This window comes from Bubalus kerabau, chromosome 1 (assembly GCF_029407905.1).
Source record: "Bubalus kerabau isolate K-KA32 ecotype Philippines breed swamp buffalo chromosome 1, PCC_UOA_SB_1v2, whole genome shotgun sequence".
Classification (NCBI taxonomy): Eukaryota; Metazoa; Chordata; class Mammalia; order Artiodactyla; family Bovidae; genus Bubalus; species Bubalus kerabau.
This window is the reverse complement of record NC_073624.1, coordinates 56,651,641-56,792,950: the sequence shown is the minus strand read 5'-3', so window position 1 is coordinate 56,792,950 and position 141,310 is coordinate 56,651,641. Positions and strand designations below refer to the sequence as shown.

The window sequence follows — 141,310 nt, the reverse complement described above, 5'->3', positions numbered from 1 at the left end:
AATTTTACAACAGTTGTTTTGGGCCATTTTAAAAATACAGATCTAAAATACAGATCTTCTTCAATTTATGATGGGGTTATATCCCAATAACCCCATCGTAAGTTGAAAATATTTAAGTCAAAAATGCATTTAATACACCTAACTTGCAGAATATCATCCTTAGCCTAGCCTACCTTAAGCATGCTCAAAACCCTTATGTTAGCCTACAGTTGGGCAAAAGCATCGGACATAAAGTCTGTTTTATAATAAGTATTAACTATCTCAAGTAATTCATTGAATACTGTATTGACAGTGAAAAACAGAATAGTTATCTGGATTCAGGATGGTTGTTAAGTGTATCAGTAATCACAGAATCACCTGGCCTATTGGCAGTTGCCCCTGCTCCCTCTGCTCAGCATCATGAGAGAGTATGCTACCACATAAGCTAGCAAGGGAAAAGGTCACAATTTAAAATCCAGGGTACAGTTTCCACTGAAGGCCTATATCATCCCCAATGGTATTAGGGGGTAGGGTCTTACAGGGGGTGATTAGGTCACGGAGAGGAGAGGCTCAAGAACAGGATTAGTGTCCTTGTGAAAAAGAGATCTGCAGAGCTCCCTTATCCCTTCCTCCTATGAGGATACAGTGAGAGGGCTGTCATCTATGAACCAAACGGCAAACTCTCATCAGACTCAGATCTGCAGATGCCTTAATCTTGGACTTCCTGGCATTCAGAACTGTGAGAAATAACTATTTGTTGTTGAAAGCACCCAGTCTATGGTATTTTTGTTATAGAAGCCTGAACTAAGACCGCTACTTTAAAAAAAAATCTGTCAATTGCAGACTTCCCTGGTGATTCAGTAGCTAAGACTTTGTACTCCCAATGCACAGGACCCAGGTTTGATCTCTGATCAGGGAACTAGATCCCACATGCCCCAGCTACAAATCCACATGCAGAGCTAAAAGGTCTGGCATGCTGCAATGAAGATTGAAGATCCCATGTGCTGCAACTAAGACCCAGCACAGCCAAATAAATAAATATTTAAAAAATAGGGACTTCCCTGGTGGTCCAGTGGTTGAGAATCTGCCTGCCAATGCAGGGGACATGGATTCAATTCCTAGTCTGGGAAGAGCTCACATGCCACGGAGTAACGAAGCCTGTATACCACAACTACTGAGCCTGAGTGCTGCATGTGAGCGCCTAGAGCCTGTGCTCCACAACGAAAGAAAGCAGTGTACTGCGAAGCCCACACATGACAACCAGAGAGTAGCCCGAGAACAGCAACGAAGACCTCCCCTCCAAAACTACTTAAAAAACAAAATCTGTCAACTGTTGCCTCTCTTGATATGATGGCTCCTCTTCCCTTTTTCTACTTCTTCATATTATATGAAAATTGAGTTCTGCTGTGCATCTATGCAGTGTCCATGGGTATTACTGGAAAATCTTGTACTTAAGAAAGAATCTAACAGATATTCAAAAAATGAAGAGGTAAAAAGAAGAATAATTTGAGATGGGAGTTCGGATAACCTCTAATTATTTCTGCATAACTTTGATTAATTTTCCTCAATTATTCTGGCATCGTAATTTGGAGGGGTAAAGAGATACTAGCTCCATCTAAGAGGTCATGATTTGAAAGCAGCCCAGGCTAACCAAACTCAGAAAATGAATTTGAAGAAAGTGTCTTCACGGATCAAAAGTAAAAGTTGCAGCTTTTGTTTCAATGGGTGATTCAAAGAGGAACAATGTTAGTCCATACTTTTTGGAAGAGAGGTTTGAGTTGACATTTAACACATACTTAGGTTGACCTGACCCCTAACATGAAAAAGAATCTCTATCAAAGGCATTGATAATGCCAAGTGAAAAGTTAACTTCTTGAAATATGATTTCCCAAAGTGGCCCTATGCTTCAAGTTGACTTTTTTCAAGATGTACATACCCTTCCCCTTAAAAAAAAAAAATCCAAGAACAAATTACTGATTTCTTCCTTTTATTTAAACCCCCATCCTCTAAGCTCCAGCAATTCGAGTTCACTTTAAAATATGTTTAAGTCATCTTTGCAAACTCCTACAACAGAGCCCTGAAAATGTCACTAGGATAACCAGTGCAGTCCTTTTTCTAGATGGATGACTGTACATAACTCTCTGTGTATGAGTTTCATCATCTCTCAAAGAGAGTAATAATAGTGCGTACCTCAGAGGGTTGTTGCAGGAAGAAATATCAGTCTATACACAGAAAGTGCCTATATGCTCAGAATAGTTACACTCAAAAAGTGTTAGTGATACTTTGTTATTATTATCAACACTATAATTACATGAGGACTGAGTGGCTGGAAAGAGACATTCCTGGCCCAGCATTCTCTTGGAATGACATCAGAAAGAGAATGAAGTGGTACTTGAGGGGTCTTGATCAGTCCAGGATGGATGAATGTGTAACGGCGTCCTTTTTGGACCCACCCGAGACTCACATGAACCTTAAACTCTGCCCTTGAGATTTTCTAGGTTACCCAGAGTCACCAAGCAGGCAAAAGATTCCTTGAGATTCTAACCACTTGCCATTTAAACCTATAGATCCAAAAGATAATATTCACCACCCTTATGAGGAGCCCATTGGAGACAGGGTTATCCACCCCAGAACCACAAAACAAACTAAAGCAAAGTTAACATTACCTTTGCTTGATACAATTGGTGTGGCAAAGCACAGTCTCATGAAACAAGCCCTGCTCAGCCTTTTATTTAAAGAGTGTTGGGGGACTTCTCTAGTGGTCCCCCATGCAGGGGAACAAAGGTTCGATCCCTAGTCAGGGAAATAAGATCCTACATGCTGTAGGGCGGCTAAGCCAGCCACAGTGACCACTGAGCCCACGCTCTAGAGCCCATGTGCTGCAAAAAGCGAAGCCCTCACATTGCAACTAGAAAAAGACTTTGTGCTGCAATGAAGACCCAGCATGGCCTAAATAAATAAACAAGATTTTTTTAAAAAATGACTGAAAGCACACCAGCCAATTCTTTTTGATCCTGACTGTCTTCTCATTGCCATTTGAAGATGGCTTAAGGGCACAGAGCTCTTGTCGGAAACATTGAAAGAGCAAAAACTTTGCCCAGGGAGCACTGCACCAAAGGTGGCCCCAGCTTTATGGCCCTGATGGTTGTTTAAAGGCAAGATTTTGCAAATCTATCTTCCTGAACCCTTAACCATAAGATACACTTCATGCCCTTAGGAAGGCAAGACAATTCACAATGCACTTTCCGTAACCTGAGTCAGTGACAGATTTTATTTTCTCGGGCTCTAACGTTACTGCAGATGGTTAAGTCCAGCCATGAAATTAAAAGATGCTTGCTCCTTGGAAGAAAAGCTGTGATGAACTGAGACAGTGTGTTAAAAAGCAGAGACATCATTTTGCCAACAAGGGTCCATATAGTCAAAGCTATGGTTTTTCCAGTAGTCAAGTATGGATGTAAGAGTTGGACCATAAAGAAGGCTGACCATTGAAGAATTAATGGTTTCAAACTGTGGTGCTGGAGAAGACTCTTGAGAGTCCCTTGGACAGCAAAGGGATCAAGCCAGCCAATCCTAAAGGAAATCAACCTTGAATATTCATTGGAAGGACTGATGCTGAAGCTGAAGCTCCAATACTTTGGCCACCTGATGCAAAGAGTCAACTCATTGGAAAAGACCCTGATGCTGGGAAAGATTGAAGGCAAAGGGAGAAGAGGGCAGCCGAAGATGAGACAGTTGGATGGCATCATACTCAGTGGATGTGAGTCTGAGCAAACTCTGAGAGATAGTGAAGGACAGGGAAGCCTGGCGTGCTGCAGTCCATGGGGTCACAAAGAGTAGGACACGACTTAGTGACTGAACAACAACAACCTGAGTCAATTCTCCACTCTTGTCCCAGGTTTCTGATTCCAAGGGTAGTCCTTTCATGTTACTTCTGTAAATTAACTATGACTAGAGAAGGTCAAAGAGCTTCAGATAAAATTCAGATTAATTTTGACGAGTGGGATTATTGCAACTGAATTTGAGGAGGTCCATTATTTTCAGCAGCCGGTCTCATATTTTCATATGTTGTAAAAAAGTATTCTGTACAAATGTCCGTTCTACAGATCTGGGGGGCAGGACGTAAGGCAGATTTAACCAATCAGGAGATATTTTTCATGCCATCTCAAAGTAACTCACAGATGCCTGACAGCTGCAGCTGTCCGGGCCCCTCGAGATGGCATTGCTCTATGACTCAGAAGCATGTTTATGCCAGAGAATGCTGCCACTGCAACACTACCCCAGAGATGCCCCAGGAGCAAATAATTTGGAGCAATGAGTGAGGGAGGAAGGTCCCTGAGCAGATTTAGTCAAACCCAGCCTCATATCTGAGTGTAAATAGTGGTCTATGGCGAGGCAGAAAGTGCCTGGGCTTTGGGGTCAGATAGACCCAGCCACCATTCTCAGTTCTGGACACTTCATAGACAGTCAGTTAGTCATTCAGCTGATACTTACTGAGACTCTACCATGTGCCAGACACTGCTAGATGGGATATAATGATAAACAGAACTGATTATATAATCTATGGAGCCAAAGGGAAAAAAATGCACATCCCCTTGTTCAAAAATTATTAAGATTCAACATGGCAACAGAAGACTATTAAACCAGGCATGGAGCCCATCTGAACACGGGGCCCTGAGCCCTCTACATGAAACTGGTTCTCCTGATAAGCCTGAGGAGACAAGAGACTTTGTGCTTATGGTGCTGAATTTCTGGGGATAAATTCTTTAATACACACATACCAACTAATTTAAAATTCTTTAGTCATACCTATTAACCTAAAATTCTTTAGTCAAACCAATTAATCTAAAATTATGACTCTCTAAGAACTGTTGAAGAACAGGAACATGGTTCTATGAATATCTGTCAGAGTGGGTTTATTAGCTTAGGCTCCCTCAGTAAAATACCATGTGAGTGGCTTAAACAATGGATTTATTTTCTATCAGTTTGGAGGTTAGAAGGCCAAGATTAGGGTGCCAGGATAGATGGGTTCTGGTGAGAGCTCTCTTCCTAGCTTACAAATGGCCTCCTTCTTCACATCCTCACAGGCAGACAGAGAGCTCTAGTCCCTCTTCCTCTTCAGATAAGGATACTAATCCCATCATGAGATCCCTACTCTCATGACTTCATCTAAATCTATTATCTCCCAAAGGGCCTATCTCCAAACACCATCACACTGGAGGGGAGGGCTTCAAGATATAAATTCAGGGTAGGGGGACACACCATTTGTACATACCAAGGGGGTTTGGTTAGTCGAGGAGACCAGGAGAGGCTTCCCCAAGGAAAGGGAAGTCACTCAGTCATGTCTGACTCTTTGTGACCCCATGGGCTGTAGCCTACCAGGCTCCTCTGTTCATGGAATTTTCCAGGCAAGAGTACTGGAGTGGGTTGCCATTTCCTTCTCCAGGGGATCTTCCTGACCCAGGGATCGAACCTGGGTCTCCCACATTGCAGGCAGACGCTTTACCATCTGAGCCACCAGGGAAGCCTAAGGAAATGATGCTTAAGATAAGATTTGGAGGATGACTAAGCGTTAACTGGCTTTGAGAGACTCCATAATTCCAAAGCCCAGTGGACAGTGATGAGCCTGCAAAGGAGAAAGAGGAGACAGTGTTAAGGTAGGAGGAAAACAGGAGAGGCTTGAGTTATGGGAGCCAAAGGAAGGAAGTGTTTCAGGAAGCACAGAAAATGCTCTCACATATCAACACAGGGATATGCTCCTCAAGGTTTAATGTGAATCCTGAAATGTATTTCATTTTTATTCCTTCCTGGTAATTAATTGTCTCTGCCCAAAAGCTGGTGCATCTTTATCCAAACAGGTGATCCAGTTCTCAATTTTGGTACATAGTTTGGAGAGGGAGGTTGAAACATAGAAGTCAAGTTGAAGAGACTCTTCTTCTAGGAGTGAAGTAATGATCTTCTAGGGTTATTGTTGTTTAGTCAATAAGTTGAGTCCAACTCTTTGGGATCCCATGGACTGCAGCACTCCAGGCTCCTCTGTCCTTCCACTATCTCCCAGAGTTTGCTCAAACTCCTGTCCGTTGAGTCAGTGATGCCATCCGACCATCTCATCCTCTGCTACCCTCTTCTCCTCCTGCCCTCAATCTTTCCCAGTATCAGGGTCTTTTCCATTGAGTCAGTTCTCCTCATCAAGTGGCCAAAGTACTGGAGCTTAGCTTCAGCATCAGTCCTTCCAATGAATATTCAGGGTTGATTTCCTTTAGGATTGACTGTTTAATCTCCTTGCAGTCTAAGGGATTCTCAAGAGTCTTCTCCACACCACAAGTTGAAGAAATAACTCTTTGGCACTCAGCCCTCTTTATGGTCCAGCTCTAATATGCATACATGACTACTGGAAAAACCATAGCTTTGACTATATCTTCTAGGGACAGACCTACTAATAGATGTGGTATGAAGCCATGAGTGCACCTCTTCTAACACCAACACCATCACCCCACTCTCACTGTGTTCTCAGTACCGGGATATAACATGGTCTCTCCCACTTCATGACCTTTGCAGTGCTGTTTCTCTGCCTGAAACAGTCCTCCCTTTCCACCCTCAGTTGTGGCTCAGTCTCTTACTCATTTTTCTGAACTTAGTTTACCAATACTTCTTTAAAGAGCCTCCTGCCCCAAACCAAAGTAGGCTCTCCCTGTTTTTTCCCTTTTGTGTTATTACAAATATGTAAATAAATAACAAATCCAAGATATAATTCTGCTTATAGCCCCTATTCTTTTCTTGATACCATTTTTCTACTTATGTGTCTACTTGCTAGTTAAGGTGCTTTCTTTCACCCTTAACTCCCAAGAGGCAGGTTTTGTATCTGTGTTCCCCACTGTATATACACCAATCACTTGGCAATTGAAGCTACTCAGTGAACGAGCATAGAAACGTATTTGCCACAGGCCAAGGGAACCCAGCAATGCTCTTGACTAAGACTGAGTTAGGAAAATGTTCTTGAAAGTTATTTAAGCCTCATTTACAGTCATTTCTGTAAGTGCCTCTCACTTCCACTGCTCTCATCACCATAGCAACCCACATATCCAAAGGAAAGTTCTCTGAAGTTTGCAAGAGGTAATGTATGTGTGTGTGTAGAGGGGAGGCCTTGCAATCCCTCAAACAGGATGTGATTTCAAGATCAACATTGTACCCTCAGATCTCCTATGACTCGGAATTTACATATCAGTAGAGTTGGGTTCCCAATCAGGAGACGTAAATGAAGTAAGTGGGGGTAGGGAATGTAAACACTTGGGATCGATGACAGAAATGTGTCAATTTAAACACATTCATGCCAGACTCCTAGAAAGAGAAAAAGAGCAGATTCCAAGTTGTTTGCCCCTCTGAGTTCGTTCTAACACCATCTGAATATTAGACCTCCTTAAGGATCATGTTGGGCTCTGCAGCATTTGCTTTCCGTACTAACACTTGTCAACCAACACAGAAGCAAAGAAATGGAAAAACCATAAGACTAAATTCACATGGGGAGGAACTCCAGGCGTCTTGATCACCAGAGTCTATCAGCAGTTCACAACATGCCTGACTAAAAGTAGATATTCCCAAAGGAAGCACTAATAAAGAGGTGGGAAGAGAGATGGGGGAGTCAATAAATGGGCATGTGAATGGGCACCCAAGACTGTCCTACTAGGGAAATCTGGGAGACATATCAAAGGCATCTCAAAATCATCCTTCTCTCCCAGAGAGAAGAAAGCTAAGGCCATTATCCTCCAACTCCCATCCTTTTGCCTGCCTCTGGGGAGGAGGGGAGACCCAGGGGAGGGGGCATGGGGAAAGGCTCTTGGGGAAGATGATGCCTGCAGGGATATACTGGAACGGCTGGTGCCCAGGGGACATGGGTGGAACTACAAGGTTTGCTATAGAGAAAAGAAGAGTGAAGAGCAAATATGAAGGGAATAAGACAGGAACAACGCAGTATGTATATATGTGTGTGTGTGAGTGTGTGTGCATTTGTAGCAATGAGATCTATTAACAAAAAATTAAAAATAATAAATAGAAACACCACACAATCAAACCCTCTATAGAACTCCTCTCTCCATCTGAAATAAACATTTTATCAATTTATAAAGATTGTTATTTTCTTGCATGAATTTTTAAATACAGCAATATATTATAAAGTATTTATAAAAAATGGATTCATAGTAGAGAAAAATTTCCTAGAGAGCTAATTAGCATAATAAATATATAAAAAGACATTCCACCTCATTGGTAATCAGGAAAATGCATATGAAAATAATGAGATACTATTTGCAGGGAAATATTTGTGGAAATATTTGGAAGATTAATGATATTCAGTTTTGACAAAGATATGGGGAAAGGGACCTTGTCATACATTGCTGTTAGAAATTTGACTTACATTTGGGGAAAGAAATGTAGTAACATACATTCAGATTACAAAACATGTGTATCCTTTTGTTCTTTCTGGAGTCTTTCCTGAATAAATTATAGCACCAGAATATAAGCATATTTATAAAAGGATGTTTATGTAGCATTGTTTAAACAAAAATATCAATTTCATTAAAATGGGGGAAAAAATGAAAATTTGTGATATAGTCATACTAGTAAAAGTAATGAAATGTGTTGTATGAATTGATGAATGTATGTATGTATAATTAATGAAATTAGTGTTGTATGTATTGACTTGTGTAAGAGTCATGACACAGTGAGAGAAATTAACAAATTGTACTGTATGTATTTCACTCATCTGAGTAAAAGAAAAATAAAAGTTTTGCATACGAACAAATATAATTGTATGAGATAGAGAACAAAAATATGGAAGAATACCCTTCAGCTGTTACTTGAGATTGGGCGGGGGGCCATGGTGAGATTTGTAGTGGAAGGGTCACTGTGGACATAAATGCTTGTTTTTCCATTATATTGTTCGGCTTATGGCAAAGTGCAGGAATTTTTTTTCTTTTTGAAGTTTAAAAAGAAAATCAAACGGACAGTGAAGAAAAAACCCTCAGTGCTGATGGGACTAGCAGATATGTCAACAGATAACTGGGAGCCTTGAGAATCAGTGGAATCACTGTGGAAAGGATCAGAACAGAATAAACAAGGGGCCTTAAATAGATGATACTCAAAATGGGAATATATCCCAAAGAAATAGCTACCTCTCCCCTCTCTCTGAAAGTCTTTAAAAAAACAATGACACAAATTTTTCTTCAGAAACCCTATAGAAAACTCACATGGCCTCAGATTAGAGAGTCATTAAGCAAACCATAAGTTACTAAGTATATTGTAATTGAATAGTAAAGGCCGGAACTAAGTATTAATATCTGTTGGGTCTGTTTGAGGTCTGGCTCTATTGCTTGCTGGTTGTGTGACTTTAAGCATGTCACTTACCATCCTTGAGCTTTAGTTTCTTCCTTTTGGAATGGGGATAACAATAGTATCTAATTCAGATTTGCTCTGAGGACTAGATGAGACATGCACAGCATGTGATTACTACTACTACTTAATATTTCTAAAGTGAATGAGTGAATAAATAAATGAATGAAGAACTCTATATGAGACACTGCTAAGTGAAAAAGTGGAATGGGACATGTATGTTTTATATTATGTAAAAATTATTTACACAATGAATAAAATTAAAGAGGCAAATGATTCCATGTTAAAATACCAACCACAAAAATTTTGTAAATGTTAGTGGTTGGTATTTTAACGTGAAATCATTTGCCTTTTTAATTTTATTGATCTTTCATTTTGAAGTTTAATTATGTAGTAACTTAAATATTGAAAGCAAATATATTATTTGAATATATATATTTCAATAATATTGAAAGCAAATCCAACAAACAATATTACTTAGCAGGCTATTCTTTGACAAAAAGAATAATGTTTTCTGGTGTGCTTAGGACAAATGTTTATTATGCCTCTCCTCATACTACTTCACACAGGCATCCCAGAATGTCCCCATGGTCCCTGGGCTGCTCATCAAGCTTGTGGCTGGCAGTTGCAGTCTTACCAAGATATGGACTCTTCTAGGATGACTTACCAGAAAGACCAAGGTCCAGGCTGGCAGACACGTTTGGATCAGATTCACTTAGACAGAAATCGGAGAGCAGGGAACATACAGACACTGTGTACTTAGTCAGGAAAACTAAGCCTGGTTTAAAATGCTAGAAGAAGAGGGACTTCCCTGGTGGCCCAGTAGTTAAGAATCCATGCTTCCCCTGGTAGGGGAACTAAGATCCTGCAGGCCATGTGGTGTCACACCAAAAATAAATAAAGTAAAACAGAAGAAGTAACCCAAGTTCCTTAGCAGGGCAGATAAGGCCCCTCCAAATCTGTCTCAGCTTCCTGGTTAGTCTCCGCTCCTGGCACCAGGCAGGACCCTGCCATGCACCCTTGCTCTACTAAGCCCTCTTGCCATTCCCTGAACACAGCATGATGTGCATGCTGCTACACCCTTGCCCAAGCTATTTTCTCTGTTGGGAACGTCCTTCACACCCTGCATGTTCCTCTGTAACCATTTCCCTGATCATCTTCTTGCTTTTTCTGCAAAAAAAAGAATCCCTGTCCCCTGTCCCCAGCACTGAGTACATTTCTCCACCAGAGCACCTACCATCCTCAGTTCCGTACAGTTCAGCCACTCAGTCATGTCTGACTCTTTGAGATCCCATGAACTGCAGCACGCCAGGCCTCCCTGTCCATTACCAACTTCCAGAGTCCACCCAAACCCATCTCCATTGAGTCAGTGATGCCATCCAACCAACTCATCCTCTATTGTCCCCTTCTCCTCCTGCCCTCAATCTTTCCCAGCATCAAGGTCTTCTCAAATGAGTCAGCTCTTTGCAACAGGTGGCCAAAATATTGGAGTTTCAGCTTCAACATCAGTCCTTCCAATGAACACCCAGGACTAATCTCCTTTAGGATGGACTGGTTGGATCTCCTTGCAGTCCAAGGGACTCTCAAGAGTCTTCTCCAACACCATAGTTCAAAAGCATCAATTCTTCTGTGCTCAGCTTTCTTTATAGTCCAACTCTCACATCCATACATGACCACTGGAAAAACCATTGCCTTGACTAGTTGGACCTTTGTTGGCAAAGTAATGTCTCTGCATTTTAATATGCTGTCTAGGTTGGTCATAACTTTCCTTCCAAGGAGTAAGCGTCTTTTAATTTCATGGCTGCAATCACCATCTGCAGTGATTTTGGAGCCCAGAAAAATAAAGTCAGCAACTGTTTCCACTGTTTCCCCATCTATTTCCCATGAAATGATGGGACTAGATGCCATGAAACAAATGCATTCTCTCACTTTTAAGCCATGACATTTTATAACAGCAATTTATGTTACATAATATTTCTAAGAATATACTTTCTAAAAGGTCCAAGATGTTTCTTTTATTGGATATCATTTTAAAATATGAAGTTCCTGGGATCAACATTTAATGGAAAAGAAACTGGCAAGAAAGGAGAGTTCAGTTCAGTTCAGTCGCTCAGTCGTGTCCGACTCTTTGCGACCCCATGAACCGCAGCACGCCAGGCCTCCCTGTCCATCACCAACTCCCAGAGTCCACCCAAACCCATGTCCATCCATCCTATGCTGTAAGTCTTTGGCTCTATAATTTGACACCCTCAACTATAATGGCATCCCTACCCATTTTTGTTGTTTCTCTTCCACGCTGTGCTGTCAGTCATAAATAGTGGGCATCCAAGTCTGTTGGTTGACAAAATACATGGGAAATGAAAACACAGCAAGAGAACTGCTTATTCAGTGATATTCAAGGACAGTTTAATTCAGCACCTCAGTATTGCACAACCAATTCTAACACAGACGTAAGTATAAACCTAGGACACATTCAGATGTCACCTAGAGGCTGCTAGTTACAGGAAGCACAAAAAGAACTGTGAAAATAATTTCACCTAATTTTGTCTCTGCCTTCCATGAACTCAAACATAGTAATATACACCACTTGATATCAATTTCCTTTCTTTCTTTCTCTCTTTTCCTTTCTATTCATTTCATTCATATAACAAATTTTGACCAAGCACCTAATATTTACTTAGCATCATGATATGGGTGTACAAGCATTAATAAAATATAATTCCTATGGTATTTAGATTTAGAATCTTGGCACTATCCTTTAGAGTAGAACAAACTTCGGGGGAAATGATCTCTCTGCCCCAGTTTCCTTATCTTTTAATTGACCTAGCTTTTCTTTTACCAAGCAAGAATTCTTCTGCTTTGGAGAGGAGGAGAATTTTTCTTGACAGGACAGAGAGGAAAGGAAAGTTATGGATACTTTTACAGGACTTTTTTTTTTTTTTGGTCTCATCACGAGGATGTTTGGCAACCTGCAGGAAAGAATGTGTCAGAGTCAAACGTAAGAGGAAAACCAAATTAGGAGTGGAAAGGCACGCGAAAGGAGTAACAACAGATGGGTTTGCCAGGATGGAGAGATGGAGTGACCCAACCATCTGATTGTAACTTAAAATATCTTTTGACTCTATTGATATTGGATGTTCCTAGTGTGGTAGAATTTGAACTGTTGACAAATGGATTCTATCCATGGTTATGTAAGGTAATTGGGAAGATAAAATGAGAGACTGAGAGTGTTATTTAGCTTATGTTTTCTCCAAGGTTCAGAATACGGGCTGGGAGCCTGAAAATCTAGAGTCAGATCTCATCTCTACCATGTCATAGCTGTAAGTGAAGTGAGTGAAAGGCGGTCACTCGAGTCCGATTCTTTGCAACCCCAAGGACTATACAGTCCATAGAATTCTCCAGGCCAGAACATTGAAGTGGGTAGCCTTTCCCGTCTCCAGGGGATTTTCCCAACCCAGGGATCAAACCCAGGTCTCCCACATTGCAGGCAGATTCTTTATCAGCTGAGCCACAAGGGAAGCCCATGTCATAGCTGTGGTGGAGGGCCAAGTACTGAAACCTCTATTCATGAGTTTCTTCATCTATGAAATGAAGACAATCACTCTACCTACCACATAGAATTGTTGTACTTGATGAAGAGTAACCAGTAATATTACATTGCCTGCTGGAGATGGAGAGTTGTGAATGGTCGTCTTATATTAAATTTTTTGATGAACTAGATTTTGAACATTATAATTAAATCTGAATGGGATGAGGAAAGAAAGCACAAAAGCTTGGAGAAACTTTCATTTGGCTGAGTAGTTATTAGCTTGGATAATACAATCATAATATATCACAAGCAAATAGAGTTACTGCAGAGCTTTGGCCAGGTAGTCACTGAAACCATTAACACTTTGTATATCAGAAGTTAAAACCTCACCCCACGAGTAAGCCTATATTTATAACTGTCCTGGAAGTCTGTTGCTGAGATGAAAGATTCTTACTCATCTGGGGTCTTTGTCAAATGCGGGCTAATGGAAGGAAGAGATGAAAGGCTTCAGTTAGCTGGCGCTAATTTAACACAGGGCTTGTGACCGATGCCTTTACTGATCACAGAGATCTTTTCCAGAGAAGATACTGAGTAGTGTTGAACTTGGAGGGAAGTTAATATTATCCAACTAACTATAGTGTGACTTGTTTATTCTTTTTAAAGTGTTTTTGTATATATTGTCTGTATTATTATTTAAAACTTATTCTCCTGTATCTGTCATGAGAGAGGTTTGAAGGCTTGATCTTTCTGAGTTGCTTATCTACAAGGAAAATTGACTTTGATCATAGATTCTTGGTTCTGCTATTTTTTCCTTTTCTAAATTCAACTCCCAGCAGTACCCAGGGAAGTGTTATCGGGACAAAGTTGGCTAAAACCAAGTGTAACCAGAGTCACTATGATTTTTTTTTTTTTTACTGTACCTGTCACCAGCTATATCAGATACCCACTCGTGTTTCATCAGTACTATTAAGTGTTCTTTTTAGCAGACTGTTATAAATATTATGGGGAAAACAGGGCTAACCCTAGGTATGTGAATGCAATGGTTTTTAAGGAGAAAGGCAGCCCCAAGAGAATGAAAGAGACTCCCATTCACTAACCTTTTGGTTGGGGTTTCACAGTTGCTTCAGATTTGGGGCACTTAAACACTTTACTCCCATCTGCAATAGGATAAGGCAAGGAGGAGTTCTTTGTTCAGGGTTCAAGTACTCTTGTGACCATCCCAAAATAACCCTGAGTGTAATACAGTAGGGCCTCACGTAGCTAAAGCCTCAAGCCTTTGACCTGTCATCATTGTCACCCCAACCGTTCTTTCCTCCTTTCTTAGGCAAGCCAGGCACTTGAATAAAATTTTCCGTCAACACACAGAGTTGCATAAACCCCTTCTTTTTGCTTCTCCAAATCCACTAGGAGTCTCCCTGTCAGTTAAAGAGAAAAGTACATAAGCTGGACTTATCGAGCACTTCTCTTCTAAAAAAGTTTTCCTAGTGACTAATACTGTTCTTCACTCAGATTTGAATCAGATTAAGCCCATCTTCCCATTTGCTTTCATTTCACCAGAGGATCTTATTTTCTTCGCTCGTCAGGTTTTGCAAGGATTGTGAAGTTTTCCACCAGTCCTTATTCAAGGAACAGTGTTTGCCACTGGTCAGCATATATTTATTCCCCCAGCCAAGTTACTGTGCCGAGTTGAGCGTTAAAGAAATCTGATCATTTCCTTAGTCTCTATTTTGGAAGATGCTGGTGTTTTAGCCTTGGTGACAGCATGAAAACAATACCTAAACTAGGTTAACAAAGAGAAGGGGTTGAGATGGGAGGGTAAAACAGGAAGTGTTTTGTTTTACATTATCTCAAGATGCAGCCAGGAAATGAAAAAAAGCGTGTCTTTAAAACTAGGATCTTCTGAAGTTTTGCAAAGTGAAACATTACAAAAAGCAGTACATAAAATACATATGTGAACAGAACAGTGCGAAATTGACACCAAAAGGAAGAACATATACCAATAACATCAAACACTTGGATAATGGAATTGTAGGTGGTAGGTGATTTTTTTTTCTTTTGTATATAGTGTGGAATACTTCCCCTTTTCATTTCTATAGCATTTCTATATTTTCTCTATATCTATGTGATATTATACAATCTTTGCTATTTTGTGTGGTTGTTTTCTGTAGAATAAATTCTTAGGAAAGGAAGTGCATATATAAACCAAAATTTTTTGTTTTAGAACGGTTGTGACAATTTTTCTTTTAAAAAAGTATAACATTTCAATATTAAAATGTTACATAAGTAAAACTTAAAAATTTTTCATTTGCTTTTAAAAATCATTTGTGCTGGTTTCCATGTATCTAACAAACAGTAGGTGTGTGTTACTACTTTACTGTAACAGTAACAGTGACTGAAAACTGTTAATATTTAAGTGAGCAATCCCCCATGTTATTATTAAATATTACAATATTATTTACAAAACAGGATCATATTATAATACTGTCCTACAACTTGCTTACTTCTCGACATATCTCTGACATATCGGCCCACACCCACACATACACACATACATACTTCTTTATTTTTGGATGGCTATCAGCTCCTTTGTAGTGACATTTTGTTGTGTAGTATATATTTAATCAGACTCTGATTACTGGGCATTTGGCTCATGTTCTTAGTAATTGCAAACAGTGCCATAGTAAGCATCTCTTTACATTATCTTTACCATCTTGTGAGCATTTGGAACTAGAAATGGAAGTTGCTAAATCAGGTTGGGGAATGGGTTAGACAGTCAGCTTATCATGACCATGGGACAATGATGTGTGTAACCTGTACACTGCATTGTCTGAAAAGAGGCTCAATTTTGTTGGAAAATTGGAAAAAAATTCAGGTTCCTCACCAGTAGATGGCACCTAGTCTTTCTTTATCTTGACTAAAATCCCCCCGAACTTCAGCACATTCCCAGCGTGACACTGTGCCTGGACTAACAAAGCAATGATCACATCACGTACAAATGCCCCGTCTCACTCCGCTTATCCCATGTTTGTATTGTTCTGGTTCCAGGACGCTGAGACTTTAAGCCTGAGGCTCTAACTTGAGCAGGAAGAGTTTATTTTGGGATGAAGAATCTTCCCCCATAGGAGGGCCTCTCAACCAGTGTCTATTTCTTTGTCTTTAGAAACTGGGAAATTTTGGAGGAGAAAATGTTTTCTAAATCTGCAGAACTGCCTGTTTCTCTTAGAAAATGTCAGACTCCTGTGTTGATCAGATTTACTCAAATTGTAGAGGGGAACACAGAGTTGCAAGGGGATGGAGGGGTCATGTTGAGAGTGATTTCAGTCGATTATGCTTAGGAAAGTGACTCTACAAATCTCCTTAAGTACATAGAGTTGATGGTTCAAATATACACAAAGTATCCATTTCATCAAACCTATAAATATACATGTTTAAAATGGCCAGGGAGAAAGGAACAGCAAACTGTAATTTTAAAAACTGTGATGACATGTAATTTTGTTTTGGGGTAGGTGTCAATTTTCTTTAAAATATATCCAGAAAGCTCAGGGTAAAAGTTTAACATTTTACTTTCTTAAACATTTTGATCAGAACAGCTGTAAATATTTTCCCCACCAAAAAATACATTAGGATGACCTTGAATAAACCTTTAAGAGAAATATAGGACAGAACTGGAAATTCATGATTTTGCTGGTTCTATAAATATGGAAATGTCTCAACAGAGTTCCTGTCTCTCCTGAAAAATGATTCAAACACATGGGTTTTTTCAGAAAAATAAGAAAGATGAGTTTTGGGTTTGGTAGGAGAAGAAAATTAGGAATTATGATGCATTTGACTAATTGTACCTTGAGTACTATAAAAATTCCACATTGAGCCCTCTGGGGACCATTTTGCACTATGACATACAGAATTTACTGATTGTCACCATAACTTGCAAAATTTTAGTCCTTAAAAATACACCCAGATCTTCTTCCTCCCCTCTTCCCTTTTCCCTTTCAAATCCAGATAGAGAATGTAAAGCTAGGTTCTTTTCTGATAGAATATTTCATTAACGATTAGGTGAAATGACCCAGTAAAATACCAAGAAGTGTTCTGTTCTAAGTTAGCTGAACACATCATTAGGTTGATGCCTCTTCCCTGGGAATATCCTGGTAATGACATTCAAGGGAAAAAAAAAGTAGGGAATTTTCAACTTGAAAATGATAAAATGTAAAATTATTTGCTCCAATATTCATGTAACATTCTTTATGGGTGACAACATTGTGTTTTTAAACACTCCTGTGCAGTCTAAGTCTGATACATCAAAATCCCATCTTAGCCTAACTTGAGTTTTTAAAGGAAAAGTAAGTGATAACTTTGGTATGAAATGGGGAAGAACACTTTTTTAAAAAAATGTGACATGAACAGAATATAGCCTTTTATACTCAGCTCGGAGAAGGCAATGGCACCCCACTCCAGTACTCTTGCCTGGAAAATGCCATGGACGGAGGAGCCTGGTAGGCTGCAGTCCATGGGGTCGCTAGAAGTCGGACAGGACTGAGCAGCTTCACTTTCACTTTTCACTTTCATGCACTGGAGAAGGAAGTGGCAACCCACTCCAGTGTTCTTGCCTGGAGAATCCCAGGGACAGGGGAGCCTGGTGGGCTGCCGTCTATGGGGTCACACAGAGTCGGACACTACTGAAGCGACTTAGCATACTCAGCTCAGTATTAAGCTTTCTAAAAATAATCACAAAACTGTTCATTAAAAGATTCCTTTTATATACTCTTTCTTGGTGGATTTAGTGATGGTTATTAGGTCAAAAAGCTACTTGACAAAGAAGCTGAAGCATCAACAAACCACCACAAATGAAAAAATTAGCCTTTTGAAATTATAAGGAGTGAGGGGAGTGCTCTAGCCCAGTGACCTTTCAGAAATACTTCCATTGTATCAGGTCAGCGATGCCTGCAGACATCCTTCCTCTGAATCAATCAACTACACCATTAGGTCCTTGAAAGTCTGACTATTGAGACCTGTGGTTACAATCTTGGCTGCACATATTAACCACTGGGGGAAACATTAATTAAAAAAAAAAAAAAAAAAAAGGACTGACTCCTAGCCCTGTCCCATCCACCCCAATTAAATCTGAATGTGGGTCTGGACAAGGCAGTGAAAGCCCTAATATGGGCATTTTTTCACAGTCCGAAGAGTTGACTCATTGGAAAAGACCCTGATGCTAGGAGGGATTGGGGGCAGGAAGAGAAGGGGACGACAGAGGATGAGATGGTTGGATGGCATCACTGACTCGATGGACGTGAGTCTGAGTGAACTCCGGGAATTGGTGATGGACAGGGAGGCCTGGCGTGCTGCGATTCATGGGGTCGCAAAGAGTCGGACACGACTGAGCGACTGAACTGAACTGAACTGAACAGGAGAGTTTGACGTCTGTCAGGGTTAGCAAACTACCTGCCTTCTGTGGGTCAAGTTGCTTCAGTTGGGTCCAGCTCTTTGAGACCCTATGGACTGTAGCCCACCGGGCCCTTCTGTCCATGGAATTCTCCAGGCAACAATACTGGAGTGAGTTGCCTTGCCCTCCTCCAGGGGATCTTTTGGACCCAGGGATTGAACCACATCTCTTATATCTCCTGCTTTGGCAGATGGGTTCTTTACCACTAGCGCCAGCTGGGAAGCCCCACAAACTACCTATCTAAATCTAAAATAAATTTTCCATTTCACATTCTCTGAAAAACTTACAAGCATCTGGTTAAAATTTGAAGTTTTTTCCTCCCTTTCTTAGGAGGAGGCAACTGGACTGTGCTAATGATATAACCAAGCTGGGGAGAGAAGAGAATGTGACTTATGGGAAGGTCCAAAGATACCCACAGAAATTATTTAAAGAAAGTAAGCTTTTCTGGCCCAGGGTGCCTCATAGCTACTATTTATTATATCATGCTTGCCAAGATATTTTTCTCCTTTCAGAGACAGTTTCCTTAGAAAGGATGAACCCAGACAGTTGGCTTCCTCCAGGATCTTGTCTTATACTCTATTTAGTAATCTCTAAAGATGACTTGAGCCTGTGAAACTTTCAAGTGAAGAACGTTTCTGATCAAACATAGTCCTCTCGCTTTAGGTAATGGGAAAACATCTTAACATTTCTTCCCAGCTTTTGTCAGCATGAGAAGCAATACACCATGGGAGTTAGGGTGGTCAGAGACCAACCAGATTCAAATTCTGACTCTTGTACATGCTGAATATTTAAATATTAGATCAAATTATTCAATTTCTCTGAAGTTTGTTTTCCTTATCTGTGAAATGATGATATTAATTTTCAGGGATATTATAAGAATTAAATGGAATAATGAATACAGAATATAAGGATTAAATGAAATCATGTATGCAAAATGCTCAGCATAGCATTTGATTCAGAATTAGTAGCCAAGAAATAACAGGTATTATTATCTTAACTGTCTTTATCCACCTCCACTTAACTGACTGGAAAAATTAACCACCTCTCTCTCTAAAAAAACATACTGACCCATGCCCCAAGCACCCTGAAATACTCTTAAGCACACAGGCTTACTTCTTTTACCAGCTGAGTTATAGACTTATCAAGAGTATTATTTGTTCCCAAACCTGTTAATGCCAGTTATTCTTGTTATTGGAATTTAATTAAATATTAAGTAAACAGATGAAATATGAATATGAAGAGTTATTTCTATGAAAACTAGGTTGGATACATAAGTAAATTCACATTGCAAAGAAAAAAAGTAGTTGTGATAAAACAACTAACTATAACAGACTTAGAAAATGGTAAAAATCTAGAAGCAATTTAGGCACAATTTGACTTTTAAATGACCTTAAATTTTGGCCCTGCTTTTGAAAAACAAATATTGGCAGTCATATGAATATCATTTATGTAATAATGATAAGAATCTCTAATCAGTCTAACTAATAAGGAAAAAAGACTTGGTCATACATCAAAAGGTTGATGATTGAATGCACTTAGAGAATTTATATTAAAATATTGGTACATACCATTTTCAAAAATTATCAGATCTTTTTTTGACTAACCCACCATCTTGTCATATCAGATAAAGGGAATTTTACTGAATCACATTCCAAAGATTTCACACTGGGAGGAAAGTAGAAAAGATGAATTTGTTCCTTCACAGTAGACTCTTTAAAATTAACATGAGATGGATGAGAAGATGTTTTTCTCCTGTTTTTGCATTTTATTACCCAAGTTTTTAAAGAATATTATAATGAATCTCCATTCTATAGGTATAATGATCTATCATACAGGCTCAATTGTGTAGGCAGGTTGACTGAGATGCAGAATATTACAACTTTTAATGGCATAGGTTATTATTTTTACCTATTCTGGTCTTCGCAAGATGGAAGTATATATGTGTTCTCTATGTATCCAGTAGCTTTTGTTTAGCATTAAGTTTGTGAGATTCATCCATATTATTTATTCCCATTCCTATCTAATATTCTCTTGTGTGAGTATGTCACAATTTATCCATTATAGTGTTGAACAATTGGATTATTTCCAGTTTTTCTTATGTTATGAATATTGCTGTTATTTATCTCATGTGACTGTATTTCTATTGAGTTGCTAGGAGTGAAATTGCTGGGTCATAATCAGCTTCTGTAAATGATGCCATGCATTTTTTTCAAGCTGGTTCTTCTGGTTTCAGTTTTAAAATATTTGCTTTGTTGTGTTAGCCTGTGAGGTTCAGACAGCACATGAGGGTCAGAAGAAGCTCTGTTTGAAAGTTCTTCATCTAAGAGGCTCTTAGATAGCATGCCTGAAACTCTTCTGTCTTTGAGACATTTCTGGAGAAAATTTTAAATTCCCTAATTGGCTTCCCTTGTAGCTCAGTTGGTAAAGAATCTGCCTGCAATGCAGGAGACCTGGGTTCAATTCCTGGGTCAGGAAGATCCCCTGGAGAAGAGAATGGCAATCCACTCCAGTATTTTTGCCTGGAGAATCCCATGGACAGAGGAGCCTGGAAGGCTACAGTCCATGGGGTCCCAAGAGTTGGACACGACTTAGCAACTAAACCATCACCATCAGTTGGGATTATAGAACAGATCCACACTTCAAGGGAGATGGCCAGCATTCTGTGTGGAGAGCCCAAGATGTATCCAAACTGCAGAATTTTAAAAGTACTGTTGGAAATTTAGGTCATTTCTGCAAAATTAGTTTGCGATGTGACTCTGTTGATATTCTACTTGGGAATATGTCACAGGAGGCAAGTTATACACAAACAAAGACTTGATCTCTGTGTGCAGTTATGATAATCTCTCTTGTCTCTGAGAAGGGAAATGATCACAGTATTATGGTGGAAGTAGATTTAATAGATCTTGGAGAACTGTGGGGTCAAAGAGGAGTCAAAGTTTCTGGCTCAGATGATTGGGATAATGATGGGTTTATTCATCCTGATAAAGAATATAGGAGAAGCAAGTCATGCTGTGTGGCTAATGCAGCTCTGACTCCAAGAAGTCTTTCTATGTTGGTGGGAACAAATTCTTTAACCAGTGAAGGGAGTCTGACCTCTTAAATTGTTCCTAGGTTTTACCAATAAACTATACTAGGACATGGAGGGTGATGGGGAGGGGAGGAGAGGGTGAGATTTATGGAGAGTAACATGGAAACTTACATTACCATATGTAAAATAGATAGCCAATGGGAATTTGCTGTATGGCTCAGGGAGCTCAAACAGGGGCTCTGTGTCAACCCAGAGGGGTGGGATGGGGAGGGAGATGGGAGGGAGGTTCAAGAAGGAGGGGACAAATGTAACCTATGGCTGGTTCATGTTGATGTTTGACAGAAAACAACAAAATTCTGTAAAGCAACTATCCTTCAATTTAAAAATAAATAGATTAAAAAAAAAAACCCCATTCTAAGCCAACAATGGCAAGATGGCATCAGTAACCATGAGTTCTAGTCCACTGGGTGGTATAGAAAGGTATCAGCTCATCCCTCAACTGCTTTGAGTTTCACAATGTAGTGAACTTTAAGGTGAACTGTGGGTGTCTGTGTCTGTCTCCCCAGCAAACTATTGAGGGCCGATGGTGGGTCTTTTCATTGTTGAATATCCAGTGCTAACATTGTGCTAGCCCCAGAGGACACACTCCATAAATGGATGCTAAGCTAAACTGAACTGAGGTCCCTTGAAGGAATGGGAGTCTTGTTTATCTCCAGACTGTTGTTGAATTGAATGACAGGAAGGTTTAGGGTGGTGCTGAAAGCTTTTGTATACAGAAAAGATTATTCAGAATTTGCTTTGGAATAAACAATTGGTATTAAATTGATTATAATCATACATTCATAAACCTAGGGTTTTTTTTTAAAGCTTTTTAATTGAGCTTACAAATCTAATAATTATATTTTTACCTCTGGCAAAATTTAGTCAGCACTTTTAGGGAGATAGCATAATTAGATTGCTCCATTTATGAATCTGGTTAGTTAAATTATCTTTCTAAACAGCACATTGCTCTAATAGGCCAGAATTTCATAAATTTAATATACTTGGTTATTTTAAAAATATTTTATTTTTATGAATGAAGTAAAATTCTCTGAGATATGCTAATATTGCCCATAAAGTCTAAGAGATTTCAGCTTAAGACCACAAATCTAAATCAGTTATTCAATTATATATTTCAAATTGGAATTACCAGGCTGTCTCCTAAACAGCACAGTACACATGTCAAATGGTAAATGAAGATATTAATACCATGGTTTTATTGGATAAATTTGATACGTAACATAGTGTGAATTTAAGGTATACATCATGTTACTTTGATAACATTTATAGTTTTTAATATGGTTGACACTGTAATAATATTTATCATAGTACATACTTAAAGTACAATATTATTGTCTGTGTGCAGTAAACTGTACATTAAATCCCCCATGTCTATTTCAGTATTTGTTACAAGTTTGTACCCTTAAACACTATCAATCTTATCCTACCACCTCTTTGCCCGTGTAACCACTGTTTTACCTGATTTTCTATCAAGTATCTGTCAAGTATCTGCAACTCTGGACCAGCCCCACACCCAGCTGACCACTTCCTTTCATTTCATGTTCCTTTAGCTTTTAAGATATGCAGCTAGGTTTCTCATTTATATCTAAAGATCTGAGGACTTAACAGAATTTGAAGATACATAAATTTTCTTCCTCTTAAGAGACTTTGAGCTGGACTAAATCTTAAGATATAAAAAAGTTTTTCTATTTTACTTAATGGAAACTAAGGCTAGTGTAACTTTCAGGAATATTTTATATGATGTTTATGACTTTGTCTGACTTGTAGTCCTAAGTCATAAAATCATTCTATTGCTACATCTGTCAGAAGTAAAAGACTGAAAGTCTTATCTGTCAAACTTGCCCCATCATAATCAATAGACAGACATTATGAATGACAATCCTTTGCAGACTTTGCTAGTTGATCACTGCATTTTCCTCATTTTCCCAGAGCCCTTAAAAAGTAGCATTGCAGATGGCACTACAGAGATCTACGGACTGAGCCTAAACAGGACCTCTTTGCCAGCTTCTTCGTCATGCTAAGGGAGCAGTAAACATCTCAGGATCAGGAGACATGTGTTTTCAAAGGAAAGATTATTCACCTAAATTTATTTGAGGAAATACAGTTTAATGGTTTAAGACCTTGGGTTACAAAAAACATAGCTTCTTTCAAATACAGGGTCCATCCTAACTGTGAGCTTTGGAAAATTATCCAACCTCCTTATACCATAATTTTCTCTCTTAAAATGTGGATAGAATGTAGCATTTTATGAGTGTGAAAGGAGATAATTTATGTAAACCGCTTAGCAGATTGCCTGGGACATTGGAAAGTGTGAAAGTGAAAGTCGCTCAGTCATGTCTGACTCTGCAACCCTATGGAGCCCGCCAGGCTCCTCTGTCCATGGGATTCTCCAGGCAAGAATACTGGAGTGGGTAGCCATTCCTTTCTCCAGGGGATCTTCCTGACCCAGAGATTGAACCCAGGATTGAACCCGGGTCTCCTGCATTGCAGGCGGATCCTTTACTCTCTGAGCTACCAGGGAAGCTCTGGAAATGTTTACTGAATGATGATGGTCACTTCCCTGAATTTTCTGGGCATCAGAAGAGAGAAGAAGCATGTCTTCAGCCAGCGAGGAAAACGAGGGCAATGTGTGACAGCAGCAGTAGTCAGGGCAGCTGAGCAGGACCAGAGTCTTTTCAAACAAAGGCAGCAGGCAGAAAATAAATCTGAGCTGCAGAATCCCATCACAGAGGCCCCAGTGCTGCAAATAGCAGCTGCAGCTGCAGACCAACGGCTGGTCTTTACATGTCCACAGTGTGAAAAGATTCATTGTGACAAACCGGTCTTTTCCATCACACCCACACAAAGCCGGCAAGCATGCATAGGAGTAAACTCTGAATGTTTAGCAGCCATATATATATATATATATACACACACACACATATATATATATACACACACATATATATATATATATTTTTAAGTAGAGAACAGCAGACTAACTGAGAATACAGATTATGTATATGGGAGAGAAGGCTTGGTGAGTTTTGTATACTGCTTAGATGTTCTCATATGTAGTATAGAGGATTCTGGATTGTTTAGCTGCCAATAGTAACTCTTTCCACCTGTAAGGCATTTACCAGGTTCAGACAGTATGCCAAGGACTTCACTTGTGTTAGTATCTCTATGGGGCAGGTGTGATTATTGTCCCAGTCTCGACCTTGAAAAGGGACCAGCAAAAGACTGAGAAACTAAGGCTCAGGTTAGATACTTGACTGAACACTGGAAGATTCTAAGTACAGAGCCAAGATGAAAACCCAACTCCAGTGTCTTATTGTTAAAACTTGCTGTGCTGCCTTGAAATGACAATGATGTCTTGCTCACAGATTATTTCCTGTGCTTGTTTCTTGTTACCTCGGAGAAGGGGCAAGGTGCCACACTTGTTTGTTTTGTATCTCTAAGCTTCCAATGCCTAGTAAGAAGTGAGTGGATACTTATTGATAGATAAGATTAGTTATGATGGAAGAAGGGAATGGGAGAAATTGGTCAGATCTCACTGACATTACCTCAAAGTTACTTAAAGAAAAAAGAAGACTTACCTGTCAATCTGTTTACATATTTTTTGTTCAGCTGTGTGCACGTGCTAAGTTGCTTCAGTCGTGTCCGGCTCTTTGCGACCCTATGGACCCTATGGACTGCCAGGCTCTTCTGTTCATGGAATTCTCCAGGCAAGAATACTGGAGTGGGTTGCCATGCCCTCCTCTAGGGGATCTTCCCCACCCAGGGATGGAACCCGTGTCTCTTGTGTCTCCTGCAGTGGCAGGTGGGTTCTTTACCACTAGCTCCACCTGGGAAGCCTAAATGCTGGTTACAAACTATAAAGATAAGATGCTACCTCAAGAATACCAAAGTTTTGACTAAGTGTTGCAAATTGAAATGCCACCTGGGCTTGGTACTTAATACAAATGAGTGAAGTGGCCTAAGAAGCAACTTGGGTGACCCCCCTCCCCCGCCCCCCAAGCTCCAGCCGATTGTTTCTACCTGCACCCAGTATTTCCAAGATAAGCCAAAAATTCATGATTTGAATGCTTTTTATAGTTTTTACATGAAACAAGTGTGTGGGCCAGGCAAAATTAACTTGCAGACTGGTTTTAGGTCACAGGCTACCAGGTTGAGATCTCTGGTTTAAACAGTAAGACACACAAATATGAATAATAGGAGCTAGATTATAATTGGCACACAAGGTATACATATAAAGTATTCAGAAAAGTCAGAGATAATATGCAGCAGGAGTATTAGAGAAGACTTTGTGAAGGATGTCACCTTTCAGTTTATCCTTCCAAAATGCATCAGCTTTGGAACCACTACAGTGGGACTGAACACTGCTTCAGCTGCAGGAAATAGTACCAGCTAAGACCTGCGGATGGGAAACCGTAAGTCAGGGTCAGGGGCCTCTGAGCTACACTGTACTTCAATATTCTTGTTTATTTGTTTAATTTTGGTTTGTTTTTTAGTTTCTTACTAAAAATATATTTACTGCCCATGTAACCCACAGTCATCAGAATTAGAAAAATGTCTGTGTGTTGGCAATAAACACTATAAGCATGGAGAAGATATGGAGACTGAAAATTGTTACGGTTCATAAATTAAAAGAGATTTTAAGGCAATGGAACTCTCACATAGTGTGTGGCAGGACATGAAACTTAAAAGACCATCCGAATCTTGGAAAGGATCCAGCAAAGGCACCGGGACTAATTTGGGAGATGAAGGGTATGTCTTAGGAGGAGAGGCTTAGAGGGCTTAACATGCTTCAGCTTTAAAATAAGGCGGGTGAGCAGAGTTCTATTGATAGCCTGCAAGGCTTCCAGTATGAACTTGTACTTGGTGTGAGATAAAATCCAAAGTCACACTAAGGAATGTCAAGAAGGCGGGTTCCTTTCTTTTTTCCTGGTTGAGTCCAGGAACATTTTGTGCAAGAAAGGTTTTTTGTTTGTTTTCTAAATGGAATGGACTTCCGTAAGTATTTGGGGGAACAGCTTCAGTTTTATCACCATCCATTCACTGAAGTGCTAAATTTAAAGGTCAGTTATTCATAATAGCAATTTATGATGTTGTGAGTTGAAACATGAGTGTCCTGGTAGCTTCAAGTACATGCAGAGTAAATCTGAGACACACATACAGATACAGGTAGAGATGAGAGAGAGAGAGAGAGAGAGGAAACTCTCTGATTTACTAAGCTACTCAGTTCAGTTCAGTCACTCAGTCGTGTCCGACTCTTTGCAACCCCATGAATCGCAGCATGCCAGGCCTCCCTGTCCATCACCAACTCCCGGAGTCTACTCAAACCCATGTCCATTGAGTCGGTGATGCCATCCAGCCATCTTATCCTCTGTCATCCCCTTCTCCTCCTGCCCTCCACCTTTCCCAGCATCAGGGTCTTTTCAAATGAGTGAGCTCTTCACATCAAGTGGCCAAAGTATTGGAGTTTCAGCTTCAACATCAGACCTTCCAATGAACACCCAGAACTGATCTCCTTTAGGATGGACTGGTTGGATCTCCTTGCAGTCCAAGGGACTCTCAAGAGTTCTCCAACACCACAGTTCAAAAGCATCAATTCTTTGGTGCTCAGCTTTCTTTATAGTTCAACTCTCACATCCATACATGACTACTGAAAAAACCATAGCCTTGGCTAGATGGACCTTTGTTGACAAAGTAATGTCTCTGCTTTTGAATATGCTGTCTCGGTTGGTCATAACTTTCCTTCCAAGGAGCAAGCGTCTTTTAATTTCATGGCTGCAGTCACTATCTGCAGTGATTTTGGAACCCCCAAAAATAAAGTCTGTCACTGTTTCCACTGTTTCCCCAGTGAATTTGTTAAAGCTCATAAATCATCACAAAACTTGCATAGGAAAAACTGGAAGTAAATGCAACAATTTTAGCAATTTTAATCTCTAATTGGTTAAATTTTTAATATTTAATATAATTGTAAGTTTAGAAGCAGGACTCAGGATCAAGAACACAAATGAGTTCCGAAATTTGTTCACACAGTAATAGCTGAGGATGCGAGAGGGGATGAGCTTATCCAGGTGGAGAATGTAGACAGAGAGAAAAGGGTCTGGGGGAAGAAGCTTAGGCTAAGTTCCCTACCTCACCCCTGGCCAGGGGCCTAGCAAGGAAAAGAGGGAGATCTAGGGGAGATGTGCATGTATGCATACTAAATCACTTCAGTCATGTCCAACTCTTTGTAACCTTATGGACCAACTGTAGCCCCCAGGCTCCTCTGTTCATGGGATCTCCCGGCAAGCTTACTAGAGTGGGTTGCCAAGCCCTCCTCCATGGGATTTTCCCAACCCAGAGACTGAACCCATATCTCTTATGTCTCCTGCATTGGCAGGTGAGCTCTTTACCCCTAGTGCCACCTGGGGGGAGATGTAGGGTCTATTATCTACTGCCATAAGCCCTTTCCTCCTGATCGCTTTTCAGTCATCTAAACAGAGTCCTTTAGCTCTACACACATCTTTTGCTATGGACTGAATTGTGTCCCCACTCCCCTTCCAATTCCTGTGTTGAATCCTACCCCTTCCCCCCAACCCCTCCCCACCCCTGCATAGGATGGTATTTGGAGATGAGGCCTTTGAGATGGAATTAAGTTTAGATGAGGTCATGAGGGTGTGATCCTCACAATGAGATTGGTGTCCTTATAAGAAGAGTCACCAGAGAGCTTGCTCTCTGTCTCCGTGTCCTGGAGGACATAAGGAGAAAGCAGCCATCTACAAACCAGGAAAGGGGCTTTCACTATAATCTGACCAGGCACTCAGAACTCAGGCTTCCAGCCTCAGAACTGTGAGAAATAACTTACTGTTATGACACCCAGTCTGTGGTATTTTGTTATGGCAGCCTGAGTTGACTAATCTACCTTCAAAAAAAATTTTTTTTGGATAATCTTTATACATTTTCATTTTTTTAACTTCAATTTAAAAAAATTGAATTATAATTAATTTATAATGTTGTGTTTATTCCAGGTGTACAGCAAAGTGACTCAGTTATACGTATATATACTTTCTTTTTCCTTTTCTTTTTTTGAAACCACTAACTTTAGGTCCTTGGGGTTTCCCTTGTAGCTCATTTGGTAAAGAATCTGCCTACAATGCAGGAGACTGGGGTTCAATTCCTGGGTCGGGACTATCCCCTGGAGAAGGAAATGGCAACCCACTCCAGTTTTCTTACCTGGAGAATCCCATGGAAAGAGAAGCCTGGCGGGCTACAGTCCATGGGTTTGCAAAGTTGGATATGACTTAGCAATGAAGAAAAGGAAAGATATAAGCATCTGCATGCAGAGTTCCAAAGAATAGCAAGAAGAGATAAGAAAGCCTTCCTCAGCGATCAATGCAAAGAAATAGAGGAAAACAACAGAATGGGAAAGACAGGAGATCTCTTCAAGAAAATTAGAGATACCAAGGGAACATTTCATGCAAAGATGGGCTCGATAAAGGACAGAAATGGTATGGCCCTAATAGAAGCAGAAGATATTAAGAAGAGATGGCAAGAATACACAGAAGAACTGTACAAAAAAGATCTTCACGACCCAGGTAATCACAATGGTGCGGTCACTCACCTAGAGCCAGACATCCTGGAATATGAAGTCAAGTGGGCCTTAGAAAGCATCACTACCAACAAAGCTAGTGGAGGTGATGGAATTCCAGTTGAGCTATTTCAAATCCTGAAAGATGATGCTGTGAAAGTGTTGCCTTCAATATGCCAGCAAATTTGGAAAACTCAGCAGTGGCCACAGGACTGGAAAAGGTCAGTTTTCATTCCAATCCCAAAGAAAGGCAATGCCAAAGAATGCTCAAACTACCACACAATTGCACTCATCTCACATGCTAGTAAAGTAATGCTCAAAATTCTCCAAGCCAGGCTTCAGCAATACGTGAACCGTGAAATTCCTGATGTTCCAGCTGGTTTTAGAAAAGGCAGAGGAAACAGAGATTGAATTGCCAACATCCTCTGGATCATGGAAAAAGCAAGAGAGTTCCAGAAAAACATCTATTTCTGCTTTATTGACTATGCCAAAGCCTTTGACTCTGTGGATCACAATAAACTGGAAAATCCTGAAAGAGATAGGAATACCAGACCACCTGACCTGCCTCTTGAGAAATCTGTATGCAGGTCAGGAAGCAACAGTTAGAACTGGACATGGAACAACAGACTGGTTCCAAATAGGAAAAGGAGTACATCAAGGCTATTTATTGTCACCCTCTTATTTAACTTATATGCAGAGTACATCATGAGAAACGCTGGACTGGAAGAAACACAAACTGGAATCAAGATTGCCAGGAGAAATATCAATCACCTCAGATATGCAGATGACACCACCCTTATGGCAGAAAGTGAAGAGGAACTCAAAAGCCTCTTGATGAAAGTGAAAGTGGAGAGTGAAAAAGTTGGCTTAAAGCTCAACATTCAGAAAATGAAGATCATGGCATCCGGTCCCATCACTTCATGGGAAATAGATGAAGAAACAGTGGAAACAGTGTCAGACTTTATTTTTGGGGGCTCCAAAATCACTGCAGATGGTGACTGCAGCCATGAAATTAAAAGACGCTTACTCCTTGGAAGGATAGTTATGACCAACCTAGATAGCATATTGAAAAGCAGAGACATTACTTTGCCAACAAAGGTCTGTCTAGTCAAGGCTATGGTTTTTCCAGTGGTCATGTATGGATGTGAGAGTTGGACTGTGAAGAAGGCTGAGCCTGAAGAATTGATGCTTTTGAACTGTGGTGTTGGAGAAGACTCTTGAGAGTCCCTTGGACTGCAAGGAGATCCAACCAGTCCATTCTGAAGGAGATCAGCCCTGGGATTTCTTTGGAAGGAATGATGCTAAAGCTGAAACTCCAGTACTTGGCCACCTCATGCAAAGAGTTGACTTATTGGAAAAGACTCTGATGCTGGGAGGGATTGGGGGCAGGAGGAGAAGGGGCCAACAGAGGATGAGATGGCTGGATGGCATCACTAACTCGATGGATGTGAGTCTGAGTGAACTCCGGGAGTTGGTGAATGACAGGGAGGCCTGGCGTGCTGCAATTCATGGGGTGGCAAAGAGTCGGACATGACTGAGTGACTGAACTGAACTGAACTGAACTAGCAACTAAAGCACCCACTTTAGGTCCTGAAAAGCTGATTCTTAAGTCAAATTTCAAGGGACCCTGAATAGCCAAAATAATACTAAAAGAGAAGAACAAAGTTGGAGGTCACACTTCCCAATTCCAAAACTTACTATAAAGCTATAGTAATAAAAATAGGGTGGTACTGACATAAGAGAGAGACATATAGGCCAATGTAATGGAACTGAAAGACTAGAAATAAACCCTCATATCTACGGCCAAATGATTTTCAACTAGAGTGCCAAGACCATTCAATGAGAAATGAATAGTTTCTTCAACAAAAGCTGCTGGGACAACTGGATGAAAGTGAAAGTGAAGTTCTCTCAGTTGTGTCCGACTCTTTGCAACCACATAGACTGTAACGCGCCAGGCTCCTCTGCCCGTGGAATTCTCCAAGCCAGAATACAGAAGTGGGTAGCGTTCCCTTCTCCAGAGGATCTTCCCAACCCAGGTACTGAACCCAGGTCTCCTGCTTTGCAGGATATCCACATACAAAAGAATGAATTTAGGCCCCGGCATCACACTGATAAAAAATAAACTCAAAATGTATTAACAACAACAACAAAAAGAATGGAAGGAAGGAAAGCATTAACAACCTAAATATGAGTTAAAACCATAAAAATTTTAGAAGAAAACAGAGTGAAATGTTCATGACACCAACAGCTTGAACATCAAAAGAAAAATCAGATTTCATCAAAATTAAAAACTTTGGTGCATCAAAGTTTGTGCATAATCAAAGTGAAAAGGTAACCTACAGAATAGGAGAAAATATTTGCAAATCATCTATTTGCTAAGTGTTTAGTATTCAAAATATATATAAAACTTTTTTTGTAAAAATAATTTTACATTTATTTAATTTGTAACATTTTCCTTCATGATACATTCATGCCTACAAAATGTAACAATACTTTGAAATATATGTCTTTAATTATTGTTACAAGATTTCCTGGGCTATGTAGTCTACTTTATGATAATTGAGCATCTTTTATTTAATATGACATTTAAAAATTTTTTGACAGATAATTTTATTATCAAATTAAGTTAAAGAAAATATGTTTAAACCTGAAGTACAAACATCATTTCTTATATTTATTTAATTTAAATTTGCCATTTTACAAAATGGCTTAAGTTGGCTTCAAAGGAAAATACATAAGTGAGGCCATCTGTATGCCTTGTTTGGAGAAATGTCTACTTAGATCTTCTGCCCATTTTTTGGACTGGGTTGTTTAGTTTTTGTTTGTTTGTTTGTTTGTTTTTTGTTATTGAGCTTCATGAGCTGTGTGTACATTTTGGAGATTAACCCCTTATCCATTGCTTCATTGGCAAGTATTTTCTCCCATTCCGAAGACTGCCTTTTCATTTTGTTTATGGTTTCCTTTGCTGTGCAAAAGCTTTTAAGTTTAATTAGATCCCATTTGTTTATTTTTGCTTTTATTTTCTTTACTCTAGGTTGTTGTTGTTCAGTCACTTAGTAACATCCAACTCTTTGTGACCCCATGGACCTCAGCACACCAGATCTCCCTGTCCTTCACCACCTCCCAGAGTTTGCTCAAACTCATTTCCGTTGAGTCAGTGATGCCATCCAACCATCTCAACCTCTGTCATTCCCTTCTCCTCCTGCCTTCAATCTTTCCCAGCAATAGGGTCTTTTCCAATGAGTCGGCTCTTCACATCAGGTGGCCAAAGTATTGGAGTTTCATCTTCAGCATCAGTCCTTCCAATGAATATTCAGGATTGATTTCCTGTAGGATTGACTGGTTTGATCTTGCAGTCCAAGGGACTCTCAAGAGTCTTCTCCAACACCACAGTTCAAAAGCATCAATTCTTTGGTGCTCAGCCTTCTTTATAGTCCAACTCTCACATCCATACATGACTACTGGAAAAATCATAGCTTTGACTAGACGGACCTTTGTTGGCAAAGTAATGTCTCTGCTTTTTAATACGCTGTCTAGGTTTGTCATAGCTTTTTTTTTCCATGTAGCAAGCATCTTTTAATTTCATGGCTCCAGTTACTGTCTGTAGTGATTACTCTAGGAGGTGGATCAAAAAAGATTTTGCTGCTATTTATGTCAAAGAATGTTCTGCTTATGTTTTCCTCTAAGAATTTTATAGTGTCAGGCCTTACATTTAGGTCTTCATTCCATTTTGAGTTTATTTTTCTGTATGGTGCTAGGGCATGTTCTAATTTCATTCTTTACATGAATCTGTTTAGCTTTCCCAGCACCACAGAATATATAGAAATCTTATTACTCAAAACAAAAACAACCCAATTGAAAAATGGGTAAAGGACTTGAATATAAATTCCTCCAAAGAAAATATACAAATAGCCAACAAGCACATAAAAAATGCTAAACATCATTAGTTATCAGTGAAATGCAAATCAAAACCAACAGTGAGATAGAACTCACCTTCCAGGATGGCTATTTTTGTTTTGGCCACACCCTGCAGCTTGTAGGATCTTAGTTCCCTGACAGACGATTGAACCTGAGCCCTTGGCAGTGAAATCATGGAGTCCTAACCACTAGACCACCAAGGGACTCCCAGAATGGCTATCATTCTTAAAAACAAAAATAGTAAGTGGTGACAAAGATATGAACAAATTGAACCTTTGTACATTGCTGCGGGAAATGTACATAGTGCAGCTAGTAAGGAAGACGGTGCTTCCTCAAAAAGTTAAATATAGAATCACCACCACATGATCCATCAATTACCCCTAAGTGTATATCCAAAGAAATTGAAATTGAGTATTCAATGAAGTATGCACACACACATATTCACAGCAGCATTGGTCACAAAAGGTGGAAATAACCTAAATATCCATTAGGGATGAATGGATAAGTAAATTGTGATATATTCATATGCTAGAATATTACTGTCATAAAAAGGAGTGAAATACTCCTTTTTACATAGCACAGTGTGAGTGGACCTTGAAAACATTATGTTACATAAAAAAAGTCAGACACAAAAGGTCACGTAGTGTATGATCCCATTTATATAAAATATATAGAACAAATAAATTGATAGGGACAGAAAACATACTGGTTGCCCAAGAGTGAACAGAGGTGAATGGGAGGTAACTGCTCAGTGGGTACCAGGTTTCCTTTTAGGATGATGAATACGTTTGGAACTAGATAGAGGTGATTACACAACATTCTGAATGTACTAAATGCAACTCAATTTTTCTCTTGAAGTGGTTAATTATTTGTGATGTGAATTTTACCTCAATAAAAAATTTATTTAAAAAGTAACAAACTCCTTAATTCCTTAGAAATTTACAAATGCTCTTTCAAATAACTCCTGAATCAATGAGAAAATTAAAACCAAAATTCGATTATTCAGAAATTAATGAAAAAGTAAGTACTCTAAATCAAAATATGAGTGCTACTACTAAAGACCTAGGCTGTACATAAAGTCTAAATCAAATTCTCAACATAGCAACAACAAAAACAAACTGGACCAAAAGAAGTTAGAAGAAGAAAATAGAGTAAAATCATAAACTATTTTTTTCAAAGCACCAACAAAAATAGTTATATTCTAGAAAGAAAAAGTAAAGAAAGAAAGTGAAGTCACTCAGCTGAGTCTGACTCTTTGTGATCCCATGGACTGTAGCCTACCAGGCTTCTCCACCCAAGGCATTCTCCAGGAAAGACTACTGGAGTGGGTTGCCTTTTCCTTCTCCAGGGGATCTTGATCTTCCTGACCCAGGGATCAAACCCAGGACTCCTACATTGCAGGCAGACGCTTTGACCTCTGAGCCACCAGAGAAACTGTAAGAATACTGTCGTGGATTGCCATTTTCTTCTCCAGGAGATCTTCCTGACCCAGGGATTGAACCCGGGTCTCCCGCATCGTAGGCAGTCACTTTACCGTCTGAGCCACCAGGGAAATCAAGAGGAAAAATAAAAATGTATATTAGTAATTAAGGGTCAGAAAAATGGCAAAATATTACCAATAAAATATTGTACATAAAATTTTCTTAAATCTAGAAGAATTAAAAGGTTTTGTAAAGCAAAAAAATTAATTTAAAAAGTAGATACTCCTGAGACTAACATAACATTGTACATTGTTCCCAAATCCATAAAAGATACTAAATTATTATTGTCAAAGATTTACCATTTAAATGGGCACCAGGCCAGATGGTTTTATAACCAAATATCGTCTATTTTCAGTGAACACATTTTCCTGTTATTCACACTATTTTAAATGTCAGAAAAGATACATGTCTAAATTAATTTTATTTTGCTAATATAACTTATTGATAAAAATAGCACACAAAGAACTTTTAGAGTAAATTTATCAACAAATTCAAATATATCTAAAACAAAATACTAGCAAATGAATCCAGAATTGTATTAATAGAGTAATACACCATAATGAAATAGGATTATTGCCAGGAAGGCAAGGGTTGTCTGACATTTGGCAATTTTTCAAAATATAGAACTCATTCTACAAACAAATTAAAGAAGAAAACATGTGATTAAAACAATGTATACAAAAATACATTTGATAAAAATCAATAGTCATTAGTAATAGTTAAGTGAATAGGAAAAAAGGGGAACTACATAAAAATAATAGCCTATTTACTACAAATAGCAAATGTCATATTAAAGTTCAAAATCTAGATCCATTTCTATGCTATGCTATGCTAAGTCACTTCAGTCGTGTCCGACTCTGTGTGACCCCATAGACGGCAGCCCACCAGGCTCCCCCGTCCCTGGGATTCTCCAGGCAAGAACACTGGAGTGGGTTGCCATTTCCTTCTCCAATGCAGGAAAGTGAAAAGTGAAAGTGAAGTCGCTCAGTCGTGTCCGACTCTTAGCGACCCCATGGACTGCAGCCTACCAGGCTCCTCGGTCCATGGGATTTTCCAGGCAAGAGTACTGGAGTGGGGTGCCAATGCCTTCTCCGAGATCCATTTCTATTAAAATCAAAAATGAGAGAGGAAGACTCACCCTCTGCACTATTAAAACATTATACTTGGGCTTCTAGCTAATGTAATAAGAAAATAAATAAAAATTGAAAATTAAACAAAATTGTCATTTTGCATATTATATAATTGTCATGTACTGTGCTCAGTCTCTCAGTCGTGTCTGACTTTTTGTGACCCCATGACTGTAGCCTGCCAGGCTCCTCTGTCCATGGGATTCTCCAGGCAAGAATACTGGAGTGGGTTGCCATTTCCTTCTCCAGGGGATCTTCTCAACCCAGGGTTCCAAACCCATGTCTCCCGCTTAGCAAACGGATTCTTTTACCACTGGGCCACCTGGGAAGCCCAGGTGTCTGGATACAAAATAATTATAAGAATAACTTCATAGCTTTTCTTTATGCCCTCGGTAAGTTACAAATACTTTGGCCACCTGATGCAAAGAGCCAACTCATCAGAAAAGACCCTGATGCTACGAAAGATTGAGGGCAGGAGGAGAAGGGACGGCAGAGGACGAGATGGTTGAATGGCATCACCGACTCAATGGAGATGAGTTTGTCAAGCTCTGGGAGATGGTGAAGGACAGGGAAGCCTGGCATGCTGCAGTTCATGGGATCACAAAGAGTCGGACAAGACTGAGTGGCTGCACAACAACCAGTGGCAAGGACTTCCTAGGTGGCACTAGTGGTAAAGAGCCTGCCTGCCAGTACAAGAGACATAGGAGACGTGGGTTCCATCCCTAGGTCAGGAAGATCCCCTGGAGGAGGGCATGGCAACCGACTCCCGTATTCTTTCCAGGAGAATCCCATGGGCATGGGAGGCTGGTGGGCTACAGTCCTTAGAGTCGCAAAACGTTGGACATGACTGAAGTGACTAAAATGTCTAGGCACAAACTTAACATGAAGGATATAGGGTTTAAAATAAATTTTTAAATTGAGGCATAATTGATATACAATATCATAAATTTCAGGTGTAAAACAGAGTGACTCACAATTTTTAAAGGTTATACTCCATTGATAATTATTATAAAATATTGGCTATATTTCCTGTGCCATACAATATATGCTTATAACTATTTATATTTCTCTGCACTCTTTGGTTGGTGCAGGGAACATTACTGCTTTTATTTTGAAAGATGTGGCAGAGATTGATACTGACCTATCTAACATTCATTCTCATTCTCTTTAATAAAAGAAGCTTATTACCACTGAGAATGCTGCTCAGCTTCTTCTATAGTCAGATATGACCATGTAATCAAGTTATGGCCAGTGGGATGTATTAGATGTTTTATGTGGGACTTTAAAGAAATCACAAAGATATTGATAAAGTGAGTCCTTTTTTCCTGCTGCCTGGAATGTAGATGCAATGACGAGAGCACTAGCAGCCATTTTGGATCGTGAAGTTACTTGGGATGACAGAACAGGAAGGAGTCTAGATTCCTGATGACAGTGTGGAGTCACAGCAATGACTCTAATTACTTTTGGACTTGCTTTAAGTGAGTGAGAAACACTTCTGTCTTGGTTCAATTGACATTTTGTGATTTTGTGTTATATTCAGCCTAATCTCATCCTAAATAATACGAAAAGAAAAACCCAGTAAATGATTTAATAAAATAAACTAAAGAGTCCTGTTGACCAATTTTCCCTTTCCTGAGAGTGAGGTTGGAGATAAGGAATCTGAAAACTTCTAGCTGAATATATAACATCAGAAATAGAGGTTACATGTTTTAAAACAAAACAGTCTTTAAAAAAAATACAGTGCTGGGAAAATTACACATGTCTACTTATTCTTCTAACTTGGAATCTTACTTTAACCATATAATGCACTCTACAACTATTTATCTTGGGATCTGTTCATACTTCCAATTCCTCCAATAATGTTTTATCTTTTTAAAATCAAGTCCTTAATTACCAAAAAGTTCCCTGGGCTATGAAATATCTTCTCCATGGATTGCAGTATGTCCTGGCACATGTTCACTTCAGTAAAATGATCAGTGTATTAAAAACCCAACCAAGTGTCTGCAGAAGCCAGTGATGGCATGGCACCTCTTTTGTGGCATGTGTGAAATCTGCCCATCACTATAAACATTCTTTGCAACATGACACTTTGCCCTTATGTTCATTTCATATGTGGTGTTTAGTGTGATGGGAAAGCTGAGGGAAAAATGATTCTTTTTTTAAGGACTAGTCATATAGAATCACAACGTTAAACCTAGAAGGGGCTTCAGAGATCATTTTTTCAGACCCCTCATTTTACGCAAAAGGAATCGGAGGCCCAGAAAGGCCATTTGACTTTCTTAAACTCTTCTGGTTAATGATAGGTCCTGAAATAGAAACCAAGAGTCCGACTTCAAATTCTAGGTTTTTTAATTTGTTTCATCTATTAATGGATACTCTAATGATAGACTGGGCGGGGGAGAAAGTTTTTTCTAACTTTGCATTACAGAATATACTGTATTCTGGCTGACATTTAGCTGTTTAGCATCTAAGAGCAAAGGAATATTTTAGAAAACAAAACAGCATGCTCAGTAGCACTATGTGATTGAGAAAAGGCTTTCTTTGTAGAAGATGTTCATTGACCTTCTTGACTGGTTTTCCGCCTCCTCCCCACCAAATAGCTAAAGCATGATGATATTGATTCTAAGTTGAGTTTCCATCCTTATATGAAAAGTTAGCTTGGCACAGAGCTTGGCAGAGCTAAGTCTGACCAGCTGTGCTCTTAGCCACAGGGGAAATTAAGTGAGACAGTGTGGCTGGTTCTGTACAAATCAATCAAAGTCTTTTGAAAATGGTCTTGAAAACACATACCAATGAAAGCACACAGGTAGTTGTCTTTTCATATAAACTAATTTTAGTCCTCATCCATAAGAGGCCATGGGTGTGGATAAAGAAATGATTGTTTTGGCCAAAATGTTCATCCGGGTTTTTCCACAAACTGTGAACGAACTTTTGGGCCAACCCAATAAGATGTTTTTCTTAGGTTGACTAGTTGGTAATTCATATTTCTCCATCAGTTCCATGAGAATTTGGGGAGAAAGTGGCTAACAGTCTACTAATATTTTAAGTTAGATTTGTGTACATGTTTGCCATGTTGAAACAAAACAACGGCTACTGGCCTGACTTTTTTTGCCCATGCCCCATATATTTTTAAATATATAATTCAGTGGTTTTTAATATATTCACAAAGTTGTGCATCCATTACCACTACCTAATTCCAGAGCATTTTCATCATTCCCAAACTTCATATCTACTAGCAGTCACTCCTAATCCCACCTCCCTTCAACCCCAGGCAACCACTAATTGAGTTTCTGATGCAATAGATTTGCCTCTCCTGGATATTTCATATGAATGGAATCATACAATACATGGTCTTTTCTGTCTGGCATCTTTCTCTAAGCATAATGTTCCCAAGCTTCATGCATGTTGTAGCATGTATCATTACTTCATCTTTTTGTATGCACTGTAATTTTTTAAAGGATGTTTCTTGAAACAAAGATAAAAGCTACATATTCCTTAATAGAAAATTTTGCTATTCTTGGAGGAGAAAATGAGACAAAATATTCAACATAGAGATTTGGCTTGACAAATAAATATTAGTATATTGATGAAAAGTAAGAAAAAATTTAAACCCAATAATTAAGAACAGACAACAAAAAGCTAATGGGAACATAATATTATCATCAATGCAGAGGTTTTTCTTTATAATCTTAGTGAAAATTAAGGTATATGTTGAATTAACATGTTATGATTTTTAATTTGATTTAATTTTTTATTTTCAGGCAACTTTTTGCTTTTCTGAGTTGACACATGCCTCTGTCAGACAGAAGGAGAACAACAAGAAGGAGCACGAGGCTGCAGCTGAATTTAGAAAGTCAGAGGTGCTCTCATAGCCACATGAGATGAACAGAAGATTCCTTCCAGTAGGCAAGAGAGCAGAGTGCAGACAACAGATGTGAGAAGGTGCTCATAGCTGTTGAGTTCCAGCATCCTTGTGCTGAAGAAGGGGTGGTGCAAACATGATTGACGTTCCCAGGGAATATAAAAGCCCCGGACTTCTCCCCAGCTGCTTGTCACACTGACCTGTACCATCTCTCAACTGCTCGTGGGGTTTCTGTCAACTAGTACTGGAAAGGACAAACTGTTTGGAGAATAATATTTTATTGTGACCATGCCAGAACCCACTAAGAAAGAGGGTAAGATTCCTCCCTAGATCTTTTTGTTGTACTTTTTAATAAAGCATGTGTTTTTTTTGCTATTTTCAAAAAATATCTAATTTCTTAAAGAGACTATAAGATAATAGCATACTGTGACTTAAGGAAAAGAACCTTTGGAGTAGAAAGACCAGAGGGTAAATATAGGAAGAGTATAACCAATTAAAAAATATCTGATAATGATCATTTATGAAGGAACATTAACTGAAATGATCAAATTAGAATTTTATCATTAGTTGCAAAGAATCCTTAAAGTTTAATTTTCTTAGGTTCAGTCACAACATTTTCACCTGTATTTACAGTTTGTGGGGAGTGGGAGGAACTTGGAATGTTTTCTTAAATAGTTAACAAATTTGTTCAAGATTTCAAAAAAGAATTTGTGACAGTATTTCCCAATTTGCTATATTTTTCTCCTAGAAAGACATTTAAAATATGCAGATGCAGTTATTTTTTGGTTTTATCAGTTTGGAGCTTTATTAATTATGATATTATTATAATCTTGCATGGAAAAAAAAAATCAAACACCTGGGTTAAAGAATATCTTTGAATGTCAATGGCAGACTATGTTCTTTAATGAGATTTATTGTAGGTAATTTCATAGTAACCATTTAAAAATAATTAAGATGAAAATAATTTTCATTAGGAAAAATGCTTCCTCCAATAAACAGCTTCTCCTACCTATGAAAAATCAATATCTTAAAACTACTTATTAATAATATAAATAAGCTGAAATTCAAAATTACTAAAATAACTAATGAAAAACACAAATTAACAGCAGAAATGTATTGAATTTAATTTTAAATGGTAACATCTTTTTAAAATACTCTTTTCATTTGTATTAGTCTTCCTTAGTGCCTACTAAATCTTTGTTTTTCACTTTTGCAAATAAAAGCAACCAACTGACAAACATTAGCAGAGAGCCCGAGAGCATAAAAATGGTATTTAGTTTTTTTTTTTAATTTTTAATTCTAAAAACTGCTTTTAACCATTCTTTTGAAAAGCCTTGAAAAAGATGCTTAGGTGTTGAATCCAAAGTTGAAACACTAACCAAATTACCAAAAGTTTTTGAAATATATTTTCTTTATGTAATTAAGTAACCAGTGTTGACAGGCTGTGGTGATCAGTTTACAGGTTGGCTTTACTTAGTGGCGGAGGGCATTGATGGATGAAGTCTTCTACCCGAAATAACCACACCAAATGCATGCATTAATATGGGAACTTAATCCTGACTATCAAGCAGTGAGTCCAGTCCCTGCTGAAGTGTCTTATTTGTAATGCAAATGATTTACTTGTGTATTAAGTGTCCTTTTCATTTGATCTGTCACTTGACTAGCCTCTTCAAGGCTTATTTGGATGAAATGCATTCTATGTTTCCTGACGAAGGACAGAATATTGTGTTAATATCCTGCATTTAGTGGATGAATTTGCATGTGTTACTTTAAAGCCCATTGGAAAATGACAAGAAAAGCTGAGAAACTAATAGGCAATATGAAGAGCTGTAGAGCCTATAAAGCTAATTAAATTATTTGGATTGCTAGATATGATAAAGTTTTACTTTTTGTCTGACAACTCAATCTGATCCATTTTACTTTTAAAGACAATGAAACTAGCGAGACAGGAGGAAAATATATCTTTAACTTCAGCCCTTCCCCCACCCGACCCCCCCAAAAAAACCATGTATAAATTTTGGCTATAAATCAACATACATACCAAAGTGCCCATAATCTTTTGCTATAAAAGCACTGTGGATATTCTGTGTAGGAGTTGCCCCCAGCACAGTAATTTTATACTCAGATTCTTTGGTTAGTTTAAATTTGGATGGTGGGGAGTCAGGATAAAGAGAAGGTTACTGATATATTTAAAATCCTTTGAGGAAGTACAGGGATTTTTTTGGTTTCCTTACCAGCAGAACTGATTTTTAAAGGAACTACACCTTGAAGAGTTTTCTTAATGAAATCATTGCATTTTTCTGTTGTTTACATCAGAAACATAAGGAGTATGGCAAGTCAGGGGCTATTCTGGTCCTTGCACTTTCTCTCAATTAGTGTCATTTTTTCTGGGGTTGAACTACCTTGGTGGCTCAGATGGTAATGTGGGAGACCGGGTTCAATCCCTGGGTCCAGTCCCTGGGTCAGGAAGATCTCCTGGAGAAAGAAATGGCAACCCACTCCAGTACTCTTGCCTGGAAAATCCCATGGATGGAGGAGCCTGGTAGGCTACAGTCCATGGGGTCGCAGAGTCGGGCATGCCTGAGCAACTTCACTTCACTACTTACTGGGGTTGGTTTTGTTCCATATACACCTGCCTCTGAAAGACAGCCTCAAGAATAAAATGTGCCGCCAAACCAGTTGTACAGAATCCTTTCAAACTATTTGCAGAAACACCCCCCTCAAGCAGGTTTCTCCAGCCCCTGTGGATATCCTTACGTCTCTTCCTTAGCTGGAAGAACCATGCCCAGGCAGAGCATGACCGCCTGCTGTAAATCTTGATGACACATGAGCTGCTTTGACCTTCCCAGGATCCAGGAGCACTTGACAACTCTTCAAAAGAGGCCGAGTTTTCAGCACCTGAAAGTGCAAAAGATGTCTCTCTCAAATGCCTCCCAACCTGCAGTGGCCTAATTCTGGGAGCTTCAAGTTGGTCTTGGGAGAGTTGGTCCTTCTAAGGAGAAGGGGAAGTATGGTTGTACTTTTAGACCTCATGGAGGGACTCTAATGGAAGTAATTAGTCAACAGCCCTTACTTAGACCCTTCAGAATATTCTGGATGGCTCAGTAAGCTCTTTCTGAGAAAGAAATTTTTTTTTAAGGAATAGCTTTCCTGGTGGCTCAGACAGTAAAGAATCTGCTTGCAATGTGGGAGACCCAGGTTTGATCTCTGGGTTGGGAAGGTCCCCAGGAGAAGGGAATGGCAACCCACTCCAGTATTCTTGCCTGGAGAATCCCATGGACAGAGGAGCCTGGTGGGCTACAGTCCATAGGGTCATAAAGTGGTGGACATGAATGAGCAACTAACACTTTCACTTAATTTCCCTTTGTCCTTTCCACCTCTACTTTATATATTTATTCATTGTAGAACTATACTATTTGTACTGCCAGTTCGGAAGAAAATGTCTGTCTTACACTTTAGATCGATGCAGATCTGACACCCAGTAAAAGTGAGGTGTTCTAATCAAACAGTGAGAAGGACGTTTCAGATTTGTGGGAATCTCCCAGGATGTCTTGCTGATACATTCATTTACCTATCATCAGTGAATTGAGCGCTTACTATGAGCTGGTTGCTGGGATTTCAGAGATACATGCAACATGGTCTCTGCTCTAAAAACCCTTATTGCCCCTGGGTGAATTGCCCCTGGGTCTCACTGAGTAAAGAAGTCATCTTTTGGTGAAACTCTCTTTTCCTGTAAAAAAGGGGTTTTATCAACATGAAGTTAAAAACATGCAAGAATCTTATGCTATTAATAATATTTTTGCCTACAAATCATTTCTTAAGAATTTTTGCTCTGTACTATGTAATGATTAAAACCATAAAGTCTGGTTCTTTAATATATTTAGACAAATTATTAACTGTCAGATGCTATAGAACCTAGAAAAACTCTTTTCTAAAACACCAGGTTAAGATGTTAATGTGTATTTCACTTTTTGTGATATATCAGGCCCTATTATATTTCATGCACTTAACTTTTAGGAAAAAGGCAAAAGTTCCTTATTGGCGCTTGCGGGTCATTCAAAACACTTTGAGGATGTTGTGGTAGATTTCTCATCTTCCTTGTAAGACCTTTTGTTGAAAACTCAAACATATGGCAAAACATACCTGCATTGATGATCAGTTTTAGGGGCCATTCTAATAACTCCAAGAATCAAAAGTATGGCATTGTTGCTACAGATTCGTTTGCTTCTTCAACATGCAGTATCTATCTATTCTATCTTGATCTATTTCAGTAAGCTTAGGTGGGAACATGGTCATGGAGAATAACTTTTTCAGTCCATAGGAGCTTTTCCTTTGCTACTTCTTTTTCTTGGTCACTAGAGATTTCAGTACATTTAAGGTTCTGCTAAGCCCCAAACCCATCTGAATGCAAAGCAGCATTCATCACCTCTTACCTATTTCCCAGCATCACTCAAGGCTTAGTCAGCATCAGAAAAGGAGCCTTGGTGATAGGAAACCTCTCTCTCATATATACTCCTTGACCTTCAATTTCCACCTGGATGAGACTGGATGGTCTATTTCAAACACCAAAGTAAATTTGTCTTTGGAGAAGTCATATTACATATAGAATATTATTTTTCTCTCAAATCAGAGAAAAGTAGGGACTTCTCTGGCGGTCCAGTGGTTAAGACTGTGCTCCTAAGGCAGGGGGCCTGGGTTCCATCCCTGGTTAGGGAACTAGATCCTACCTGCAGCAAATAGGACCTAATGCAACCAAATAAATGAGTAAATATGTATTTTTTTTAATTAGGGAAAAGTGCATTTGTTGAAAGTAATAAAAAGAAAGGGAGAAGAGGGAGGAGGTATTTGATTGAGGGCGGTTATTTTCCTCCAAACTTCATGTGGTTCATTTAGGCCACATTGAAGATTTGGATGAAGAATAAAGAAGTCGCATGAATGAATGCCAATGTTTCCCCCCACCCCCACCCCGAAAAACTTTGCCAGGCTGTACTGGCCATGCACAGTGTAGATTTGAGCTATCTGCTGTAAGAAGGAATACTCTTAGGCTAATGCATGCTAGAGGGGCTTAATACTTGGCAAAATCATTCTTTTTCAGTAGCATGCTTTTATGACTGTCCGACTGCACCTGTTAGGAAGATAAATAAAGGACTGGCCAATTCTTTCCTCTCAAGCACCCTAAATATATCTCTTAAAAAAAAAAAAAACTTTGAAAAAACAAGTTGTATCTTTGTTTCTCATCCAGTAAGTTTGACGAAATCTCCCCTAGGCCTTGCAAAGAGCAGGGGTAAAGGAGTTCCTGAGATGAACAAAAGTTAGGCTCTCTGGTTAGTCTGGACCCCAAGAGAAAAGAAAAAGAGAAAAACATAATCTTTGCTCTCTGAATGCCACACTTTATTCTGGCCTGCGATATAGCCTTGAAACATTTTAGATTCCTCGTGGACACACACTTCACAGAGTTCTCTTATTTTTAGCAATTTAGAAGTATTCCTGAATTTGACATGAATGTTAGAATAAACTGCCCAGGCTGAAATTACTCTAAAGAAATGCTTGGACTTAAAAATAAATAAATAAGCCATCTTTTAAAAAGCTTGAGCGAACATAAAATGATGTTTTTGCAATCTTTTTGGAAACTCAAAGATGCTTTCTTTTAGAGAGAATTGTGGAAAGAGGCTGTCATGAAAGGAAATAGAATGCTGTTGTTTCACAGCCCTAGAAAGCAGTTTTGTTACTTTTGCTGAAGTCTTGTATGATTGTTTAATTTAAAATTTATTTTTCAACTCTTTATGGCCAAGCAGAAGAATTTTTATTGTTAATAATTACAGTTTTGCCTCCTTAATTAGTTTATGAAACCTATATTAAGAGAAACAAAATACTCTTGGCAGCCCATGACTTCTGTGGTAATTCTAGACCTCATCTCTAGACATACTTGGGTGTGTTAGATAATAAAGAACAGAATTAAAGTTCTAGCAATAAAAAATAAGCAGAAAACTTTTAATTTCATGTGTATTCCTGCAGAGATTCCTTCTTTTTCTTTTTTTTTTTTTAATCTTTATTTATTTACGGCTGTGTCGGATCTTAGTTGCAGCATGCAGGCTCCAGAGCATGTGGGCTCAGTAGTTGTGGCCCATGGACTTAGCTGCCCCACGGCTTGTGGGATCTTAGTTCCCTGGGCAGGGGGTCAAACTAGCATCCTCTGCACTAGAAGAATTCTTAACCATTTGGACCACCAGGAAAGTCCCCCATTTCAGTTCTTGAGGGGGACAGATGTCTTTCCTGGAGTCCTTAGCTTTTCAGAATATTGCATCCTTGTGTTCAGTCACTAAGTCATGTCCAACTCTTTGTGACTGAATGGACTGTAGCTCATGTAGGGGAGCCTAATACACAGAAAGGTAATTATTGAAATACAGTGTTTTTGAGTTAGGTTAATCACGAAGTAGGTATCGCTTATTCAAGAGCAGTTTTCTAAAATTTAAAAGCATAGCGATTAAGGAAAACCAAACTATGAAAAAGAAGAAAAGACTTAATCACGTAATTTCCTGTGTGTGTGCGTGCTAAGTCACTTAAGCTGTGTCTGACTCTTTGTGACCCTACGGACTGTAGCCCACCAGGTTCCTCTGTCCATGGAATTCTCCAGGCAAGAATACTGGAGTGGGTTGCTGTGCCCTCTTCAAGGGAATCTTCTTGACCTAGGGATCAAACCTGCATCTCCTGCGGCTCCTGATTGCAGGCAGATTCTTTACCACTGAGCCACTGGGGAAACCCCTTAATTTCCTGCATGCATGCAAATTGTCTCATATTGGCGAGAAAGCACCTGTCCCCACAGCTTTTTATAAAGACAGCCTCCAAATATCAAAGCGATGACACTGTCACACCCAAATCTCTTCTTTGTGGATAGGCCCAATTATAATTTACAGAGTAGGTTTGTTTTGGACAGCCACACAGATAGACAATAGGCCAAATTTTTAGGATGTTCCCATGCAAGGGGTGGATTAATTATGCACTTTTACATGCATTTTCAGAGTAAAGTTTTAGATTCTATCCAACTGGGGCGTGAAGTGCTTTATTTGGCAAAGAAAAAAAGACCAGGATCATTTAATCCCATGTGTATTTTTCTCTCTAAATTGAGTTCCCAATAAGCTAACTGAAATCTGACTTTCATTATGCCTTTCAAGTCTGAACTCCACTTTGATAAGATTTTTGCCCTTTTATACTGCCTAAGAAATCTTTTTATGGACCAATTTGGCACATCAATACAACACCCAAAATTATGTTTATTTATATGTCAAATCTTTTAATTTTGTCTTTTGACTTTTACTTTAAATATTTACAAGAGCTTGGGGTTCAATTTTTTTTTTCTTTTTCTTCAAATCATCCAGTTTTTCCTCTCTCTCTGTGTGTATGTGTATGTCAAATCTTTTAATTTTGTTTTTTGACTTTTACTTTAGATATTTACAAGAGCTTGGGGTTCAATTGTTTTTTCTTTTTCTTCAAATCATCCAGTTTTTCCTCTGTGTGTGTGTGTATATGTTAGTCACTCATTTGTGTCCAACTCCTTGAGACCCCAAGGACTGTAGCTCGCCAGGCTCCTCTGTCTGTGGAATTCTCCAGACAATAATGCTTGAGTGGGTTGCCATTCCCTTCTCCAAAGGGTCTTCCCAACCCAAGGATCAAACCAGGTTTCCCGCATTGCAGGCAGATTCTTTAACGTCGGAGCCACCAAAGAAACCCAGTTTTTCCTCTAAATAGCATCAAATCTCTAAGTTCCTCAGGAATTCTTTGCTTGCAGCAAGTATTAGCTTTCGCCTTCTATAAAATTTTATATCTCTTGGAACAGAATGCTCTGCTTTTAACTAAAAATTCACCTTATTATATAATTCTACAGTTTAATTTCTCATTTTTTAAGTTACATGTCTCTAGACTTATTCTTCATCCAGTGTGTATTTTGGCTTTTTTCTTATGTATACTAGGTAATATTCATCATTAAACATAGTGACATAAAGTTAACTATTCACAGAGCATTCTAGACAGCTCAGATTCCTGCTGTATCATGAATCGAGTTAGTTACACTTCACATGTCTCAGTTTCTTCATCTGTTAAATGTGAATAATAATAGTAACTAGCTCACTGTTTTTTTGTAAGAATTAAATAAGTTAGGTGAAAAGCTGAGAATAAACCATTAGCATGTAATAAGAACTTAAGTCCTTTCCTTCTAAAGCAGCAAACTCAGAAATTTTGTCAAGCCTAAGGTATTAAATGCCTAAAGTTTAATATAAACTTTGAGGGCATTTCTGCCAACACATATCAAACACTGTAAGATATGTTACAGCCACAGTCCACCTCTTTGCCTGGTGTTAATATTTATAATACGGTCCCAAACAGCTGTGGTTACGATCATAGCCATTGCTGCCACCACCATAAGTATTTCTCTCTTTTTAGACTCGAAGTTGAATATCTTTGCTTTCACCCGTGGAGGCTCAGGTCAGAGGCCTACACTTCAGAGCGTCTGTGGTGTCCACGCTGAAATGTGTCATGTCCAGCTGGGGGTCCCCAGTTGTTAGTGAGGTGGTGATAACCATTGTGGGGGCATGGCCTTTCCCACTTAGATGAAAGAGTCACCCTGCACAGTTGAACACGTAACTGTATCCTCCACCAAGGGCTATAAGGCTTGGGTGTTGGGGGTGGGCATTAAGATTTCTCTTCCCACCCGGGGTGCTATTGGCAGGTGGGGAGTTTTCCTCTGGTCAGAACATTTCTGAGATAGCCACATAAAGAACTCTCCATGACCGTGTATGAATACAGTGGGTGATTGATTGAGTGGCGGTGTTTACTGCTGTGGAATTTTATTTTTATGACCCCACCTGGCATCAGGCCTGTCGTTCCTCTATTTTTAAAAAGTCACCCAACGTGAGGCTCCACAAGGCTTGGGAAAGGCCTGTAAGTGGTTTATTCCGATAACCCTATAACCACAGAAGAGTGATATGATTGTAGGGATGGTCTACTCAGGAGCAGACCCGTCAGGGAAAGACAAAATGGGTGAAAGGGAGAAATTGTTAATGATTCAAATCATTTTTTACCTGTGCTAAATTTTTAAACTTCAGCTTGAGGAAAGCTTCTTCTATACCACTATACCCACCTAGGTTACTCCCAACCATCACTTTGTTCTTTAAAATATATTAAGAAGAACAATAAAGAGACAAGTAATCAGATCTTAGCAAAAGATCTCATTTTCATCCAGCCCCATGTTAACAGCGAGATGCTATTTGTTGCTCTGTGATAATCACCAGACTTTAATCTTCCTGTGTGGAATGACATCTTAAGTTAAAACCATGTAATTTGAACAATGGAAGAGCAAGTTAACTAGGAAAGGGAAAAAACCCTGTGGATTCAGGGAATTTCCATCGAGTTAACTAATGAGTCATCGAAAATTTACTACTTGATGTACAAATAGACTCCACCTATTCACAACCTTAAAATATAGTTTTGGGGGATATGTGGCCACAGTAAATATTAATAAATATTAAATTGACTGAATTGAATTTTGAATAGCTGGAGTTGATGGATAGTTAATATCTCATTTTCTTCTTGAACCTTATTATTTCAACCAATTTGGATATAAACAGACTTAAGATGCAATATGTTACTCCTTGTTTTGAAAAACAAAGTACAGTGGATATAATTTAACTTTGTCATCATTTATAGATATCAGTTATCTTACCATATGATATCCGCAGAGCTCAAATTATTTGTCTTTTTGTTAATGAGGCCACATTGGTTTGTATTCTGAATTTGTGTCCAACTTTGGATAGCCTTCCTGTTTCATCCCTTGCCAGAAGGCTGCTGTCTTCTTTAATTACTCTTACTAGTCAGTGTGTGAAGCTGTCCCCTTCTCTTCCTTCTGTTGTTTGCTTTGGATCCTGGCCAGGTCAATAATCTAGTTGAGCAGGACTACATTGCAGAGTACCCCATTTAAGGAGGCACTCATTCTCAAGGTCATGCAAATGCAAGGTCCAGACCTGAGTGTCAGTGCCTCTGTAAGTGATGCTCCCTAGTCACCTGGCTCCCCTCACCCTAGTTCCAGTTCCAGGGCTGGGGACCCAGGTGAGAGGTCTTCTCTTGGGAGTAAAGCATTTGAGCTCTGAGAGTGCCAGGTAGGAGGAGCTTGAGACAATTAATTTTGCTCTTCAGAAGCCCTTATAATTTGCTGATCAGCAGCTATTATCTGGATAAGTAAGGTTGCTAGATAGCTGAATTCTAAATAAGGGAGGTGATACTAGACAATATCACCCTTTTGTTCCTATTAATTATGTACACTGTAGAATAAGTTACTGCCCCCAAATCAGTCTGTGACTTTTATTTTGACTGATTCACTCATTTTTATTAAGCAAGGCTATGGATTTTTCCTAAATGATGCATATGACATGAGTTTATTTTTTTTTAAGTATACACACACAAAATTATTTTCAAAGATTTACCATAAATTCTAAATAATTCTCAAACTTTTCAGTCTCAGATCAATTGGCATTCAGTAACTGCTGATGACATTAAAAAGTATCTGTTTATGTGCACTCTATTAATACTTACTGAATTTGAAATTAAAATGGATGAACTTTTAAAGCATAAGAGTACAAAGCACATGTTCTATTAGCTGCCAGAGTGTTAACATCATCATACATTATATATCTTTTGGAAAACTCCACTGCCTGTTTGTGAAAGAATTAGTAAAAAAGGCATAAAATGTCTGAGCATTATTATGAAAATAGTTTTGACCACATGGACTCCTCAAGAGGATTTTAGGGGCTCTTGGGGATCCCAGAGCATACTTTGAGAATTTCTGTTGTAAGTCAGTATATAATTGCCTCTAAAAAATGCATCAGTTCAGTTCAGTTGCTCAGTTGTGTCTGACTCTTTGCAACCCCATGAACCACAGCACGCCAGGCCTCCCTGTCCATCACCAACTCCCGGAGTTCAACCAAACCCGTGTCCATTGAGTCGGTGATGCCATCCAACCATCCCATCCTCTGTTGTCCCCTTCTCCTCCTGCCCTCAATCTTTCCCAGCATCAGGGTCTTTTCAAATGAGTCAGCTCTTCGCATCAGGTGGCCAAAGTATTGGAGTTTCAGCTTCAGCATCAGTCCTTCCAATGAATATTCAGGATTGATTTCCTTTAGGATGGACTTGTTGGATCTCCTTGAAGTCCAAGGGACTCTCAATAGTCTTCTCCAACACCACAGTTCAAAAGCATCAATTCTTCAGAGCTCATGTATAATCTCCCCTTAAATTCCAAGGTATAAAATCCGGATCTGTGGCCCATAGTGAATAGAACAGGAGACAAAACAATCATATAATTGTGAAAACATTAAATTACATCTAATTTGTGTATGAAAATCTTGATCTCTGATGCATAAGCAATATGGTCAGTGCAAATCCACTGTCATTCCTGTTTGCTAATTTTTTGGTGGCTTTTATGATTCGTATAATCAAAACTTCTCTAAGTGCAATGAATGTCCTCATGCAGACAATATTTTATATTAAAGTGGTTTCCATTGTGCTGTTATCTAGGCGTATGAGAGATGGGCTGTGACATGACTTGTGCCAGACTTCACTATCAACAATGTTTATTGTATATTTAATCCAAAAGAGAAGACAGTGCTTTAGTACCAAAAGTTACAAGAGTTGGCCAGATAAACCTTATTTACTACAATTTTTGCAATATATAAAGCATTCACATATTTTATTTCAAACCAAGAATTTGACTTTTAGGGAATTTCCTGGTGGTCCAGAGGTTAAGACTCCGTACTTCCGCTGCAGGGGATGTGAGTTTGATCCCTGGTTGGGGAATTAAGATCCCACATGCCATGTAGGGTGGCCAAAAGTAAATAAAAATTAAGAAAAAAAAAGAATTTGAGAATAAGAAATAATAATTAAGAATAGCATGCAGTTTTCTCCTACACCCCAGGTTACCAAAGGATGGTTTTAGCACATTTGTTTTATCCAAAAAAAGTGACAGAAAGCCACATAAACACAAAAAAAGACGTTTAATGATAACAACTGTTATTATATGTTCTTATTATCTTTTCTATGCCTATTAACGTATTCATATAATGTAATTATGCTCTCTGTGCTGTTAAAAGCCTAAATTAAATTGCACATGAGGGCCCATAAAATAATTTTTAAGTAAATCAAGCAGTATATTATTTGAGCAGTGAGCCCATGGGAAGAAGAGACCTGGGTTGTTTATATCATTTTGGTGTATAGACACAGAAAGAGAGGCAGATTAATGCCTCTTATTAAAACTTAGCATTGTTTTCCCCATTAATGTATTGACCATGGAACCCTTGATTATGGAAAATAGAAATAGACTGCATTGGAGGGAGCCAACCATTTATGGAGTACCGGGTGCCTAGTCTTTCAGCAGAGACAAGAACCACATATGGACTGTCTCTTTCATAGCGGCCACCAGTGCCCGTCAATTAGAAGGCCCTGGCACTAACTGTGCGGGCCTGCCATTGGCGGCATACCTGTGCTTCTTACAGTAGGTGGTCATAGGAAAAATCCACCATAAATAGATCAAGCCCTTTGAAAGCATGTCAGTGTCGCAGAGGGAAAGAAAGGCTATATCCGTGAATTAGGGAGGATCAAGGACAGCCGCCCTTGCTGAAGGAGCCTTAGTTGCTGGGTCAGAGTCTGGCTGATTTTTATGTTGTCCATGAAAATATTTCCTGGGTTTAATTTTTCAGAGTATACCGATTTCTTTCTTTCTTTCTTTTTAATTCAAAACTATTTAAAGACAGCAACTTACTTAACCCTACTTCTTGAGTCCATCCTGTTGGTCTGTTTTCCAGTGGAGACAATGGGGAAGGATGGATGAGGGAGACAAAAAGCCAACTTTATTCACCTGGGAGAAAAGTCCTCCCAGGTGAATTTGCCTTTTTTTTTTTAATTGAATTTGTTACGATATTGCTTCTTTTTGTTCGTTTGTTTTCATGTTTTGGTTATTTGGGCCACAAGATAGGATCTTTGGCCACAAGATAATTTTGGCCACTTGTAGGATCTCAGCTCACCAACCAGGGATTGAACCCACACCCCCTGCATTGGAAGGTGAAGTCTTAACCACTGGGCAGCCAGGGAAGTCCCTGCCCTTTGGTTTCTGAATAAGCAGAAATATAGCAGCCATTGGAGGAGGAAATGGCAGCCCACTCCAGTATTCTTGCCTGAAGAATTCCACGGACAGAGGCGCCTGGTGGGCTCCTCTTTACAGTCACAAAGAGTCAGACATAACTGAATAAACAACAAACAACAACCTCAATAGATGCCTATTTGCTCAAATTTCAGAAATTAGGGAGCTTCCCAGGTCTTGTATTTCCTGACTGTTGCAACATGGTAAAGCTGGGTGATAATGGGATTGGCATAGTTGGTTGAGGGTTATTTGCTGAGAAAACTAGCCTAGATTTTGAAAAGGGAAATCTTCGGAAAGGCAAGAGGTGGTGCTTTTATTTATTCATTTATTTGACTTCGCTGGGTCTTAGTTGTGTCACATGGGATCAAGCTTTCTGACCAGGGATTGAACCTGGGCCCCCTGCATTAGGAGGTCAGAGTCTTAGCCACTGAACCATCAGGGAAGTCCCCAAAGCGTGTTTTGGAGGTCAAAACTCTGGTCCTAATTGCTCTTTCAAGATGGAAGGTATGTTGACAATAAGAAGAATCTAAATGATGAAGTTGGGTGTGTGCCTGGGAGAAGTCAGCCAGCGAAAGGGTCACCAGCGGGAGACACAGTGTACCCTGCGGGTAAGGCAGACGAAGAAAGCTGCCCTTGGAGTGCCAGGGGATGGTTCTTGATTTCTTGGCAGTGAGCAGAAGGGGCTTTTGTGTGGGTAGAAACAGCCTGCCAGTCAACTATATTTATAGAGCACCTGCTGTGCAGAATTTAAAAGGAGGAGGAGACAGGCCTTGTCCTCAAGAAGCTTGTGATCAAAGAAGTGCATGAACTGTGAACCCACTGCCACTCACAGTCGTGTTTGGAATGGGAGAGGATTCAGCGATACTTACGGCACAGCCTGAGCCTCCTTATTCAAAGTGTGTGTCATGACCAGCAGCACTCGCATCGGTGGGGAGCCAGTTAGACATGCAGAATCTGGAACCCCCCCAGCAGATCCCCAGAGTCAGAACCTGCACTTAACCAAACCCCAAGATGATTTGTGTGCTCATAGCAGTGTCAGAAGCACCAGAAGGACTGTGGAAGTGCTGAGTCTCAAATATTTTGAGAGAGGAAAGCCTTCTGGCTTGGTGATTAAACCCGTAGAAAAGCTACTTAATTTGCCTCTGAGATTCTTAAACACGGGCATCTCATCTTAGCCACCTTTATAAACCCCATCCTTGTTAAATTCATAGTGAGGCTCAATAAATTCCAGTTGTGTGGGAGCTTCTTTCTACAGTCCCTAGTCAGTGGGAGTACAGTGGAAATCATTGTGAATGAATTATTGTTATACAGGCAGCTAACGGATTTGGGGAATGTGCAAATGATTTCTGGAGGTGTGGGCAAAGCAGGGCATGACAAAGCCTGTCAGAGACAAACATATGAGTAAGAGAAATACATGAAGAGTTTTTTTTTTTTTAAGGCAAAAGCGGGGATGTCTCAAGGCCCCAAAATATACCCATAGTGGCTTCTTTTCAGACTAAGTCATGTGCTACTTGGCTCTCATCATTCCTGGTTCCTCATCCCTTCAGGTTTAGAATAGCTGGAATTCTTTGTTTTAAATGTCTTGAAATCTATTGACAGTTCATCTTCTTATGCTTCTTGTTCCATCAGGATTGATTTAATTGATCAATTTACTTAATTGTGCAAACTCTGTAATGCATATGTGTGTGTGTGTTGTTTGTTAAGTTGCTTCAGTCATGTCTGACTCTTTGTGACCCCATGGACTACAGTCCTCCAGGCTCCTCTATCCATGGGATTCTCCAGGAAAGAATACTGGAGTGGGTTGCCATTTCCTTTTCCAGGGGATCTTCCTGACCCAGGGATCGAACTTGAATCTCTTATATCTCCTGCATTGGCAGGAAGGTTCTTTACCTCTTGTGCCACTTGTAGAACTCATCAAAATATTAATTATTACCATTTTACAGTAGAAGAGTGAGGGGCCTCCCTCCTTCATTTAATTCTCAGATGCTTCCTCAGATGCTACTCCAATCCCAAACATGGTCTAACGTGATGTAGCCCACGAAATAAGGCAAATCTCAGGAGGTAGCATGTGAGGAAAGACAGGAGTGTCATTCTCCCAGGTGTGTCATGATGAAATCATGATCATAATGTGAGAACTATGAAAAGAGAGAGAAAGTATCTATGATGTTTATTGCATTCCCTGTCCCTGCAGGAACCCCTTCATTTCTGCCAGCAACCCTTGAGATGAGTTCTGTTGTTATTGCCATTACTCAGATGAGGAAACTGAGGCATATTCCACTCCCTGAGGCAACATCTAAATGAGGCGATGTGGCCTTGACCATCAGACCAATCAGTTCAGCTGGGGAAAACACAGTGAAATCTCTGCAAAGTCCATCAGCCCGTTTTTGCCTCCACAAGAGTGACCAGCTGAGAAGGGAAGTTCACTTCCATCCTGAAGAGGCCAGGTACCGCCTCAAGCAGACCTGGGTCAGAGGCTGGTTCCACCCTTCAGGGGCTGTGGGACCCCACAGGGCCTCAGTCCCCATCTGTAAAATGAGGATAATGATAATACTGACTCAGAGTGTTATAAGGAAGGTAGGAAGTAATATACACTAGGTCCTGCATGCAGTGAGTGGCCGATACATGGTTGTTATTTATTTATTCCTTCACTGGCTATAAAATAATGGGGTTTCTATGATTTTAAGAAGGAAACACTCTGGCTCTGCCTACTCACCAGGCAGGCATGCGTTTTCCTACTTCTGTTTGCCACTTCTACCCTAAAATGCACCAGCAGTAATACCCTATAATGTTTCTGTAGTTCTGAGTATCTGACATAGTTGACTGTTAGTGATAGATGAAATGTGGATTTGTTGGAAGTTGAACCAAGCCCTTTAAATTGTCAATTTGGTTTGTTTTGGGGGCTGTTACATAGAACCCTGGGGCTACAGAACATCACAAAATGGAAACATCACAAAAATGAAGAATACAGAGTCAGGGCATTTTTACAGTTTCAGTGTCCAAAAACATCCTCTTTTGTTTATTTAATTAGAATTCACCCTTGGCCTTTATTTCCAAAATAAGATTTTAAGCAACCACAGCTTTCCTTACAAAATGGGCCTTTGTTTACAAAGATGTTGAGGAAGCATGGCCAATTTGATAGTTCACACAGTGACTGAAGAATCCCTTGTTAATTTTTTTAATCAATTCATTTAAAGTGGTTTTAGCAATAAGAAGAGGTACTAGGGAGATAGGAAAGGAATCAAAGATGCCTGCTTTTGTTTAGTTGAGAGGGACAGGAAACATAAATACATGGGACTTCCCTGGTGATCTAGTGATTAAAATACTGCACTTCCAATGCCACGAGTGCAGGTTCAATCAGTGGTTGGGGAGCTAAAATCCTGCATGTTGTGAGGTGAGGCTAAAAACACCCCCAAAAACAAAAAAGAAACACAAATATATGGAGGCAGCTGGAAAATTATTTTTTTCCAGTTCATAAATATTTATTTAGATTTCCCTTAATTTCTCTCAATAGTGTTTTATAAAGTTCTGCATAATAATTTTACACATTTTTAATTAGGTTTATTCATAGATACTTTACTTTGTGGACTTTATTCTATAGTAAAATAATGGTATTTTTTTTTACCACATTATTTTCTAACTACCTCCAGCCTAGCAACCTTATTAAGGTAACATTATTTTAAAATATTTGTTTATAGATTCAGTTGAATTTTTTTGTGTGTGTAATAATTCCATCTGAGAAATAATAAAATAATTTTCCTCCATTGTAATCCTTCCACATTTTTTTTTCATATCTTATTGCATGATTTAGAAACAGTTAAATAATTAAGGAAAAAAGAGTGTATTATGAGGTGGTCCAGAATGCCTCCAGAATAAAGAAGGGGAACAGAATGGTATAACCAGCTCTGAGAGTCTTTAAGAGAAATGTCAAAAAAAAAACAGACCAAGATTGCCAAAGAATAATAATGGTAATAGTTACTGCTGCAAACTGTAGGGCTCTCTCTACACGCCAGGAACTGTGCTGTGCATTTTACATAGGATTAGCACCCTAAGAGCTCATTTATCTTATTATCCCTATTTCACAGATGAGCATGCCAAGACTGACAGAGATTAAGGAATTGTCCTTGATTATACAGCTCCTAAGATGTGGAGTCAGGGCTCGAACCTAGGTCTGTCTGACACAGTCACATGTAGAGAAAAAAACAAAAGGTCAGTTGGGGAGAAGATCATCACTCTTTTCAGTGGCAGAAAGGTCAGAAGGTGAAAAAAGAAACCACTCTAGAATAGAGGGGCCACCAGTGGTAGGAGGTGCCTGCCAGCCATGGCTTTGACCTTTATCCTGAGGAGTGTAGACCAACCTAGTAGGTAACGGGAGCCTTCATGAGTAGAGTAACAGGCTGAAAGAGAGTGAGAGCATACGTAAACCTGCCACCGTGGGGAAAAAAGACTAGAAGGCAGGGAAACGTGTTTTTATCTCTTCATGTATTTTTCAATCAGAGTATAATTGCTTTACAATGTTGTGTTAGTTTCTGCCATATGTGAATCAGCCATAGTAATACACATAACCCCTCCCTCTCGGAGAAACTTGTCTTAAAGGGAGCCAGGAAGAGGTCCACGGGCATTGGATGACAATGGCCCCGTCCAAAAGATAGAGTGTCAAAGACATTGGCTCCTCACTCTCGGTATTCCGATATCCATGTGCAGCCTCAGCTCACCCAAAGCTGAGAGGTCAATATTAGATTTCCATTGCCACAGTCAGAGCTCTGAAAATAAAATCCTTTGACGGAGGGTTTCATCTCCGGGCTGACACTGGCAGGAAAGATCCTTTCCATGACGTGGCAAAGAAACGAAAGCGTTTCTGGTGTGCCATCTATGGGACGCTTTGCTTTCACCATATCGCCAAACCATATCACATCTTGCCACGTTATCTTCTGCCTGTCTGTACGGTGATATGTCTTTTCTCCTTCGCTTATATTTCCCCAATAGTAAATTATAATATACTTGTTTATGGTCATTTGGATGAAAATGAAGTAATTCTGGAATTTAATTTAATTTAATGCATTTAATTTAACTTAATTAAAATGCATTTAATTGTGGAATTTATACCCGGCACAAAACATTAGTGATGAAAAAAGACATTGCTGTCTCCTGGCAGCCCTGCATTCCTCCTCTCTTCATTTGCTACTCTTGCAATGCAGGCTCCTTCTTCTGTCTCTTCCCAGCCTGCCTAGACTAAAACAGGGCACCTGACCTGCACGGTGATGATTCTCAGACCAAACTGCTTGTTGTGAGGTACTATCCTCTTTGCTTGGCAAGAGCCACTTGTGGGAAAAAAATATGGAAAATCATAGATCTGGACAAAGCTAAAACTCCTGGGATCCCACAATATGCTTCTACTACAAAAAGTTTTCTTTGATGTTTATCAAACAAAAAGTTGTTTTTTGTTTGTTTTTTTTTTTTTTAAAAAGATCACCTTCATTAACTCTCTCTTCCTGCCCTAAAGTAGGAGCAGCTGATTCAGATACTCATCACTAATTCCCTGTTCTGGGCATCCATGGGGATTCAGCAGGGGAAATTCTATGCACATTGTTCATAAGATATGCCTTTAGCTACTTGGATATACATTCTTTTATTTTACTGGAATATAATTGCTTTACAATGTTGTTGTGTTAGTTTCTGCTGTACAATGAAGAGAATCAGCTATATGTATGCACATACCCTCTCCCTCTTGGATCTCCTTCCCACCACCCTGTACATATATTCTTCAGTATAAGTTTCTTTAACAGACTTTACTGCCAGATTGCTATAATCCTGGGTACCCAAAGCCAAGTATAAAAACTCAAAACCAGAGCCCCGAGAACTTTGGATAAGTGTAGGCAAAATATCTCCAGGCATACAAACTTCCAAGAATGACTGTGACTATGAGGGGGGCTGGTTCTCTTTCCCAGTGAACAATGGTTTACTTTATGATAAGAGGAAGTGCTGCAAAGCCAGAGGACTTTGTTCTCATCATCATTCAGAAAGAGATGCTGCTGTTGGTGATGCGGTAGTGCTCTTGCTCTCTGAGGAATCTGGGGTCTCATTTTCTGAGCACCTGAGGTTCTAAGGGACATGCTTGGTACTCACTGTGTCTCATTTCAGCCTCACAGCAACCCTAAACGTATGAGATAGGTGTTGTGTCCATTTTTCCAGGAAAGGGAAACAGGCTCAGTGCCTTTAAATGCTCTGCCTGCTGCCCAAGAATATAACTAAGTAGAAGGACTTCTGGATGCCCATTTCACCCAATCTCTGTCCATTACTACACTCTGCCTCTCCTGGAAGTCTATATATCTTCAAACCACATTTAGATCCTCACCTCATGCCATACATCAAAAGACAGTGTGCCTTGGGCTGATGCATTTCCTCTCTGGAAGATGGAGTTGAGCAGAGCCTGGAGCTGTGCAAAGTAACTTTTCTCAGGATAAGAGAGACTGACACTTCTATTACTCTTTTCATTTCTAGAAAATGAAGTGCTGGCCCCAGCTCCAGCTCCACCCCCAGAAGGTGAGTAAAAAATTACAGTCTTACATGTTTAGTCTGCAAACACAGACCATCCATCCCAGCGTGATTTGTCCTCCACGGAAGCTGTGAGTATTAAGCTAACTCCTGGCTGTCACGGGTTTGTAATCATAACTGTACCTTGTGTTTATATAACTTTCTTATGTTAATCTGCTTTGAATGGCACATCATACACTTATAAAACTTATGAAGTTAGGCCAAAGTTCTTATGCTCATGCTTTCTCCTTGTGGAGGCTGAGTCTCCAAGGGGCTGAAGGATTGACAGTGCTTTTTCACACATAGCTAAAGGTAAACAGAGCTAAGGGTAAACATATATTTCTTCCTTAGTCCTGGAAGATGAGCAGCCATCTCCTTACTTGAACTGCGTCACCATCAAGAACCTCCAGAAACTCCCAGGGGAGTTTCCAGGAAGGTTTGGTGGCCTCGAAGGCTCAACAGCAAAAACTGCTCCAGTCCCTGGTACTCTGTTGTCCAGCAGGTGGCAACAGAAAACAAGCAGTAAAGAGTTCCAGTGAATTTGGCAGGTAGAGGGAGTGTCTAGCAACACAAGTGAAGCCTGCTTTTTTTTTAATCCAACACGCAAGGAAGAGAACGAGATTGGAAGAATGGCAAGTTCAAAAGGAAACTCCAGGACCATTTGTCTGCCCACTGAAATGGCCCCCACGGTGGAGGCAACCAGAATTACATGCATTTTTCTATGAAAATGGGCCTTCCTGGTGGCTCAGACGGTAAAGAATCTGCCTACAATAGGGGAGACCTGGGTTCAGTCCCTGGCTCGGGAAGATCCTCTGGGTCGAGAAGATCCACTGGAGTGGCTACCCACTCCAGTATTCTTGCCTGGGAAGTCCCATGGACAGAGAAGCCTGGCGGGTTATAGTCCACAGGGTTGCAATCACAGACCATCCATCCCAGCGTGATTTGTCTTCCACGGAAGGACTCTTAGCAAAGAGTCGGACATGATTAAGCAACAACGCTTTCACTTTTCTTTACCCATCAAGGCACCAAAGTGCCCTCTCTCACAAGATGAGAAACTGGAATCCAGTAAATAATTATTCACAGGATATTTTCCATGTGCCCTAACCCTTTAGAAGGATACAGATCTTACTGATAGCTGTGTGCAAATATACTGTATTTAGAGTGGAAGAACTCTTAGTAGGAAACATTTCCCTGTATTCAGTTTGCTTACAGTCAATTAGATAATAAAATACGGCCCAGAGAACAATTAAGTAAGATACACTAGTGGCTCAGTGGTAGAGAATTCGCCTGCCAATGCAGGAGACGCAGGTTCAATCCCTGGGTCAGAAAGATACCTTGGAGAAGGAATTGGCAACCCACTCCAGTATTCTTGCCTGGAGAATCCCATGGAAAGAGAAGCCTGGCAGGCTACAATCCATGGGGTCATAAACAGCTGGACACGACTGAAGTGTCTTAGCATTCATGACAAATAAATGAAACAGCCTCAGTGCCATTTAGTTCAAACGGGGGCAAGCTCAAGTTTAGTTTTCTTTCGAACCTACGTTTGACAGTCTTCTTAGGAACTTCTTTGGTATGTTTTCTCTTTGCACACACAGATTTATGTTTTATTTATTTTGCCAGCACTGAGGACGCTGAGAACCTGCAGGCCAATACATATATAACCTTTCCTTTCTCTTCTCCAGATCAGCAGCTCTCACTGGACCACTGCAAAGTTGCCCTTGTTATGCCGTGTTTCATATTTATTATGCAATACTGATCCCCTGTTCCTAAAACAAGTCTTATCCCAAACTCTGCTAAAATTATTCGTATTAGTTCATTCAGATTCAGATGTCTAGTCATCAATCAAAAAAAAAAGAGAGGGAGAGAGAATTCAAGGTTGAAACAATTCTTTTCTTGCATAAACCATAAGTCAGACACCATTTGTAGGTATCTAAACTATTGATAATGCAATTTTAATTAGAGATGCAAGCCAGAGGGTCTCAACAGATAAAATCTGACGTTTCAGCTCTTGTGTTGCTTTTTTTTTGCCACACAAATTAACCAAGAAGGTCTGAAGAAGGTTCTTCAAAAAGTCTATCCCTTTTTGGGGTCTAAAATGAAGTGCTCAACATTTTATACTCATTCCATACCAGCATGTTATAACATGGTCTCAGCATAGCTAAGCTATTTTAAAGAAATCTGTATTGCATGTTTCTATGTGTACTTTTTTTTAACATCAGATTTATTAGCTGTTTTTATTAAAAGTTTAATGTGACTACATTATCATTCTTCAATTCATAATAATTCACATATAGTATAATAAAGGAGTATGCAGTATCATTTCTGCTCTGTTCTGTTGTCATTAATTTCTTGATTCCCGCCTCACCTCATTGCTCATCACACAATTAAATGCTTTATTTAAGATACTTTATAAAATGTGCTTGTACTTTCCACACAGAACCAAACAAAGAGAAGGCGGCTGGAACTGCACCAGTAAAAGGTGAGTTGAAGAGAGGAAGAGTGAGGATGAATTCAACAAAGTTAGAAGCAGAAAGAGCTTGGTCATGATTGCCAAGGAGGCCCCATAGAATGTGTCCTTATTAGTTAACTATGATTCCAGATGTCCATTCATCAATTTTTAAAGACAGAGAATTTATAGTTGAAACAGTTCTTTTCTTACAGATACCATAAGTCAATCACTGTCTGCAGAATTCTAAACTCACATGATTCTAAATGGAGAGATACAAACCAGAGGGTCTCAACTGATACAATTTTATTTTTTGCTCTTGTATTTATTGCCACTCAACTCAACCGAGAAGATTAATATGGGCACCCAAATATTTTCTTTGAAACCACTGTACAGTTGCAGATTTTATCCTCAACTTTTTAATATTATCTAGAGGTCTGAACTATTGGACTTCAAACTTTCTTAAAATGTCTGTCTATTGTTGGAGTCTAAAATGAGGTGATCCATACATTATGCTATTTCCACACCAGTATGTTGTAATATGGTCTCAGCATAGCTAAGCTATTTTAGCAAAATCTATTTTGCGTGATTTTATGTACACTTTTCCCCCAAGGTGATCAGATTTATTAGCTGCTTTAATTATGTTTAATGTGACTCTCTATTATAATTTACCAATTTGTAATTCATGTATAGAATAATAAAGGAGTACATAGCATCATTTATGCTCCATTCTGTTATCATTAATTCTTCTCTCCCCACCTCCACTTTGTTGAAATGAAATGTTTAAGATACTTTATAAAATGTGCTTGTACTTTCCACACAGAACCAACTAAAGAGAAGGAGGCTAGAACTGCACCAGTAAAAGGTGAGCTGGGGGAGGAGAGTAAGACTGAATTCAACAAAGTTAGAAGCAGAAATAGTTTGGTCATGATTACCAGGGGGCCCCATAGAACATGTCCTTATTAGTTAGCTATGATTCAGATGTCTATTCATCAATTTTTAAAGAGAGAGAGAGAATTCATGGTTGAAACAATTCCTTTCTTACATATACCACAAGTCAGACACTGCAAGATTCTAGACTCATATGATTCTAAATGGAGAGATACAAACTAGAGGGTCTCAACTGATACAAACTGATGTTCTTGCTCTTGCATTGTACTTATTGCCACTCAGCTCAACCGAGAAGATTAATATGGGCACCCAAATATTCTCTTTGAAACCACTGTACAATTGCAGATTTTATCCCTGACTTTTTAATATTATCTGGAAATCCAAACTATTGGACTTCAAGCTTTCTTTAAAAGTCTAAAATGAAGTGATCAAACTTTATACTACTTCCAAGCCAGTATGTTATAATATGATCCCAGCATAGTTCAGCTATTTTAGCAAAATCTGTTTTGCATGATTCTATGTATACTTTTTCCCCAAGATGATCAGATTTATTAGCTGCTTTAATTAAGTTTATATGTGATTCTATAATTTCCCAATTTGCAATTCATTTATAGCATATTAAAGGAGTGCATAGCATCATTCATGCTCCATTCTGTCATCATTAATTCTTCTCTCCCCACCTCCACCTCATGAAATGAAATGCTTTCTTTAAGATACTTTTAAAAATGTGCTTGTACTTTCCACACAGAACCAACTAAAGAGAAGGAGGCTGGAACTGCACCAGCAAAAGGTGAGTTGGAGGAGGGAGAGTGAGGCTGAATTCAACAAAGTTAGAAGCAGAAAGAGCTTGGTCATGATTACCAGGGGGGCCCATAGAATGTGTCCTTATTAGTTAGCTATGATTCAGATGTCTATTCATCAATTTTTAAAGAGAGAGAGAGAATTCATGTTTGAAATAATTCTTTTCTTACATACACCACAAGTCAGACACTGCAGGATTCTAGACTCATATCATTCTAAATGGAGAGATACAAACCAGAGGGTCTCAACTGATACAATTTGATGTTCTTGCTCTTGCATTGTATTTATTGCCACTCAACTCAACCAGGAAGATTAATACAGGCACCCAAATATTTTCTTTGAAACCACTGTACAATTGCAGATTTTATCCCTGACTTTTTAATATTATCTGAGGTCCAAACTATTGGACTTCAAACTTTATTAAAAAGTCTGTCTCTTGTTGAAGTCAAAATGAAGTGATCAAACTTTATACTATTATCAAACCAGTATGTTATAATATGGCCCCAGCATAGCTAAGCTATTTTAGCAAAATCTGTTTTGCATGATTTTGTGAACACTTTTTCCCCAAGATGATCAGGTTTATTAGCTGCTTTAATTAAGTTTATATGTGATTCTATAATTCCCCAATTTTCAATTCATGTATAGCATATTAAAGGAGTACATAGCATCATTTATGCTCTATTCTGTTGTCCTTAATTCTTCTCTCCCCACCTCCACCCCGTTGCTTATCACACAATAAAATACTCTCTTTAACGTATTTTTTAAAGTGTGCTTGTACTTTCCACACAGAACCAAATAAAGAAAAGGAGGCCGGAACTTCACCAGGAAAAGGTGAGTCAGAGGGAGGGAGAGTGATGCTGAATTCAACAAAGCTAGAAGCAGAAAGAGCTCAGCAATGATTACCATGGAGGCCCCAAAGAATTTCTCTGCAGTATGTTTCATCAGTGTGGCTTAGAGTTCTTCCTTGGCATTTTACCTGCACAACCTAATCAACATTAACAACAAATGGTGCTTTGATCAGTTTTCATCACATTTTCAAAAGAAAAGCAGCAATGATACTATCACAAGAACTTGCTGGGATGCCCGCAAATTTATTAGTAGTTTCCAAGTTCCCATGTGCATGTGAAGGAAAAGAGATGTCTGGTCTTCTTGGGATTACACCTATTTGGAAAGCTTTCTTGATTACCCAGATTTTTTGTAATTGAATGTTTTCATGTTAGTGTGTAAACTGTTCCAGGTTTCACTAGTAATTTTGAAAACTAGAATCCTGTTTTGTAACACTTTGCATTCATGTAGATTTATAGAATGAGTTATATAGAGGGATAATACAAGTTTAAGCGAACATAATGTTACTCCTTTTTGAATTGGAAGCATTCATTTCTGTACTATTATTCTAGTCTCACTTTATATGGGGATAGTCTAGTTTTAGAAAATGAATAATGTTTATCACATACTTTTTCATGGATCCATGAAATACTAATTCCTTTGTTTCCCCATGGAGGAAGTCATTGTCATTCCTGACCATTTGTCTCAAGTCAAGGGGCATTAGTCTCCTATAGAAGAAAGTTTCCACTGAGGTAGATGACAATTTTGCTTTGTACATCTGTATCATCACTTAAAAATTTTATTTGATATTTGTGCAGTGAAAAACATATTTTAAATTCTGGAATAATCCATTATTTCTCTTTTTTTCTGGAAACCCCTTTTGTTTGTTCTTACTATCTTAAATTTCATTAACGAATTCCTATGATATTTTTATCTTCTATACATTAGTAAAATACTTTTTTTTCTTTCTTTCAGTACTTGGACCACTTTTTTTCAGCTAACTTGAATTTACAGCTCTCATAAATGAATACCTAATGTTAGTACACTCACTTTGTCCTTGACCTTCAGTGGCTTCCATGGATAGTAACATGAATGCTAATCCCGGCCACATGGACCAGTCTGAAGGTTATTTGCTTATGGAATGCAGAGAGTGCAAACTCCTAGAACACATTCCATGAGATGGGTTCAAGGAGGTTTGGACATCCTGGCTATAACATTATTCTTTACAAGGCTGATGGTGTACACCTCTGTTTCCAGATTTGGAAAGGTGCTTGGACCAGGCTATAAGGCTTAACCAACAGAGCAGATGATGTAATCCCAGAAGGCAAACTGTCAAAGTTTTAACAAAGCCTGTGCCTGACCCTTAATCTGAAAATCCATATTATATTTGTATGTTTAAATGAGAAAATGCCTACCTTTAAGTTAAAATCAACCAACCAACAGTCTACCAATCCAAAAAGCTCTTTATGCAGAACATAATATGATGAAAGAGCAAGGTCGTTATGACCAAAAAGGGCATTTTGAAATTAGTAACATTTTTTTTCTGACATTTGCAGAAGTTAAACAAGGTCATGGCCACATGCAGTCACATGCTCAGGAACATAAACTGCCATGTATGTGTTTGCTCTACATGCCTAGAAAGCAAATCGATTTAGGATAGAAAGTGACATCCCTAAATAAAGAAGGTAGGTGGTGGAAGTTATTTCTAAATATCCAATCCCCTTCAACTATTACTTACTTTCATCAAGGACAGGTAAATTTCAAAGACAATACTCAAGTGAAAAGGTGAAAAGTAGACACAATAATCATTGCTACATATATAGCCCTGGCTGAGAAAGAATTCTTGCATGAACATGAGCAAGACTGACAAGTGCAACAGACCTGCCTTCCAGTTTACACTAGAATCCCTGTCCTTCACCCTCCCCCAACCCTCAGTCCATCTAATTGTTTTTAACCATTCAAGGCAGGTGCTACTTTTTCCCATGACCATCCTAACTTACTTTCACTTCCTCTTCTTTCTCCTGATTTTTCTTGGACTGATTGTGTGTGTCATTAAATCACCCTTTTCTCCACTTAATCTTGTATTAATTGTTCATTCCTTTTCCTAACAGGCTGTAAGCTTTGTGATGGTCAGGCACCAAGTCTTAACACCTCTTTGGACCTCTCATCTCATTTCTTCCAGCATCTGGCAGAGAGCTGCATATGGCGATCTCCTAATAAATACCTGTAGAATGAATGATCAATTGAATTTCCATGCTGACTTAGCTGCTGAGCGTACAGACAATGGTAATCTAGATAGATTTTTATTTCCATTTGCTGGGCAGGAGGATGAACATCCATCCCATGCATGCTCTTAGTTAGTAAGGTTTGGAATGGAATGCCAGTGCTGTGTATTATGTATGCTCATCCTAAGACCACATGGATGATATAAGATCAGCCCATTTAACATTACTGGAAATGGTCACATCTGGATTAGAACATTTCTTGCACTTTAGTGTACTATCTAATTAGTTGAAGTATATTCAGTTAATAGCTCTAAGATGCTCGCTATTAAGAACATTCATTAGATTGATTGTAGTTCCATCAGGACAAAGAGAGAACAAATAGCCATCAATTTCCCTTTATACCACATACATGACATACATTCTGGGCTTAACTTGACCTTCATTTATAGAAACAGAGTCATAGAGGGCATGTCATTAATCATGGCTCTCTCTGATGATGTTAATCTAAATTAATTTTAAAAAAGAGAACAACATCCATAGCAAAGCCATCTTAATATCTTTTCCAGATTGACTGCATCATTCTGAGACAACCTGGCGATGTTCTGAATTTTCGTTTTTTTGTAGTCGCAGAATGTTGTTTGGTTCTGATATCAATCTTACCGGTAGTGTTTGTGACTAGATGTGCCAACTTTTCACATCTACGGAGTCTCTGGTAAACAGCTGATTTCTCAGGAAGTGGTTTATTAGTTGTTTATATTTGCTTGTTTGCCCCTGGACTTGCCTATCTAGGTATCCTGTTCCCTAATAGTGCTCACTGTCTTGGAATTGAAATGATCAAGATGACAATAAAGAAATGGGTTTAACCAAACAGCAACATTGGAATTTAGATATCCCTTTCAGAGTGATTGTACTGGAAGATAATGTCCTTGAAAAAATAATGCTGCTGTGGCTTAGAATTCTTCCGAAATAATCACAGGTAACAAATCAGTGGAAAGCTAAGTATAGTATCTATATCCTCAGTGGGGCCAGAGATCTGTCTTCTATTCCAATATTCATTTATTCATCTCAAATATCCACTGAGTATTGGCCATGTGCCAGGGGCAGGTCTAGGAACTGGGTCTTGCTCTCTTAGAGCCAATTTTAGGGAGCTTTAGAAGGAAGAGTGGGCTTCCTTGGTGGCTCAGATGGTAAACAATCTGCCCTGCAATGTGGGAGACCCAGGTTTGATCTCTGGGCAGAGAAGATCCCTTGGAGAAGGGAATTGCTACCCACTCCAGTAGTCTTGCCTGGAGAATTCAATGGACAGAGGAGCTTGGTGGGCTACATGGGATTGCATGGGGTCCATGCAACCTGGGGTCCCAAAGAGTCAGACACAACCAAGCAACTCACACTTTCACTTGAGAGGAGAATACCATTAGTAGAGGACGGTAGATTTCAGCTTTGGAAGCAGACAACTGTGATGGAGGGCCATGGGTGGAGAATAATGTGGGTGTGCAAGTGCGGTCATACTTTCTTTTTTCTTTTAATCAATCAACATCATATGTGTGAACTTAGTCTAATGAGACTGAGTCTCTTCTGTGCCAAAACGATTAGCCCTGTGGGGCATTTCAAGTCTGGTTCTATGAGTGGTTCCGCATCTATCAGTAGCATTAGAATCAGAGATCAGCTTGCAGATCAGTACTCATCCTAATGCCTAAGTTCTGATATATATTTTTAAATTTTGAGACTTATCATTTTATAGCCAGTATATTTTTTGGTAAGCCCAGCTGGGGTCGTTAATGCCACTCTTTATTTTTCTTCCAGAGAAAAAAATGCCCTTGGTTATTGCTGCAACAGAAATGAAAACTTTTTTTTCCCCAGGCATTTTCATTAACATTATCACAAACCATCACGAATGAACCCTGTGTGTGTTTACTGTCTCGTAACTTGAGATGAAGAGTCTTTCTTTTAGCTTGAATGTGGTTGTAAGATGAGGAAGTGAATCAACAGAAGTTCCAGCAAATTTCTCCTAAATGATATGATTTCTTAAATGAAATGATTTTTTTCTCCATTTAGGTCCATTTACATCTGCAATAACATTGTCTTGGTCTGTATATTCTAACTATGTGATTTATTTATAATGAATTTTGTTAAAAGTTAATGACTATACTTCAACATTTTAAAACACAGCCATTATAAAATGAAACATTGATTTAATAGATTTGGGGGGAAACTCATTAAATAAATGCATTTATAGTACAGTGAATCCTGATTTCAGAAGCACCAAAGTGTGAAGACATGTGTCTCATTCAGAAAATACCATAAATTAATCAAATGTCTCTAAACATGATGAATTAATGTTAGCTGTTTTTGTTATTGCCTTCCATATTGATTGTTGTTGTTGCTGTTGTTATTTTGGTAACATATGCCAATATTTACTACCACTGACTATCGTGCTTGAGGAATTCATAAATTCATCTGTATGAAACAAAGTATTATACCTGTATTTAATTTAGGTTTGTTTACAGTACATTTTAACTGTATATATTCTAAAATCTCAACAATTGTCCTAAGTATGTATACTTTAAAAATTAATTTTAAAAAGGCAATTTAAGTTAAACATAGGTAGGAGTTATTTTATGCCCAAGAGAGCTTGAAGAATTATAGGAATGGACACCTTCTACATCTCTGGGGTTCTCTCTCTCACTTTCCAGATTTTTCATATGGACCGCCTGAAAATTCCAGGCTTGTAATATGGGTTCTTTCTCCATTTTCCAGGTGTTCTTCATTAGGAACTTCAATGTTGAAAGAATTATTTTTATGATTTTACAAATGCTGTTTTCCCATGACTTAAAGACACATAAAATTCAATTTTGGTAAATTTCTCTTCTATGTAGCTCAGGAAGATAGTTCTGTTGCTTTCAGTTTGTGATGTCACATAGGCCATATCTTTAGCCAAAAACAGATGTTTAATTTTCATCACCATTGTAGTTGCTTTTAAATAGAAATAAGAAAATATGACATATTTTGCATTTTTTGTTTGCAAATGATCTTTGTATAATGCCACACCTTTCATATGTGTGATGCTGGATTAGGCAGAGCCCCAAAGAGTTGGATATTCAATTTTCCTCCAAGCAGTAGAACCTGTTTTTCTATGGTACATAAGAAAAAATTCAACCAGGCAATTTTTTTTAAGGAGTTCAGGTCAGAATCCCAACATCTTAATTTTATTTCCCAATCTAAAAGATGACAGGAACAAAACTACTTTATTATTTTTTTTAATGTCAACATTTTAGTTTTATTTATTTATTTTAAAATTCCACCTCATTTTTAATTGGAGGATAATTACTTTACAATGCTGTGATGGCTTCTGCCATACTTCGACATGAATCAGCCAAAGGCATACCCATATGCCCTCTCTCTCACCGCCCTCCCCAACCTACGTCTCTAGGTTGTCACACAACAGCAGCTTTGGGTTCTGCTTTATTTATTTTGACCGTGCCACATGGCTTGCAGGATCTCAGTTTCCTGACCACAGGTTAAATCCAGGCCACAGCAGTGAAAGGCTGTGATGCTTTCTGTGTGGTGCCTTAATAGTCTAAAATGGTTGTGCATGTTCCTCAAATAGTCTTATAATTTAGTGGACTTTGAAACTACTCACCCATCAAATTTTTGCTTCAAATGTGGCTTCTCTTTTCATTTTAGTGTTACGAACATGTGTACTCTTTTCCCAATCATTTGCATTCTAAACAATTAACTCAAGGGTTCATTAGGGTTCATCAGGCACTGTGCACAAAGTAAACAACAACCACACCTTATAAAATGCAGTGTTCATTTGACTCAAAATAGTTCTATTTCCTAGTTAAAATATAATAAAGGAAGCTGCTTTCTAGGATTTGGTTGCACTTTAAAACTTCATTTTTAAGAATTTTTACAAGACTTTAAATCAAGATTCTTTATGCATTTTAGTAAATAAAGGCCTTCAAATAGGTTACACGAATAAAATACTACATACTGAGTTAAATGTATGGCAAATGATATAGAGATATTGCAAGGCATTTTATTTTTGGTTATGTAAAATTTTAATTATATAAGTTTTCTGAAATGCAGAATTACCCTAATTGCTCAGAAATACCTCAGTTCAGTTCAGTTGCTCAGTCATGTCTGACTCTTTGTGACCCCATGGGCTGTAGCATGCCAGGCTTCCCAGTCCATCACCAACTCCTGGAGCTTGCTCAAACTTGCAGAAATACCTAGACTCCCCCAAATGCAAAGAGTTTGTGGAAAGTAAATGGATATTCCAGGAGAAAAGGATTCAAGCATGAATTAAGTTTGGGAAATGCTAATACTGTATCATTTCTGATCTCCATCCTCATGAGCACCGAAGACTGAGATACCTTTCAGTAACTGCATACAAACAACACCATAAAACACAAACATGAAATTTTATTTAGCCTAGTGTTTCCCAAGCTTCTTTGACCAAAGAGATCTTCCTCTGAAGAATCTTCAATCCCACAATACCCAGTGAATCACCTTTTGGGTTCTGAAGATAAGACATTAAGGTTTTCTATACATTACATTAGTTATTTTGTTTAAAAAAAGTAATAAAATACATCTTTGGTTGACAGTTTAAGAAATTTCAGACTAGTAAATAATATATGTTGTAAATATACTAATATGTTGTACCTGTGCTATTTTACTTCTTGTCAGGACTTTTTAAAGCACTTTTTAAATCAACAGTCTCATGCGTTTGTTTTCTGTACCCTATTTTATATAGTCATTTAAGTTCGTATTTTGAAGCCCACGATTATTCTAGTATTTCAAGTACGAAGATTATTAATATTTACACTAACACTAGTCTTTATGCTTTGGGAGGAAAGGAGCAGAAGTTTAGATAAACACCAAATACCTATTTAACCATCTAAAATGTAAGACACTTTGAAATTCAGACATTTTAGAAAAGGGAATATTCAGTGTCTTTGTACAAATACTACAAGGGATATTTTGGATTTTTTAAATAGGTAAATATTGGATTGGCAAAAAAATTCATTCGTGTTTTTCTGTAAGATGTTACAGAAAAAAACAAATTTTTTGCCCAATCCAATATCTTATAAATATATATAAAGTATTCATAAATAGTTTACAAATTGTTAAATATTTTTCAGATTATATTTTCCAACACCAATATAATCTTGGGAAAAGATAGATAAAATTCCTAAAATAACTACTGGTGAACTTAGTATAACAAATGGATACATACTAGTTATTGTTGACTTTTGTTTCCTAAATATAGAAGGAGAATTAATTATAAGGCTTTCTGAGGGCATTGAGTTATCAAACTATATAAAAACATACATGATTTTAAGTCTGTGTTCAAATGAATGTGGTATATGAGTGATGCTGTCAGTGACTTTCGCTACAAAATAAGAACTCAAAATGCACCTCCATTGTTGATTTCATCGAAGTTAGATTGTTTGCATTAATTTTGTTTCTAATTTACAAGTACATAAAAAGTTTGCATAGAATACCAATTTTAAAGCTACTTTCATTGAGATTATCCAAATCACTCTTTTACATTTGTTTATTTTTCTCTTTTGCCTACAGTTTAATCTCTCAGGTGCCAAGTCCTCTAAGGCTTACTCATCTGTTGAGTGTTTTGTGTAGTTTCTCTTCTTCTTTTGCAGATTCCTCTTTTCTCAGGATACTCAGGATGAAGTTCTTTTCTCCTTGACTTTTGATTCCTCTTTCTTATTTCAGATGAAGAGGACGCCTCCCCTCCTGTTGCCCTGCCTCCAGGTTAGGATGATTCCAACTCCTTTCCCCACTTTGCAATGCATTATTGATCAACAGTAAAGGTGATGGGTTGACGGAGTTGCTCGATGAGACCAAACCCAGAACAGGGTACCCCCTTCTTGCCAGCACCAAAGAGGGAAAATGTTGGCTTTAATGGCAGTTTTTTTTTTTAACATCAGAAACTTTTTAAAAAGAGGCTTTCTTTGTGAAATAAATAAAAATAGTAACTCCTGGATATAAATTTTAGGGGCAAAAAATGTGTTTCATCTCCAGCTGTATACTCTTTTCCCTTGTTCTTTAGATATGTGGATGTGTAAAACTTTATTCTTATTTTTTAAATAGGACACATACCTTTTATAGATGTTTTCAAAGTTGAAGCTCTACTGGTTTTCCATCCAGACCAACTTGTAGTGTCTTTTCTCCCCATCATCAAAAGAGACAGGATATGGGGGATCTGAGAAGGTTAAAGCCAGCCATTCCGTTTTCTCCCCTCCCCCTTGTGTCATCCAAATCACACTTTCCTTTCAGGTTTGGGTAGTCGGGCTCTGGAAAGAAAAGATTCAGGTGAGCACACACCGGAAGCAAGGTGTCTCGACCTCATCCTAATATAGTAATCACTAATGGCCTCACTTCTTGAAGCTGTATTTGATTCTAATCTTGGTTTTATTCAGTTTGTAGCTTTTATAGCAATCTTTTATTACATTCCTCTGACTAGAAAACTAATGCATTAAGAAACAATTAATTTTGCATGATACACACACACACACACACACACACACACGCACACATGAATTCAGAAATCTGGCCACATACACCACAGGTTCCTTTGTTTCATTATCACTATCATTTTAACATTTGGCAAATACATAGAGACGAAGAGACTTTTAAAATCACCATTCCGACCCCCGGGAAAAAAAAAATAAATAAATAAAATAAAATCACCATTCCTGGGATGTATTGACATTAAATAATAATTCCTATTTTTATAGAAATTTACATACACTTAAAAAGAATACTGCCAAATGTAACCTGCTGTAGCCACAATTCTGGATGGTTATTTATTCTTTCATTTATCCAACAAATGTGTTTGAGTGCGGACTGATTCTGCTATGGACCTCTTTGTGGGTGGGGCATTTTTGCAGACCCTTTCTGAGATAGAAATGAGCAAAATAGAAAATCCAAGTCCTCACATTTCAAATATTAATGGCCACTCTGCACTATTACAAATATACACAACATAAAATTTTAACATCAACTTGGGTATTTTTAAAAATTGTACAATCGCGTGACAACATCGCTTAACTTCACTGTGAGAATGATGGTCTCTGGATAGGAATACTAAGCATGATTGACACGTGGGAACTAAAATAACTAAATCTACATTTCCTCCTTTTCAAGATACATTAACAGGTTGAGTGTTGGCAACCCATGCACTTTTTTTTCCAGTTATTAGTGGCTGAAACTGAATTTCCTTTCATTCAGCTCTCAGAGACAGAAGAACTTTCTACAGTTCTCTCTCCTGCTCTCCTCATTGGACAGCTGATTGATACCTCCTAAGCACCTGGAGTGCAAAATAGAAAATGCAAAATAAGCTTCATTTCCAGATTGTCTGTCTTCACGGGAAAGCCTCAAAGAGATTATTTCTCTTTCTGTTTTTCTAGTTTTTCCCTCTCTCTTTCAGGATGATCCTAGAGTTCTTGAAACCTGTGCCTGCAGGTCACGATCTGTTACTTAATTGTCAAACTAAGGCCACATCGTACAACCATCATGAAATTATCTAATCATACAGCCGTGAAGAGTCTAGACATATGAGGCCAGGCTTGGCAGTCTGACCTTTCCCACTTGACCTGCAAACTGATCCATCCCGTTAGTCTTTTCCAACTCAGCTGTTGTTTAGACAAGGCTTTATAGCCTGTCACCTGGAAAAACACTAAGGCTCTGCTTTCATAGCCTTCCCACAGGTATTTATCAGTTCGGGGATAGGCAGAATTGGGAAACAAAGGAAACTTGGCTGCCGGGAAAGAGTAACAACCTTTCTGAGAAGTTTTGCTATTCCTAGAAATTAGATTCCACCTGGAAGAAATAGCCCTTTAAGAATGGGAATCGCTCAGTCTCTACTGATGGCTGTGGGGAGGTGGATGGAAAGAATGATGTTATATTTATCCAGGCTAATTAGACAAAGAGAAGCTTCTGTGCTGACAAGAAAAACAAACCCAGGTAAGTCTGCCTAAAAAGAACCTGGCCCTGAAATGATCCTTTTCCTCCTTTCTGCTCATTAGAATGGTCTATTGGTGAATCACCAGCTGGGGAGGAACAGGACAAGCAGAATGCCAACAGTCAGCTGTCCACCCTGTTCGTGGAAAAGCCTCAAGGCGGAACTGTGAAAGTTGGTGAGTTCCAAGCATTAAATCCTGGTCTTTTTTTTTTTTTTTAGATAAAGATGAAATTTAAAAAACATAAAATTAAGCATTTTAAAGTGAGTGATCAGTAGCTATTAGTACACTCAACTATATAACCAAGTACCAAAATATATTCATCACCCCAAAATTCCATGGACAGAGGAAGCTGGTGGGCTTACAGTCCTTAGGGTCACAAAGAGTTGGACACAACTGAGTACACACACTCCCCCAAAAGAAACCTTGTATCCTGTCCAGCTTTATCCCTCTTTCTCCCTCCCCTAACCCTGGCAACCAATAATCTCTTTGTCTCTATGAATGTCCCTATTCTGGATATTTAATATAAGTGGAATCACACAATAAGATGGGACCTTTTGTGTCTGGTTTCTTTCACTTAGCATAATGTTTTCAAGGTCTATCCAAGTTGTGGCATGAATCAGTGTTTTATTCCTTCTTATGGTTGAAAAATATTCTACTGAGTGACAGCTATCATTTCAATAATCTGTAGCACAGAGTGTTGAGTGCCTGGACCCTTGCCAGGGTAGGTTCAAATCAGTTTCCTCATCTGTAAAATGGAGATAATACTACCCATGAAGTACTCTGAATAGTCCCTGGCATATCTTCAAGTGGAAGCCTCAAGGTGAAACCGTGAAAGTTGGTGAGCCGATGTTTGCTGTCATTACAACATACCTCATTCCATTAAATGATTATAAATCTGCACACATGCTGGATCAAGAGTTGCAATGTCTCAGAGGAAGCTGATCAGACAGATGGTTTAATTCTGGAGATATTCATTAAAAAATATTGACTATATACCTCCTGTTTTAGACATTGTGCTAAACACTGAGTAAAATATGTGAGCATTCAGAATTTACAGACTTAATGGGATGAGCAAACAAGAAGAAATTAAACGAACAAATCGTCACAAAAGCCATCACAAATGCCATGAAGGAAACAAACAAAGTGGTAAGCCAGAGAGTGACCAGGGGGTCCAGGAATTTTAACTAAATGAATTTTTATAAGGAATATATTATGATCAGAACTAGTCTTTGACACCAAATGTTTTGCAAATGAACACACAGCTGACTACAGTCTAAAATTACTTCTTTTAAGTCTGGAATATAGAAGCACACTGTATATGAATAGAAATGCTTGTTCTCCTTGTGTTTCTGGAAGAAACGAAAATGCTGGACTGGCCACTGGGCTAGAATTTTGATGTCCTTTAGGTCTAAGGGGTCAATACAAACAGATAGGAGACTTTACTTCAAAAAGATCAGCTTCATTTAGTCATATTCTTATAACTCCAGTATTAACATCATCTTGCTCAATAAAAAGGATGGAAAAAATCCATATATATATATATATATGGTATGTGTGTATTTTCTCATTTTTTCTTTCATTTTTTCATATTTATGCATACTAATAGAGATATTGTGGATTTGGTTTTAGACCACCACAATAAAGCAAATATCATTATAAAGCAAGTCCTAAGAAATTTTTTTCTCCAGTGCATATGAAAGTTATGTTTACACTATAGTCTATTAAGTATGCAATAGACAGTTGGTTGCATGGTTGGATGGCATCACCAACTCAATGGACAAGAGTTTAAGTAAGCTTTGGGAGTTGGTGATGGACAGGGAAACCTGATGTACTGCAGTCAGTCCATGGGGTCACAAACAGTTGGACACAACTGAACGACTGAACTGAACTGAGTGTTATGTTTTAAAAAAACAATGTACTTACCTTCGTTAAAAATGCTTTATTGCTAAAAAATGCTAGCCATTATCTGAACCTTCCATGAGTCATAATCTTTTTGTAATACTAACATCAAAGATTACTGATCACAGAGCACCATAACAAACATAACAATATTGAAAAGGTTTGAAATATTGCCAAAATGTGACACAGAAACATGAAGTGAGCAAATGCTATTGGAAAAATGACTTGCTCGATGCAGGGGTGCCACAAACTTTAATTGCTTTAAAAAGAAAAATGATAAATTTTAAGTAAAATAAAGCAAAGTGCAATAAAATGAGGTATGCCTGAATAGATTATTTTATACACATTACATGTGCTTGGATTCCAAATAAAAATTATTTCCACTAATTTCCCCTTTGTTCCTTTTCTGCTCCATAAACCTCAAAAGCAGAAGCAGTTAGAGTATCCTAGAAACTAGGGTGCTCATAAAAAAAGTCAGGGCCCTTCCATTGTTCAATTCCAGCTGTGCCAGTCACATCATAGTAGTCCTGTCTAACTCCTTTTGTGCATGCTAAGTTGCTTCAAGTAGTGTCCGACTCTTTGCGACTCCATGGACTGTAGCCCACCAAACTCTTCTGTCCATGGAATTCTCCAGACAAGAACACTGGAGTGGGTTGCCATGCCCTCCTCCAGGGATCTTCCTGACCCAGGGATCAAACCTGCATCTCCTTTGTCTTCTGCATTGGCAGGCAGGCTCTTTACCACTAGCCCCACCTGGGAAGCCCCAAATGGCAATTTTTAAACCACAGTCTGAATTGCCTGTGTTTTTTTCCTAGGTGAAAATATCACCTTTATAGCCAAAGTCAAGGCCGAAGATCTTCTCAGAAAGCCCACTGTCAAATGGTTCAAAGGGAAATGGATGGACCTGGCCAGCAAAGCTGGAAAGCACCTCCAGCTGAAGGAAACCTTCGAAAGGCATAGCCGGGTATGACCCTGAGCTCCTGCTGCAGGGACGTGACTGGTTTATTCCTCTGTGTGCATCAGAGGCCATTTCAGGTTCAGCTTTGAGGGACGTCAGTTCCAGAAAATCCACTGGAGTTACCATTCCCAGTGTTTATACTCCAGTGTGGTGGCCCTGCTATGCCCAGGGGCTTCAGAGCACTGCGCTGACCCCTCCTGTATTGAGAACATTGTACCAGAATCCCCAGATGCAGACACATCTTTAAGCCAATGCTGTGGAATTGGGGAAATAACTGCAATGTTGTGTCTTTTTTTCTGCCAGCAGGGTAGGACTGAAATGTGTTCGGATGCATTTCATTGCAGGTGTACACATTCGAGATGCAGATCATCAAAGCCAAAGAGAACTATGCAGGAAACTACAGATGTGAAGTCACCTATAAGGATAAGTTTGACAGCTGTTCATTCGATCTAGAAGTACTTGGTAAGAGAGGCTTCTAGTCTGGATAAGTGTGATGTTTATTTATTTATTTTTTAATGGGGTGTGAGAGGATAGAGGAGAATAAGGTCATGTATTAGTATGAGATTTTGAAAATAAAGTTTCCTGGGACAAGGATGTCAGGAAACCCAGGTAGAAGGGAGAATTTTCTCTTATAAGGACTAATGTCAGATATGGACATTCTTCATCTATATGTTTTGTGTACTGCCAAGAGTGAATTTGATAAGAATAAATTAAAGGTATATATGTAGATTAGGGGAAAAAAGCAATACTTCAATAAGTCAACAAAGGGAAAGTTGACTTGGTAACAAACCAAAAGTGTGACATAGCTTTGTATTTTTAGACAAAGCTGATGCAATTTAAAACCAGAGCATTACAAATGTTATAGGATCTAGGTTTAGGAAGTGCTACTGCTCTCTGTAACATGTTACTTGTTCCATGTTTGGGGGTCATGCCTTTGGTCATAGGCACTGTATCACCACTGGGATCCCTCCTGGAGTAGGGTAACTGGGAGGATGAAGAATCCAGGAACCATGGTTCATTCACTTTGAATGTGTAGGTGAAGAAGGTCCAGCATTTATGATTAATTGTAATAAATCACAGAAGAGCTGACACAGAAAGAGGGAAAGGCAGATTAGAATCAAAAGGTGGAAATTATGAGAAGGTGAATTTTGCATTCACGTTAACACTAGCTCTTTCTTAAAGCCATATAGACACCACAGATGGCTGTGAGAGTCCTAGTCTGAGAAATGTCAAGAGGCTGAATGACCATGGGTTGAGTTGCTGTTGAGATTTCAGTATTAAGTGGGACTCTGGTCCTGAGAACTGCTTCTTCACCTGGCCAGGCATCTGAGAATCACCTAAGGGGCTTTCTAAGAATACTGAATTCTGGGTGCCCATCCTCAATCTGGTGAATCAAAATTTTCAGCAGGGAGTTGAAGACACTGATATTTTTTAAGCTCCTTGGACGATTCTACTGGGCACGCAGGTGGAATGACAACAGGATAGGGGAACTCCTACAGTCCCATCACTGACTGTGCGGGAGGGAAGATAAGCTCTGCTGTCTCAGCAGCTCAGCCCCCAGGAGGAGAGCCACCCCCTCCCCGACCCCCTTCACCTGATTCCTTCCCTCTGAAGAATCCCCACAGCCTGGAGAGGAACTGAACACAAAACTGGGTTCTTAATGGGTGTTTATTTTATTGTCTTCTTTCCTTTCAAAGAATCTACTGGGACTACTCCAAACATTGACATCAGATCTGCTTTCAAGAGAAGGTAACTTCAAAAGAGGGATCTAGGTATCTTTTGTAAAACATGAAAGTAAAGGATTTTCAAATACATCTTCCCTTCCTCCACACTCTATATTTTAAATGAGATCAAGTCTTTTCACTATAGTCAAACATACCAAATATTCAGAAGTTAGTTTTCTAGAGATGCCATAGGCTTAATGCCATATTGTGTATATGCTGATCATTTTTTAGAATATTCTTGATATAGTGAAGCACTCATTTTATAGGTCTCACAGTTGCCTTAGAAAGACATTTTCTTTCTATTCATATGTGGCTTCTTCCTGAATTGCATTATTTTCTACCAAATGGCCCAGAAAGATATATAACAATACACATCTCATATAGCATCAGTTAAGTAATGTCAGAAAACTTACATTGCTTTTTATTTAGGAATCACATACAGAGCTATTAAACCCTATGCCCAGAAAACTACAATTAAGTAGCTCCTTACTAAAGTTAGCACAATTTAAGTATGGGATTATCCTAAATGAAAGACCATTGAGTCTGCTGGAATAAGGAACATGTAGAAAGGCAAAATATAGATACTTACCTGATTTATTTTGCAACCACCAAGGCCGAAAAATCATAAAGTCAAAGAAGAAAAATGAAAAATATTTTCTAGTCTGTGAGAAATGTGACTAGTCTCTTCCTGGTATTATTTTTTTCTCTGTACTTCTTACTTATCTAGAATTCTTCCAAAATAAAAATTCATTAATGAGAGGAAATGTTTTGTTCTTCCTAAGACTGAATCCAAATAACAGTTTTGTTGAGTAAGGAAAGTCATCCCAAACTAGTATAAAGCAATGATTTAGCCTTGTTCACAAAAGGCAAAATTTCTGTCTAAATTATGAAGTAATGAACATTGTAATTACTCTTAAAAGATATGTGGTATGTCCTGATCAGTCCATTGTATATTTTAAAGTCATAACTTTCAAAATCTCTTACCTTCCCTTCACCCCGTGGTTAGCAAACGCATAGATCTCACACTAGGTTCATCCTACTTATGTCTCTTTTAAGAGAGAAAGATGTCATCTACTTAGTTTTGGGCTTTAAGAGAATAGAAATGTGTTTATGTCAATAGGCCTTTCCAAATACCTGCTTTAAAGAAATTTTGAGGACACATTATTTGAGTTCAATTCTGATAACTCACGTGTTATACACGCTGTTTTTAAACCCGCAGACTCTTTTCTTAGAAACCATAACTAACATTTGCAAAGCGCAGGAAACAAAATCTTCATTAAAAAATTAAACATGTAAGTAACTATGTAGCACCATTTAAATGTCAGCTCATAGCTCCTATTTAGAGTTTATATGAAATCATGAAGGTGGCTGCATGCCTGAAGTAAGATGCATTTCTCCACAGGAAAACACTTTTAAAAACTCCTAGGAAAGGGCTCAACAATTCCAAGACAAACTTTTGGAAAACACATTTTAAATTGTATAAATATTAACAAGAAAATGAAAAGCTTATAATCCCTTCCCTTTCAAGAGAAAGGAATGCATCTTTTAAAAAGCTCTGCACTAGCTCCGTTTTTATGTTACGTTGGTATCACATTACCTGATTCATCTATTGATGGACACAAAGAGGTTACCTTTGAATATAAGCTTTGTACTTATATATTTGACTCTAGTCCACTTCATCTTCCAAGCCAATCTCTGTATGACTTTAGTAACAGAGATCAGCAAAAGTCCTTTGCTTTTTACACTCGGACGTTCCCAGAGCCCCCAACTTGCAAAAACAAAGTACTTTGTGTTGTTTGGCTTAAGTGCATTTGTGTTACTCTGTTTTAACACAAATCCAAGCAGTTTTACATATGCAATCTACAAAAATGTGTCTTCTGAGATTGTAGAGTAACACAAGTTCCTTGTGTTTACTTTTCCACAAGTACATCTTCCAAAATTTAAAATGTCACTTGTGTGAAAAGAAACTGTGTTGATTTAGTCCCATGATTTGTGTGCTAGTACAACATTGCGTATACATTATACGTAGAGTGTTTGGGGGAATTGTTGTATATGTGTCTCAGCATTAAACCCAGATTTGCTTTTCTTTTGTTAATGACAGTGGAGAAGGTCAAGAGGATGCAGGGGAACTTGACTTTAGTGGTCTCCTGAAACGTAGGTGAGAACCCACTGATGGAGTGAGGTGCTTTGGCCTGGAAATTTTTTAGATACCCACTCAGAGAAGTCAAGTTTAAAGTGGATCTTTTTCAAAGATCCTCTCATTTCTTAAAATGTGTTTTGCTTATGAAATATTATAATAGCGTTGACTAAGCGACAGTGAAACAACTGCCTACTAATCTGCTAAATATTTTAGCTGATGCTTTTGCTTTCTTTTTAAATGTTTCATGAGTCTTCACATATTTTCTTAGTAGGGGATGAGGAAATTTGAAAACTGAGACAGAAGACTTAAATGCCTGAAAACTTCTTATTTCTCTCATGATTTCGATTATTTCAATCATGATCCCTCATCATGATTGAATAAATAAAGCCTCCATTCTCCTGCTTTTGATATTTGACTGAAAAGTCAATTTCAAAATTTTGGTAGAAGTCTCAGCAAATGTATATATTTATGTGTGTGTGTATATATATACACATATATATACACACCTACTTTAACATAGTATTGATGATTTACTGTATTTCATCAAATCTAAGACACCGTGCTAATATATAGCTGTATTATAAACCACTAAGCAATGAAAAAAATTGTCCAAATAGCTTATTGTGACATACTGCTGATTATAAGGTACATTCTTATTTCAGAGATATTTAAAATGCCCCAAATTTGCATTTTTTGAAGGGATAAAATAGTAGTGAAATGGAGATAAGTGTTTAGTATTATCACTCATGTTCCTTTAACTTTGTACTCTCTGGCAATAAAATTTATAAATTTTCATTATGGATATTTAATACACAACCATTTTATAGAATTTCTGCCCTATATATGCGTATTTGTTTTTTGTTTTTAGTCACTTAGTCGTGTCCAACTCTGTGTGACACCATGGACTGTAGCCGACCAGGTTCCTCTGTCCACAGGATTTCCCAGGCAAGAATAGTGGAATGGGTTGCCATTTCCTTCTCTAGGGGATCTTCCCAACCCAAGACTCAAACCTGCATCTCCTATATTGGCAGGTTGATTCTTTACCACTTGGGAAGCCCATATATGCATATACATAATCATAAATAGACTATATTATATATATGTTATATATAAAGATATACATATATAGATAGTTACTATAGCACAGATGAAACATAAAGAAAATGACTTTTGCTAGGATGGTGTTTATGTACCAAATTTGTGAATAAACAGTAAAATTACAACTCTAAATTAATGATATATAATATTGATATCGGACTTCATTTAGTTTTCTAGGTTCACTTATTTTTTTACTGATTTCTATGTCTACTGAAAATCATAGGTATAGATATGCTTCAAAACAAATTACAAACGGTAATAAATAGGCTTGTGTTCACTCTCAGTTTAGTTGGGTGGCTTTATTCAAACCCCTGTGAACGGAACATTCACCCCCAGCTCTAAACATTTAGGCTGAGAACAGAAACATTAACAGGTGCCATTTATTAATAACCAAATGGATATTCGCCAATCAGTAGACTTTGGCAGTATCAGAAACATCATTCCTTCTCTGGATACTTCAAATAATCATTAGTCTCAGTAATATCTATTAATTCCCCCAAAGTATTTTAAAGCAATAGAATATTAAGTGACCTTAAATGAGCCGCACCCTTCCTGTTCTCCAAGTGAGAGACCAAAGACCAGAGAAGTTGAGTGACTTACATCAAGTCATACAGCTAACTTGAGGGAGGGCAGGGACCTACATACAAGTTCCCTTTTCTGAATCAGCGCACTTCCTGCGACTCCACATGAGAAACATCACTCTGAATCTGCCTGGGAAGTTGGCACCTTGTACATTTATAACAAGTTAAAACTTTAGGAAGACAAGAGGTTTTGGGTTGTTGTTTTTTTCTGCAGTTATTTAATCAACCAGGAAAATGCCAAATGCTTTCTTTGTGTAGACTATAGCACTAGTTGAGGTGAGGAAAAGAAATCCAATGCCATCCAGCGCCTGGTACATGGAAAGATATAAATACATATTCATGGGAAGAAAAAGGTAGTGGTTAAAACATGGATTTGAGTCTCAGCTTTCCCATTTACTGGACATGACTTTGCTCAAGTGATATGTCCTCTCTGAGACTTGCTTTCCACAACTGTAAATGCAGAGAATAAAAACTACTTGAGAATTAAGTTAAATGTAAGAGACCGGATTCATACAGGCGTCAAATAAATATCCACTTCCCCTCAAAATGTGACATTCCCTTGAAGAACTTACATTAGTGTCAACTATTTAATTTGCACTTGCCATCTTCCTCTACAAAGATTGAACCATGTGCTGATTTTCAATACTCCCTAAAAGGAGTTCAGGGTGGAAAGCAGAAATGAGGCACTCTGTGCTTGGAAGAAAAACTGGAAGGACAGGTCTTCAGATAGTTATATCCAGATATTTTCAGGAGCTGATTTTGTGAGCCCAGTTCTCATATCTAGAAAGCACTAAAATCTTTCGTGATAATGACTGTTCCTCATAACTAGCAAAAGCTTCATGAGACTAGCAGAAATCTTCCAGAAAAATATGGGCTTGATTGTGTGTATTCCCCCTTCACCAGAATCACATATATACTGACCTTCCTCACTGCCTCTCTGGAACAGTTTCTCAGAGCTATCTGAGGTGCTGTCTTCCAGGCTGCAATCCTCATTTTGTCCCAAATAAAACTTAATTCACAGCTCTCATATTGTGCAATTTTTTTAAGTTGACATTAGTAAAGTGACAAAATACACATACACACACATAATCAATCAATAAAAATGTAATAGATTATTAAGTGCCGAGTCTGATTAAAAGCAAAAGGAAAGAAAAAAGAACACACTAGTTCTATCAGTAGTTTTCAGAGTAAAAGAAATCTAATTAATAGTCAAAATGACTAAAGAAAAAAATTATTAGAAAAAACTGAGCAGTCAACATGTCTCTACTTCTCATTTTCTTTACATCCCCCTAATTATGATTTTGACTCATAATTAGATTATTGTCACCATGAGACTATATTCATTTAATATACTATATACTAATCCACCAGTATAACTTGGGAAATCATTGTGTTTTCCTACTAATTTGTGAATTGCATGTATTTTCACTGTAGTAATAACATGTGGTAATAACATTTCTACTCCTCCAAGAGTGTGTGGCAAAATCCTCACGAGAATAAATATCATTACCGCCAACATCTTTATACAACGAAATATCTCCCTGCCCTGAACAAAGTTAGCATATTCCAAATAGACATTAGATAAATCACAGTTAGTCTTTGGGCAGTATCTTGTTATGAGACCCGACCTATATAAATACTTTAAAGTTTTATTCTACATAAAATTTTCTATAACAGCTTTGTATTTCACTAGGATTGTTAAGTTATGGAAATTTTGATGTAGATGGAAGTACTGTAAATGTTATATAGGTCTATGCCAATTCTTGGAAAGGAATCAGTAGTGCCTATAGAAATTTGGATTTTTCTCCCTGCTGAAACTTAATGTAGCCATACAGATATGGTCATGTGCAGCCACCATGGTAAGTAAAGATGTGTTCTGAATGAGTTAAGGAAATACTACAGATGGGCTCCTTGACCTCATATTCTAGTACAAAATGAGGCATCCATCTCCTTGCAACTTGGGGTTCAACTGAGTAGTGGAGAGGAAAGAAAGAAAGAGGCAAGAGGTTACTTGTGTTTGTATACAAAGCATGATAGGATTAAGGTTGTGGTAGAGTGGGATATATTTTGGTGTTAATGAAAAAAATGGTGAGGATGATCCGTTTTATGAATCTATCAACAAAACTGACTCAAGAAATCACGCTAAAAATGGTCTTTATTACTTAGTGACTTCCTCATGTAAACATTCACCTATACATCTGGGTATTCTCAGTGTTTGATTTGTGCCTCTTGTTAGCTCTTTTAATCTGTCTTTATCATTGATATCTTTAAATCTTTTCACCAATGTCAAGAGGATATTTGAAATATGTGGGTAATTCTTCTAGGTTGAGATACAAATGGAACAAAATGTAGAATGGGATAATTTTACAGTGTGGGGATTCAGGCTAATATGACAAAAATAGAGCAATAATAAAGTGGATTGAGGAAAGTCTCACGGGGGAAAAAAATGTATATACACAGATACACATTTTAATCGCAATTCTCCAGGACTTCCTACAAAATATTTAAATGTTAAATTTGAAATGTAGACTGCTTTCAGGCAATAGATATAGTAGACCAGACAAATTATTACTAATATTTCAACTTCAGGACACTTTTCTTAAGCTTTTCAATTTCCCCATGTCATTAGAGGGCCTGGTTACCATTTCAGTGAAATGAAGAGTTGCATCTTGAACCTTTAAGAAGCACATTTTCCTAATGGTGTTTCTAGTCCTTCCCACAAAGGTCGCTGAGGGACCAATGACCTTTCACTTTCTTCCATTATCCAGATGTGCCTCAACATCATTTATTGGGCAAAAGACTTACATGACAACGGAAATTAGATATGCAGAAGCCATCCTTGCCTAACGCCACCCTAAACTCTAAGTTATGTTTACATTCTCCTACCCTTCCCTATGATTATAACCCAGTATTTCCTCAAGAAATTCTGAAATGGGTATAATTAATATGACAGTACAAACATATGTAACTCATTATTTGCTATCATGATAGCATGCATCTGTTTTCACACTGATGTTTAAGATATGTTGACCAGTTTTCCTGGAAAAATCATACCCAAACCAGCATTATTCACAGTAAGTAGTCACTAAAATATTTCCAGTTTAACCTTAGTCCATAAAAACAGTCAACTAAACTTAAACAGAATTAGAACTTCTTAGCTAGTTAAGGAAATCAATTTATATTATATTTAGCATTTGCAACTAAGGCTCTTTCCCTGAAGAGTATTTATTCCTGAATTTTGTTTCACTTTTAGGTTTTAAAATACAGATAAGTGTATGTACTTTAAATCCTATGTATGTGTGTGTATACAGTAGTTATATATGTTCTTTATATGTTCTATACATTCTTTTGCCAGTGGTCAAAATTTAGAGTCATGATTTTGATAATCACACTAAGTTACTATCAGCTTGTTCATGGAACCCTTTATGACTTGCTTTATAGTTTCACATTTATATTTTCATGATTCAAAGCAGTTTGTACCCAAACTGCTTCCAAAAAAGTTCTGGACAGTACTTTAAGATGAAATATGAGAGAATTTTGAGTCTCATTCTTTTCATTCTGACAATTTAGAAAATAAAGTTTTCTCTTTAAAATAATATGTATACACAAAAGTCATATGAAAAACAACCAAACCAAAAAAAAAAAAAAAAAACAAACAAAACCAGAAACAAAGAACAAATGCTGTCACAGTTTCAAATATTTTTTGTATTAAAAAACAGCAAAAAATGGTTAATGTACACATTTACTAACATGGTAGGGAAAATGCTATTTGCAAAATCTGAAGATTTGAAATACTGTTATTTGTACCGTCTCCATGCAGAGTTAGGCTATGCACACCAATGAAGGCAGAGAGCATTGTTCTTTCATGGACCAACACCTAAAATCTTCCGGTTCTTAAACCTTTTTTCAATATCTAAATCCTAGATGAAAACTGATCTTTTAAGTTTCTCAAAATCTCATCTCTTATTTGGATTTTCAGGTTTAAAATAAGTAAAAATAGCGTAAGGATATTTCCTGAAATCCTTCTATCTCCTTAATACTGTGTTTTTAACTAGAAAAACGAGAGCGTTAATGAAAGTGCACGGATCTGACCTTTGACTATCCAGAAGTTGCACTGAGACTTCATGCAAAGTAGACTTTCTTCTTGGCTATTTAAGTACTCAGGCTTTAAACAGAGCTTTTAGCGCTGAACCAAAAAATCGGTACCATACTCCGACTTTCCTGGTCTTTAAAGGCCAGTGGGCAGCTATTAAACCAGGCAATGGTTCTCCCCGGTTAGGGAGGTGAAGCCGCAGGAGGAACAACCCGAGGTAGACGTGTGGGAGCTGCTGAAGAATGCGAAACCCAGCGAGTACGAGAAAATCGCCTTCCAGTACGGTATCACTGACCTGCGTGGTATGCTCAGGCGGCTCAAGCGCATGCGCAGAGTGGAAAAGAAGAGTGCAGGTGAGGACGTCTGAGCACTCCTAGGGGAGACGATATGCTATGCTATGCTATGCTAAGTCACTTCAGTCGTGTCCGACTCCATGTGACCGCATAGACGACAGCCCACCAGGCTCCCCCGTCCCTGGGCTTCACTGGAGTGGGTTGCCATTTCCTTCTCCAATGCATGAAAGTGAAGTCGTTCAGTCGTGTCTGACTCTTCGCGACCCCATGGACGGCGGAGCCTACCAGGCTCCGCCGTCCATGGGGTTTTCCAGGCAAGAGTACTGGAGTGAGGTGCCACTGCCTTCTCCGACACAGTGTATAATGGAGTATTAAATATTCTTGTGTTACTGGGAATTTCTCAGCAGCCCCTTTCTCCATCCGCTGCATCTCTCCGTCACTCTCAGATTCCTGATTCTTATTTTAGGTAGAGTAGATTCTGTGTTTGTTTTACTGTTACATTCTTCCACCCATTTGATGCGTCATGGGGAATTCATGTCCCACACCTGCTAAGGTAACCCTAATGTTTAAGCATGTCAATATTTGTGCAGGTTTCCACAGTACAAAAATTGTGATAAGCTTACTGTTTCAATCAGTCGAAGACATTCCATTTAAGCTCATGAGTCATTGGAAGTATCTCATAAATTCTTTGATTAAAAAAACTGTCTGTAAGATAGATGTACACAGATAATGCCAATGAAACTGAAAATAATCATTTTAGGAGAATAAGCATGTCCTTCAAGTTCAAATTTCATTTGGATATTTTATATTATACATTGCCCAAGGAATGAAGACAATCATTTTTAAAGCCTCTTCAATAATTCTTTACTTATGTTTCTTCCAAAAGCATATGGACTCTCTTAAAATTTTTAAACCATCTTATTATTTATAAATTATGCAGATTTCTAAAATATGAGGGATAATTCGAAAGTTTCCTATTTCTTCTTTTTGTATCAATTTATTCAGTTTTAGGTTTTCGGATTGACTATTTAAATTCATATCATATGCATATACATATTAACTTAGTTTTGTATCTTCTCTCTACTAGCTTTTGCAAGAATTCTTGATCCTGCATATCAGGTTGATAAAGGAGGCAGGGTAAGATTTGTCGTGGAACTGGCAGATCCAAAATTGGAGGTGAAATGGTATAAAAATGGTCAAGAAATTCGACCCAGCACAAAGTAAGTCAAATTTGCAAATAATCAGTAGTAACTGTATAAATCAAAGAGTAATGTAAGTCAAATTTGCAAATAATCAGTAGTAACTGTATAAATCAAAGAGTAATTTGACTTGATTTTCTATGCCTGAAAGCACTTTTAGTTTTATATTCATAAGATGCAAAATCATATGAGGGGACAGCAAAAACTTTTTATGTATTTTGGAACCATTGAAGTATGGTGCTATATAAATTAAACCTTGCCTTATGTTTTAATTATATATAAACTATTTCAAGTACTTATAATTATTATTTTGTGTCATTGTAGGTTATATGTGATTACTTCAGAGCATTGCCAAACTTCACCCAATTTTAAAGAAATTTTTGAGAAAAATTGAAATATGTATTTGATATACCAGCTTGTAATGGGAATCACACCTTATAAGTAGATAACTTCTGTTCTTCCAGAATAGCATCTAAAGCCTATGTTTTATTGTTTTTTGACCCTTTTCCCAAATGAAGGAAACAAGCTAATCCCTGATATCTGATGCTATTGCTAGGCTATTTGGGAACTACATTACAGAGATCCTTCTCAGTCTGAAAGATTTTCAACTCCAATACATTTTTTCAAGTTAAGAGGAACCGTGTGTATATTTATAAAGGGCTTTAATCCTGAAAATCTGTCACTTCTGTGGAACAATTAGGTAGTTTCCAATTTCTTAATGTGATCCTGCTCTCAGAGTGACTTTGTGATAATAATGTTTATATCTGGTAAAAGTCTCTTGCAGGCAGCCTGAATTTACCAAAAACATAATTTTACTTGGTTATTTTTATCTCGAAAAATATTTCTTAGTGTTTTGTTCTTGAAGTCTTTGAGAATTTCCCAAGTAAGAACTTTTTCTTTCATCTGTTATAATGCCCTAATATACCCATCCATAATCTAGACCACAGATAATCAAATTTTGCAGTCTTCTGGATTTCAGGTTTTTGTTTCCGCTTAAGTTCTTTTTCAGTAGATGATAACTGCAATATATATGATACTAGTTCTTAAGCTCATTTAAGATAATATCACATTGTATAGAATTACCATCTATATTAATGATTAAATTCATATTATTGCTTAAATTGTGTAATCATTTATTCACCCAATAAAATGTCACTGGGATAGCAAAGAGTGAATTCAATAAATCAATGAAAAATATAAACTTTCTCTCCCACAATAGAGTAGATGAATTGATCACTTTAAAAAATGTAAAGAGTTAAAAATCTTAGCCTACCGTATTTTCCAACAATAGGTTAAAAATTGTTCATTGGTGAATATGTGAGTACTGATTTTATGTTTGGAATAAAAAATATTTGTGCTAGGTTGCTTCAGTCGTGTCTGACTTTTTGCGACCCTATAGACTGTAGCCTGTCAGGTTCTTCTGTCCATGGGATTCTCCAGGCAAGAATACTGGAGTGAGTTGCCATTCTCCTCTCCAGGGGATTTTCCCACCGCAAGAATCGATCCCGCATCTCTTATGTCTTCCGCATTGTCAAGTGTGTTCTTTACTACTAGTGCCACCTGGGAAGCCCAAATATCACATATAAAAGAAAATAGTGACAAATATTATATGCAAATATGCATATGTATTACATTATGTGTTATAAAGATAGAAATTGGCTTCATGTTTAATATTTATTAAACTATGTAAGATATGGCTAATAAACTATAGATCTAAATGACTATTTCTGACTTTCAGATATTATGGAATTATAAGCCAAATTTGCTGGCAATAAAGAAAAGAATAAAATTGGGTTCATGGACTCTGTTTATCTTCCTCCTATTTAAAACAGATACATCTTTGAACATAAAGGATGTGAAAGAATCATGTTTATCAATAACTGTGTACTAACAGATGATTCGGAGTATTATGTGACAGCTGGTGATGAGAAATGTTCCACTGAGCTCTTTGTGAGAGGTAAAGTGAAATCTCTTACATAACCATTAAGAGCCAATGGCTCTCCTTCTCTCAGGGGTAATAATCAAAAATGAAAATGGTGAAGTGAGCTCTTGAGCTCCAGAGCAGAGATAGTAGTCCCTCTCGAGATGGTTTAGCTTGAGTGTTAGATTGGCTGTGGATTGAAGCATCTTTGTACTGGTGTTTATTGAGTAGCCTAATTAATCTTCAGGTTTGTTGACGACTAGAAAAGCTGACAGGAGAAAAAAATTGTTGAGTAAAAATGCCTTGTAGTTTCAGCTCATGTAAGCAGTATTTTGCAATTTAATTGCTCTAGTGATAGTTTTTGAAATCCACCAAAGTCTACTGGATAACCATTTCACACATTCAGCTCATCGCAAATCGATTTCCCTTGAAACAGCTTCGTTAGTAAAGTCATCAGTGGTTGGCACTGAGATTGCTGAAGATCATCATTTACTAGTGAAAAGAGCTGTAGGGTGTGTGTCAATGAAGCCATGAAGCACTTATTTCCTATATGAGGACCTGTGGCTGACAGCTTTGTAATCTTGCACATCAACTATACTTCAATTAAAAAAAGAAGTAAAGACAATTCTGTAATCTCTATCATCTGTCTAAAACCATAAGTAGAGAATTTTAGTGTTATTTATTTTCCTTCCTCAGAAATGTCTATCTTCTGCTTTCTTATTTGCCCAAAGAAGATTATTTGATACAATTTGTCTGCTCTCTAAAACAATCATTTATTTGATTTGAAGAGTTCTTGTGAAATTATGTGAAACTTACCCAAGGCTGCCAACTGTTTATTTTGCCATGAAAAATCATTAAAAAATCCACCTTCTAACTACCACCATCTAACCATCACTCTGTGATCAACCACACTTTCTTACTGTTGGTTTTTATCTGTGAACAAACCCAGGGTCATGAGCAGATTTGGGGGCATTTATGATTCTGATTTTCTTTTTTTTTTTTTTCCCACAATAGAGCCTCCAGTTATGGTGACCAAACAGCTGGAAGATACAAAAGCTTATTGTGGGGAGAGAGTGGAATTAGAATGTGAAGTGTCTGAAGATGATGCCAATGTAAAATGGTAAATAGATATTCTGAGGTCTGTCCATTTTTAATAAACAAAAAAGTGCCTTCATACTTTGGAGAATAGGAAATTGCTTTTATACATATGAAAAGGATCTCAACCTCATTTGTGTTAGTAGAAATGTAACTAAAACTATCCTAAGATATTGGCTTTTTTCACCTGTGAGACTGAAAAAAAAGATCCAGATATCTATATTGATAAGGATATAAGGAATTAGACACTTAATAGTAAATGAATGTTTCAAGGTTCCTCATATCTATTTGACTCCAAAGCCCATGGGTGCTCTTTCCAATGCATACTCTCACTATACCATGATGGCAAGTTATATGGAATAGATGGGGAAACAGTGTCAGACTTTATTTTTTTGGGCTCCAAAATCACTGCAGATGGTGACTGCAGCCATGAAATTAAAAGACCCTTACTCCTTGGAAGGAAAGTTATGACCAACCTAGATAGCATATTCGAAAGCAGAGACATTACTTTGCCAACAAAGGCCTGTCTAGTCAAGGCCATGGTTTTTCCAGTGGTCACGTATGGATGTGAGAGTTGGACTGTGAAGAAAGCTGAGTGCCAAAGAATTGATGCTTTTGAACTGTGGTGTTGGAGAAGACTCTTGAGAGTCCCTTGGACTTCAAGGAGATCCAACCAGTCCATTCTAAAGGAGATCAGCCCTGGGATTTCTTTGGAAGGAATGATGCTAAAGCTGAAACTCCAGTACTTTGGCCACCTCATGCGAAGAGTTGACTCATTGGAAAAGACTCTGATGCTGGGAGGGATTAGGGGCAGGAGGAGAAGGGGACAACAGAGGATGAGATGGTTGGATGGCATCACCGACTCCAAGGACATGAGTTTGAGTAAACTCCAGGAGTTGGTGATGGACAGGGAGGCCTGGCATGCTGCAATTCATGGGGTAGCAAAGAATCAGACATGACTGAGCGACTGAACTGAACTGAATACTTTTTTTAAGTTACTCCTAGTCGTTTTATTGTCACAGTATCTCAGAAAGATATTTTAGACTGAGAATCACCAAATTACTTGAACATTTCTTAAAAATAAAAAGGGTATTTTGGGGGTCAGATGGGATGTGTTTTCTCCAGTTCACTGGGAGTAGCCTCAGAGTTAAAGACTAGAAGATCCAGAATCTTAAAATCTTAATTGAGAGACAGAGTAAATTCTGCAGTAGGAATTGCTAGTAATTTGGTTTAGAATAGATTGTTCATTGTAACCTAGAATCATAGCTATCTTTAAAATGTATCAAAATGCTATTCTTAGTAGTGTGCACCAAGAGCCCAAACATAGGTAATATCCACTCTTAGCATCGGAGAAGGCAACGGCACCCCACTCCAGTACTCTTGCCTGGAAAATCCCATGGACGGGATTTTCCATGAGCCTGGTAGGCTGCAGTCCTTGGTGTCGCTAAGAGTCGGGGACGACTGAGAGACTTCATTTTCACTTTTCACTTTCATGCACTGGAGAAGGAAATGGCAACCCACTCCAGTATTCTTGCCTGGAGAATCCCAGGGACAGAGGAGCCTAGTGGGCTGCTGTCTATGGGGTCGCACAGAGTCAGACATGACTGAAGTGACGCAGCAGCAGCAGCAGCAGCATCTTTATCTAATTGATCTTAAGTGAAAGGAATGGGATTTTGTTTTTTTAATGTAATTTTCAGATAATACTTGTTACAGTATTCATCTATTGATAGAGACTGATCCATACAGTTTTTAATTCAAGAAGCAGTTCTTGAGTGTCTGGTGACTTGAAGCATTTTTTATAAAACTTTAAAAAAAAATCATCTATTTATCTCAGGTTTAAGAATGGTGAGGAAATCATCCCTGGTCCAAAATCAAGATACTACATTAAAGTTGAAGGCAAAAAGCACATTTTGGTCATAGATGGAGCAACAAAGGCTGATACTGCAGAATATTCTGTAATGACAACAGGAGGACAGTCATCTGCTAAACTTAGTGTGGACTGTAAGTAAGGCTTCCTTGTACGTCTCCAAGTGGTTTTACTAGTGTGTTGTGTTTGCTAATTCAGTTTTAGAAAAAGTTTCAATCTGTTTAACTTCGACCTGTGACAATTTTATATGTGTAAAATTAGATTCCATTCTAGCAGAGTGTCTATATCGTATCCATCAGAGTCTCTAAGAACTTACTACTCAGTTTAATAGAGTACCAGTACTGAGAAGGATCTCTCCACCATGACCCGTCTGTCTTGGGTGGCCCTACATGGCATGGCTGGAGAGTTCTGAAAAACGTGGTGCACTGGAGAAGGGAATGGCAAACCACTTCAGTATTCCTGCCTTGAGAACCTCATGAACAGTATGAAAAGGCAAAAAGATAGGACACTGAAAGATGAACTCCCCAGGTCAGTAGGTGCCCAATATGCTACTGGAAATCAGTGGAGAAATAACTCCAGAAAGAATGAAGAGATAGAGCCAAAGCAAAAACACCTAGTTGTGGATGTTGGAAGTTGAGGTGATGGAAGTAAAGTCTAATGTTGTAAAGAACAGTGTTGCATAGGAACCTGGAATGTTAGGTCTATGAATCAAGGCAAATAGAAGTGCTCAAACAGGAGATGGCAAGCGTGAACATCAACATTTTAGGACTCAATGAACTAAAATGGACTGGAATGGGTGAATTTAACTCAGATGACCGTTATATCTACTGCTGATAATCACGATGGTGTGATCACTGACCTAGAGCAAGACATCCTGGAATGTGAAGTCAAGTGGGCGTTAAAAAGCATCACTACAAACAAAGCTAGTGGAGGTGATGGAATGCCAGTTGAGCTCTTTCAAATCCTGAAAGATAATGCTGTGAAAGTGCTGCACTCAATATGCCAGCAAATTTGGAAACCTCAGCAGTGGCCACAGGACTGGAAAAGGTCAGTTTTCATTCCAATCCCAAAGAAAGGCAATGCCAAAGAATGCTCAAACTAGTGCACAATTGCATTCATCTCACATGCTAGTAAAGTAATGCTCAAAATTCTCCAAGCCAGGTTTCAGCAATATGTGAACCATGAACTTGCTGATGTTCAAGCTGGTTTTAGAAAAGGCAGAGGAACCAGAGATCAAATTGCCAACATCCACTGGATCATGGAAAAAGCAAAAGAGTTCCAGAAAAACATCTATTTCTGCTTTATTTACTATGCCAAAGCCTTTGACTGTGTGGATCACAATAAACTGCAGAAAATTCTGAAAGAGATGGGAATACCAGACCACCTGATATGCCTTTTGAGAAATCTATATGCAGGTCAGGAAGCAACAGTTAGAACTGGACATGGAACAACAGACTGGTTCCAAACAGGAAAAGTACATCAAGGCTGTATATTGTCACCCTGCTTATTTAACTTCTATGCAGAGTACATCATGAGAAACTCTGGACTGGAAGAAACACAAGCTGGAATCAAGATTGCCGGGAGAAATATCAATAACCTCAGATATGCAGATGATACCACCCTTATGGCAGAAAGTGAAGTGGAACTCAAAAGCCTCTTGATGAAAGTGAAAGAGGAGAGTGAAAAAGTTGGCTTAAAGCTCAAGGGCATCTGGTCCCATCACTTCATGGCAAATAGATGGGGAAACAGTGGAAACAGTGTCAGACTATTTTTCTGGGCTCCAAAATCACTGCAGATGGTGACTGCAGCCATGAAATTAAAAGATACTTACTCCTTGGAAGGAAAGTTATGACCAACCTAGATAGCATATTCAAAAGCAGAGACATTACTTTGCCAACAAAGGTTCATCTAGTCAAGGCTATGGTTTTTCCTGTGGTCATGTATGGATGTGAGAGTTGACTATGAAGAAGGCTGAGCGTCGAAAAATTGATGCTTTTGAACTGTGATGTTGGAGAGGACTCTTGAGAGTCCCTTGGACTGCAAGGAGATCCAACCAGTCCATTCTGAAGATCAGCCCTGGGATTTCTTTGGAAGGAATGATGCTAAAGCTGAAACTCCAGTACTTTGGCCACCTCCTGTGAAGAATTGACTCATTGGAAAAGACTCTGAAGCTGGGAGGGATTGGGGGCAGGAGGAGAAGGGGACGACAGAGGATGAGATGGCTGGATGGCATCACTAGCTCAATGGATGTGAGTCTGGGTGAACTCTGGGAGTTGGTGATGGATAGGGAGGCCTGACATGCTGCGATTCATGGGGTCGCAAAGAGTCGGACACGACTGAGCGACTGAACTGAACTGTGGGCAAGAATCCCTTAGAAGAAATGGAATAGCCATTGTAGTCAACAAAAGAGTCCGAAATGCAGTACTTGGATGTAGTCTCAAAAATGACAGAATGATCTCTGATCGTTTCCAAGGCAGACCATTCAATATTACAGTAATCCAAGTCTATGCCCTGACCAGTAATGCCGAAGAAGCTGAAGCTGAATGGTTCTTTGAAGACCTACAAGACCTTCTACAGTTAACACCCTCAAAAGACATCTGTTTCATTATATGGGACAGGAATGCAAAAGTAGGAAGTCAACAGATATCTGGAGTAACAGCCTAACTTGGCCTTGGAGTACAGAATGAAGCAAGGCATTCAGAGGCTAACAGAGTTTTGCCAAGAGAACACACAGGTCATAGCAAACACCCTCTTCCAACAACACAGGAGAAGACAGACTCTACAAATGGACATCACCAGATGGTCAATACTGAAATCAGATTGATTATATTCTTTGCAGCCGAAGGTGGAGAATTTCTACACAGTCAACAAAAACAAGGCCAGGTGCTGACTGTGGCTCAGATCATGAACTCCTTATTGTCAAATTCAGACTTAAATTGAAGAAAGTAGGGAAAACCACTAGACCACTCAGGTATGACCTAAATCAAATCCCTTATGATTATACAGTGGAAGTGACAAATAGATTCAAAGGATTAGATCTGATAGAGTGTCTGAAGAACTATGGTGGAGGTTAGTGACATTGTACAGGAGGCAATGATCAAGACCATCCCCAAGAAAAAGAAATTTAAAAAGGCAAAATGGTTGTCTGAGGAGGGCTTACAAATAGCTGAGAAAAGAAAGAAGCTAAAGACAAAGGAGAAAAGGAAAGATATACCCATCTGAATGCAGACTTCCAAAGAATAGCAAGAAGAGATAAGAAAGCCTTCCTCAGGGATCAATGCAAAGAAATAGAGGAAAACAATAGAATGGGAAAGACTACAGATCTCTTCAAGAAAATTAGAGATACCAAGGGAACATTTCATGCAAAGATGGGCAGAATAAAGGACAGAAATGGTATGGACCTAACAGAAGCAGAAGATTTTAAGAAGAGGTGGCAAGAATACACAGAAGAACTGTACAAAAAAGATCTTGATACCCCAGATAATCATGATGGTGTCATCACCAACTTAGAGCCAGACATTCTGAAATGCAAAGTCAAGTGGGCCTTAGGAAGCCTCACTACAAACAAAGCTAGTGGAGGTGATGGAATTCCAGTTGAGCTATTTCAAATCCTAAAAGATGATGCTAAAAGCCGAAGAATTGATGCTTTTGAACTGTGGTGTTGGAGAAGACTCTTGAGAGTCCCTTGGACTGCAAGGAGATCCAACCAGTCCATTCTGAAGGAGATCAGCCCTGGGATTTCTTTGGAAGGAATGATGCTAAAGCTGAAACTCCAATACTTTGGCCACCTCATGTGAAGAGTTGACTCATTGGAAAAGACTCAGATGCTGGGAGGGATTGGGGGCAGGAGGAGAAGGGGACGACAGAGGATGAGATGGCTGGATGGCATCACTGACTCGATGGATGTGAGTCTGAGTGAACTCCGGGAGTTGGTGATGGACAGGGAGGCCTGGCGTGCTGTGATTCATGGGGTCGCAAAGAGTAGGACACGACTGAGTGACTGAACTGAACTGAAAAGATGATGCTGTGAAAGTGCTGCACTCAATATGCCAGCAAATTTGGAAAACTCAGCAGTGGCCACAGGACTGGAAAAGGTCAGTTTTCATTCCAATCCCAAAGAAAGGCAATGCCAAAGAATGCTCAAGCTACTGCACAGTTGCAGTCATCTCACACACTAGCAATGTAATGCTCAAAATTCTCCAAGCCAGGCTTCAACAGTTCGTGGACCATGAAGATCTAGATGTTCATGCTGGATTTAGAAAAAACAGAGGAACCAGAGATCAAATTGCCAACATCTGCTGGATCATTGAAAAAGCAAGAGAGTTCCAGAAAAACATCTATTTCTGCTTTATTTACTATGCCAAAGCCTTTGACTGTGTGGGTCACAACAAACGCTGGAAAATTATTCAAGAGATGGGAATACCAGTCCACCTGACCTGCCTCCTGAGAAATCTGTATGCAGGTCAAGAAGCAACAGTTAGAACTGGACATAGAACAACAGACTGGTTCCACATTGGGAAAGGAGTACATCATGGCTTTATATTGTCACCCTGCTTATTTAACTTACATGCAGATTACATCATGAGAAATGCTGGACTGGATGAATCACAAGCTGGAATCAAGATTGCCAGAAGGAATATCAATAACCTCATATATGTAGATGACACCACCCTTATGGCAGAAAGCGAAGAAGAACTAAAGAGCCTCTTGATGAAAGTGAAAGAGGAGAGTGAATAAGTTGGCTTAAAACTCAACATTCAGAAAACTGAGATCATGGCATCTGCTCCCATCAGTTCAGTTCAGTTCAGTTCAGTCACTCAATAGTGTCTGACTCTTTGCGACCCCATGAACTGTAGCATGCCAGGCCTCCCTGTCCATCACCAACTCCCAGATTTCACCCAAAGCCATGTCCCATCACTTCATGGCAAATAGATGGAAACAATGGAAACAGTGACAGACTTTATTTTGGGGGGCTCCAAAATCACTGCAGATGGTGACTGCAGCCATGAAATTAAAAGACACTTGCTCCTTGGAAGAAAAGCTATGACCAACCTAGACAACATATTAGAAAGCAGAGACATTATTTTGCCAACAAAGGTCTGTCTAGTCAAAGCTATGGTTTTTCCAGTAGTCACGTATGGATGTGAGAGTTGTACTATAAAGAAAGCTGAGCACCAAAGGATTGATGCTTTTGAACTGTGGTGTTGGAGAAGACTCTTGAGAGTCCCTTGGACTGCAAGGAGATCCAACCAGTCCATCCTAAAGGAAATCAGTCCTGAGTATTCATTGGAAGGACTGATGTTGAACCTGAAACTCTAATATTTTGGCTACCTGATGTGAAGAACTGACTCATTTGAAAAGACCCTGGTGCTGGGAAAGATTGAAGGCAGGAGGAGAAGGGGACGGCAGAGGATGAGATGGTTGGATGGCATCACTGACTCAATGGACATGAATCTGAGTAAACTCCGGGAGTTGGTGATGGACAGGAGGCCTGGTGTGCTGCGGTCCATGGGGTTGCAAAGAGTCGGACATGACTGAGCGACTGAACTGAACTGATTGAGAAGAAGTATAAAAATCACCTGCCAAAGAAGTTACCCAAATGGTTAAGAAATATTTTAATCCCAAAAGCATATAAATAGATGATAAATACTTAGATATGATATCAAATCCTGATATCCTGTTTGATTAATCCCTAGGTGAATTTGCTATCTATTCAATAAATATTCAACATTCTATAATTACATTTGGGTTGAGAAGTTCCTCAGACTAGTGGGCCTCAATTGAGAAGACTGAAAGAGCTAATTCGCTGATAGGCTTCAGAGGTGTGAGAGAATTCATGGCCTTCCTCAAATGCCCCATGATGGTGCTACGTTCTTAATGGCAGAGACTGTGCCTTCCAGTTAGCCATGAAAATTAGAATGGCAAACTTTACAAGAAGATCTGTAATAGGTGGAGAGCAAAATCCTGTTCCTTATTTCTTAGTCCAGTTGCAATTCATATGACCATTGAATTATTTGGAAGTAATCGCAGTACACTCCTTATGTTTTGTAGAATAATGTCCATTATAGTGTAATATTAAAAAAGTTTTTTCAACCATAGGCAGATCCTTACTGATATTTGCATTCCTTTAAGCAATTATAGTTAGTTCTGCTATAACATTAACATATGCATTTTAAAAAATTACTCTGCTGTACAAAGTCATACAGTGAAAATCATAGGGCCGATGGGGAATGTGGGTTAAAGACACAACACTCAGTAATTTTTTCAGGGACCCAGTTTTTAAAAAGTGAAATGAGGGACTTCCCTGATGGTCCAGTGGTTAAGACTTCCTATGTCCAATGCAGGGGGCACAAGTTCAGTCCCTGATCTAGGAGCCAAATACCTACATGCTGCATTGCGCAGCCAAAAAAGAAAAATAAAATAAAATGATAAGAACCTAATAAAAAAAAATCAGTGGCACAGTTTTATACATGTCTAGTAAATACTGCAATAAGCATAGCACTTTACCTTGAAAAAGATCTGAAATTTGCTTGTGAAAGTGGGGTTAAAAATATTGCAGCTTGTGATCCATTGGAAGCAGTAGAAGGAGGTTATTTGAAATTGGGAGAGTTGTAGTCTTAGATGTGCATGGCTGTGGCTCATTTAACAGGGTGAACTAAAGTAAGGGGTCGATATTTCAGGTGTACGTGTGTGTTCTGCACAGTCCCGCCTGGCTCAGTTCAACTGGGTGCAGTTTTCTGGATTTTTCTAGTCTTTCTCATGAATAAAATCATGGATAATCAAACATGAAATGTATGTTATGCTCTAATTGTCTTGGAATATTTCAGTTGCATTGGAACAAATGCTCATTTTCAAAACAAGCATTATAGTGAAACAGTAGCATTGTGAAACGACACCATCCTGGTCTGTCTGAAATTTGGATTTGGCACTCTTAACTATCTATTATTTCTGCAGTAAAACCCCTGAAGATATTGACACCTCTGACTGATCAGACTGTAAACCTTGGAAAGGAAATCTGCTTGAAGTGTGAAGTATCTGAGAACATAACAGGAAAATGGACTAAAAATGGCCTACCTGTTCAGGAGACTGACCATCTAAAGATTGTTCACAAAGGAAGGTAAACAAGCCAGAGCAATCCCTGAGTGAGGGCTGGTCCCTGTATTGGCTTCTTCTACTTCCTAAATTAGATGACTGGTAAGGATGTTTGGAGAGTAGTCATAAGGAGAGGATCTATTTCTGGTCTTTTGCTTCCAAATAGCAGCAGTAGGTGATTTCTCTGCCGTCCATCATGTCCTACTTGTGACCTGGTACCTGCATCTTTCAGTGAGGTGCTGTTGTTTTGGAATCCATTGACTGAGTCTTCCCATATAAACATGAACTTAGCGGAGTGATACTGAATTCGAGTTGAGGAACTGGTCAGATTGGATCCGCTGTCCCTAACTAATAAATGTCACATGATCCTTCCACATTTTTTTTTTTCCCCCGCTAGGGGGGAGGTTGCTTAATATCCTAGAATCTAGCAAAGATGCAGGGCAAGTCCAGGAGTTCTTAAACTTGGATCCATGGATTCTTAGGAGGCCCATGAACTTCAGGCCCCCCCCCCAAATCCTCTGAAATTGTAAGCAGATTCTCTGTGTACAAAAATACTTGTTTTTCTCCAGACTGAGGTGCCACTGTGTCCATCAGATATTCACTGGTGCATGATGCCAATGAAGTTAAGAACTACTGTTCTTAGGCCAATATTTTTAAATAACTATCAATGGAGTAAAACCTTTAAAATTGTGAATCACTAAGTGTTATATCTGAAACATAGAATACTGTATATCAACTATGCCTCAATTTTTTTTTTAAGGACTATTGCTCTTAGGTTTGCATAAAAAACCAAAGTCAAGGTTATTCTTGGTAATTTCTTGAATCTTAAAGAGTGGCATCAGTGAGGTGTTATCTTCTATTCTTTTTTTAAGCTATGAGATTTTTAAAAGGCAGAAGAGATTCTTGCATACTAAACAGGCTGTATTTGTATAGATGGTTCCATATAGCCCCAAATAAATACTGAATGTGGATCAAAAAATAGGCTAATTAAGTATTCACATTATTCTCACTCTCTCTGCAGGCTGCACTAAGCAAGTTAAGGTAAAACCATGTGTCTTCTCAGTTTGAGTCTTATACAGTCTAAATCTTTGCACAGTCTTAGAAACATGTTTTTTCATTTCCTTAGAATCCACAAATTAGTAATAGCCAATGCTCTTGTTGAGGACGAAGGTGATTATGTATTCACACCAGATGCCTATTCTGTTACTTTGCCTGCCAAAGTTCATGTTATTGGTGAGTAGATAAAAGAAATCATTTCAGAGTTGTAGTCTTGTTTTTCTGGTTTTGCTTACCTTGGATATAATATATTAAAAATGTGACATTTAAAGAAAATGACATGAATTGGTATTAATCACTAGGCATAATATTAATAGTTGATTCTTAAGAGGTCTTAACAATGAAATAGTTTTGCAAGGTACTGGCACTGACTGCTTTGATTCCTCTTATATTCTTTTTGACCAAATAAAATATTGGTTATTACCAATGTTTAACACTAGACAAGACCTAACCCCTATAATCACATGGAAATAAATGTCTGATAACAAAGGCCATGTTTAATATTCTAGATCCACCTAAGATCAACCTGGATGGTCTTGATGCTGACAATACAGTGACAGTAATTGCAGGAAACAAGCTTCGTCTAGAGATTCCCATCAGTGGGGAACCACCTCCTAAAGCCATTTGGAGCCGAGCAGATAAGGTTTGTTCTACACACACACACACACACACACAACCCCTACCCTACTCCCTTCCTTCCATAAGTCAGATGAAAGGAGGCAGCAGATAAATGTATGGCAAAGATATAATTACTTTAGCAAATAAAGATCACTGATTTTTAGGCAAATACAATAACTGTTCACTTGCTTTTCATATTTCTGACTACCTACTATGTGAACATATGCAAATGAATGTTATTATGTGCCATGAATGAGATTCTATCTTTCCTTCTAATGGGTATCAGAGAATGGAGTGGAAGAGATATAGATAATGAATTATTAAATAAATAAAGTCCCTCTGGATAGTAATGAGTGTTATGAAGATTAAAAAAAAAAAAACAAGGTAATATGATTAGTAAGTGACTGCATGGAGCATCTACAGCCTCTATGAATGACAACAGGGAACCATTATGTGAATATAAGAGCAAAGAAATTTCCAGGTGATGTCAATGCAAGAGCAAAGAACAAGAGAAAATGTGCTTGACCTTCTGGAGGAATAAAAAGAAAGCCAGTATGGCCAGGACAGAGTGAGTAAGGAGAATAATCTCAATAAGATTGGAGTGGTCAAGTGGAGCCAGCTCAAGTGTCATTCTGTGGCTTCCTATATTAAATGTTTTAGGGGTAGTAAAACTATTCCACATAATACTATAATTATGGATACCTGTCATTATAACATTGACATTATGACATTATGATCCATATGACATTATGACCCACATAACCCATATGACATTATAGGTTTTTCAAATCCCATAAAATGTACAACACCAAGAGTTTATGTAAACAATAGATTTTCAATGATAACCTTTTATCAGTGTAGGTTCATTCATTGTAACAAATGTACCTACTCTGGTGGGGGTGTCAGTGGTGGGAAAGATTGTATATGTGTGGAAACAGGAATTATATGAGAACTCTTTATACATTTCCATTCAATTTTGCAGGGAACTCAAAGCTGCTCTGCAAAAACTATTTCTTAAGGAAGTTGGAGACTGTTTCCTCCTTTTCTATTTTTTGGAGAGAAAAAAAAAAGAGCTTTGTTAAGCTATGGGACAACTTCAAGAAGTCAAATCTATGTGTAATTGGAGTCCCCAAAGAGTAGGACATAAAAATATATAAAGAATTAATGGCTCCAAATTTTTCAAATTGATAAAAAAAACTATAAAATCTCAGATCCAAGAAGTTCAATAAAATCCAAGCACAAGGAACATTAAGAAATTTACACTGTCATAATCAAATTGCTTAAAACCTGTGGTTAAGAAAACAATCTTAAAAGGAAACAGAGAAAAAAGTTACATTAAATCTGTAGGAACAAAGACTAGGATGGCAGCTAATCTCTCTGGAAGCCAAGCAAGTGAGAAGACAGTGGATCAACATTTAAAGGGGGAAAGAACTGTCAGCTAGAATTCTATACTCAGTAGAAATAATTTTCAGAAACAAAGGCAAAATAAAGTTATTTTCAGATATGCAAAAGCTGAAAGAAATCATCTCCAGCAGACTTGCAGTATAAGAAATGCTTAAAGAAGTCCTTAAGTCAAAATGAAGTGAGACTGGGCTTCCCCCCTGCCATTGCAGGAGACATGGGTTCCATCCCTGATCTGGGAAGATCCCACATGCCACAGCGCTACTAAGCCCATCCGCCACAACTACTGAGGCCCACGCCCTAGAACCCATGTTCCACAACAAGAGAAACCACTGCAATAAGTCCACGCACTGCAACTGAAGCGTAGCCTCCATCACCACAAATAGAGAAAAAGCTCGAGCAGCGGTGAAGACTCAGCGGAGATACAATAAATAAATATTATACTAAAAAAGGAAGTGATACCAAGGTGAAAGCATTCTCAAAGGAACTAAGAGTGCCAGAAATGGTACCTACATGGATAAACACTTAAGAATTTTTTCTGACTATTTAAATCTTAAAAGATAATTGGTTGTTTAAACACAAATAATAATTATGCACTGTGGAGCTAAACATTAGTGTAAGTAAAGTTTATGACAATGAAAACATAAGACCAGGAAGGGAGAAACAGAAGCAAGGATTAGAAGGAGTGAAATGGACGTATGCTGTTGTAAGTTTCTTTTGCTAAACATATAATATTATAATACCACATGAAAGTAGACTATACTATAAACCCTAAAGGAACTACTAAAATAATAAAACAAATAGTTATAGCTACTAGGCCAACACAGAACATAAAATGAAGTCATGGAACCATATTTAATGAATCTGAAAGAAGGCAAAAAAACAAGAGGCAGAAAGAACAAATGGGACAAATAAAAAAACAGCTACCAAGATGACAGAATCACAAAGAAAAATGGTTAAGTTGGAGATTTTAATCCTTTTCTCTCTTTAGTTGATAGAACAAGAAGACAGGCAATCAGTGAAGATATACAAGGTTTAAGAAATACTATCCACCATCTTGATGTAGTTGACATTTATAGAACACTCCATTAACAAAGCAGAATGGGCATTATTTTATTTTATTTTTTATTTTTTTTTATTCATTTTAATTTTATTTTATTTTTAAACTTTACATAACTGTCTTAGTTTTGCCAAATATCAAAATGAATCCACCACAGGTATACATTATTTTAAAACACACAGGAAAATTTACCAAAATAGACCATAAATAAGTCTCAATAAATGTAAAAAGACTCAGGTCATGCAAAGTATATTCTTTGACCACACTGGAATTAATTAGAAAACATTAACAGAAAGATATGTAATATTTCTAAATATTTAGAAGCTAAGTAGCTTCTTTAAAAAAGAAAGAAAGAAAAAACATTACTCATGGATCGAAGAAGAAATTACAAGGAAAATCAGAAAATATTTATGTGGTCAGTTGCTTCTAACTGTTTGCCAGGTTCCTCTGTCCATGGAATTTTCCAGGCAAGAATACTGGAGCAGGTTGCCATTTCTTATTCCAGAAAATATTTAGGAACACACTACATATCAGAATTTGTGAAATATGACTAAATCAGTACTGAACATCCTTATATCTATTGAAGAAATGGAATTTGTAGTTTAAAATCTTTCATAAAGAAAATTTCACATGTAGATGGCTTTATTGGATAGTTCCACCAAATGTTTAATAAAGAAATAATATAAATTTAATATAAACTTCTAGAAAAAAATTGAAGAAAAGAAGATAGGAATATTTCCCAACACATTCTTGAAGGCTAGTATTATCCTTACAGCAACACCAGAAAAAGAAATTACAGAAAGAAAAAACTACAAATCAGTATCACTCCCGAACATAGGACAAAAATAGTTCCAGAACTTATTAACGTTAGTGTCACTAAAGTTGGTATACAACCCCCCACTGCTAAATTTGACTGGTTAAAAAAAAAAAAAATTAAAAAAAAAAAATAGTTCTAAACAGAATTTAGCAAATCAAATCCAAAAGTACATAAAAGGAACAATATGTTATATCCACAGGTGGCTTATCTCAGGAATGCAAAGGTGGGTTTAGCATTTAAAAATAAATATAATTCATCATATTAACAAACCAGGGAAATAATGTGATCATCTCAATAGACACAGAAAAACATTTGACAAAATTAAACACTCATTTCTAGTAAAAAAGCAAACCAGAACATGAAAGGAACTTCCTCAACATGATGAAAGACATCCTTGAAAATCCTACAGCAATCCTGTCATCCTACATAGTGGTGAAAGACTGAATGCTTTTCCTCTAAGATCAGAAAGAAGAGAAAGATGTTCCCTCTTACCACTTCTATTCAACATTGCACTGAAAGTTATAGCCAGGGCAATCAAACAAGAAAAAAAAGTAAAAGACATACATTTTGGAAAGGAACAAGTAGAACTGTCTTTATTTACAGTTGACATAATCATTGATGTATTGGTTTGGCCAAAAATTTCATTCAGGATTTTCCATAAAAATCCAATATAAGCCACACACACACACAAAAGCCTGCTAGTACAAATAGTCATGGTAGCCTTATTTGTAATATTCAAAAGCTGAGAAAAATGCAGATTCCATCAATGAGTGAATGGATAAATAAAATTCATACAAGGGAATAATACTCAGTAATAAAAAGAAATGGATTAGTGATATAGTGCAATAACTTTGATGAGTCTCTTATGCTGAGTGAAAGAAACTACCATTTTAAGAAGCTGTTAAAAAAAAACCTGACAATACCAAATAATGGCAAGGATATGGAACAATGAAAGTCTCATTCATTGCTGGTCCGAATGCAAAATGGTACATCCAGTTTGGAAAAGAGTTTGATAGTTTTTTAATATAAAGTTAAGCATATACTTCCATACAACTACAAAGCTATTCCTAGGTATTTTCCCCAAAGATATGAAACACATGTCCACATAAAAACCTGTTCAGGAATGTTTATAGATTTATTTATAATTGTCAAAACCTGGAAACGACTCAAAAGTTCAATTGTATAAGGATATAGTTGTACATACATAAACCAACTGCACATGGAATATGCAATGGAAAACTGCACAGTAATGAAAAGGAATGTGCTCATAATACATACAGCAAAATGGATCAATCTAAAAAATTTCACTTGAAATGTTTGACTCCATTTATTTGACATTCTGGAAAAGAGGAAACTAAAGTGGCAAATAACAGACCAGTGACTTCCAGAGACCAGGGTTTAGTGGGTTGAATGCCAAGGAGTGTGGGGACACTATGAGAGGTGATGGAAATAGTCTGTGTCTTGATTATGGTGCTGGTTACAGAATCACAGAAATTTGTCAAAATTCATGGACTATATATCTAAAAGCTATGAATTTTACTCTATGTAAATTATAGCACAATGAACAAAATAAAATATGGAAATATGAAATGGATAATATAACACTGCCCTAAGTAAATCATTTTTCTTTTCACATTAAAAAAAAAAAGAGCAGAACATCTTTTACAATCTTAAGGTAAGGATTTGGCTAAAATGAGGATATTTTGTTTTATCATAAAATAAGAATCATGAAAGCCACTTCAAATATTCTTACTGTTGTCACAATCTTATGTTATTAAAGATTTGTAAGTCCTAATCCAGACCCCAAAGAGTAGAAGTGACAATAGTTAGTGGCAAATTACCCAGGTTCTAAACCGCCCGGACCTTCTTTACTTTTCCTCTTTGTGCATTGGCTGCCCATTGTTGCATGGAAGATATGACCTGGGAATCAGAAAAATGTAATGTAAATTTCTGGTGTGAGAAAGAAGGAAGGTGAGAAATGGACGAAAATAAGAAGGGGAAAAAGGGAAGAAGGAGAAAAGAAAGAAAATATAATAGAAGTCTCAGCTTCCCTCTGTCTTTACTTTAGGAATTAGATGTTCATTCTTTCATGTCCCACTGGAAGGGAAAAATCAAATTGGGAAATTGACATTGTGTCCTTCTTCAACCCCTTCAGTATTTAAAAATTTTCAAAACATTTTAAGAAATGAACAAATCATTATTTAGTTTCTGATATGAGAAACTAGAAATATTTCTAGTTTAATGTACAAAGAAACTCTTCTCCTAGAATGACAGTTTTGTGCTTATATTTTTGGTCCTCCAACTTTCTCTTTTTAAGGAGTTAACTGATAGTGAACTTGGGAGTCAAATCCCAGTTCTACCACTTCTTAGCCATGCAGCTTTGGGCCATAATTTTCTGATGTGTAAAATGGGATGACAGTATGTTTGTCCTTAGAGCTGGTCGAGGATAAAACTAGGAACATGCATGTCAGGCATTAGCACCATTTCCAGCTTAAGTGCCCAGGCACTCTGGAGGTGTCCTTATCATTTGCACAGATCATACCACATTGCGTTTCCTTTCTCCCTAGGCTATTATGGAGGGCAGCGGCCGGATAAGATCTGAAAATTACCCTGACAGCACCACTCTTGTTATTGACATAGCAGAAAAAGATGATTCTGGTGTTTACCACATAAATCTGAAAAATGAAGCCGGAGAAGCACAAGCAAGCATCAAGATTAAAGTTGTGGGTAAGTCCTCAAGTCAACAGACTTACTAGGATCAAGCTGATGTGCTTAGATCTTAGATAGACTTTCCGAGCTCTTGGGTGTCTCAGCTTTTCTGGGTAGCTGACAAAGAAACTTGCGCTATAGCTGTACTTTATAAACCACTGCCTTTCTTTCTCTGTCTTTGCCACTTCTTTCTATGTCTTTCTTTTTCTTTTCTTTCCTTCCCTTCTCGTCTTTTTTCTTGCCTAGAGGACCAGTTGCAAGAAGGAATAGCTAAAGTTAGACTTTGGGGTTGCTGACCAAGTTCTCTGCAGTCACACTCCCTTTCAGTGTCTTCCACAGTCACTGACACACAATTGTTAAATAATTTCCGGCATCACATTCATTGTAGAGTGCCGAGGCAGTGCAAGCGCAGGTTGGAAAAGAATTTTCAGAAACAGAGGTTTTCAGAAGGGAGTGAGTTTATTAAGAACAAAGAGCAGAGATTATGAGGGCACTGCAAATGCAGTGGGCTAACCTCCTGCCAGTCCAGGGAGAGTCAATGCTTTTTATGGGTTAGTAGCCAATTTTTATAGCCTCAAGACAAAGCAAATTCCTGCTGGATGGTTGGCATTAGGTGATTGGTTAGGGAGCCATAGGGTGACTACCAGGGTGGGCACTTTTGCTTCATTTGGGATCAGGAAGTCTGCTGATAATTTAAGATCAGGGTGGCTTTTGGCAATGTTCACAAAGGGGCTCCGTCAATTCCAGAGGTGACCTTGGTTCTGGGCTCCACTTCTGTGGTCTTAGTGCAAGGCCTAGCACCTGTGGCCTTGGGGCAGGACTCCACACAGAGGAGTAAGACCTGCCTTAGTTCTCAGATGACTTTCTAAATACTTTTTTCCAGACCCCAAAACCAAGTGAAATGAGTCTAGCAGATTACTGATAGACCAAAATCTCATGATTTCTTCATTCCATTTTATTTTTCCCTCAAGAAACATATTTCAAATTGATCCAAAGCTAAGGTCACTTTATTACATATTGAACTGTAGAAGACATGGTAACTTGACACTTAAAAAAAATTTATTTATTTGGCTGTGTCGGGTCTTTGTTGTGGCATGCCAGGTCTTCGTTGCATCTTGGAAGATCTTTCGTTGTGGTTGGATGGACTCTCTAGTTGTGACATGTGGACCCACATGTCACATGTGACATGTAGTTGCGGCACACAGGCTTAGTTCCTCCTAGGACTGTGGGATCTTAGTTCCCTGACCAGGAATCGAACCTGTATCTCCTGCATTGCTAAGTGGATTCTTAAGCACTAGACCACCAGGGAAGTCCCTAACTTGCCATTTTTGACTTGGATTTCTACCAGTCAACATCTTGAATCTTCCAACTGATGCAAAATGTACAATGATTAGTCTTTGATTTAGTTCTGCTGGAAGTTCACTTTGTAGTTAAGAAACAAAATCCCATCCAATATTTAGGCAATTATTTAATTTCTTAGTCACCATTTTCAAGACAAACAACAAGAGGCTTGAATTTCATGCGGTCCTATAAAGTGACACTAGCTTAAAAGATTTGGAGACATCATTTGTATTTGTATTGGGCTCACCTTCCCTGATTCCATAGGGAACAGGACCTTATGCCTAAACTAGTTAGCCAGTGCATTTCAGTAAACATGGAAAAATAATCAGAAATAGCATTGCTTCTGTGATTATTACCCCAAAACATATTTTCGAATGAACATTTTTTTGTGTGTGCTTTTGGTCAATTTTATTTTATTTTATTCAATTTGTTTGTATGTTACAGATATCCCTGATCCTCCAGTGGCACCAAATGTGACAGATGTGGGAGACGATTGGTGCATCATGACCTGGGAGCCTCCTGTCTATGATGGAGGGTCCCCAATCTTAGGTAACTGCATGTTGGTTCATCTGTGGAATGGCCAATGGAGTTGATGTGCTCTTTATGCATATTAGCACAAAACACATTTTAAAATACTGAATTTAGAAGAAATCTTTAAATATCCATTCAAATTAAAATATATTGGGGGATGTCCTTTAAGTACTTGAGATTTAAATAGCTCCTATGAATATCATCTGATTTCCTGTCCTCTTTTTTGACATTTCTATTCAGTATCTAATTTTGAAACAACCATAAGTCTAACTTTGTTCTGGTCAGTAAATGCCCAGCTCCAGAGAATTATGTCTATGACGCAGTTTCATTTAGGGTTAAATCCTTAGAAGAATTTACTTCCCCCATGGAACAAGAACATTTTTCTCCTTGCTAATAATGAAACTTACAAAACTGGTTATTCCCCCTTCTCACTTACATTGCTGGGACTCATAGTCACTGTTCTAATTTCTATGGCCTACATATCTGTGGTCTACTTTTTCCTCTTCTCTTCCTTGCACCACTAACTTTTTAGTGTTTTTATTTTTGTCTATATCCCATGATGTTAATATTTGTATTCCTTATAATCTCTCTCAAACAACTGATGGAATAAGATGAGTTGAAGATACATGTATGACTTTTTCACTTAGAATACTGAGAATTTAAGAAATTGTTGAGCATTCTATCTGACAAAGTTTACTTTTAGAAGCCAAGGAAAAACCTGATTCCATTTTGTGTCCCCTTCAGGGTATTTCATTGAGAGGAAAAAGAAACAAAGCTCCAGATGGATGAGGCTGAATTTCGATCTCTGCAAAGAAACAATGTTTGAGCCCAAGAAGATGATTGAAGGTGTGGCCTATGAGGTCCGCATCTTTGCTGTCAATGCTGTTGGCATCTCTAAGCCCAGTATGCCCTCCAAGCCTTTTGTTCCATTGGGTGAGTCAAGAGAGATGTGTCTCTGTCATGAAACTCATTGCCCCAGGTTGTGACTGCTGTCTTCTGACTTCTAACTGAGCCACACCTAGAAGCTTCTTGGGAGTGGCGCCAGAGCAAGAAACTAGAAATTGTTCGGGACAATTGTCTAAGAAATTACAAACAGTGTGATAGAGTTGAATGCCTTCATACTGTAGGCCCTGGAATTTATTACTGGAATTCCAAAGACAGCTGTGGGTGGCTCTGTTGCCCCTCCTCACTGGAAACAGAGTTGAGCCTGTTGAGACATGACTACCCTCCTTTGACCTTTTGAAAATATAAGCCAGCACCTTAGTATAGACACTATAACTAAAACAAATTGAGATCTATTCAACCAAGTACACTTGGAAGCTAGTCTCTTTGCTTTACAATTACATTTTAAATGTTATCTGTGAACCAGAAAAGTCAATTCAGTAAAGGCAACGAAAGAGATTAAGATGTCTGCCATTTTATGGTAGAGAAGTGTAATTTTCAAGAAGAGTTTGCACTTGAAAATTAAGAAGTTATGGGAAATTTACACTAGATCATTAGATCTCAAACTTTGACTTTTTTCAAATGCCTTGGGCCTCCCAGAATCCCACACCAACCTCCCAAGTGGAGGGCACGTGTGGCAGCATTTCTAAAATATTTTTCATGCCTGGCGGATCTTTGCCACATACACAGCGTATACTCAAGAAGTCGTCACTGAATTTTATTAAGATGTGGGGGCTTCTGTGTGCATTTTTATTTGTGTCCTAGTTCATCTGACCACAGTTCCTGTGCCACAATTCCGTAGCTAATAGTTTCTGCTTTTTCCGTCTTTCTCATCCTGAAAGCTGTAACCAGCCCTCCTACTCTTCTGACCGTTGACTCTGTAACTGACACCACAGTCACAATGAAGTGGCGGCCCCCAGACCAGATTGGCGCAGCAGGTTTAGACGGCTACGTGCTAGAGTATTGCTTTGAAGGAAGTAAGTACGGCTCATAATTCAGACGAATACCGTCATCGATAGGTGAGATATGCCCCCCTTTCTTTTGTTTCTGTCTTGGGAATTCTTCTCCTGCCTACTGAAAATGACAAGCCAAAGGTCATCCTTCTGTGATAGATAAGAATTCAGCCCTTCATTGGTATTAATCATTTGAGATCTCCAAAATATCCAGATGGGCTCCCAGATCTGACCACACTATAGATCTAGGACATAGGAGGAGGGATTCGAACCAAACTTCAGGGATCCCTTCTTCTTGAATTGGTGGAATTAAAATGTGCCGAAGCAAAATAAAAGTCTAGTTAGGATAAAGCAAATTGGAAATGCTAAACTCTATACTGAGCAGAGGTCAGTTATCAGCAGAGCTACCTATTTCTAGGTAAGGAGAGATTATATATTTGACTATCTGGTGATCAATTCCTGCCTTCTTACAGGAAAAAAAAAAAAAGAATAATCAAGAACAACTTTCAGTGTTTTAAAGAATCAGTAAAGAATTTTACACCAGAGGGTATAAGAAATAGATTTGACAAATGGCAGTAATTTGTTTCAGGACATGAGTGTATAAAATTTTAATGGTTTAATGGCTTACATTTAGGAGGTGAATAGAAACTGGCAAAAAAAAAAAAAAAAAACCTCTTGCTGATAGCAATAATAAAAAATAAAAAATGACTCAAGAAAATATGGGCCGGAGTACATCTAAAACCAAAAAAAAAGGTACAGTTCACTAAAAGCCTCTTGTATTTTTTAATTTCCTACTTGTCATGATTTGGAGATGGGTGAATAAAACTGCCCTAGCTCTAAACTCAGGCTCCATTCTAGATGATGGTAGGTAAACAGTCCACCAGGGAAGTTTGTTCAAATCTTGACAAATGAGAGGCCAAGATAGCCTCTAAGAAAATTCTTTGAACCCTCAACTTTAACATGACTCTTACATGAATGAAAGAGAGACTCCAGAGCACATTTGAGAAAACAGGAGTGTGAACAGAAGGAAAGCGCCTATGAAGACGAAACTTCTTTGAAGAGCAGACTGCTGAAAAAGAAGCCCCAGGCCTCTGGATGGGAGCACCTGTGGAAATAACCTGAGTTGGTCGGGAGGGTAGAAGACAAAGGGGAAATAGAGAATCTTGGTAACACTCCATTCCATTCACATGCACTCACAGAGCACTGTGCTTGATTTTTCCAGGGCTTTGATATCCACTAACCAAAACAACAATGGGGGGAATTAGAAAACAGTTCCCAGAGTTATCCCAGTGTGGGAGGGGGCATTGTCACTCAGGCAACAGATAAAATCTTGAGCACTTCAGACTATGGTTTATTCCCGTTCCATTCCCCTCCACCTGTTTGGAACACCCCCCAAGCCCTCCTCTCTGCTATTTATACTGCCCTGCTGGCAGACTTCCCCAGTCTTCTATGTGATGGGGCTGCTGAATGTGAACCTTTTGTGTATGTATGAAACAGAGCAAATTCTTTACTCTTTTCTTTCTGATAGGTTTAAAAAGTAAGAAGATACAGCAAAATGATAGATGGCTGTCATTTTGATGTTACCCACCTTAGATAAAATACAACGAAGTGTATTTTACATAATTTTGTGTGTGGTCTGTGTAGATATATATGTATGCCCCCTATACATATATATATGTACACAGTCATTATTATGTATCTATTTTGCCACATAATGTGTTGGAATTAGCTTTCTATGGAAATTCTTTCATAACGTGTATATCTTTCTTCTTGCAGTCTTTTCTTACTTCCTTTCTGTGGCTGCCCTATTCTCCATTCTCTCTTAATGGCTGTTGTCCTCCAGACTAATTTCTGTAGTGTTTGATGCTTTTAGCTACGTCAGGTTTTATTCTGTAAGAGAATTCTTTCTTTTATAAGATCGTGTGTTGGTTTGGACTCTGTCTCTCTCTTGGTTTTTATTTTACTTTGTAATGCCTGCACCATTTTACTCTTCACTTTCTTCCTTCACCCTGGTTCTTCCTTTTCTTCCTGAAAACTTTTCCTCATGTATCAAATAACTTTCACATTCCTTTCCCAACCCCTGGACACCAGTTTCTTTCTCTGTTTCCCTCAAGTAGTTCCAACATGAAAAGCTGTTTTTATTTCTCTCTGATCTTGCTTTGTCCTGTTTCCTCTTGAAATTTTCTTCTTTCCTATTTCTTCACTTGTTCATGCATGTTTTCTCAGTCTCCTGTTTCATGTTCTCATCAATTGTCTCTTCATTATGAAATATCAACATGGTAGCCCCCAGACCGACCATTGACTTCAAGGTGTTTCTCTTTTTCAAAGTCCTGAGTAATTTGTATCATTCACATGCCCTCCTAGCCACCAGGATATTCTGGCTTGCTGCTCCTTCTCCCTAATACTCTAGAAGGGCTGAAATAAGAGAAAGAAGAATCCCCATCCCCCTGCTCCCTTCCTGATAACCTAGATGGTCATCATTCCGAACCACTAGGGGAACACCCACAACCCCTCTGTGAGCCAGGAGCATCCTCCACCTGTGTGGAATGCAGGAACCCAGGATAGCTTAATTTGTTTGCTAGACCAAGAGCTTGTTGTCATGACAACCAGGGGCTGCCTCCTGGGCTGCGGGGGGCAGTTTTTATTTCCATGGAGAACACTTCCAATTCCTGATAAGACAGGGCTGCCCTTATCTCAAGCACCCTCACTCCCAGACTCTGATGTGTGAGCCCCACATAGGGAGAACTATGTTCCCTGAGGACCCACCAGACCCTCCCCAGCTGAGGTGGCAGGGACAAGAGCAAGGGGAGACTGTTCCACTGCAGACTGCTCCCCTATGGAGTCTAGGACCTCTTCCGCTTTTGTCTTCGGGGTCTTGCTTTGTTCTTTTCTACTTCTTGCTCCCAGAGTTGGAGGTGTCCCAGCCTCCTTTCTCCTCCTCTTCTCTGTGGCAGGTGCCTCAGGACAAAAAAAAAAAACACAGTCTGGACAGAGCAGGCTGTGGCCCTCCTGAGGAATTCCCCTCTCCTCTAACGTGTTTGGTCTCTTCCGTCACTGTTCTGAAGACAAATATCTTTGCATACTTTGCACACTTTACTAACAGAGAATGCTGACTACTGATACGATATTCTTCTGGTGTGAAAGTGGGTGTCTTTAATTAATTTTAATGACGGATTCTCAAAGGTACATCAGCAAAACAGTCTGATGAAAATGGGGAGGCTGCATATGATCTACCAGGTAAAGTATTCTCTGAAAGCTCTCAAAGTTTCTTACTGTATGATAAAGTTTCTGGGAATGTTCCAAGACCGAGCATGAAGTACACCCACACACAAAAAGCCCTTAGGGATGGAAGGGGAGGGTGGGCCATGAGTTAATAAGGTGGGAACCAAGCCTTCTTCTTTCTTGTTTTTCCTCCATGGGCATAATAATGCATGTAAACTTTTAGAACTTGAAATGTTTGTAAAACGTGGATGCTGGGTTTAAATTTTCTTGACGTTACAGACAAAGCTACCAAAAACATTTTTAAAAATCAGAACTTTTGACTGAAGTGAAAGATTATGCCAATTCTTTATGAGGTCTTGGCTCCTGAGCTGTGTTTCCTCTTTACTGTGGATATAGGTTTCTTTTCTTCATAATTGAGGGCATAATCCTACTTCCCATGGGCTTCCCTGGTGACAGACGGTAAAGAATCCACCTGCAATGCAGGACACCTGGGTTCGATCTCTGGGTTGGGGAGATCCCCTGGAGGAGAGAATGGCTACCCACTCCAGTGTTCTTGCCTGGAGAATTCTGTGGACCGAGGGGCCTGGCAGGCAGGTCCATGGGGTGGCAAAGAGTCAGACACAACTGAGCGACTTTCACTTCACTTCACTTCACTTCAGACTTCCCATGGCCATATTATTGTCTTATAGTAATAAGCCTGCCAGGATAAAATGGAGAGATCATATGACTATAAAGATCAGTGTCTCTCATTCATATGAATAGTGTTCCTTTTTTCCTTAACTTTAACGTATATTGATGGATAAATATCATGGTTATATTAATTGTAAAAAATGTATACTGTAAAACCAAATTGGAATAAGTTACTACAAAATTCCTGGAACAGTCACTATCATTCAGGATACCCTAGTATCATGTATAAGAGACTTTTTAGAAATAGCAGAATCTAACTATCATTCCTGATTTTTACCTTAGCCATTCTAGGCCATTATTCATTTAAATATGATAAAAGCCCAGCCATGTAGTCTGAGTTCAGAGCAAAGTCATAGTCCCTCAAAATGATTTAGAGTAAAACACTAATTTGGAATAAATTGTTTAACAAGATGATTTCTTTCACTAACTATTATTTTTCTTTTCTTTTTTTCCTTAATGGACTTTAGCTGACGACTGGATAGCTGCAAATACAGAACTGATCGAAAAGACCAAGTTCACCATCACAGGTCTGCCGATGGATTCAAGGATCTTTGTGCGTGTGAAGGCTGTGAATGCCGCCGGTGCCAGCGAGCCCAAGTACTACTCTCAGCCCATCCTTGTGAAGGAAATCATAGGTAGGTGGCAAGGCTTTCAAAATTTTGTCTCCATGTTTTTTTAACTGCTTTCTTTCTGAAACCCTCCTCTTTTGTTATCACTCCTTTGATATTTTATTAATATTTCCTGGGGGTTAGAAATGAACAAAATAGCCCTTTATAGGCAGTGTGGGAGGTCAGCTCCCAGTTTTTAACCTAGTACTAGGACCAGATAAGTACACCAGGTTGCATGAGCCAAATCTGTTTGGGCTGCCTTTTTATAATGGAGAGAGAGGGGCAGGGAAGAAACGGTTCAAACAATCCATACAGCAGCAACTGGCTCTAATGAGTCTGTGAGGTCAAAATCATTTTCATAGTAATATGAACATGTTGTTTTCCCTTTTCAATGTTTGACCTTTGCACTGGTGGTCCAAAAGCAATGGTGTGTAAAAGTGCTGGTGCCTTAGCACAGATTTGTCTTGTCAGTCTTTTCTTCCTTACCACCATGCACTCCCAATTAAAATAAATGGGTCTTAGAGTGTTCTTGATGAGGCATAAAAATCATTAATAATCATTTACTATGATTATTTAAATGATTATAATAAAAAATTAATCATTTAATCATTTTTAAACCTTGGTTCTTGAGTACACTTTTTCCCTATATGTGTGACAGTGAAATGCAAAGTATATGTCAAGATTTTATGCCATGTACTGGAGTGGGTTGCCATTTCCTTCTCCAGGGTATCTTCCCAACCCAGGGATCAAACCCGGGTCTCCGGCATTGTAGGCTGACACTTTACCATCTGAGCTACCAGGAAGTAGCTAACCCTTAAGAAATTACAATTCATGTTTTAGTATAGAATCAAAAAGGAATATCCACAATTGTCTGAAAAAATTTATTAAAATATTCTGTGTGAAGCCAAAGTTTCTTCAAGCACTTCAAGCAAAACAACATATTGCAATAGATTATAAGTCAGACAATAAAGATATTTGCCAAAACAGAAAATAATGCCACTCATATCACAAGTTTTTGTTAATGTAAATATGGTTGTTTTCATTAAAATGATATTTATGTTGTTATTTTTCAAGTAAGTATATAAATATTTCAAAATATATTGGTTTTAATTTCTAATATGGTTAGTATGATAGATACAGCCTATATAAACAAAAGCTTTGTGGGACCTTCCTCGATTGTTTTTAAGAGTGTAATGGGATACAGAGACCAAAAAGTTTGAGCATCACTGCTCTAGGGCAAAGAATATTGGAAAGTGGTTGAGTATCTAGATCTGGATCATATTGGGCCACAGACTTACGGTGTGACTGCCTGAAACCTTTTGGGAGGTTAGGGGATGGATGGATGGAAAAAAGTGTGAAGAATGCAAATTTTCTTAGTTGATTCTGGAGACAGACTATGAAACATGAGTTCTGTTTCTTTCATTTATTGACTATGTGGTTTCAGGCAAGGGACTTGCTTTTCCTGAGCCTTAATTTCTTCATCTGCAAAACAGAGACAATAATCGGACTTACCACCTCAAGAACTTGTGAGAGCTGAATGAATTAATCCCTGTTATTTGCATAATGAAATGTTTGCCACACAATAAGCTCTTGGTATATGCTAGCTTTTATTATGATGATGGTTTAGTGTGCTATGGAACCTCGCTGAGTCTCTTTTTCCTTAACTCTGTGAAGTTAGGGAGTTAGAGGATCCCTCAAGTTCTCTTCCAGCTGGAGCATTCAGTAATCATCATCATCAGCTCCTGAGTTTATTGAGCACTTACTATTCTCAGCCAGTATGCTCAATGCTTTATCTAGATGACCTTATTTAATTCTCACAACAATCCTGTGAATTAGATCTTGTGGAGGAGGCTGAGACCAGATCTACTGTCTGATCTAGAACTCAAACCCAGATCTCTCTGACACTGCAGTCTGTGTGTCTAAGCAGAGCGTAGGTACTTGAAGCTGACTCCAGGTTCTAATCCTGGCTGTGTCACCTTGGGCAAGTGACTTAAACCCCTGTTGGCTTTAGTTTCTTTATTATAAAGTAAAAAGAATACCTTTGCCATAAAGGTAGCTGTGAGGGTTAAGTTGGTCCCTTCATGAAAAGCATTTACTATTCCATACTGAGCCCTCAAATGATACTGAGCCCACTTCATCCCTGTGACCCATGAGCCTCGATTTTCTTCTGCCTTTGATAGGTTTATATCCACATGTCCTAATATCTTTGTGGTGTTTAATGAATATCAACATTCAGTGGGTTAGTGCTGCATGTTACATACTTCACCATAACCATAGAGGGAGAAAGTTACCATTAAGTTCTAACATAATTACATAAGCAACAAGTGCTACATACTAAAGCTTTTTAAAATTTTTTAAATTATTAAAAAATTTTTATTGGAGTATAATTGCTTTACAATGTTGTGTTAGTTTCAGCTGGACAAAGCTATTTTATTATTATTATTTTCTGGTGAGAAAAAATGGTCAGTTTTACCAGCTAATGTGGGGATTATAGATCTTTTATTGAATGTTTGTTGGAGAATATACTCACTGTTAGAAACTACGAAAAATATATATAAGGCCCTAAGAGAAACTTTAGTGTTTGCTTTCAGTTATTTCGGTTCAGTCGCTCAGTCGTGTCCGACTCTTTGTGACCCCCATGGACTGCAGCACGCCAGGCCTCCCTGTCCATCACCAACTCCCGGAGTTTATTCAAACTCATGTCCATTGAGTCGGTGATGCCATCTAACCATCTCATCCTCTGTCATCCCCTTCTCCTCCTGCCTTCAATCTTTCCCAGCATCAGGGTCTGTTCAAATGAGTCAGTTCTTCGCATCAGGTGGCCAAAGTATTGGAGTTTCAGCTTCAGCATCAGTCCTTCCAATGAACACTCAGGACTGATTTCCTTTAGGATGGACTAGTTGGATCTCCTTGCAGTCCAAGTGACTCTCAAGAGTCTTCTCCAATACCACAGTTCAAAAGCATCAGTTCTTTGGTACTTAGCTTTCTTTATAGTCCAACTCTTACATAATAAAAATAGGAAGTAGCAGAAAATGAAAGAGGTCAAGAGTAAATTTTGTTGAGTCAAACTGTTAAAACATCTCTGCTTGAAGGTAACATTTGGAACCAAAGTTACCATATATAATCTATTAATGGCCCATCTAAGATTTTACTGCAGAGACATAAGCACAGGGAAATCCTGATGAGTATATGCCAGGTACGCTTATGTAAGGGTGCTTCCAGTGTACGGTACTAACTACAAAATTACGCTCTTCTACTCTATCTCAGAGGCTCCAAAGATTCGCATCCCAAGGCACCTGAAGCAAACCTATATCCGCAGAGTTGGAGAAGCCATCAATCTGGTTATTCCTTTCCAGGTAATAATTCAGGGTTGTTTACTTTCTCTTTACAATGCTGGGGTGTTTAAGGAGTAAAAGGAGATACTTCAGCATTTACGTTATTCACGATTCAAGATTTCCTCAGAGGAAAAGTAGGAAATGATGGACCAGATTTGGAGAATGACTAAACAATCTCCTGCTTTAGAAATACTGAAATCTATAAAACTGTCATAGATTTTCCAAATGAGACCTCATCTTGTCTGAAGCTCAATGACTGTAGTGGGCCAGAGAGCAAATACCAAGGAGACACCAAAACAAGAAATGCTTAAAGATCTTTTTGGGTCTATTCATCTATAAAAATGATCTTCCTTTTAGGTGAAGTTCTTGCTGTAACACGCAGAAAAACAACATGTGCTTGCTTCCCACAGTTATCCCAAACCACACTCAAATTACCCAGGTTCCAATGAGGGATAACTGAAATTTGAAATTGTGAAGTCACTCACTGAAGTATATGAATATTGTTAAATCATCGCTCCTGAAGAAGAATCTGTTGTTTATAAGTTTAACCAGGTTTTGCATACAATAATCACTTTTGCACTCTCTCTCTCTCTCAGACACACACACACACACACACACACACACACACACACACTGCACCATTACCTCCTTACTCATTTGATTCCTTTTATGCCTTAGACAATGCTGTTCAATAGAACTTTCTGTGATGATAGACATATTCTGTTAATGCAATGTCCAATATGGTAGCCAGTAGCCAGGTGAGGCTATTAACTTAAAAAGAGCAGCTAGGAACTAGGGTGATGGGGAATTTTTCATTTTCCTTAATTTCATTTAGTTTTAGCTTAAATGGCCACATTTAGCTTGTGGCTGTTATATCAGACACCCTTAGAACTAAAATTTAGGTCTGTGCACACATTTGAACACACACATACACCCACAGCTGTTTCAAACTCAGGCTCCCATGAAAATTAACCTAAAGGGACAGCCAGGTCAGGCCGTTCTCACTGCGTTTGGGGCCCAGCCTTAGAAGAAGTTATCTTCTACATAGACAGAATGTGAAGTCAGAAGGGAAGTCAAGGAGGAAGCGGGTGTAAACGTGGCAGAGGAGGAAGGAGATGGCTTGGCAAGATTCCTCCCACTTCTCTCCTTCCACAGCCTTAAATCAAACTAAGAATTGGCACAAGTCAGGCACCCAGGACCCTGCTCTGCACCAGGGCTGAATTAACCCTCTAGTCTTCACACCATGTTGACAACTGGGGCTAATCCCAGTTCTGGATCTTGTAGGGGGAGGCAGTGGATTCAGCTTCTGTGACTGGGTCTTGGGGAGGAAAGAGCATGAGAACAGGGGCCTCGTGTGTATGGCATCCCTAGGGGCTGGTCATTTACCAGGAGAGGGACGGTGAGACTAGTATGTCACGTTTGTATATTTATGTAGCCTCTGGAGTTCTGAGACCTCATGTGAGCCCCATGTGAGAGGCAGGAATGGCAGATTTCCTTACCCACCTTGAGAAAGGAAGGAACTGATATTCAGAGAAGTTAAGTGATTTGCCCAAAATCACACAGCAAGAAAAGAGTAGTGCCGTGAATAGTGTCTATGTCTCCAGACACTAAATCCAGTGCTTTTTTCACTTCATGTTTTATCAGAGAATTCAATTTTTTCCCCTAGTAGTTAATAATAAATTGCAGTTTAAGGAAATGAGACCTGGAGCTACTTTCCCATCTTTAACAACATTGTTAAACTTCCTACTAGCACATCTGAGCACCCTGTCCATTTTTTCAAGGCCTGTGGGCAGGGGTTTGATATGTGTCTCTCACATTCCTTAACAGAACCTATCAACAAGCCACATTAGGATCCCTTGGGAAGGTTGTGCCTTACCAGACACTTGGTTCTTGTCTGTGGGTTGAGCCTGGAGGCTCAGGAATCTTACGGAGTTCCTTTGTAATGTAAACTGAAACTCACATCCTCGACTGACATTATAATTACTCAAAGTCTGCTCTTAAAGAATAGTTTCAGCTGTTATCAGAGAGGGAATTACAGACAAATCTAAAATGAGCAACATGGTACAGTGGAATAATAATCATTAACATGGAGATGATCAATGAAACACTTATGCAGTGCGCGGAAGCTTAGAACTTCAGTCTTGGTAACCACAATGTGAGATAGGTACTACTCTCATTCCATTTTACAGATTAGGAAACTGAAGCAGAGAGTTTAAGTAACTTGCCCAAAGTCACACAGCTATCAAGCAGTGGAGTCAGGATCCAAATACAGATTCTGGGGCCTCGGGGCCTATGTTCTGAACCATTAGGCTGGGATGTACAGGATTTGGAGCTGAAGAGACCTGGCTGGAAGACCAGGTTCCAGCACTTAGCTGCAAGGCCTTGTGAAAGTCATTTGATACCTTTATCCAAAAATAAATAAATGAAGATAATGATACTTACTGTGAAATGAAGATTAAAGGAAGTTATAAATATCATGTACCTAACAGTGCCTTGCATACCCAATGCAATTGATGGGCAATAGTGAATATTACATTACTGCTGTAACTGCCCACCATCAGACAGTTTTCCAATCTTGCCAAGGATAGGGTAAGCCACTGACCATGTTTTTAATGCTGAAAAAAATCTGGAGACAATCTGATCCCCTTCCACCTCTACTTTTTGTCTTCTTTTTTAAGGGAAAACCAAGACCAGAATTAATTTGGACAAAGGATGGTGCACCTATCGATAAGAATCAGATCAACATTCGCAACTCTGAGACTGATACAATCGTATTTATCAGAAAAGCAGAGAGGAGCCATTCTGGGAAATATGATCTGCAGGTCAAAGTGGAAAAATTTGTGGAAACTGCGTCCATCGATATCCGGGTTATTGGTAGGTTTGGAGGAAGAAACTAGAATATTCTATGCAGCATGGAGACAAATTGTCCTTAAAGAATCAGAATTTCCGTTAGGTTGGCTCTACAAAAAATTCATTTTTTTAGAATTAAGAAAAAACATAAATTAGTAAAATTGGTTAGCTTGTTAGAGTAACTTTTCACTGATTAAAAGGACTAATGAGAAACTTAGGGCATATATATTAAATAAAATTAATGTATGTACTTTCTAGTGAAAACTCTCTGTACTGTTTTACAATCTAGGTCTCTCTTACTCTGTTTCTCAACTCTTTGATGATGAAACTATTTCTTGTGTTGAATTCTTGCGTTAAGAAAACATTGTAGATTTTAGATTTTTTTCTACAAGAAAGCATGTAGATATAACATGTTTCTTACTTCATTTAAAATCAGCTAATAGTAAAGTTAATGCAAATGCAGGTTGGATCCCTGGCTCGTGAAGATCCCCTGGAGGAGGACATGGCCACCCACTCCAATATTCTTTCCTGGAGAATCTCATGTACAGAGGAGCGTGATGGGCTACAGTCCGTAGGGTCACAAGGGGCCCGCCACGACTGAAGTGATTTAGCACAAAGTTAATGGAGAATGAAGGACTTTTATTAAATGTAAGAAAGGTGTACCTAAACAGAGTTAAACAATTAAAGACTGAACTGTGGTTGGTCCTGCAGGGCTAGTTAGATATTTACCTGTCCAGATAAGGTTAGTTCTTGTTTCTTTCCACAGTCAGGGTGATAGAGAAAGGATTTCTTATAAATAGACTCTTCTTGCTTGAACTGTTCTATAATTTCTGCAGTATCAAGAAATAAATTTAAGAGCAGAGTTAGGAGAATCCTTGTCTCCAGTCATTTTTATTAGTACAGTTTAGCAAATGTGCTAGAACAACAGGTTCTCTAACCAAAGGAGCAACTTCCTATGGTGAGCCTTTCCTTAGGTGAAAGGTCGTGTTCTTTAAACTAAACATTCTTTTCCCGTTGACTAAATTGTCTTGATTTTTGTTACGTAGAAGAGAATATGGAGGATGCTGTGTGTGCCCTTGGGTCTGGCCTGGCTCCATTTTAATGGAAGCTCTTGAGGTTGGATCTGGAAGAGGCTTACCCTCTGAAACATGGGGAAGGACTTTTTTATTTTTCCTACTTTGACATGTAGTCACTTTACCAGGTAGTTAAAAGTGCCTGGCACGTCACTCACACATTCAGAGTGTATAATAAATAATAACAATGATTATCCTCAGTTCAGTTCAGTTGCTCAGTCGCATCCGACTTTGCGACCCCATGAATTGCAGCACGCCAGGCCTCCCTGTCCACCACCAACTCCCAGAGTTCATTCAAACTCACGTCCATCGAGTCGATGATGCCATCCAGCCATCTCATCCTCTGTCGTCCCCTTCTCCTCCTGCCCTCAATCCCTCCCAGCATCAGAGTCTTTTCCAATGAGTCAACTCTTCGCATGAGGTGGCCAAAGTATTGGAGTTTCAGCTTTAGCATCAGTCCTTCCAAAGAACACCCAGGACTTATCTCCTTAAGAATGGACTGGTTGGATCTCCTTGCAGTCCAAGGGACTCTCAAGAGTCTTCTCCAACACCACAGTTCAAAAGCATCAATTCTTCTGCACTCAGCTTTCTTCACAGTCCAACTCTCACATCCATACATGACTACTGGAAAAACCATAGCCTTGACTAGATGGACCTTTGTTGGCAAAGTAATGTCTCTGCTTTTGAATATGCTATCTAGGTTGGTCATAACTTTCCTTCCAAGGAGTAAGCATCTTTTAATTCATGGCTGCAATCACAATCTGCAGTGATTTTGGAGCCCAGAAAAATAAAGTCTGACGCTGTTTCCCCATCTATTTCCCACGAAGTGAAGGGACCAGATGCCATGATCTTAGTTTTCTGAACGTTGAGTTTTAAGCCAACTTTTTCACTCTCCTCTTTCACTTTCATCAAGAGGCTTTTTAGTTCCTCTTCACTTTCTGCCATAAACGTGGTGTCATCTGCATATCTAAGGTTATTGATATTTCTCCCAGCAATCTTGATTCCAGCTTGTGTTTCTTCCAGTCCAGCGTTTCTCATGATGTACTGTGCATATAAGTTAAATAAGCAGGGTGATGATATACAGCCTTGACGTACTCCTTTTCCTATTTGGAACCAGTCTGTTGTTCCATGTCCAGTTCTAACTGTTGCTTCCTGACCTGCATACAGATTTCTCAAGATGCAGGTCAGGTGGTCTGGTATTCCCATCTCTTTCAGAATTTTCCACAGTTTATTGTGATCCACACAGTCAAAGGCTTTGGCATAGTCACTAAAGCAGAAATAGATGTTTTTCTGGAACTCTCTTCCTTTCTCCATGATCCAGCGGATGTTGACAATTTGGTCTCTGGTTCCTCTGCCTTTTCTAAAACCAACTTGAACATCTGGAAGTTCACGGTTCATGTATTGCTGAAGCCTGGCTTGGAGAATTTTGAGCATTACTTTACTAGCATGTGAGATGAGTGCAATTGTGTGGTAGTTTGAGCATTCTTTGGCATTGCCTTTCTTTGGGATTGGAATGAAAACTGACCTTTTCCAGTCCTGTGGCCACTGCTGAGTTTTCCAAATTTGCTGGCATATTAAGTGCAGCACTTTCACAGCATCATCTTTTAGGATTTGAAATCGCTCAACTGGAATTCCATCACCTCCTCTAGCTTTGTTTGTAGTGATGCTTCCTAAGGCCCACTTGACTTCACATTCCAGGATGTCTGGCTCTAGGTGAGTGATCACACCATCATGATTATCCAGGTCATGAAGATCTTTTTTGTACAGTTCTTCTGTGTATTCTTGCCACCTCTTCTTAATATCTTCTGCTTCTGTTAGGTCCATACCATTTCTGTCCTTTATCAAGCCCATCTTTGCATGAAATGTTCCCTTGGTATCTCTCATTTTCTTGAAGAGATCTCTAGTCTTTCCCATTCTGTTGTTTTCCTCTATTCTTTGCATTGATCCCTGAGGAAGGCTTTCTTATCTCTCCTTGCTATTCTTTGGAACTCTGCATTCAGATGCTTATATCTTTCCCTTTCTCCTTTGCTTTTCACTTCTCTTCTTTTCACAGATTATCCTACTTACTTTTTTTAGCCCCAAATTTATATTTCTGCCATAGCTGTAAAAATCTAGCAATGCCATTTATTCTTGGGGAGCAAGTGTTTGAAAAGTCAGTGCCAATTCTGAAGACAAAGCAGATGAGTGCAGGTGGGAGGTTGAACTTAGAGAAGCCGGCTGTCTGTAGGACAAGTGGGTGAAAACAGGAAGTCAAAGATTGTGCTTGTAGAGGCTTGCCATTGGTAATTGTGGAAAGAAAGCAGGGACTGTCACTGTGTTTTCCTTCCTGGAGCCCATGAAGACTGCTTGTTAAATGTTGATTAAAAGAGAAAAACATGACTAGAAAACACTCTGATATTTACTCTTTTCAGTCTGACATTTCATATAGAAATAACTATAGGGAATATGGGAAGGAAGTTCAGTTCACTGGTGGCTCAATGTTAAGAATCCCCCTCCAATGCAGGAGATACAGGTTTGATCCCTGGGTTAGGAAGATCCTCTGGAGAAGGAAATGGTAAATACTTGCTCCAGTATGCTTGCCTGAGATATTCCATGGGCAGAGGCTACAGTGCATTGAATTACAAAAGAGCTGGACACAACTTAGCAACTATAAACAAACAGAAATAACTATAATTGCATTTTAATACCTGAAGAATATTTCAGGACAGAAAGCATCATGCTTGTACTGCAGAGGATAACAGATGTGAAATTTCCCTGAAAAAAATTAAGAAATTATGTCTTAAAAAAAGACATAATATTATTGTCTTTCCTTGCACTTCTGTGCAAGGTTTTTTGTTTTTTGTTTGTTTTTTCCCAGATCAGATCAGATCAGACGCTCAGTTGTGTCTGACTCTTTGTGACCCCATGAATTGCAGCACGCCAGGCCTCCCTGTCCATCACCAACTCCCGGAGTTCACTCAGACTCACGTCCATCGAGTCAGTGATGCCATCCAGCCATCTCATCCTCTGTCGTCCCCTTCTCCTCCTGCCCCCAATCTCTCCCAGCATCAGAGTCTTTTCCAATGAGTCAACTCTTCGCATGAGGTGGCCAAAGTACTTGGAGTTTCATCTTTAGCATCATTCCTTCCAAAGAAATCCCAGGGCTGATCTCCTTCAGAATGGACTGGTTGGATCTCCTTGCAGTCCAAGGGACTCTCAAGAGTCTTCTCCAACACCACAGTTCAAAAGCATGTTTTCCTCCCATTAAAGATGCCTTTTTAGTACAGCAGGAACCCCTCTCACAGGCTGTGGGTTTTAGGCCTTTCACCAAAAGCTGGAGTCCCACAGCCCAGGTAGACTCTAAGATTTCAGGTCCAGTGTCAGCTTACCATTCCATTAGGCAGAGTAGCCTGTGATTCATCGCCAGTCATTGGCCCCTGGAGGATGGTTAATGAGGTTTGAGGTTTCATTTAAGTTTTCTTTACAAAAACTTTTTCTTTCCATGAAGATGAAAGTCAAGCATTTGCAGATAAGCTAAGCTGGAGTGCATTGCACTTCTCTGGAGAAGAAGATGGCAATATGGGAAGGAAGTTCAGTTCAGTTGCTCAGTCGTGTCCGACTCTGTGATCCCATGAACTGCAGCACACCAGGCTTCCCTGTCCATCACCAGCTCCTGGAGCTTGCTCAAACTCATGTCCATCAAGTCAGTGATGCCATCCAGCCATCTCATCCTCTGTCGTCCCCTTCTCCTCCTGACTTCCATCTTTCCCAGCATCAGAGTCTTTTCCAGTGAGTAAGTTCTTTGCATCAGGTGGCCAGAGTATTGAAGTTTCAACTTCAGCATCAGTCCTTTCAGTGAACATTCAGGACTGATCTCCTTTCAGGTTGACTAGTTTGATCTCCTTGCAGTTCAAGGGACTCTCAAGAGTCTTTTCCAACACCACAGTTCAAAAGCATCCATTCTTCGGTGCTCAGCTTTCTTTATAGTCCAACTCTCACATCCATACATGACTACTGGAAAAAACATAGCTTTGACTAGACAGACCTTTGTTGGCAAAGTAATGTCTCTGCTTTTTAATATGCTCTCTAGGTTGGTCATAGCTTTTCTTCCAAGGAGTAAGTTTCTTTTAATTTCATGGCTGCAGTCACCATCTGCCATGATTTTGGAGCCCCCTAAATAAAATCTGTCACTGTTTCCATTGTTTCCCCATCTATTTCCCATGAAATGATGGGACCAGATGCCATGATCTCAGTTTTCTGAATGTTGAGTTTTAAGCCAAAATTTTCACTCTCCTCTTTCACTTTCATCAAGAGGCTTTTTAGTTCTTCTTCACTTTCTTCCATAAGAGTGGTGTCATCTGAATATCTGAGGTTATTGATGTTTCGCCCGACAATCTTGATTCCTGCTTGTGCTTCATCCAGCCCGACATTTCTCATGATGTACTCTGCATGTACGTTAAATAAGCAGGTAACAATATACAGCTTTGATGTACTCCTTTCCCAATTTGGAACCAGTCTGTTGTTCCATGTCCAGTTCTAACTGTTGCTTCTTGACCTGCATACAGATTTCTCAGGAGGCAGGTCAAGTGGTCTGGTATTCCCATCTCTTGAAGAATTTTCAGGAATTTGTTGTGATCCACACAGTCAAAGGCTTTGGCATAGTCACTAAAGCAGAAATAGATGTTTTTCTGGCATTCTTTTTCAACGATCCAACAGATGTTGGTGATCTGATCTCTGGTTCCTCTGTTTTTTCTAAAACCAGCTTGAACATCTGGAAGTTCATGGTTCACGTACTGTTAAAGCCTGGCTTGGAGAATTTTGAGCATTACTTTACTAGCGTGTGAGATGAGTGCAATTGTGCAGTAGTTTGAGCATTCTTTGGCATTGCCTTTCTTTGGGATTAGAATGAAAACTGACCTTTTCCAGTCCTGTGGCCACTGCTGAGTTTTCTAAATTTACTGGCATATTGAGTGCAACACTTTCACAGCATCATCTTTTAGGATTTGAAATCGCTCAACTGGAATTCCATCACCTCCACTAGCTTTGTTCGTAGTGGTGCTTTCTAAGGCCCACTTGACTTCACATTCCAGAATGTCTGGCTCTAGGTGAGTTATCACACCATCATGGTTATCTGGGTCATCAAGATCTTTTTTGTATAGTTCTTCTGTGTATTCTTGCCAGCTCTTCTTAATAGCTTCTGCTTCTGTTAGGTCCATACCATTTCTGTCCTTTATTGAGCCCATCTTTGCGTGAAATGCTCCCTTGGTATCTCTAATTTTCTCAAAGAGATCTCTAGTCTTTCCCATTCTATTGTTTTCCTGTATTTCTTTACATTGATCCCTGAGAAAGGCTTTCTTATATCTCCTTGCTATTCTTTGGGATGGGAAGGAAAAGACATTTTAAATACCCTCCTACAACAAGGTCTAGATTAGGGGGAAAGTGACCTCACAGTGACTCCATGAATTTATCCTACAGACCGTCCAGGTCCACCCCAACATGTGAAGATCGAGGATGTCTGGGGAGAGAATGTTGCTCTATCATGGACCCCACCAAGGGATGATGGAAATACTGCCATTACAGGGTACACGATCCAGAAGGCTGATAAGAAGAGCATGGTAAGGTCTGGTTTCTCTGGTACAGAGCAGCAAAATCATAGTTCATCAGAAGTAAAGGGGGAGGCATGAAGTCCTCTTTGGTGAGGAACTCATGAGGGTCATGGAGAAGTGTCATGGCACAGTGGGAAGGGTAAGGCCTTAGGAGCCATGGAGAGTTGGACTTGAATTTGTACCTAGGACCACATATACATGGACAGTCACTTGACCTCTTTGATTTCCATTTCCCTCATATGTAAAATAAGGACAGTGAAGTTTACCTTGCTTGTTTATCAAGAGGCTAAGACAATAGAATGCTCAATAGAATTCACTAAATTTATGCATTCAGCAAATATTTACTCACTGTGAATTCTGGCTCAAATTTGCATCCATGCAACTTCTTTCTCTTTGTAAAATAATTGTTGGATACCATAGACTGATGTCTCAAAAAAAAAAAAAAAAAAGATAGCAGTTAGAAAAGAAAGAACAGCATATGCAAAGGTCCTGAGGAGGGAACAAGCTTAGAGTATTCAAGAAGCAAATCAACAAATATGAATTATTATTACCTATGCTTTATAAATGAGGCTATTAAGGCTCAAAAGATTAAATGAATTGCTGGAAATCACCAGATTTTAAATGTTAAAACCTAGGTCTTTCTGAATCAATCCACTACACCCACCATTCCCCTGCCTGTAAGATGGTGAATGAATAAATGAATGTTTTACACAGAATGTCACAGAGCCACTATCCATTCTCATAGGAAGAGTAGAACATCATACTGAATGATATTGACAGGAAGGCTTTAGGCATTTATACTAGTAGATCTCAGTAAGAACTTAGGTTATAAGGTTAGACTGGATTAATAGAAGGGGAGAGGGATGAAAAGAGCAACCTAAGTAACAGGAATGGATTTCAAGTCTTTCCTTTTCGTAAACTATTTCTAGCCTGTCTTTCCCCACACTCCTGGGTGGGTGCTACATGACAAAATAAGACTTGGCATTTCAAGAAACATCTTTCAGCCAAACCCAGACAGCTTGAGAGCTAGATCAATGGGTGACTTTGCAAGGAAAGTATTGAATATTTTGGATTTCCTTAGCAAAAAGGGCTCTTCCCTGGACCTTTGCTGGATGCTGGTAGTGAATCCAGGGGTACCACATTTCTTCCAGGTGCCCCATCCCTACCACACTGCCCAGCATTTGTCTTCTTAGATATCTAGTCAAGTCCAGGTGAGCCAGGATTTTGCTGCTGCTTCATGTGTCTTAGCTCTGCCTGCTGACAGGGGAGGAACCCCAACACCGCACCATTATGTTTCTGGTGCATTTCAGCAGACCTACAGACCTGAAAATGCTCACCGTGCCCAGTGCACTTCCCAGGAGCTCACCACACCACTGTCTCACTGTGCCTATAGATGCTGTTTTTCACTTAAGTTCCTATAGTCCTTTATACCTTCCATAAACATTGTTTTCATGATGTATGCCAGCACATTCATGTGTTCATTCATTTCCTATTTGTTGAGCACTGTTCTAGCTGCTGGATCAAAAACAAATAGACAACTCATGCTCTTGGAGCACTCTTAGTATAAGCAAGAAGAAAGGCATAAACCAAATGTTAAAAACAATATAATTAATGTTGGAATAAAGGTGTGCATAAAGTGCTTTGGAAATTAAGGAGGACATAACTACAATCGCTGGGTGTCTTTAAAATAGAGGTCAGAGGCCCTAAACATTGCAAGAAAAATCCTTTTCCTTTAAGAGTTTTTTGGTCAGGAAATGTATTTTCTCAGTTAGTGGTACTAAATATATGTAGTACAATGTGGTTTTCTACTAGTGACAAAATAAACTTTGAAGCCACTTTATTTCCTGACATGGTGAAGGAAAAATTTAAAAAAGAAATGAAAGACATCTAGGTTGCTTCCATGTCCTGGCTATTATAAACAGTGCTGCAATGAACATTGGGGTACACGTGTCTCTTTCCCTTCTGGTTTCCTCAGTGTGTATGCCCAGCAGTGGGATTGCTGGATCATAAGGCAGGTCTATTTCCAGTTTTTTAAGGAATCTCCAGCAGATGAATGGATAAGAAAACTATGGTACATATACACAATGGAGTATTATTCAGCCATTAAAAAGAATACATTTGAATCAGTTCTAATGAGGTGGATGAAACTGGAGCCTATTATACAGAGTGAAGTAAGCCAGAAAGAAAAACACCAATACAGTATACTAACGCATATATATGGAATTTAGGAAGATGGTAACAATAACCCTGTGTACGAGACAGCAAAAGAGACATTTATGTATAGAACAGTCTTATGGACTCTGTGAGAGAGGGAGAGGGTGGGAAGATTTGGGAGAATGGCATTGAAACACGTAAAATATCATGTATGAAACGAGTTGCCAGTCCAGGTGCGATGCACGATACTGGATGCTTGGGGCTGGTGCACTGGGACGACCCAGAGGGATGGAATGGGGAGGGAGGAGGGAGGAGGGTTCAGGATGGGGAACACATGTATACCTGTGGTGGATTCATTTTGATATTTGGCAAAACAAATACAGTTATGTAAAGTTTAAAAATAAAATAAAATTTAAAAAAATGAAAGAATAACATAACTTTAACTCACTCAATCATTCAAGTATTCAGTTTTGTGCATGCTACCCACTATATACCAGGTGTTGTGATAAGGCACTGGAGATACAAGGGGTGAGAAGAAAAGTACATTTTTAACCATCACTGTACATCATTGCAATGGGGAAAGTAGTGAAAAAGCAAGTAAAATAGTAAGTACATGATATATTTAAGGTAACAAGTGCTGTGAAGAAAACTAAGCCAGGTCAAGGTGAAAAACTATAACCAAAGTGGAGTGGTGGGAGGGTAAACAGTTAGGGAGGAGGTGATAATTAATAATTGAACAAAGAATTGAAAGAACCTATGATAATGGCACCCCACTCCAGTACTCTTGCCTGGGAAATCCCATAGACGGAGGAGCCTGGTAGGCTACAGTGCATGGGGTCGCGAAGAGTCGGACACGACTGAGCAACTTCACTTTCACTTTTCACTTTCATGCATTGGAGAAGGAAATTGCAACCCACTCCAGTGTTCATGGCTGGAGAATCCCAGAGGTGGGGGAGCCTGGTGGGCTGCAGTCTATGGGGTCACACAGAGTCGGACACGACTGAAGCAACTTAGCAGCAGCAGCAGCAGCGGCATGATAATGATATTAGGCAAATTGATTGGGTGATGTTAACTTTTCTCTCGTGATTTAGCATCAGTATGACCCTGGTGCTTGGGAAGGGAGCTTTATCATGGAATGTATACCAGCATTAATGTCCCAGAAAGGGAGGCATTTATCTGGATTTTCAAAAGAGACACTCGTTACTTCCAGGCAATACATGCTTTTCTTTAAATGGTTAAAGCAGATGTACAACATATGTTTAATAGGTCACAAAACAGGCTGTTCTAGTTAGTATAAATTTTAAGTTAAACCACATATTAGTCAGAATGACATCCCCACAGCTCATTATGTGAAAATTTCTTCCATCATCATCTAGGGTAAATAAATCTAATGTGTAAATGGATATTAAATTACATAATCAGGTATAAATCAATTATAAAGTATTAAATTAAATATACATTTCTGTTACCCTAAATATAAAAATTAGTGCTTTTTTTTTTCTTTAGTTAATGCAACATCCCTGTTATTTATTCTAATTAACAGTTGAAATAGCTGTGTATTTTGAAGTGATTTTCCTTAAATTATCTTTGTTTGTTTTTTAGGAGTGGTTCACTGTTATTGAGCATTATCACCGAACCAATGCCACCATTACTGAACTGGTCATTGGAAACGAGTATTATTTCCGGGTCTTTGCTGAAAACATGTGTGGCCTCAGCGAAGATGCAACAATGACAAAAGAGAGTGCCGTGATTGCCAAGGATGGTGAGTTGGGAGTGGGCTGGACATCAGTGAACCTTAGTGTTAAGTGATGAGACAGAGAAGACAGAAAGAAAAAGAGATGTGGCAAAATGAATAAGAAATCATAAACACCCATTCAAAACTGTGGTAAGAATGTCCAACTAAAATTTTAATCTTACATGTAAAATATCTTAAGGAAAACTGTACTATGATTATATTTTTTAACATACATAATTTCATTCATTCCAACATCTATCTGGACAGTGGGTCTCTCAATGACTAACATCACAGGGATAGGAAAAAGTCACCATTTACTTCTAGAGCTTGGGTTATTCTATTCCTGGACACCTTCGAGGATGCTACTTATAAGAGCCATTTTGTAATGAAAGAAGTTGGATTCCACCCCCGTCATTTCGTTTCCTCATAAATCATGTCCTTCCGGCCCTTCCTCATTACATTCAGGTTAAAACACATTGCCGAGCAAGACACCCAGACACTGAATTCTTCCCAATATTTATTTTGGTTCCAGATGGCTCTCTGGCTTTCTGTCCCATGTGAGATTGGTTTTAATTGGTACCTTTCCAAATGAATGCCTTTGTTCATGTTTGTACATGTTTTTCTAAGCTCAGAGGGGCTTCCCAGGTTGCACAGTGGTAAAAGAATCCGATTGCCAATGCGCGAGATGCAGGAGACTTGGGTTCGATCCCTGGTAGGGAAGATCCCCTGGAGAATAAAATGGCAACCCATACCTGTATTCTTTTTTTTTTTTTACTAAAACATTTAATTAGCAAAAAAGATTACAATAGCAAAGAAAAACCCACTCCAGCATTCTTGCCTGGAATATTTCATGGACAGAGGAGCCTGGTGGGCTACAGTTCTTGGGATCGCAAAGAGTCAGACATAATTGAGTGACTGAGAGCGTGAGCATGCACTAAACTGAAGGAAGTTTTTATCATAGTCAACTCTGCCAAGAATAATATTTTTATTTTTAATTTGCTTATGTTTAATGCTTGTTTTTAAGGCAAAATCTACAAAAATCCAGTGTATGAAGACTTCGATTTCACAGAGGCACCTATGTTTACTCAGCCATTGGTCAACACCTATGCTGTAGCTGGTTACAATGCTACCCTGAACTGCAGTGTGAGAGGAAATCCTAAGGTACCAGTTTTTTTCTTTAATCACATTAAATTAAATTTAAGAATTAACTCCAAACTCCATCTTTTATATTTGCTATGTTATAACTGTAAGTATTGGGTTGGTCAAAAAGTTTATTCAGGTTTTTCCATGACATCTTATGGCAAAACCCAAACGAACATTTTGGCCAACCATACTAATATTAATTGACTTTGCAACTGCTCAATGTGTGTGTGTGTTTTCTGGGATAGAGAGATGGGGCATGCAGGGTGATGATGTTGGTGGGTACTAAAGGACACTATTTAAATGTATAAAAATGTTTCTTTACTAACTAAGGAAAATTTTCTAAGGAAAAAACAAACCACCTATTTTTAAAAGAACTGAGAGGTAAGGAGATGGAATTAATATTGTGTCATCTGAAAAATTAGGTGGTGATACTGATTTATCAAGTTTCCTGTAATAGTGTAAAGCAAATGATGATACTATAATGCAAGGCAGAATACAAAATGTTCGTTGATAAAGGTACAGAGCACCAGGAAGGAGAGACGGCATCTGACTGAACAGGTTACATGTTGGCATTTGAAAAGAACAACATATTAATGAATGTTGCCCACAGAGCTATCTATCCCTGGGTGGCGCTGAGAGAAAGTGCCCTAGAATTTGGAAAAATTGCAAATGGTGATATTTTTCCAGCATATACCAAGAGCAGAAATAGAGAAGTGAAAGGGATAAGCCAGACTGAGGATGCAAAGAAGATGCTAAATCTATATTTAATTGGAGGTGATGTTGGTATGTGCAAGTGGGAATGACCAGGAGGAGAGAAGAACATCACTGGAGCTTGGGAGAAAGGCCAGGGCTGTGACTCTTGGTCTGGGTGCATGGAATTGCTGCATCCCACCCTTTGGAGCTGAAACTCTAGAAAGGAATATCAGAAGAAAGAGAGAAGTGAAGTGAAATGTGAAGGACCATGATGTGAGCCTCAGGAAATATGCCCGTTTGAAAGGTAGAAGAAGGAAGAGGACGGTGAGGACACTGAGAAGTGCTATCTTTTGGGTTTGGGCAAGACAAAATCATTTAAGAGATAGAGGCAAGAGTGTGTGTTTACAGAAAGGAAGAGAAGACAGTGTGAGAATGGAAAGGAGAGTTAGTGTTGGTGTAGCAGAATGGAGTAGCCTTCCTGGGTGATTGCATCATTATTGATCTGGGATTATCTGATTGGAGCAGGTCCATCCATTGCCACCAGATAATGAAAACAGATGTCAGAAGAGAGATTCAATAGTGAGGAGGGTTAAGCAGCCTGTAAAAAGTTAGAAAAGCATATTGGGGAAAACATAAAGAAAATTGACCGGTGATGACACTTTACAGGGATTCTTTGAAAAACATTGAGTGATATACATGCTCCCGGATGAGTCAATCTCAAAGACATGTAAATGGAATTTAAATGTAATTGAATCTGTTTGGGAAGATCACCCCAGGGCTGTCCTTTAAAGAAATATGGCTGTCTCTTCGAAACTGCTCATTTGCTTCCTGGCCAAGCATTAAGTAGAATTTAATTTGAAGAGAATTAGTGCCTAAGTTGACGTGGATTCTTCTTAGATGTAGTGATTTCTTTCTAAGCCACATTTGAACATTCTGTCACTGGCTTGGATGGTCTATTACCCCAGGCCTAGTACAGATATGTTTTGACCTAGTTTGTTTCCATCTTCAGCCCAAAATTACCTGGATGAAGAACAAAGTTGCTATTAAGGATGATCCAAGATACAGGATGTTCAGCAACCAAGGGGTCTGTACTCTGGAGATTCGCAAGCCCAGCCCCTATGACGGGGGCACTTACTGCTGCAAAGCAGTCAATGACCTTGGGACAGTGGAGATCGAATGCAAACTGGAGGTGAAAGGTAGGACATCCCAGATCTCGTGTAGACCGAAATGAAAGAAAATCATTTAATTACTATCCTTACTACCTAATCCAAATTGCTTGCTAGCATTTTGGGGATAGGTTAGGAAGCGGGGGATAAGATCCGAGGAGAGGACATTTTTACATTCTGCATTCACTTTATTTGTGACAGCTACTTGATTTTTTAAGTAGACTTATTTTCATCTCTTGAAATTCTTGATATCTAAAGGACTATTAATTTCAGTGAACTGTGTTATGTGCACAGCACGGTAACAATGACTCAAGTCAAGGGGTATTACTTTTGTGATGTAGTCCATCTTAGATAAATGTAAAAATTCACTGATAAAACTGCAATTAAGGAATTTACACTATTTTTAACTAGTTTACTATTTTTGTGAAACTATATATGTAAATTTGCTAATTTAGTGTTTAATATTACAAATGTGCATGCTCTGTTGCTTTAGTCGTGTCCAACTCTTTAAGATCCCATGGACTGTAGCCCACCAGGCTCCTCTGTCCATGGGATTCTCTAGGCAAGAATACTGGAGTGGGTTGCCATTTCCTTCTCCAAATGTAGAATTCAGCATACACATAACCCACTTCTTTTAAAATCTCACTAGAGAATTTCCACTTAGAGCTATACATTTTATTTATTCTAGTTTTCAGAAGTGTTTCAACTAATGTAAACCAAGAAAAGACATAAAAATTGATGTCAGAGAAAACTCTCAGTGTAATTGTCATCTTAATCAATTTTTATATTAATTGAAGATAAGTTTTATGCTGACACTTTTTTCTTGACAATCAGTACCTATTTTGGGACACCATGAAGAATCATACACCTGTCAGAGTCACTGTTAGGAGTTAATGGGTGACATGATGCTAATGTCTTTTCTTTCGTTCTTGTATTATATTGCTGCTTTATAACAACCAAAGTCTTTACTTTTCCTACCTCTCTATAATGGAGAAATTATAATCTAAAAGTCAGCTATGACTTTATAAATATCTGTTTTAGAAAAAGTGTTAGTAAATGTTTAAGGTATTTATGTAAATAATAGCAACAACAAAAGAGTTTTTTAATTCCTAAATATAGTGGAAAAACTTCTTGAAACACTTTTTTCCTTCTCTAACTTTAAAAAAAAAATCAGTGTTCTTTCTCTTATGATATGTGTCCATCCTCAGATAGTACAGGAGAGTAGATGCACAATTGATAGAAATTAAGAAAAACTTTTTTCCCTCTCAAATGTAAAACATATAATATTCTTAGAAAATTTTAAACCTTTCTATTGAGATAGTGGATACAAATTTAAGTGTTGTTCTTTTAGCTATTTATTAGCTTTAAATGCAAATGAAGGTCACAATGCAAACACATCTGATTTCTAAACTCCTAATTAGTTCCAAGGTATTGTTGCTACTTACATTCCAATGCCCAAAAAACAAGAACTCAAAAATCAAAAACCCGAGACTACATTTGCATGCTCTGAAAATAGCTGAATGTTGCTAATGATATAAAATGATGGTTTCATAAATGGTTCAACATTTGGGGTCATCCATAAGTGAATAATTTTATGCATCTATAAATGCTATACTTTATGCTAATTGTATAATAAATTGTAACACAAATAATGTATTCTAGTATATAAATTCATAATAAGCTATCAACTGTGATATATTGGTAAAAGCTTTTGGTCCTAAAAGTAAAGCCAAGATTGTTTGTCATCAGATTGTTATCTGATAATACGTGACTTGAATCAAATTAAGCTGTGAAAAAAACAAAAATAAAGGTAAGAATGTCAACTGAGAATAAATAAATACTGGTGCAAATATTCTAATTCTGCAGTGATATATCAAGGAGTAAATTCCCCTGGACAACCAGTCTTCCTGGAGGGGCAGCAACAGGTTTTACAAGTTCATATCCCACTGGATATTTCTTCCTTCTGTTCCATTCCTCTTACATGAAATCGCACTTTGCATGTAAAGCTTGTCTTTCTCTTTTGCTTTTAATTATATTTCTTAGCAGCTCATGGCATACAGTGGCTATGCCATGAACAAGGAAGGCCAAATTATTCAAGGATATTAGGTAATGTAGAAATATGTTTTGTCGGAAAACCAAGTACCATACCACAGGTTCCCATAAATAAAGCCAAAAAGCCACATTAGGTGAGGTCCTCATTTTAGATATAAGAGTACCAGAATTCAGGAACCAATGACGTTTCTTTAATACTTTTGTTTTCAAGTGCAGAGACATATGTTCTTCCTTTAAGATAGTATCCAGTGTAGGTCTGTTAGATTCATGTTGAAGTTCAGAAAACTGAACATTTTTCTGTTGCTAGGCCGTAGAAAAAGTGTTCTGTGTATTTGCGATGGGGAGAGGACACAAATAAAAAATGTTTGGAATATTAGGCTCTAATATTTGGAAACTTCCATATTTAAGATTGTCCAATGAAAACTTCTAGATACTAGTAGAGTATCTGTAATCCATCTATCTGTTGAACATTTTGTATATTTTCATGGGACTAAGATTATTTCATATATTCATGAACTTAGGAAAGAAAATTCTAGACCCCGTTACTTAATATATTAAGTGGTAAATGGGTCCTGCAGTATATATATAGATTGAACCCCATTTGGAAGAGTGAATTAAGGAGTTCTTCAGGGCTATGAGCAACCTGATGTAAACTGTAATGACATAGACCCATGCCTGAGTTTACAATGTTAGCTTTCTGAATTCCTAGAGATAATGTCAGCTTTCAAAAGAGCAAAGAATTAGGATTCTTTCTTTAAAGTTGTGTAGATTGCACATATAGTCACTTTCTAGCCTGTTTTTTTTTTTTTAAGCCTTGTGTTTATTTAGAGCAGTCATATTGGGTTGGCCAACAAGTTTGTTCAGATTTTTCCCTAAGCTGTTATGGAAAAACCCAATGAACTTTTTGGCCAAACCAATATATAGTCAGTTCAGAATACAATGTTATAGAATAATTTTTAAATCCACTTGATAATTTTGCCTTTTAGAATTTCAACATATATATATGTACACTAATACTTTGTCTATTGTCCCTGTTTTTCTTTTGTTGAAAAACACAATATATATATGTTGTAGGATTTTTTTTTTTTTTTTTTTAGCTAATGGTTTGGAAGCTGTTCCTATAATTATTCACATTACAGTCAAACTGGCTTTGCCACCTGTTCAGGCAAAGTGGTTGTGCCTATTAATAAATGTTTTACCTATTAATGATCCTTTTGAAGTGACTGGATCCCTGCCCTTCATTCCGTGCGCTTCTATTTTCCTGTACTTTTCACCTGACTAAGGATTAATGAAATCACCTCATCATAATCGTGACCATAATTTCCTCCAACAAGTACTCAACTTTGGTTTTAGCACTTTATTAATGCTTACAACATCTCTCTCTCTTTCTCTCTCTTTTCCTTAGTTGTAGCACAGTAAGGATTTTTGAATGTATATTATCATCTAAGGTAAGCTTTCATATGATTTTGGCATATGAAGCTTATGACTGTCATAAGCCATACAAAGCCTGTGGAGTATGGCATGATTTTCATTATGTAATCCAATGAAAATAGACTCTTTAAAATCTCTAACATTGTAGTTGTAATGTGTATTTCAGTATCTTGACATTAACGGCTAGTACTTATCACAACAATCTTCTGTTGACATGAAGCAAGTTGTTGAATGCAGTAGAGCATGAATTAAAGCATTTAATGTAGATGAAAATGAGTGATACCCAAGCATTCTGAACGCTTTGCATCAAGGAATGGACATGTACATAAGTGGCATCATTTCTACCAATATGTGACTTGATTTTTTTTAAAAAGGAGAATGATTTTCCCAAATTTGCATTAAAGGAGTTTTAAGAATGTTCAAATGGCATGCTGTTTTTGTCTGGACGTGAATTTATTAGCAAGTAGTAAGACACTTTTCTAAAGGACCATGAATTTTTATGGTTTCATGGGGTCTCTCGTGAAAGGTACTTTTAGTTTTAAAATGCAATTCAGAACCGTGGAGGGTAAGTATGAAATATTAAGTGGTGTTTCTCTCACCTTCAGATGTACTGGACAGATTTTACTATTTTATTATTTTACAGATTTTACTCTTGAACAGATTTTACTATATTTCCAATTTTTGCACTTTTGACAGTGTGTGAATAGCCAAAGTTAAAAGAGTAGTCCCTTTTTTCTTATCCCATGTGCTTCAATGGGAGCTCTTTGTGCTTAATTAAAAAGAACATTAACAAACTGGAAAAGGTTATTCCTACTGACTCATAACACGATTTGCATTTATTCTGCCATTCAGTCAGAATATTGAAATCATTCTATAGAGCAATCTCAAAAAACTTGCAAAGGGCAATAAACACTCTCCAACTAGTTAGGAATTTAAACCAAGAACAAGTAATAGTAGGGAACAAAAAAACTGCTATGTGTCTGCAGGGAACTTGCTTTTCCTTCTCAATGCAGTGTTTTAGATTCTAAATGTACTAAATCCAAGAGAAGATTTCCAAGTAGGGACTGAATGAATCTTTGTAACTAACTGAAACATAATTAGTCACATTTGCAAGCAGCTAGTCAAGAGGTCTTGTTTCAGGGATTTTTCACGTGTAGACAGTTTTGACTTTGCTTTTTCCTTCTTATCCTTTCTAGGTGGGCTTTCCTTCTGCAGGCTCCTCTTGCAAGGTGTGCCTCCTAACATAATCGATTCATATTTGCGAGACTTGCACTCAAGCAACCCTGAGGAATAAAGGGCCTGGGCACTGCCTCTCTGCACGCCACTGCTTTGAAATCGGGTTGCAATGAGAAAGCATTTCTGTTTTTCCACCAGGCTCCCAAGTGTGGTCGTTTTTTTTCCTCCTGATGCTGAAGAAAAAAAAAAAATGTTTGCACGGATTGCTTAATTAAAAATTGCAAACAAAATCTCATTTGAAGTTAGCATTTTGGTCATTGTTGTCTTTGCTTGGTCACTGTACTTTCCAAAAAATGCAAGCTATAGAATAATCAGAAACAGTTACTTTAGCTTAACATAATAGACTCTGAAAGCTTTTTTTTCCCCTTAGAGTAAAAAAAAAAAAAAAAAATATATATATATATATATATATATACACACACACACACACACACACAATAAACAGCAATGTAACCTTAAAACCCATCTTTCTCTGGATCTAAGAAATTTTTCTAAGCAAAGAAGAGTTGTTTATTTCCCACAACCCTACTTAACTCCAGTGGATCTGTGCCCTTTTCCCCATTTAAATTCACTATGAGACATTCTTGAAGTCTTTCAGACAAGTTTTCTCAACAGAAGGGAAAATGTATTCAATAAATGGTACAATAAATCTGAACTATTTATGATGAAATGCTACAGTATTCGTTTATGTGTTTGGGG

The 141,310-nt window shown here is 38.5% G+C and overlaps 1 protein-coding gene across 9 annotated transcripts; it reads left to right on the top strand.

The window, feature by feature from the left end:
- The first annotated feature begins 39,503 nt into the window (after nucleotides 1–39,503).
- MYBPC1 (myosin binding protein C1) lies at nucleotides 39,504–140,856 on the top strand. Of its 9 annotated transcripts, none has more exons than XM_055575532.1 (36): nucleotides 39,507–39,679; nucleotides 59,042–59,083; nucleotides 61,512–61,553; nucleotides 62,344–62,385; nucleotides 63,160–63,201; nucleotides 64,002–64,043; nucleotides 71,999–72,037; nucleotides 72,563–72,598; nucleotides 74,314–74,424; nucleotides 76,965–77,113; nucleotides 77,452–77,569; nucleotides 78,805–78,856; nucleotides 80,933–80,989; nucleotides 86,930–87,096; nucleotides 88,124–88,256; nucleotides 90,068–90,192; nucleotides 91,171–91,276; nucleotides 93,086–93,252; nucleotides 100,073–100,235; nucleotides 101,337–101,443; nucleotides 101,776–101,909; nucleotides 107,730–107,889; nucleotides 109,657–109,761; nucleotides 110,488–110,676; nucleotides 111,528–111,662; nucleotides 114,822–114,875; nucleotides 116,018–116,185; nucleotides 119,426–119,514; nucleotides 122,172–122,367; nucleotides 128,871–129,010; nucleotides 132,758–132,917; nucleotides 133,915–134,051; nucleotides 135,736–135,922; nucleotides 137,759–137,826; nucleotides 139,350–139,392; nucleotides 140,572–140,773. In XM_055575532.1, the coding sequence occupies exons 1-35, from the start codon at nucleotides 39,655–39,657 to the stop codon at nucleotides 139,353–139,355; spliced, it is 3,693 nt and encodes a 1,230-aa protein (XP_055431507.1). In that variant the 5' UTR covers nucleotides 39,507–39,654; the 3' UTR covers nucleotides 139,356–139,392; nucleotides 140,572–140,773. The 9 variants fall into 9 exon arrangements, with proteins under 9 accessions (XP_055431527.1, XP_055431507.1, XP_055431499.1 ...); XM_055575542.1 differs by having other exon boundaries at nucleotides 39,508–39,679; nucleotides 137,759–137,817; XM_055575587.1 differs by lacking the exon at nucleotides 137,759–137,826 and having other exon boundaries at nucleotides 39,511–39,679; nucleotides 140,572–140,856.
- The last annotated feature ends 454 nt before the right edge of the window (nucleotides 140,857–141,310 follow it).

Coding starts and splice junctions, on each gene's coding strand:
- MYBPC1 (XM_055575524.1), top strand. CDS start 39,655: ATGCCAGAACCCACTAAGAAAGAGG. Junction 59,084..61,511: donor TCCAGCTCCACCCCCAGAAG/GTGAGTAAAAAA, acceptor CTTTCCACACAG/AACCAAACAAAGAGAAGGCG. Junction 119,515..122,171: donor ATCTGGTTATTCCTTTCCAG/GTAATAATTCAG, acceptor TTCTTTTTTAAG/GGAAAACCAAGACCAGAATT.